Genomic DNA, 144,179 nt, shown 5'->3' with positions numbered 1-144,179 from the left:
CACCACACCGGGCCTGGTGTATTTAGTGTGTACACCATAACGGACATTTAGCAGCTGGTTTTGGTTTCCTGGTGTGTTCCGGCCTGACCGGGTCTGGTTCGTTTTGCCTGTACACCAGGGGTCAGATTTTGGTAACCTCGAGGCTGAGGGCTAATTTCCTCGCTGCATAATGCTCGAATATAGAGTCTGTAGGCGCTTATTCTGTTATCGAGAGCGGAGAACGCCGTGCGTCTGCTGTGGAGCGACATTCGCAGACGGGAAACAGCAAGAAAACACCATACGACGTTTCCTAACAAACCTGAAAAAAATGGACATCTGTAAGCTATCCGGAACACAAGTTCGTCTGCTTCTTTTGCAAGAGTTATGGATGACGTCAAAACGCCGAGCTTCGATTGGCTCTGATTGAACGGTAGTTAGTCGACCTTAAAGCAGGATGCCTTGATGTCAACCCACTATCCTTCAATCAGAGCCAATCGGAGCTCGGTGTTTTGACGTCATCCATAACCCTTGCAAAAGAAGCAGACGCACTTGCGGTCCGCATTGAAAACTCGCACTTCGTTTGAAAGTCTAGAATTGCTCTGCACAAGCTGACCCCGTCCGGTGGATGAAGGAGTAGTAAACTCAAGCTCATCAAAGGCCGCGAGACCTTTCTCGCCATTTTGGGAGTTGATGAGTTTTTTTTCCAAAACTTGGCTCGATTTTGAACTCGCGAACGGGTCTAAGGTAGCTCATTGGTGGATCACGCGCAAGCTGTTGCGCCAAGTCCAATCAGTGGCCAACAACGCTATCGCTTTGACTCCACCGAAATCGGCCCCCAGAGCGCAAATTCAGACGCGGGTCTGACATTCTGGTTTATCCAGGCGTGACCCTGCCTGACTTGACCCGGTTTAATATGTCGTAGTGTGATCCCAGTGATCCCAGTCTACTGTGCCCTAATGTATACTAGTCCAACATATGCACGTATTATGCAATTTCGATGTCAAAGAAATTCACTCAAATGCAACAACTAGCACGTTCTGCACAAAAAACAAATTTTTTTTAAATGCTTTGTTGTTTATTCAATTAGCTGCCGTAGAGCCCTAGGCGTCTAGCGCATTTGTTAAAATAGCTTAAACAGGTCACTGTAAGAATTTGTCGAACTCTGCCAAATATCATCGCGGGGCAGAGTTCAAGATTTATTTATTCCAAAATATTAAAACAAAAACGCTTCAATTCATTGTGAATAATGAAACCTCTTTCGAGCGGAACCAAATAGTCCTAGTGCACTAGTTTTTGGAAGTGGCAAAATAGCGAGGAATGAAACATGCGACATCCCACAGGGTGAGAAACGTGCGTTTTTGCCTCGACCACTTCAAAGGTCAATTACTTGAAAAGCAAAAAAAAAAGCGATCAAGCTTGCCGTTTGTGTTTCTTTGTTACTTTAAAGATGCTCACAAAATGTGCATTTGTTTGGTCAAAATTAAAATTTCGACCCAAAAACCGTGCTTGATTTGAGATGTAAGCACGCACGTACTTCTTGACGTGTTCATTGCACAGACTGTCTGTTGGATGTAGTCTGGTGGCTAGACCACACTAGCATGGTGTGTCCTGGTGTGCATACCAGAGTTCACTGCTCACGTCTGGTGTTTTTATCAGCGTAAACTAGTAACACACTAGGCTGGTTTGATATGCACACCATGACACTAGGCTGTTTTGATTTTCCCACCAGTACACACTAGGCTGGTTTCGTGTCGCCACGAGAACACAGTAAGCTTGTCTGGTGTTCGAACAAAAAATAACGGAACACGCCAAACCGCCCTGGCGCATTTTCGTATTGAGTACCGAAAGAGAAGAGATGCAAAGAGAAAAGTATTAGCGGTAGTATCGGTATTTGTGAATAAGACAGTTTTGTACTATTCCAGTCCACGCTCTAAAAGCCCCCGAAGTTGGAAAATGTCGCCATTCACGGAAACCCACACTACTACGTTTAACTTAAAGGTCAACCGCAACTGACGCTACGATTAAATTGAGCTTATGAATCAGCGCCAAGGGTGAACCGTCCTGGCGCTCGTTGCCTTTGTGGATTCGCTACCGCTGCTAAACCAATGACGTACAGAAAAATACGCAGGATGAGGACGCATTTACTGCGCGTAATTGGCGCAGTCGGTGGGAGAAAGCGCACACCAACTGAATCCCACAGCGTAAATGCACCTTGATCCTGTGTTGTTTTTTCTGTGTGATTGGTTTACTAGTGGAACAAAACGGCATAGCATACACATATTGTATACTTTGCAGAAATTATTGTTGAGCATAAGCTTTGATATTTAATACTCTTGGTGATAATGTGATACGCTTTATTCGTTTAAGATTTTAGTAACAAAAATACGCTTACTCCATGAAATATATCGGTTACGAATATCGAACTCAGAGAAATACAACACAAAAATACCGCGGGAAGAACTCATTCATGATTAGAATCTTTTGGGCAACTGGCTAAAAACGCAGTGCTGCAACTATTTTGTCTTCGGCAGTCCGACAATAGGGACTTTAAGCAAACTGTTACTGTGTTCTTTGGTACCGCAGTACCGGATCTTTTGAAGCATGCTCTTCAGCGTAGCCGCGCGGTCACGTATCACTGAGGAGCGTGCTTAAAAGCATGCTTCAAAGGCTGCGGTAGTGCGGTCCGCGGAACTCGATAACGGTTTGCTAAATGTCGCTATATTCTACAATCATCAGGGCTCCTCTCTGTTTTCGTAAGTTTTCAGTACCATGGCGGTTACTTTCAGCAGTTACAGGACGGTTCTAAACGTATTAATAAAAATCTATAAATTTACACTCAAAAGTAGCTTTGCTAACACACTTACTGTGTTATTGGAAATTCTAAGGCAAGCTATGGTCGTCACAGGTTAGTTATATAATTAGGTTACGAAAAACTCATTTTTACAAGTGCTTCGCATATTGCTCCGCAATATTTGAGCGTAATAATTTTACAGCGCACAATCTGTATTATATAAAAATAAAAACAAAACCTTTTTGTAAATTTGTTTGTGTGCTTAAAAAGTAATTTTCACTAATATTTCTTAAAAACAATTAAAAATTAGATTTTCTAAAAAGGGTGTGCACTTTTCAATAAATTACTGAGTATGCCATAAAAACAATTATCACCTCATTAATAATAATTTTAAAGGAACAAAGGGAAAATGACGTTGGAATTTTTACGCATTTGTTCCATAATCCCCTGATTAACCTGACTTTCTTGGCTCATCGTAGAATCCTCAAGAACAAAAGTGCTATCCCAATAAAGCTACGTTTTTTTTTTAAATATTTATCTCAATAAAATAAAATCAGTTTTTTATCCAGTTTTAATCATAATGCTGTGAAATTAATTTGTATTCCTAACTGTGTAAAAGAAAACTGGTACACGTACCGAAAACAGTGTATCAAAATTCATAAATTTAGCTTTTGTGAGACACCTTCTACTGAAGGAATTAAATAAACGAAGCATTATTCTGTGCAATCTCTCAAGGCAAGGTGTTTCCATTTTGTTGTTTATGGCAAATAAAATTACCGCACGCTACTGTGACATAGTTCGCTGCACGTTCAGAATATGCACGCTTTTGAAATAAACAGCTACGCCTAAAAATTACATCAAATTGAAGGCCCGAGCTTCGTGAATGTTGTATTGTATATTATTGCTGCTTGGATCAGCTTAAGGCTGGAAACTAAAAGAAACCGTGATTTTTTTTAATAATTTGAGTAGCTTTAAACACAGACCGTAAGGCCCCGGCTTGATTTAGCCGGTAAACGGTCAATGGCACTGATAACTCTGTCGGCAGTAATAATTATATCATCCATTTCCGTATTCACGGGTATGTAGACAGTATGCTTCTCGGACAAAGGAAGCTCGTTAGTAAGCACTTCAAAAAAACAGAATGCGTTAAGTGACAGGGCTGACTCAGAAACGGACAACTTTTGACTTTTCTGTATTTGAGGAAGTAATGTTCTTTCTTTAGGATTAACAACTTGTCAGAACTTGTTGTGATTAGTTTTTAGTATGTTGAACAAACCTTGACTAAAAAAGCGTTTCTTTGCTTTCCTAACGTCATTAATCTAGCGCAACCGCCCCCAGTCGTTCCACAAGTGCAAGTCACGCTCCTTATCAGTATATTTGGCTCTTCTGAATAGTCTTTTCTTTTGAGATAACACGCTTCACGCCTCCTGAAGACCATGGACAACCCACACTCGGGATGATCACCACCTTAAAAACAATTGAGCTCAGATTTTTTTTTTTTTTTTTTGTTTTGCGTAAATGGCAACTGCTTTCATAATTAACCAAGAATTCAGACAATGATGCCGCTAAGGCAGTAAGGTCAGCTTTTGACAAATCATACATGTCCTTCGTTCGATCAACTCTCGGTGTATTCATTGAAATCTACGGAAAATAAACAAGTTTTTATTCACTAATTTCGTCCAGCACGCGAACAGAAATGTTTTCTAGGTGTGAGGAACAGACCAGGTCTAGAAAAGCATTTTCACGTGTTAGTTAACTAAACAGTTGCTTAATTGAAAACAATTTAAAATATTTATAAAGCTTAAACGTTCTTATTTTAATGTAGACAAATACTGTGCAAGTGAAGGCAATAAAATCAATGCACAGACAATAAAAATTGGTGTATAGAGTAGGTGACATCAATCTTTTTACTAAAGACAGCGGGGAAAGTATATTGGTCTATAGGTCACGTGACGTGAAATTTCCCGCTAAACTTCGCTGGGAAGCTGAATCCGTGAATAGGTCACGTGAAATCCATTTCCCCGCTAACTTTAGCAGGGAATGCGTGGACAAACGGACGGGCGAACAAAAGTTTGGGATTAAAGGTAGCGTTAAAAATAATTTCATGCTTTAATGAAACTATATTATATTCGGACAATAATATACGGCTTCTTGTCGTAGTCCTGTTGTGGCGGAACCTTTTGGTCAAGCAAGCGAGTTTAAAAACGCAGAAATAGCAGATTGAAAATTAAAAATGACTAGTGGTCGAACGTATCTTTCTCAGAATAATACATTGCAATCCACTTATAACGATGCCACATATAACGATGCATCGCTTATAACGATCGGTTTCTAGCAGACCACCCGTTTTTGCGTGGTCTGCTAATCGGTTATAACGATTGCATTTTCGGGTTTTCTCGTTGTCGCTATAAGTGGATTCCACTTTTACAAATAACCTTGTCTTTTCCCGACATTTAATGCAACTAGAATAAAAAAATACGATTACCTGTGCACCCAAATGAAAACGTTATTTCTTACGTCCTCTGGAAAACTTGGGAAACAAAAACTTACACTAATACTTTATCGATTTCGGGAGGCATTGAGATTATTAATGTAGATTACATCCGTCGCTTAGATATGGCATTGTTGTTTCCCTCATTTATTTTGAGATTTTTAAGAGAATATCCAAATGAGCGTAGAGTGTGAGATAGATAGATCGGTGACAAAGTGGGCTATACTCCGTTTATCGTTAAGCTTAGACTAGCAGCTCCGCCTTCATCGCCAGCCTGCAGGCATCCACAGTGCTTCGGTTACGCGTGGCCGCGCGTTCATGTTTGTGTTAGCAAGGGCAGAAAGCTCTCTCTGAAGGCAAAGATTCTAGTCTCAGCTTAAGAGGGCGCGGAATTTCTCTTTTTTCGCCCGTTTCAGACTCCAGATGGCGCGCGGATCGTTACGTAGTTGACGCGTGGTTTGTAGATGGCGCCAGTATCGGGGCGTGTGAATAGGCGCAGGCCCTCGTCATCCGAGAGCCTAAATGGATCCCCAGCGTGTCGTTGCGGTCGTCCTGCAGAGAAACGTTCGCCTCACTCTGGCGCAAGTGTCTCGATGGCGCGCGCGCTCGGCATGTTCAGCTGCGATTACTGACGGACGTCGATGATTCGCACAGTGGCTGGGACCGGCCGCTGTACTGTGCGGTTGCGTAGACGATCGAGCTCTTATCCGCTCGGAGGTAGGATGCCTGTATCTTTGTCTGTGTTAGGGTAGAGCCATCCTGGACTGTCGCGTGTGTATTAGAACACTACTCGAAGGCTTTGCTGTGTATCGACTGATCGCACCCGAGCTGTGTGTGGGCGGCTGTAAAGGTTGCTGGTCTGGGCATAAGCTTTGCCGCTTTGGAGATGCAGGATATCTGTCGCATGATAGTTCTGAAAAGAAAATTAAAAGCTCGGTCGCCTTTTCACCACGCTCTTTCTATAGTTCGGATTGGGATCTCAAATGGGCGTACATTAGCGCCTTTTCTGATTCATACTTTGCAGCGAGCGATTGAGAGTCATGTGGGCATTTTATTTCGGTCGCCACTACGCGATGAATAAAAATCTCTGACAGAGACTTAAGTATATGTTGCTCTCCAAAATGTGTTCAAAGGGCGCAGTAAATTTTAATTTGAAATTCTTCTGGGAGGCGCGCGACCGCCGGTCGATAAAATACCTCCGTTAGACTCACCTTTTTAGTCTGATAATTTTTGCCAGTGTGTTATATGTGTCAACGCAGAACATGGTCGACTCTATTGATAACCTTAAGTGGGCTGAAACTATAGATCGTGTGGCCGTTAGATGCATTTTCTTCGTGTATGTGTGTATGCGAATAAATATATGATGTCTGCTTTCCGTACTTCGCGATGCAAGAATTGCTGGGGTCAGAAGAGACGTGACGGACACGTTATCTGTGGCGGCGTTTTGCACGCTGACCCCATATTGCATTCGGTGTGCACTGCATGTGTTCAGATGGAGCGTTTCAAATCGCATTTGTGATCGATATGATACGTTCACTTTGCTACAGTGTCAATTGTATTTTTCTGATCTCAGCCTAGGCTCAAATTCGAGAGTGCAGTTGAACTTTGCGCCGTGACGGCCGTAATGCGAGAAAAAAATATAGACGAGAAAAGAATAGAACAATATCGAGATGCCACGGTGTTATGAAATTAATGATTGTACGCAGGTTGCCATTGTACATTATTCACTGGCTGGACGTTTTTAGAAGTGAAACACCCTGACATCTTCATATAGGGTTTAAAATAACATATCTTATAGACAAAACTTCAAAATCTAGTGAAGGAGCCTCTTCCGACCGAACGACGCTGCCGCGAAACTGCGTCGTCGACAGCCTCGGTGGTCCTACTAAAGCCAGATGGGAGAGAAACTAGCACTTGGGTGTTTACGGCTCATACGAGCGGCAACCGTAATCCCTTTTTTTTAGCAACTTGGCAGCCTTTTACGTACTTCACGGCTAGAAACTGTTGTTTGGTGCCTTACAAAATCACTTCTAGTTACATAACAAGACAAATTTCGCGAAGAGCCGCGATATCCTGAACCTGCACCAACTACATTTTCGGGGTTCTGCTCTTAGCTAACGCTCAAAATCGAGAGTGCAATCGTACCTGTAGTCATAACAACCGTAATTCGCAGAAAAAAATATGAACCAGCAAAGGATAAAATTCGACGTGCCACGATGTTATGAAACCAACGAATGTACAGATGATATGATCGGATATTTTCGTGTTGCAGCAAAAGAGCGGACGCTTCTTTGTCTTTGAACTTATTGGACGAGCTCGGCGCCTATACGAGGCCAGATAGGAGAAAGGTAGAATTGTGCAATGCCTCCTACGAGCATCATGTTGTTCTAATTGGACACGGTAACCAAAACCGAAGGGTGCGACGCGAAAGCGAGCGATATTTCTCGAGAACTCGGCAGGCCTACAAGGAAGGAGAGAAAGAAGCTTTTTTGGAGGAACATCAGGGCGAAAGATAAGCTGCAGATAAGCCACGGCGTGTACGAAAGGGACGGTGGGGGAACAGTCATGCACAGGTCACTGCATCCGGGAAACAGGATCTATCTCCCCTTCTCGGGAGGCTTATTTTTCGCTCGATCACGCAATCGTATATTTTCAATGTCAAAACTCTCGAAGCAGCGGGTGCGTAGGGCTTCGCATTTGCAGACGATATTCTCCAAAATGATGGATCGCTTTTACTTTGTTTATTATTTGCTTTTCTGCTAACCGTGCTGCCCCATAAACACACACAAAAAACGAGGAGAAATCAGTGCACGTAAAAAGGCAAAACCAATTTACTTAGAGAGGCGAATCCACCTTTTTTTTTTTTTTTTGGAAATTCAAAATTGAGCGTTAGTAATTTCAACCAAAAAAATCACCACAAACGTCTGTTGAAAAAGTCACTTCCGATATAAGAGAACACGGAAACGTAGTAAATAAGCCCCACTTGTGTTTCGGGTGTGAGCGGGAAAGATATCGTTGACCTCTAAATTGTGGGTTGGTCGGCGCCCCACGGACTGTCAGTTTTTGTTTTTCCTTTTTTGGCCTATGTTTTTTTAGAATTTCGGCCGTCACCCAGGTTTCGCGAAAGCCTTTTGGGGCCCAATGTGTCTTATATTTGAAATTGTTCTTTTAAATGGCAGTGAATATCACGCTAAAGCAGTCGTATGCCTCATCAACAGAGTCCGTAAAGAATACCGCATCCCAGTGTGCATGTTCGTTTTGATCCTTAAATCTCCCCAAGGCGGTAAATGACATGTCTTGAAATGTAAATGAAAGAGCATCATTTATGCTTACATAGGGCGAATTCCGATGTACGAAAATATATATAGGTAGTTGATCACTGATTGAGCAGCCCACAACACACCTTTGTAACAGTGAAGCATCAACGTTTGTGAGAAACAGATCTATAAGTGTGCTAGAGTTTGAAGTCACACGAGTAGCGAAATTTATAGTATTCGCAATTTCAAAACACTCAATTAACATATATGCCTCCAGTTTCCATATAGTGGTCTTGAGTTGAGGTATTTTGTAGGTCTACTGTTCGGGCCGTGAACTATCGGTTGTAAAATCAGGCGTCGGTATGTGTTGTTCTCCAAGTGACAGACGCTGTTCGGAGCTGGTACCTGGAAAGTAGATTCTCGCAAACGCTGATGCTTGGGCGAGTTGGTATATACTTTAGAAGATGAAAACAGCGCGAAAAACGACAGACCGGATGAAGGAAGACACAGCGAGAGCGCCGACTGGCAACTAAGTTTTATTGAAAGCGACGGAGCAATAAATACACAGTCGAGAACAAAAAGGAAGAGAATCAGCCTAAAAGCATCGGTGGCTTTGTCAAGTAAGCAGATTAATTCTCTGGCCTCTTGATTCGCTTGGCTTTAGCGCGTGTGCTTTGTATAGCTTGTAGTGGCGTGTTCTTTGTTCTGTGTTTTAAGGCTGATTCTCTTCCTTTTCTGTTCTCGACTGTTTATATATTGCACAGTTGAGTTCAATAAAACTTAGTTGCGAGTCAGCGCTCTATCTGTGTCTTCCTTCATTCGGTTCGTGGTCCGTCGTCTTTGGCGCTGTTTTCTTTTACTGTAGATCCTAAGTTGCATTTTTGCTTTGTCCTCGAGAGAGCGTCCTCCGCGGGTTTTCCATTTCCCGTTGCTCTTTTTACATGTGGAAGCCATAGGCAAGAAAAAGAGAAAAGCCCCTCTGGGATCCACAAAAGAAGTTGCAGCTAAGAAGGTAGAGCTTCCACCCCTTTCTCTCTTGTCTGCTTGGGCTAGGTACATGCCGAAATTTTCTACCTTCGTTGCTCCATATCTGTCACCTTGAAAAGCCGTGACAGGTTTGCGAAGGAAAGTTTCAGTCAGGGAGGCTCACTGACGGATCTAGATGATCGGCAGTCTTCGGAAGAAGCCAGCTAAAGGGGCTTCGTCGAGATCGTGTTATCTTAAGTTCGCCACCCGCAATCTAGGGAGCAGAACAGTTGTCGTTCTTCCACACTCCTGCGGATCACTCAAAGCGTCAATGACTGGTTTGTGGGCATAGAACGCTCGTTTTGGGGGACGAAAAGCCGGCGTTGTCCGGTTGTTGCCGCCATGCATGACGTTACAAGGAGAGCGCCGTGGTGAAAAGGTATCGTGAAGTCACGAAGAGGAAGCGCGGAGCGCGCTGGTGTGGGGAGAGGTTGACTCACAAGATGACCTGTTACGTGATCACGTAAGATGACGTATCACGTGATCACGTAAGATTACACAACTAGGGTGACGCATAAGATTGACTCACAAGATGACGTGTTACGTGATCACGTAAGATGGCGTGTCACGTGATCACGTAAGATTACGTAACTAGGGTGACACATAAGATGACATGTTTCGTGTTGACTGATGACGTAAGATGACGTGATTTCGTGTAACGTGATCACATAAGATGACATCATTTTGTGTAACAAGAACACGTAAGGTGACGTATTTTGTATCACGTGTTCACATAAGATGACGTGTTTTGTGTCACATTATAATGTAGGGTTACATGATTTCGTGTTACTTGACATAAAAGAGGTGAGGAAGAAATAACACTCACGCATTTCCATCGGATGAATCCCAATGATCGCTCCACTCCAATTTTTTTTTCGTTTTTGGTTTGTTTTCGATTTTGCTTACGGGGTTGGGAGCGATTGAAGGCTGGTTCACACATTTTCGTTTGACTGTGACTGGAACCACTTGCGCTGGCTTACGACCAGAGGTTGCTATGGCTACAGTTGGAAAGAGCATAGACATGCCTGAGCTCGAGCGGGACCGAACGCAACTGTGTGAACCGGCCTTTAGAGTCCGTTTTTGCATTTTATTTTCGTGCAGCATATACATACACGCTGATTCAAGATTTCGAGAAGTGACGTAAACATGTTTTGGTCTCCAAAGTATGTTCAAAAGGCACAGTGGCGATTTATTGGGATATCGTATTGAAGGAGCGCGTACATCGGCTGTAAGATACCCGCGTTAGACTCACTTTCTAATCTAATCATTTAGGCAATGACTTATTTGTTTTAAGACATGACATGGTTGACTCATAAGCTTAGGTGGACTGAAACCACAAATTCTACGGTCTTTAGATTACTTGCTTCGTGCGTGTAATTAAATAACAGTTGCATCTTTTTTACTTGACGCCGTAACAACCGTAATGCGAAAAGAAACACATGTTTGAGGTAAGATTAGGATACGAGGTGACCACGATGTTATGTAAGTAATGAATATACGACGAATACCATTGTACATTTTTCACTTGTTGGACATTTTACAAGTGGAATGTCGTGTTTATATGGGATTGAAAATAATATAACATAGACAAGGTTTCTAAATCTATTGAGGGAGCCTTTTCAGAAGAACCGATGGTTCCGCAAAAGCGCGAACACACTCTTTGTGGTATTTGACGCGCTCGATGGTTCTACAGAGCCAGACGGGAGAGAAAAGTAGGACTTTGCATTCATGGCTCTTGCGAGCATCGCGATGGTCTACATCAAGCATAGAGATCATATAATAATATCGAGGACAAGGCCCAGCATCTTCCCATGCTTTGCCGTCGCTTCGAAATGGCAATGCACGGAAGCAAACATCGTCGGTCCCGGTGAGCCCAAATAGCATGATTTTTTTGTCATAAATGCAAAAGCTGGTAAAACATAACTTGCAATGACAATATTTAGTGTCCTTTTGCTTTATTTCCGCAAAAACAACCGGCGAAACTCATTGCATCAGAAACTACTCACCCTAACTAACAGTTCAAAAAAAAAAAAAACAGCGTCGCTGCAAGGCCAGCACGCCTCGCCTCGTTTTGTATATCGGGACCGACAATATCAGCGTCGGCAATTCGCCACTCTCCGCTGCTGTCTTTGCCCCGTTAACCTTGAACTAGACGCAGTAACCGAAGTCACATTTTTCCCTCACAGCATGGCAGCCTTCCAAATGCATCACGGCTGGAAAACTGCGGTGGGTTGCTAACCCCACAAAACAAATCTACTTACTAGATAAAAACATAAGTTTGGGGATGCACCGCCATATCCCGAGTCATTACCTACCCAAATTTCTGGGTTTCTCCTCTCAGCTAACGTAAACAAAATCGATAGTGGAGTCGCACTTGTCGCCATAACAACCATGATGCCCAGAAGGAAATATGACTGAGGAAAGGATAAAACACGATGTACCGTGGTGTTGGGAAAGTTACGAATGTATAAATTATAATATGCAGTATTTTTGTATTGCCGCAAGAGAGCGGACCCTTCTGCTTCATTGGGGTTAATGGACAAGCTCGGCGGTCCTACGAGACCACATATATAAGAGAGATTGGTAGAAATTTGTTATGACCCTTTTTACGAGAGGGGTTGGGTGTGTCACTCAGGTCTAGACAAAAATGTTCAAGAGTTTCTTTCTCTTTTTTTTGTTTTCGTAAGAACTGAGCACGAGACACCAATGATTAGTAGGGCACTTCACTAAGCGACGCTATGGAATGCTCAGGGTGCTTCGTTTTCTGTGAGGCACACAAAACCTCCGCACTTAGAACTTGTTTGTGCTAACTTCGGGAAAGCAATAATCCGCAGTCCGAAATAAAACGACTTTTCGGGGTGCCCGGTGCCCTGCAAAGCCCAAGAAATCGTTTTTGACCGCGTTGTAGATTATAATCTGCGTCGTAGGTCAGGGTTTGAAAGGAATCGCGATCGTTGAAACGTTTGCTATGCGTCGCTGCAGGCAGAGCATATGCACCACCTTCATGAGCGTATCTCGAAAGGAGGGTGATTTTCAAAGCGCGGAATGTTTGGCCGTCGTTTCCTCTGCGTGACGTTACCGGTCAGCTTTGGAGGTAGTGAGTTTTAGGAGACCGGTTTTATCATCCGCTATGGTATTTTCAAAGAAGGCGCTACAACTGAGCATGCGCGCCGCCAGCCATTTCTGCACAGTTCAAGGTCTCGTGGCGGATTACGCAGAGCTAAACCGTTGCTTAGCGGGTTGCGGAAACGATCTGCCAAAACTCCCTATTCTCCTCGCTCCAGTTTTTCGAAGTCCATTTCCCTTCCTGACCCCTCCATTCTCCCTTCTTTCTTTGCCCTCTTCCAGTTTCCCCAACAGAAATACGTTTCGTAGTCGAATTAAATAAATATTGTTGCAATTCAGGGTTGCCTTCGGCGCTTTGACCTTTTAGCAACTTCATTATCCGTGTTCAGCATTTAGATGTTTGATATTTTGATAATGCGAAGTTTTGAACTAAACAAATCACCCCTCCCCACAAAAAATAATAATAATAATAACAATTTTGAAAACGAACCTTAATGTTCTGATAAACATCCGCCGGTGACGAAAATACAAAAGTTGTTACAACCGAAAAACTCCGGTGGTTGGAAATATTCGGCTGGGGTAAAACCAAAGCACTCCAGGCGGTGAATGTTCCCACCCAGCGACAGCTAATTTTTTCGAAACGCCTCTTCTGCAGAAGTTTGTGAAACATGTTATCTCGCCGATTCCGCATCCTTCCAGTGCCTATTCAGAGGTCGGTGTGGTTCTTGGAAGACACCGCCAATAACATCAGTGTCGTCCGGAACCACTGACCTTGGAAATGCGCCTCTTCACTTGTGGAACTGAGATACGTTGATTAGCATCAGTTCCTTTTCTTACTAGAGACAATTCCGAAACTCGCCTTCTGGGCGCCACCAACTTCGTCTACTGGACAGTGAAGCGCGTTCGAGCGTGCGCAACAGCTCTCTAGGCCAAAAGATTGTACACTGCGTATGCGTTCACAGCTCAATGACTTAGGTATTTTTCGTCATGATAGAGGCTTTCACGAGAAGAGTGTACGAAATATGTTAATAGAATTGGAAATTTGAAATGTCTTTGTCCAATCGCATTATCAACGTTTCTTAGCGTCGTCACGAGACGTTCAACCAAAATACACTGGTGTTTAAAAAATAAACACCGAAAAACATGCACCGATTATCAAAAATGAACACCGAAAAAAAAAAAAAAAAAAAAAAAAAACATACCTTAGTTATTCCTTATGTCACCTCTTTGGGCAAAATATAGATTTCCAAAAGCATTTGATAGTTCGTTAAGATGATACTTCGCTCAGCGATGGGTAAAAAAGAGTGAGGCGAAATGCGGTTCCGCTTCCTATATGCTATCGCGTATCTTAACGTTAATCTACGTCTGTGATTTAACACAGAGAAAACAACAATATAGAATACAAAGTGTAAGTCGACGCTTGAAGTTTCTAATGCCTCCAGTGGTGTGCGGACTACAAATTTGGACTTGTGATTTCTTATTCATAAATAATAACATCATTTATTTCTAAAAATAGGCCAATACATACAGGGTGTTTCACGAAAGGTGGACAAATTCGTTATTGTAAAAACTACGCATCGCACCAAAAAAAAAAAAGGGGGGCTTGTGTCGTTTTGGTCCTAGGCCATAGGCCTATTTAGGAAAATTACTAAAATTCGGGATAACTAAGTTGTTAATTATTTTCGCGTACTCAACCTAGTTAATATTGTGTTTAAGGGCATGGTTTCAGTTAGGAAATTGTTGAGCATCATCTAAAAGCACTAAATCACTAAATTGCAGAACGATAGGAGGTACGCGCAGCATTTTACGGCTTTCTGAAAAACCGCACAACTTCGACGGGTTTTTAAGTTTCGGTCGGGAATCGCCGATCGGAGCGCTTCCAGGGAACCAACGGCACCGCACCCAGTGGAGAAATGGTGCAACCTATTTCTGCCGCGCTGTCCTCGATCAACGCTCCAGAGCTTGGTTGCACTATTTCTTCACGGGGTCCAGTGCGATCGGGGTCAAGAAGCGCGGCGATTGCAAACCGAAACTTAAAAACCCGTCGATATTGTGCGTTTTTCAGAAAGCCGTAAGATACCGCGCGTGGCTTCTATCGTTCTGCAATTTATTGATTTAATGTTTTTTCGATGATGCTCAGCAAGATTCCAAATGAAACCATGCCCTTAAACTCAATATTAAAAAAAAAGTTAATTACGCGAAAATAATTACCAACTTAACTATCCCGAACCTTAGTAATTCTCCTAAATAGGCCCCTGGCCTAGGACCACCACGACACAAGGATTTGTTTTGTGCGATGCGTAGTTTTCGAAATATGAAATTTGTCCGCCTTTCGTGAAACACCCTGTATATGTTTGACATTAAAAACGAGAGTGTTTGTAAATAAACTTAATCAACCGGAAAGAATAAACACGAAAACGGGACGAAAACTAACGCCTACAACTCTTTCGTCAGCTTTGCGTCAGTTTTTGTCCCATTTTCGTGTTCATTCTTTCAGGTCGTTAAGTATATACTATATATTATGATTTTTCGTTTCCCTCTTTGAAATTTTTGGAGTGAAACTTTTCTTTGATCTTGGAATTGTTATTCCGTTGGGCCCTAAATTATGTTCCGGACACTTATTGCCTCGGTACACATGTCGCCCACGGGCGCTGATCTACGGGCCTCAAACAAGATCATCAGTCATAACGGATGAAGCCATCGTCGTGAAAGTCCGCACGTCATTAAGCAACGGTATCAGGTCAATAACATTATTACGCGTGTCATTTTTATCCGCCATTGGCAAGCATTAGAGCGAGTCGCAGCAAAGACAGGGATAATGGCATGAGTGACTGCTGCGCAATATCAACAGTGTTGTTGTTTGCGTCGACTTCCCTTCCACATGTGCTACGCTAAATGAAATGTCGTGTTTAACATTCAATCACGCACTTCTCATTAATCTAGCTTGTGCAGTGCGCACGGGTATTACCTTCCAGATGGGTTGACGTTATTATCTAAATTATTTTGCTAAAAGACTGATTCTTTATTTGTAGTGAACATAGCACAAAGATATAGCAGCCGTTTCACATAAACTCCGACCGGATCAAACGCTATATGAGTTGATGGAGCCAACAAAGCAGCATCACAAGTGCATCCTCATAGCAAACAAAAAGCGCCGAAAAACTACAGGGACACAGACGAAGGGAAACAGGACAAGGCGCCCTCTCAACTGAAGTTAATTGAAAATTCACACGTTAAATTAACCAAAAACCGTGTTTGCCCAATCAGCTCAACCCGCGTTTCAAAAATTCAAACTCATTTGTAGATGAGGATAGGGACGTGTCACTTTTACATATTTTCTCCGTGGTCCTAATTTCAAATATCTCGTGTAATTCTCGCGACACTTTAGCTTCGTACCTCGCCAAAACCTTAGTGTCATTGAAGGCGGGGGTGCACGAGCATCTATTACAATGAATTGCAATGTGCCCTGAATCAACTGGCCGAAATCTCCACTTTACTGCATCCTCATGGCGGTTGTCGTGTTTGTGCGCTCGCTACCCCGGTGTAAATAATCAAACACAATAATAGCGTCGTAATCGTCGACTTTTTTTTTTTTTTTTTCTACGTGGTTGTTTTTTTGGTGATAGCCAACGTTACTAAGTTAGGTCAGTTGTGAAACTCCCGCGGAGGGGCTAGTTCCCCTCACTCACTTCAACCTGCCTCCCATCGTTTAAAGCACAATCTAGACTATCGTCGCAAAACTGTGCATTTCACAGAGTACGGTGAGACGCCATTCATACTATGTTTCACCTTAGGTCCAAGCGTGGTCGACGTTATGAGCAAACGGGCCACTCTAACGGCGAAAAAGGCACACCGTCATCGCGTGCTCTCTGCAGTTGATAGGACCAGCGGTGTTCGCCGTCTTTCTGTACGTGCTCCTCCGCCGGTTCGTCCTATCTAGAGCGAAGAATACCATGACGTCGTGATTTTTGCGCAGTTTTATTGGACCTTCAGCTGATAACAACGCCGACGCTCGAACCTAAGCTCAAACCAAGTATAGACGCTGTTCCTCACAACATGCATCCCATAGAATACACTGCAGTTACCATGGCAGCCATGCTCAAACCGGGGGCGTATGGAGCAACGGGAGGCTAAAGCCCCCTGTGTGTTTGGCGGCGGAGCGCCTCCTTGTGGCACGTGTCTTGCCAAGAAACCTTAAAGCCTTCACCAAGCGAACGAAATAAGGTTTCTTGGTTGAAGCTTCTAGAATCGTGTACAAAACGAATGTAAAGCCGGACGTTGCGAACACCGGAAGGTACGGAACTCATGTTCAACTTCGAACATTAGAAGCACAGAATGGCGGCGGAGCACCCCCTCGTCGCACGTGTTTTGCGCGTTTCCACAACAATCACGGGTGCTACTTTAAATAAACCCCTTTATCGAGGGGTTTTACGGGAGGCGAGCCGTGGAGGCGAGCCGTGGATGGAGGAACTGCACTGTTCACAATGTTAGTCACGTCGTCACATGTAGTCGACGGATGCAGACGTGACACAAAGAGTGCTCGACGCCTAGGAGGCCTAGAAGCGGCAGACAGCTTACTGTTTGCGCCAGTTCCCACAGAATGTTGAGGCCAGGGGGGCTATGTTGCGCTTTTTGCACTCCCAGGAGACTAGGGAGAGGGAAGTGACGTCAACGACACAGCGAACGCAGATTGGGTGTTGATTTCGTTTTCTTCTGTCAACATCCAATCTGCGTTTGCTGTGTCGTTGACGTCACTTCCCTCTTCCAAGTCTCCTGGGCGTGCAAAAAGCGCAACATAGCACCCCTGCGCTTGCGTTGAACGGGAATGAAGCCATCGGAGCTGTTTTGGTTGCCCCGTGCAGCCGGGCCGAGCGCAGTTACAGCGGCCTCGTTGTCTTGCAGATGTGGATCATTCGGCACTCCGGAAGACAGCAACGCGTCTGGGTGATGGGTAGTGCAGGTGTCACTGTTCACCGATGCGGCCGTTGCCACTCATGCGAGCACGGAGCTTGGCTTTGCGATTATCTCGCCGACGGTATGGTGGGCGTTGCTTTGCAGCGTTGCTGCGTAGGAAGGCCAGGCTGGTTTCTGCAGTAGACTGTTTTGCAGTAATTCCGTGTTCTTGGCAAGATGCACTCGGAGAGACTCGTTCTTGCTCTACAGAGAGCGTACTATCGCGGACAATATGAGCTGAAACAGCGCTCTGGCCGGCGCACGGTGCTACCTGCGCCGCCTGTCGCCTTGCTCCGCACACACGGCGCACCCTGAAGCCGAGATAAATTCTCACTTGCGCTCGATGCACCACTGCCATAGAGTAATATACGCAAGGTAAAGAGCGGACACTGCCATAGGCTCCAGCCGCCCAGATAGACCAGTGACAGGTAGAGCTGCTAGCGGGCGGCATTAGGCTTAATCTGATTCCGGTTTCGGTCAAGTTAGTTTCGGTTTCGGTTTGGGCGTTTTTGCTCAGGTTCTCCAGTGACCTTCTCTCTTTCCTTTCCGCCACGCTCCTCGCTCGGCTGTCGGGAGCTTGTCGACTCTCGAAGCCGCTGTTTTTTTGTTTGTTTGTTTTTTGTGTTTTTTTTTTCTAATACTGACGCACTTTTATTTTAATTTTTACAGTAGAATCCGTGCCAAATGCTTCAAACAGTATTTCAACTTGCTTCACGAAACAGAGGTGTATTTCTTGTTATTTTCCTATTGTAAAACATTGATGTTACACAATCACCACACTGACTCCTGGCTGGTGGAGCGTTTTTGGGTCAACAACAGTAAGTGGTTCGAAAACAATTTATTGGACCACACTCATGTATACCTGATTTACTTCAGAAGTTCTGTATGTTTTATACGAAACAGATACTCACAAAAATAAATTTATATGAAGGAGTTAGGGCATATCGTACACCTCGTAATGGATTCTTAGCGGAACCAAGTTAACAAAAACTTTCCACAGAGAACATGCTGAATGATCCATTCACTTCCACACCGACTCGGGAACGGGAACTGAGTGCAGAAATAAATAAGACATCGCTATCATTACCAGTCATAAGAGTATAATAAGAGTGTGAAGCACAGACCCGATAGTACAAATTCCCAATTTCCGGCTTATATAAAAAAAAAATTGCATAGCCTCAAACTTACTGCAGGCAAGCTATTACGAAACAATGAGAGCTCTATTCAAAATTTGACAAGATTCAACGTCCCTAAACATTGCCCTAAATTTTTCAGGAAAGAAGTATGGCTTCAGAAAAAAGTGGCTTAAAAACATGGACAGTGGATACAAAAGTGGATACATTTTATTTTGAATATTTTTAGCCTCTATTCACTATTTGCTATAGAAATTCTGTAGAAAGGGAATAAATATTGTTGTTAGGGAGCCGTGATACACATTTGCTGGAAAAGGGGGAAAACAAATGTTAGAAGTGCGAGCAGCACCGCCCAATTAATAAGCACTTTCTGTTTTCGGTTTGGCAACTGCCTCCGTTAATAAACTATTAACAGTTGAACCTGTCTAGTCGCTTACCAGCCACTGAATAGTGCAACCGAACTTTGTCCAAGTTCCGGTAAAGTAATCGAACATGCCAATGCAAGCGTATTCTGCAAAACATTTTTAAAAACCTTTTGTGGCACTCCTCTGAGCAAAGGCTAAAACCACCTAGACCTTAAAGTGCGCGATACAAGGTGGCATACACTCCTCGAACATGTGCCACACTCTCTTTTATAGAAAGAAAGTGATTTTCTAGTTGCCAAATGAAATTAAATGCAGCCTGTGATGGTACTACTAAGTTCGCGAAGAGATTTCCTGGCACGTGGTACGCTTTAAGCACAAGGAAGTACTGGTGAGGCCTGGTCAAGTTATCAGACTCGTCCCGTAGCAGCTGAGAACAGCCACAGCTATGGGTCGTCTGTTCAAGCACAAACTTTATCAAATAGCCCCAAACGTAATAAGTGGACGATTCATCAACTACGTTAGACTTGATGTCTGATGCCAGCTCAGAAATATCGTATAGTCGCGGGAAGTTATCAATTGGAACACATTCCACATTTTCTGAAATTGAACTTTCATGGTGAGAAGATATCGGCAACTCCTTGAGGAGGTCAACCTTGTCATCCTCCAAGTTTCCGTTATTCGACAGTTTGAACAGTTTCTTTCTCCCTATGTGTTTTAGTCCTAAGGTGAACTGATGCACATTTGGGTTTGTGTTGCAGCACAGCATTTGTCGCATACAGCTCCAAAAAGTTTCTCAAGTTGGTCTTGCTGTAGGCGTCGTGTAAGTAAGAACTTAAAGTCATGACTGTTTGAAAGATCATCCGAGAGCATGAGGACACCTTTTACAGTAACTTGCCACCCTATGATGGCTTGTGGCTGCCTCCTATACTTTGGAACTGCCATGCTGAAATCCATCCGAGTTGCTGGTGAAGGAAATCGAGTATTTCAGATTCTCCCTTCAGAATGGCATGACGCAACTTCTGCACTGTCTTCTTGAATTGTGAGCTATTTAGACAATCAAAATGTATGTACCTCCTATCACAGAAATAGGCTGTAGCCATGACTGCCTCAGGAAGCTCCTTGGCATAGACAAGGGATATTATTGCTAGAAAGAGTGAGGCACTCAGTACCTGTGCGGCACGATTTACTTCCATGTTACTGAAGGTTTTTTAAAAAATGTGTCTCTCAGTAAGTTTCGGAGTCAATTGCAAGCCCACCTCATGGGTAGAAAGAACAATAACGTCCAACAATATGGGACCACTTAATGACCTCATTTCAAATGCAAAGTTTGTGTGATTGGACATTGCTCTTGGTTGTTTTGGGGAGGTGCGGGACATCAAGATAAAGTAAACATATTCGTTGTGAAATTCAAGAAATGGTTTATCAACACATACACCAAGTTGGTTGGCCAAGCTTACGTTTGAAGCCCCCTAATAACAGAGCACAGCCTTTACTGTGAAGCCAACAGTCTTAAGCTCCTGAATGAGAGAACTGAGGAGACTGCGTTTAACAGAAGAAGTTGTTGGAGTGTGCCCAACAGTATATGCAAATAGCCAAGCCCGCCCCACCTCCTGAAAATTCCAAAGAGCACAACAACCAAGGCCTTATCTGCAATGTTAGAGATTCGTTCAACACCGTCATCTGTAAATCCATGGACAATGTAGTGTGCACGGTCGTGAGTTAGGCTCTTTTTTTAAAACAATCTCATCGAAAATCAAGATGCACAAACGATCAAGGGCAGCCCGACAGCCCGGCGGAAGCAACAGTGCGAGAAACTCAAACCGATGGGCTCCCCAAATTCACGTCGAGCATTCGAGCACGCGGGCTGTCATGCGTCACCTTGTTTGATGCAAAGTCGACCGAAAATGATGCAGCAGAGAGCACAGACGGACGGCACGCACGGCACAGACGAACGACGATCGGACGAGCACAGGCCATGCAGAATGATGCATGCAGAGGCAACGGCTTGCAGGCAGGCAGTCCATGGCGGGCGTCATTCATCACGTGGTTTTTGTGACGTATTTTATTAACACTATTTAGTATTTTTAAATACTTCAAATATTTCTAGAGCATAGCAATTGAAAAAATTAATACTTCTCGTAGAAACAGTTTTAATTAATATGAACCAAATTACAGAAAAGCGCCACTTAGCGGAGGGCATTAAACTCACTATCTGGGCCGCGAATCGGCTTCTGTGTCTTCTCTTTACGTTTACTACATTACTCTATGCCACTGCGTTCTTCCGGACGTCTGCTAGCGAGACGGCGTGTGCGACAGCGGGCGTCTGTGCGGTAGGGTAGCAAGGGGGGGGGAGGGGGGGGGAGGGGGGGAGGAGGGGAGGGGGGCTAAAGATTATAGTTGCCGTCCATTTTTTTTTTTTTTGCAATTCGTTTATTTTATTTTATCGCGTAGAATCAAGTAGAAAAAACGCTGAGTGTGGAAGAAAAACTGTTGCGCTATCTTAAATTGCATCTGCGATTATCGTTTTTAAAAGTCCCATAAAATAACGTCGCAGGTGTTTTTATTTGATTAAGTGCATCTACAAAATAGGACATCATAAAATATTAACCAGAATCTTTTTACCGGATTTAGGCCGGCCTCCAATGTATTTCCTTCTTTTTCTTTTCATTGAGCACAGCTGTTTGAAAACAACGGTAACAATACATGTTAATACGAGGCTTTTGTAACCTTGATTGGAATAAAAATGTTCAATATTATCATTTTAGTATTGCCGGGCTCACGTATTTCTTTCAAACAAGAACAGTTGATGACAAGACACCAGTGTTTTGTTCATAAATTTCTAGTCTTAAAAAAGTGTGACAAACACTCATATATTTGTCCTGACAAGTAGCCTGAAACTTCATGGAAAGAATATTCGCAGAGGACAATGTCAGACACAAAAGATTAATAGTCGGCGTGGCAGTTAAGTATGCGCCGGTTCAGGGCACTAAACAGTGTGTCGCAACCGTAGCAGCAAGCTTTGTTCCAATCAGCAGAAGTCCGGTTCAGGGGGTCCCGAGGCGCAGTAAAGCTTACCAAGAAGTTAATACCGCGTCATTCTCCCCTAACCCGCGACCACGGCTCTCATTCTCTCTGCTAAGGAATCATGCAGCGCGGCCACGAAGTCTGGCTCGGCCCGAAGCCCCATTCACGTCTCACCGCTTCCCACAATTCGTCGGCAGTGGCGCGGTAGAGGGGACGCAGTGAAATGGCTACCTTAATGCGCCTCCAAACGTGTTGGATGATATTCAGAGCGGCACCTTTTGGGGGCCAAGGTAGCCCCGTCAGGCAGCGCTCCTCGAGGAGATACGACCGTGACAATGCATTTTACACTTCGGCGCTTTCTTGAAAAGCACTGAAATGCATGTTAGCTGGAAACATTGGGCTGCACGGCACACGCATCGTGAGGGTGGTTTCATTGGCTAATATTTTCGCTAGCAGACAGCCAGAAGAGCGCAGCGGTGCAGTGAGTGCAAGTGAGAAATTATCTCAACCTCAGGGTGCGGCGTGTTTGCGGAGCTATGCGACAGGCGGCGCAGGCAGTACCGTGCACAGGCCGGATCATATTGTCCGCGATAGTACGTCGGTTGTAAGAGTGTCAATTTTTTGGCACCGAAGACGTACCAGTTGTCGTAGCTCGAGTTGTACGTACGATGGGGGTTCTTGCTGCATCTCCTGCGGCGTCTCGTTGGTCACAGCCGAGTCGTTACTTGGGGGGTCGGTCTGGAGGACAACACTTTCCGGGTCGTGCCGCTTACTACAAGCAGAACACTTGAACGTGCTGACTCCCTTAGCAACAAGGAGATCGTAATCTTCATTCCTGACGCCAACACGCTAACATTGAAACGTCCGTGAGCAAGGGCCAGAGCAGACGATGAACGGCTGGTGCTTGATGGGGGCGGAGCAGAACCCGCACACGTCCTTACCGTGCGCCATCATGCGCAGCAATGATGGCGCGTGTAGGTGTAAGTTCTTTATCAATATTGATAAAGAAGCTACACAGATTTGCGCGCTATCCTGTGAGTATGTGCTTTTGCGTAGTTCAACCAGAAGAATCTATAGAATAGTGATTCTTTGCCAGTAGATGCAGTTTTGAACATGGCTGATCGTGCGATCAATTCTTCCGATCACTGATTACAGTGCGGAAGAAACAGTTACTGTAAAAGTGAAGAATAGTTTAATTATAAACTTTTCATTCCTGTAATTTCATCTATAGTAGAACGAAAGCAACTTATTTTGAAGTTAAATAAAAAAAATCTTGCTTTAACTTTTTTTTTAAATTTAATTGCAAAAGGTAATTACGTTTCTCGTTTTGGTTTCTTGTATCCTAGGTCCGGCTTTTCGTTCCAACATTACGTTGTGGAGCTGACAAACGGAATGGAAGGTAGAAATTAACTTCAACGCTTTCGATGTTCACAACAGAGCACTTCTTTTTTTTTTGCACGTCTCTTGTCTTAAATAAATCGTTATTGATAGAAAATGTTTATATTAAATACCAAATGAATGCTCATCGAGGGCATTAAATGATTTGCAAATTGTAAATAAAGACATTTTTGAGATTATTTTTGTGGTAAAGTTTACAATAAAATTGGTACAATAAAACGATTTTTAAACCTAAATCACGTTATAAGTCATGATTTAAATCATGCCTTAAATCCGAGTGATTGATAGTTTCGGCCCTGCCCGTAATGCACAGACGCTCGTGAAGTAAACGCGTCGTTTAAGACAAGACGTTCGTGTTTGTAACAAAAAACTCGCTTGAATTCATGGGAAACAGAAAAAAAGGTTTTCGGCCTCAGAGCTTACGCTCAAGACCGCTTGGAACACCGAACGTGGTTTCAAATATGGCATCCAGTGAATACCCCCTATACAGCTGTGTGTGGCAGAGATCTTAATCCGGACGATTATGTACCAGGATATATTTTAAATAACCTACTCCCTGAAGCGGTGCAAACGGTGTTCGATGGGTTTTCAAAAAATCCAATGTCTTCACTCAAGAAAGCTTGAAGTAAACCCGCTTTGAAGCAGTCAGATTCTGTGACAAAAAAGCATAAATCACGAGTAAGTTGTGTTGGCTTCCCAAGAAGGTTGTGAAGTGACCTAGCGAGATGAACCAAACTGCTCTCAAGCACGTGTTCCCGTACCTTCGACTTCATAGACAGATAAAGTGGTTCCGTACTTTAGTGGTGACACCTCGTATGGCCGCGCTACGACGTAGCTCCCGGCCGCCCAGGGGCGCATCCAGCCAATTATTTTCTAGCGCCCCAATGCAATCATAGGTGCTGTCATGCGTCACAGAAGAGGCCGTAAGACAGAGATCGCAAATCAAGTTTCTCCGTGTTCAGAGGATTATGAACGTTCATGCAGCTCTGGCTTCGCTCGCATATGAAGTTTAACAAACTATAGTTGTAGTGCGACCGAGGTGTGAAACAATCCACGTGACATCCGACAATCCCCGACCCTACATTCTTTGATTTTGGCGTTGACACCAGCACAGTGTTAGCCACTGCACTTTTGGGGATTATATATTTCGGAAAACCGTGACGTCCCAGCTGTACCGCGCGAACCTTTCTGGGCGCTTTAGTTTTGATTTTATCTTTTTGGAATAGAAAAGAATCTACACGGTCTTAAAGTAAAAACAAAAAAACAAAAAAAACAGACTTGTAGTATTCCGAAATTCCAGTCGATCGCCCCGCATAAAAAAAAAAAAAAAGCTTTTGCTTTTGGCGTGTTTGGTGGCCCTCTAAAGGAGCAACGCATTGAAAGAGCACTACTCCAGTATTCGCTTTAACAAGCCTCGCGCGTATATTCAAGGGTTGGCAGCCGCTCTCATTGCAGTCTCCAGCCAAGCGTGATAAAAAGAGCGGTGGATTTGTGTATTTACTTTGAAGGAGCTTTACAATAAAAGGTAGAGCTGAAATACGCCGCTACCAGACGGAACTGATCTCTCGCAGTGCCGTACTTTGGTTCGTTTTTCTTCTAGCTGAATGAAACGTGCTTCGACATACATTGATAGAGTTTAAACTTACCATAAGGTTGGGTCAAATTAAAGTAAGTGGGCTTGTTAGAATACAGAGATTTTGAAGTGCAAACCCTCGTAGGCCGATGAAAGATTCATGAAGCAATTTGCATTAAAATGACGCATCTGACTTATTTTATTAAATTAACATTTGACTGCCAAAAATGTTTTTAGAGTGAATGGATAGGACGCGAATTTCATTAAAAATAATTCGTTTCGAAAATCAGAGCAATGTGTACTCCGCAGTGCACATTCTGAATTAGGAACGATCCTGAGACTTCGATCTTCGTTCATTCATCCATTCATTTATATACTATTTTATTAATTTTATGATTCGTTCATTATACCCTGAAATGCCGCATCCTGGGGTGTACACAAAAAAGGGCTGCATTCCAAAGTTACAAAAAAACATTTTTTTTTTCAGCGAACAGGGCTCGCGTTTTACTAAAACAGGAATATAAAAACAAATGCGAAAATACCTTAGTGAGGAAATAAAACCGTGAAAGCGATTCATTAGTCCAAATAGGAAATTAGAAGACCTGTAAACAAGAGAGGGTGACCTATGACAACTTTGTAGGACGACAGACCTGCTTCAAAAATGTATAAACGTCGACGTCGATTAGGACATATTTACAAATAAACTGTAGAAAAGATTAAGTAATCGTGTTCAGTTTCAGCATGGACATACTTTTTCTTGAAATAAGGCGCTTATGCATACCTGTAACACCAAAACAGTAAAAGGTGTCAATTCATCAATAAAAGGTAACGCAAAAGTAAGGTGCGGTACTGTTTTATCGCTAACGCAAACGCGATCGTTTCATTTTGAAGAAGAACGTAGAACGGTAACGATCGAGTTGCTTTTATTTGGAAATAACAAGTATGGCATTTTCTTTTTTTACGGTAACGCCTACAACACTGAGATGAATGCATTTGTTTCGTCGTTAATTGCCAGAACTTGCACCTGCAATTTTGTGTCCCCAAGTTTGTGACCTTGCTGAAATTCTACAATAGTATTCCGCACGTGCTGCCTTTTACTAAATACAACTTTGCATTGCTCCATAAGTTCACATAAGGCCAGCTGAACTAGGATCAACATACACACAAAAAAAAGACCAGTGGTGTGTATGATATTTTCTTTGTGTGTATGTTTATTCTACTTCACTGGCCTTATCTGAAGTAATCAGTGGGGCCTGATATGATTCCAAACATATTTTTGAGAAGGTATGCTGAGTCATGTTCTAACTATTTATTGGTTCTTTTTAACAAATCAATTGAACTAGGGCAAATCCCCGATGACTGGAAAACTGCCAAAATTGTCCCTATTTTGAAAGCAGGTGATATTCGTTGCGTTACTAATTACCGACCTGTGTCTCTACTATGCAGTAGCGTAAAAGTAATTGAGCACGTTTTATACAAGCATATTGTTTCCTTTCTTGGAGAAAATGTTTTTTTTAATGCGGGGCAACATGGTTTTAGACGGGGTCTATCAACGATTACACAACTTGCGCATACGATCCACGACTTTGCAAAAACATTTGATTCAGGCCTTCAGACGGACGTCATTTTTTTAGATTTTGCGAAGGCATTCGACCGAGTATCGCACAAAAAGCTTCTTCTTAAGCTCAGAGCAATACTAAATAACAACCAGATCTTAAGATGGATAGAAGCATACTTAGGCAACAGAAAACAGTTCGTTCAAATACAAGACGCTCGTTCCTCGACAGCAGCAGTTGGATCCGGGGTACCCCAAGGATCCGTACTGGCACCACTGCTTTTCCTTATTTTTATTAATGACCTTAAAGTAGACCCCTCTGTTGAAATTCGTTTATTTGCTGACGATTGTATTATTTATAAAGAAGTGAAATGTTCTAACGATCAAAATATTCTAAACAAGAGTCTCGAGATGGTTTCTACATGGTGCGACACCTGGCAAATGTCCCTTAATTGTAAGAAATCTGCTCATATGACAATAACCTGGAAAAAAAAATCCACTCCCCTCCGGCTACTGCCTCCAGGGGACCGCGCTCAACACAGTACCCCAATACAAATACCCGGGACTAGTAATAACGTCTGATCTGCGTTGGAATTCACATATTGACTTCATTACTCACAAGGCAATGGGCACATTATGGACTTTAAAACGGCGACTAAAAGACTGTTCCAACAATACAAAACTAATCGCGTATAAGACATTCGTGAGGTCTTTGATGGAATACGCTGATGTGGTATGGGATCCACACACAAAGTCAAATATTAATAAGTTGGAAAGAATTCAGAAAAAAGCGCTGCGATTTATTTTTAACACATACGGTAGAAACACATCAATCTCAGAACTTTATGTCCAGAGCGGTGTCCCTTCTTTACAAAAACGTAGAAAAATTAGCCGACTGAAGTTCATTTTCAACCTATTAAATAACGTTCAGTAGTGTTGACGATTGGGCTAGTTGGTCATTCATATTAGCGGAAAACAAACAGCGCAAAAACACAAGAGGAGGACTACACGTGTTCCTAGAGTCATCTGCAGGCGCCGTTGCTCTCCGATCTGACCTTGTCCTAACGCTGTTTGTTTTCCGCTAATATTAAATAACAATTTCAACTTGGACTACAGCAATTACCTTCATTTCAATACTAGTAGGCCAACAAGGAACGAGCACTGCAAATCTTTCACTGAAATAAGGTGTAGAACTGACTGCTTCAAATATTCCTGTTTTCCACGTACGATTCATGAATGGAACTTGCTCCCACAAGAAATCACCTCCACAGAATGCGTATTGTCGTTCACAGCCAAGTTAAAGGAATCGGATGTTGTTTGATATTACATGCGTATGATTTGGTTTGATTGTCTGTGATTGTGCTTTTCTTTTAGTCATGCTTTAGATATTTCTTTTTTTTTTTATAGGTTTGTACTGTGTTTTTATGTTTACGTGTGTTTTTGTGACGTGTAGTTGTAAAAGATCCTTTTGTGTAGTCATTCTTTGCATGGGAAGAATCCTATCAAGGGCATCTGTTGGCCCTTTATTCCTCTACGAGTTGTAACGCCACCACACCTATGTATTTTATTTTCAAGCGCATTTTATTGTGTATATCTCCTGCCTTGGCTGCGTATTAGCGGCCGGCAGTATCAATAAATAAAAAACCGACTAGCTCAGCTTAAATCCGTAAGTTCCCTGTAAGACCGTGGTACGTAGTATGGTGCCCTGGACTCGTGCCGTGTAGCTCCACTCGTAGTTGCTTTCTATTCACACGACGTCTCTCGATTGCAAAGGTCGGAGGTCACGACAGAACTTTAGGCTCTGGACATGCCTGTGTATCACTTACAAGGCAGAAACACTCAAGTTGGAATAGGACTCATCAGCCCTCTTCGTTTCGGAGCTCCGTTGAGCATTTCCATCGTCAAGGGGTTTCTTCGGTAGTTTACAACCCCGAATTAAAGGTATTCGCTTGCGTTTTCGTGGTTGATCTTTTAAATTTTTTTTTATCAACAACCTATGGTGACTCGCGCGCATCTTTTTTGCCATGCCATTTGTTAAGTGCTGAGTAATCAGGAGTCGCTTACGGAAAGCACAACGAGTAGCTTTACTCTGCCGATCCTGATGGCGGCGTGACCGAATGTCCCTGCATGCGCGGGCACGTACACTGTCTGATTATCGCAGAAGAAGACGAGGCGCGTCTTCTTCTTTTTTCATATTATGCCGGACATAACACCTCCCCCCACTAGACGTCATGTCCATATCTTTGAGGTGGTCGCCGGTCTCGGGAACTTCTTCGAGTGCCTGAAGTGTCAGGCCCTGCCGGCGGCACAACAGGAAGCGATTCCTCGGGAATAGCAGTTGTGCTGTTGTCCCTGATGGTTGTCGCGGGTTGCGGAGCCAGGTCATCACGGCTGTTAATGTCCCATGTGGGTGCCACAGCTGTCTGTGGAGGTTTATTATGCGATGCCACTCTTCACGGCCGTATGTGGTTGGTGTGCCGGCGAATCGAACCTTGCTCTACCCGAATCATCCAAGAGCGATGTCCCAGCTGACGTTCGATCACTCCCGGTATCCACTTTTTACCGTCTGGAAATGTTTTAACCCACACTGCTTGGCCTACATTCAGCTTGCGTAGGTTTGTAAAGGTGGCAGTGCTTTCAGGTGTCTCGGGGCTGAACGTCTTTAGTCGCTCGAGAGCAGACGGAAGTTCTCTTCAGAAAGCATCCAAGCAGGTGTCTTTCCTGTTGCCACATGGATTGTTTTATGTTTGAATAAAAATCTGGCAACCACGCAATTCAGCTCTTCTCTTCCTCTTTTAGCTAGTGCCATCTTCAGCTCTTCAACCATGCGTTCAGCCTGGCCGTTAGTTGCTCGATGGTGTGGCGCACTTGTGATGGATATTACACCGTTATTCTGGTAGAAAGTTTTGATGTCGTCGGACGCAAATGCTGTGCCGTTCTCCGAAACCACCTTCCGGGGAACGCCGAAAGTTGCGAAGATATCCCTCAATTCTCTAATGACGGCAGCCGACGTCATGTTTCGCATCATTCGGACTTCCACCCATTTAGTGTATGCGTCCACAACCACCAGAAAACTTGGCCTTCAACAGGACCCGCAAAGTCCACGTGAATAGTATCCCAAGGTTGGGAGGGTCTGTGCCAGACTGGCATGGGCTCCTTCGGTGGTGTCTTGCGGTGGGTCTGGCAGGCAGTGCATTCTGCGACGAATGACTCAATGTCTGCGTCGATACCGGGCCACCAAAGGTAGCTCCGTGCACATGTCTTCATTGCGATAATTCCACGGTGCCCCGCGTGAATCAACGTTAACGCGTCCGTCCTCAGCCGCGTGGGGTTCACAATCCGTGCCCCCCATGTCACACAATTTCGGTGTGTCGACAGTTCTGCCGCCTTTTTTGTGTAATGTGCGAACTCTGGTGATTTGAGCCGATGAAGAGTGCCCTTCTGAATTGCTTCTAACACTTCAACCAACATAGTGTCCTTTGCTGTCGCTTCTGCTACCTGTTGCGCTGACAGAGGAGGCCGTGACAATCCTTCAAACATCAAGACGTCGCCAGGTGGATTCAGTTCGTCTTCTGTGTGCGTGGTAACGGAAGCCGACTGAGAGCGTCTGCGTTCTGGTGACGATTTCCTGGCCTGTATTTCAGGTCGTAGTGGTAGGCTGCCAGTTTCACGCACCATCTAGTCATCCTTGGTGATAACACTTGTGGAACAGGCTTGTTGGAGCCGATGATACCTAGCAGAGGCTGGTGGTCTGTGAATATGGTCACGGACCTCCCAGCTATGTATTGATGGAAGTGGTGAACTCCGTACACGATAGCGAGGCCTTCACGATCCAGTTGCGAATAGTTCCGCTCGGCACTGCCTAGCGTTCTGGATGCAAAAGCGATCGGAGCCTCCCGCCCATCAGCATCTTGCTGTGCAAGTACGGCTCCCACTCCATATGGTGAGGCGTCGCAAGACAACACTAGAGGTCGTTTTCCATCATAGTGTGCGAGCACAGTGTAGTTCGCCACTAGATCTTTCAGCTTTTTAAAAGCCCTTCGGTGTTTTTCTTCCCACCTCCTCTCTTTGCTCTGTTCAAGTAGTTCGTACAGTTACTTCGCGATTGTCGCGCGATCCTTTAAAAACCTGTCGTAAAACGCCAGGAGGCCTAAAAAGGACTGTAACTGCGTCTTGTTCTCTGGTTCTGGGGCTTTGACTACTGCTTGGATCTTGTCCTCGGTTGGATGAATTCCCTCGGCGTTTATGCGGTGACCTAAGAATTTGACCTTCTTCACGCCGAAGAAGCACTTACTTTGCTTGAGCTTCAGCCCTGCCTTTTCCAGTCGTGAAAGTACCTCATCCAGCCGACGCGCGTGCTCACTTGGAGTTGTTCCGCTGATGATTATATCGTCAAGGTAAACGCTAACTCCCGGAATGGCCGCGAGTGTGGTTTCCATGACTCGTTGAAATATCGCCGGGGCGGCCGCGATTCCGAAAGGTAGTCGCTTCACTCTGTAGAGCCCCTTGATCGTGTTGATCGTCAGTATTTCGGCGGTCGTATCCGTTACTCGCAGCTGCTGATACGCTTGCGCGAGATCAAGCGTCGAAAAGACAGTTCCTCCTTGAAGGTTTGATAGAGCTTCCGTCGGTGTCGGGAGCGGGTAAGATGCCGGTTTTGCTGCGTCGTTCACGGTACTGCGGTAATCCCCGCAGAGTCTCACGGATCCATCTTTCTTCCTGACAACCACGACAGGCGTTGCCCACCCGGAGTGTTGAACCGGCTCTATAATGCCTTGCTTCTGCAATGCTAGCAATTCGCATTCAACTACTGGCCGTAGTGCAAATGGTACTTGTCGGGCATTAAGAAACTTAGGTGTTGCTGTTTCTTTCATCTCCAAGTGTACCGTTGGTCCGATGTACCCTGTGATCTCAGACTTGAAGACCTCACTGTGCGCGGTAAGCACCGTTCTGATAGTACGGTCTTGCTCAATGTGGTGAATACCACTGAGTCGAATCTGCAGTGCTGAGAACCAGTTGCGTCCCATCAGGTTGCATCCTGTTCCGGTTGTCACTAGGAGTGGCAGGATATAGTCCTTAGACTTATGCTTTACGTGTACCTGCGCTGAACCGAGAACTCGGAGTCCTTCACCGGTCCACGTCTGCAGCGTCATATCTTCTTTCTGTAACGGAGGTGGCTTGTTTGGTCATGTTCGCCTGTAGGTCTCTTGACTGATGACCGTGACTGCTGCACCAGAGTCAACTTCAACTTCTAGTGCTCTTCCTTCTACTCTAAGCGTTATGAGGTACTTGGGAACCACGACGCTGGCACGAACAGCATTATGTTCCTGCATGTCAAAATCACTCACTGACTGATCAGTCTCGTTTTGGTCATCGCTCACCAGGTTGGTCGAGCGTTGTCCAGCTCCGGATCGAGCCTTCATTTGGTAAGCCTTCTCAATGTGACCCGTCTTTCTGCAAAATCGGCACGATGTTTTGCGAAATCGACAAGTTTCTGCGCTGTGTTGCTCATTGCAGCGGTAACACGGCGTCTCCGGCTGACCACTGAAAGTGGTGGCTGCCAGGTTCGTAGTTCTACACATTTTGTTGAGATCTGGTTTGGGGAGTTTCAGCTCCTGGTTGTTGTTGCACGGCACTCTCAAGTCTGATGGCAATATCGCAAGCTTGCTTGAATGTGAGTTTTTGTTCTGCAAAAAGACGTTGTTGAATACGCTCATCTTGAAATTTGCAGACGAAGCGGTCACGAAGCATCACCTCCAGCGGCAGCATCGTTGGATTGGAAGCCAATATGCCTCCGGAGCTTGACGACCCCGCTGACACTGTGCCGCCGGCACTCGACGAACCCGCTGTCGTCGTTGGCGATGTAGCTGTCGTCAACACGCCAAAGTTACAGTCAGTTGCCAGTTTCTTAAGTGCTGCCACGTAGCAAGCAATTGACTCCCCTGGATGTTGATCACGCCTCTGAAATTTGCTTCGACAGAAGAGTTCGGATGGTCTTACATCGTAATGGTCCCCTAGCAAGGACATAATTTCGTTGAAAGAAACTTCCCCTGGCTTGTGGGGTGCAACTAGCGCTCGAACTGTGTTGTAGGTCTCTACGCCGCATAAAGTCAGCAGTAGCGCCCTCTTCTTTCCGGCATCTTGCACATCGTTCGCCTGGAAGTAGAAGTCCAAGCGCTCCGCCCAGGCCGACCATGCATTACCGTCGAACTCTTCGACCTTGCCTTGCAGCGCTGACATCGTTCAAACGATGCAAGTCTTCCCTTGTGCGGTTCTGGTCCGCCTTCGTCGCCAATGTGAAGTGCTGAGTAGTCAGGAGTCGCTTGCGGAAAGCACAACGACTAGCTTTACTCTGCCGATCCTGATGGCGGCGTGACCGAATGTCCCTGCATGCGCAGACACGTACACTGTCTTATTATTGCAGAAGAAGACGAGGAGCGTATTCTTCTTTTTTCATATTATCCCTGACATAACACCATTCGACTATGTCAACATCGACGTAAATAAAAAGTTGACTGAGTTGTTTACTGGTCACTTCTTTTTTTTTTTGTCCTATGTAACAAGGATGACCAGCGGTATATTCTAGTAAATGAAGTTCTGTGTAAAAACTAAAAAAAAAGGTCAGTTACAAACATTTGCGCGATGGGCGAACTTGTCTAGCGTCGTAAATATTACAATTATTTCTCAGAGGAAAATTTATTTTGTTGCATACTTGCCCTAACCAGGCACCTATTGTTATTATAGACGTTGGGTTTGGTGGTTTCTCGAGCCTTCAGGTTTTACCGGATTTCATGCTCACTTTCTAGGTACTATCGGGGAAAAATGAAATGCGAACAGAGGAGCGCGTGGCTCGCGGTACAGGCTGCGCCGCCTGGAAGTGAACCTAGGGGCGAGGGTGCGTGGTCTACTTCGATGCGTTCACGCCCTAGATTGGCGCTCGCCCTGCTTCGGCAGTGAGCCTCTCAGTGCGCTGAAAGCCGTCACCGCTATCTTTGCCTGCTCGGCGAGTGCAGCGAGCTTGTTTGCACCGCTCGCGCTGAGCCAGCAAAGATAGCGGTGATAGCTTCCAGCGCACTAAGAGGCGCACTGCTGAAGCTTGGGGAGCGCAGAGGGAGAGGCGTGAACACGTCGGAGTAGGCCACGCACCCTCGCTCTTAGGCTCACTTCCAGGTGGCGCAGCCTGTACCGCGAGCCACGCGCTCCTCTGTTCGCATTTCATGTTTCCCCGATAGTACAGTGCTCAACGAAACGAAATGGGCCAGTAGAGCGCGTGGCCTAGCGCAGTGGCTGCGACATCTGCCAGGAAAGGTTGTGTAATCTGGTGTCACAAAGAACACATTCGCGTCACTGAGTCAAGCAGTCAACGGCTGTTCGCACTCGGGGCGCCACCCCCAATAGGTGATTACTACAAAATAGAGGTGGACGAATATTCGAAATATCGAATACGAATCGAATATTGTAGATTTAATATTCGCATTCGATTCGTAAGCCGAGTATTTGGTATTTTCCGAATATTCGTCGTAACACGAATATTCGATATTAATCGAATAGTCAAGAACGTATTCGCAAGCGTTTGTTTTGCTTTCGGTTTCACTTTCGGTAAGCAAGGCCCATTGACAGCGACATAGCTGCATGGAGGCTTCAACCTAAACTGCTGGTATACTGCTGGTGTCGGCAACGGTAATCTGCGAGTTTCTGTTCCCCTGTGACACCTGACATTTTAAACTGTGCTCACTTCGCGTTTGCCTACCTGTGTTATGGCGGATGGAGGTGACTGCGGGGAGCCATCTGCGAAGCGGAAGAACGAACTAGAAACGGCACCAAAACGAAGAGAGAAGTGTTATATTTGGAAATATTTTCAGAGAGTGACGGCATCGATGGCGCAATGCACGGCATGGAAGTCAACGCTTGAAACGCCCACAGTTACGACCACGCCTCTTGTAAACCATCTTAAAGTACATCCTGCGTTGTTGAAAGAGTGTCGTGGAATTACCGCTGGTACGCCAGAAAAAGATCAACCGACGCTGACGGACTTCGTGCGCCGCACGGAGCCCCTGCCAGAAAAGAGGGTGCGAGCACTAAATAACAAGGTTGCCGCCATGATGGCGCTTGATTTACAGCCTTACAGCATTGTGGAAAACCGCGGCTTCAAAGAACTTCTGACAGAAGCCGTTCCCAACTATCGCCCACCATCCCGCTCTACACTCTCGCGTGTGCTTGTGCCACGGATGTATGACGACACCCGAAAGAAGGTGAAAGCAGAGCTCAACAGTGCCTTTAAAGGCGGCAGTACCGCTGTTGCCTTCACAAGCAACATGTGGACATCGCGCACTAACGAAAGTTACGTCAGTTTCACCTGCCATCTTCTCACTCCAAAATTCACGATGAAGCGGTTCACATTGAACACTCGGCACATGGCTGCCAGTCAGAGTGCAGTGAACATCGCAACAATGCTGGACGAAATGTGCTATGAGTGGGAGATACCCGATGCATTTGAGAAGTTCATTGTAACGGATAACGGGCGCAACATCCGTGCTGCGGTAAGGAGACTTCCGTGGACTGAAAGAGCGTGCTTCGCGCATATACTTCAACTGGCGATTAATGACGCGAGATTCCGTTCGCCGGCCACTGATCGTCTGTGCAAGAAAGTGAGGCATATTGTGGGACATTACAAGCACAGTTCATTAGCTCAGAAAAGGCTTGAGGAGTGCCAAAAGAAGATGGGAAAGGACACACTACGTCGGGTGCAAGACGGGGAGACGAGATGGAATAGCCAGTATCTTATGTTGTCTCGCCTTCTGGAACTCAAAGAAGCAGTCACCGTGGAGCTTGCTATCTCGGACTATGACATCGATGGGCTTGGTTCATCAAAATGGAAAGATGCTTCTGAATATGTACAAGCATTGAAGCTATTGCTTGAGGCCACTTTTATTGCCAGTGCTGAGAAGTATCCGTCCTTGTCTTCTCAAGTTCCCATGACTTTGGTATGCTCCACTGTCTAGATAACTGTGCTGGGGCATCAGAATTTCCCGCAGAACTGATAAGATCCATCAAGGCAAGGTTCAATCTGTATGACAAGGACAAGGAAGCATGCCTTGCTATGTTCTTGGACCCACGCTTCAAGTCGACCATTTTTAAAGCCGAAAAGGAAAACCTATTGAGGCTAAAAGCTCTGGTGCTGCAAGAGCTAGCCTCATGTGATGCTACTGAAGAAGCCCAGCCGGAAGCTTCAACACAGTCAGAAGAGCAAGGCTCAACGCCGTCAGCAGATGTTTGGCAAGCATTTGACCACTTAGCCAAAAGTGCAATAGAAAGCAAAGTGGTTTTAGTTTCAGAATGGGAAGTTCTAGCGTATGCGGACGAGGCCCTGCTAAAGAGAAAAAGTGATCCGTGTGAGTGGTGGTGAACTGTAGGATGCTTGAGATATCCGAGTCTGGCGAAGCTTTGCATCAAATATCTGGCAATACCTTCCACTTCAGTGCCGAGTGAGAGAGTATTTTCTGTGACTGGAGGTGCAGTTTCCGCTCGAACGGAGCGCCTCCTACCTGACCATGTGCAGCAGGTGATTTTTCTGCATGACAACTTGTAATCTTCCGTACGACTAGAATTTTCGTTTATGTGTTTTTATTCTCGTTAAGTTTACAAGCTGTCATGCAGAAAAATGAACTGCAATTCAGCAGTTCAAAAATTAAATAAAATATAGTTAACTGCAGTTTTGATGTGAAAATAAAAATTCTGTGAATAAATGCACCTGCCTTCGACTATTCGACATTCGATTCGGTATTCGAAGCTAACTATTCGTATTCGATTCGTATTCGAAAATATTGATATTCGCACACCCCTACTACAAAAGCTTAAGCGCAGTTTAGTCATCGCGTTACACTCGCGACTTCTATCTGCCCATCAAGATGTGAAGTTATATATGTAAATTCATATCTATGTTAAGTTATGTAAAATATGTAAAACATTATGTAAAAAAAAGAAAAAGCAGCAAAAAAGTGAGACATTTTATTTATTCAGACAACAAGAAGGACTCACGGGCCTTGACACTACATATTTAATTTAGTATGAACAGTGAGATGTGGCGGTCGCGTTTTTTAGCTGTAAACTTGGAAACAGATAAATCTGTTTACGCTACTGCAAATACAAAAACAGCAAAATGAAACGCTGTTGCGAACTCATGGCCAGCGTCCATCACCTATCAGGGGTTGTGCACCGAGCAGGAGCAGCCGCTGAGCGCTTGGCTCAGCTGTGCGCACGTGCCACTCGCGTCGTCAGATATACCGCTTCTCCTGACAAATGGCGCAACATGTGCGCGAGGCCACGCGCTCCGCTGGTCCATTTCGCTTCGTTCAGAACTTTACATCTAAAACACCTCTCCGCCAATAGCGTTGTACACCGAATCGCGAACGCAGTGTTTTTAGTGATGAGATATCCCCCCTGTAGAATACACAAGATAAATTGTTTCTTGTTTTCTTTGTATCAAAAAAGCGCAATGATGTGCTTTAACATTAGTTCTCACTTTTTGCAACTCGATCCACCTAATTGCGTTGCTACTTCAGTAACAACCTATCCCATGATTGATTTTCTTTTAAATAAAGACTAAAAAATATATAACGTCTGCAGCTATAAATGGAATACAATGGAATAAAGCCTACGTCTGCTAATAGTATACAGTGTCGTGTAGGAGAAAAAAGATTGGAGTGATTCGTAGCTATGCAGAAAATGAAAAATATTTGGGCATTATTCTAGGTGGAATGGTCTACCGAAACCATAAAAGCGAGAGCGTTTTATGACGTATCTTTAAAAAAAAAGCGCTTGGTGTTGAAAATAAGTTCCTTTCGCAGGTTATCCTTGAACATACCATGGGCGTCTATCCCCAAGTTGCATGCACTCGTTCTTTGCGATGAAGTGCATTTTATATATAGTTTGTCGTGTTAATATTGACTTATTCTGATGAAATTTAGAATACAAATGTGTGACACCATATATCCTTGATAGCGCTGTTAAAAAATGTTGAGTTATGATGTAAAACGCTGTGCATTAACATAGATTGAAATACACAAAATCCCTCAGTTCATCGAATATTTGAATGTATTCGGGATTATTTCCCCCGTTTTTAAAACTCTGCACGCGAGTTTAATAAACTTGAATTTAACATATAATGCCAAGCAAGCGTGTTTTGTTACTCGTTTTATTCACCAGGATCACATATCAACTGATGTAATCCTTTATATACTAACGATTCACAAGGCCCAACCTGGATTTGAAGACCTGTCATTGGCATATCGATCCCCCTGCTTTCTATGGATACCAGAACAAGGCACAAATCTCAAGCGACGTCGCAAGGTAAAACTACTATCTGTGAAGTTTTAACACTGCGAGCACAGCCGACAAATTTTCGTAACCGTCCCGTGTAAAAAATTTATCTCTTAACTTATAGATTCATTTCGCTTACATTGCATAATCACATATAACGTTTTTTTTAATACAACTTTATACAACAAACCCGATATAGTCCATCCTCTTTGGCCGTTTATCATCGTTTTCTCTGGGTAAATAGGGAATTACGGATTTGTTTCGATATAAAAGGTTAACAGATTAACAATTAATCAGTCATTAAAAAGACGACACGAGATTTAGTTTAAACGGCTTGAGGTGGGAAGGCTTCATATTCCTGAACATGCACGAAAAGCTATCTGTAGGTACTAAAACATAACGATGCAGGTAATAATATGAAGTCATAAAACGGTAGATAAAAAAATGTAATGGCATATGTTCTGCTAAACACATTGGCAGCACGTACTTAATTTAGGCGCGTGCTGCTAATAATCTGTCCTACACACAAAAAAAGAAACGGCATGCATTTACGTGCGTGCCGTTTTCATACTGTGCTGTACTGTTGTGTGCTGTTTCCAGAACGTTTTTTATATTAGGGACCCATTTCTACCATATGCTTCCCAGCACGCGTATTGCTTTGCAGTTTTTAATGATGTCAATTGAGATCACATATCTAATTTTACCTGAAGATAGTTTTCGTCAGGACAAAACAACTTAGGCATGCGCACTGTTATGGTGCGGTATGGCTCGAGTGTTTATGGAGTAAATGAAAGTACGCAAGACACAGTATACGTTGGGAATCTTTCACTAGTGCAATATAACTATGAAAATAACTAGATATTTACACCGCGGTTATTTCAAGAAATGTAATTTTGAGAGTCGTCTTTTTCATTGTTATGTTTCGGTCACATTGAGGGGTGGCGTCATCAGTTTTGTATGGCGCTTGAATGGACCGCCGTAAAAGAATAGTGGAGTGCTCCTCGTTGATGGGCTCGGAGATGGTGTTTGGGAGCCTGGAAAGTATTGTTCCCGTGAATGTCGATGTGCCCGGACACAGGAGTGGTACTTCGCGCCTCACATAGTTCAGTCGGCCTTAGTCAGGTCGGCGCCTTGACCACGAGAGGTGGCCGGGACAGATTGAGGCCTTTGACGCCTGGCGACGTCGACGGAGGTCCGCCCAGCTGTTCGCGGCTTGGCTTTCCGAGTACGAGGTGTTTTCGCGCCATTCTCGAGTCCTTCAGAAAAACCGCGCAATTCCCCTCGCTTTCTCGTCTCGCGGGAACTTCCTTTCTTGAGTTTTATTATTTACTCTCATTTCTTGTTTCAAGAATTACTATGACAGGCGCTATTAACGGAAAGTGCGACCAAAAGCTCAAATTCCTACCTTTGGCCTTTCGGGTTCCTGGAAGGAAAATGGTGAACTCTGCTTCCCAGATAATAATTCAGAAATGAATATTGAAATACCTCTAAAGGAATTGTAAACATGACATGCCTGCCAAGTCTACGTGTTGCAATGCAAACTCAGCGTCTTAGAATGCCTTAAAATGCTAATAATATTTATTAGGTCGTGGATATGTAAGCCAGATATACTTCATCGACCGGCTTCAAAATAAGACATAGTAGTTGAGGTTACACGCATCTAGGATTCTTCTTTACGCACAAGCAAACGCAACACGCCTGCACGCACACATTCACACGCACCAAGTTAAAGCTGATCCAGAATTTTTTTTTTAACCTGTACCTAAAGTACAGTTTACAACCAAGACATTTATGCCACCGATTTTTCTGTATGCCTGCAACTTTCGAAATATTAAAGTGTCATGGTTTGCCCTGTTAAAAAAATATTTTATATTTCCTTATTAGCCATTAGCCTGCCTTGGCCTGGATCGCTCTGTTGAAAATTCGTCTTGGGGCACACCGGGATATTTGTAATGTTTTACGAACCCTTTAAAAATGACTGAGGGATTTGGGATGGCTGTCAAAGTCATCTAAGGGGCTTGTTGTACCCTTTAAATATACCTAAGGGGTGTAACAGACCCATCATAGTTTTTGAGAGGCCTGTGGGGCCCAATCCTCTCCGTGAAACCACTGCACCCATTAAAGTTGTTTTCACGTGTCTGTGGGAGTGATAACGTGACCCTTCAGGATATATACATCGGAGAAGCCGTTTGGGCTTGGCATTTTTTGTATCGTGCGCCGGAACAACCTTAGGAACTTGAGGAGACGTTTCCCCGTCCCTCATTGCAGTGTATGTGTGTTCTGTGTGTGTCTTTTAGGGTCGGACTAGAAACGGGGAGAGAGAGAGAAAGAAAAGAGAAGATTGAGTTTTTCAACGTCCAAGGACACCCAGTGCTCGTTCATGAGGGAGAAAGGGTGCGTGGAAAGAATGATAGTTGGAGTTTTTGCTGTTTGTTTGAGTATAACCTGCTTTAGTCAGTCGAAATACAGCCTTCTTCAGAAACTGGTCGCCCTGTTTTTTTCTCCCTCAAAGAGGGCACAATAAATACTCTACAACCAGCGTAAGCTCAGTGTCGGCTTCCCGGCCCATACGTGGGACGTATCTTCTAGAGCAGCTGAGTGTACGAATCAAGAAGGTCTCTCAGTGCCCTGTTTCATGTGCCTCTTCGTCGGTCCTGCTTTAGAAGCATTCAACGATTGAAGAAAGAGAAGCAGGAGACGCCACCATGGGACGATACCGTTACTGTGCTCAGGATTTCTCAATGGCGGAGGTCGTTTGTTGCGCGTTGGTTGTTCTCGCTAAACGTGCCACAGACAGTATATATGTGTGCGTTTGGTGTACCTGCTCGGTTTATTCTTTGAACTACTGTATATCTCAAGATTTTAGCCAGCGGCATTGTGAGTACCTCGATATATATATATTTTTTTTTGCGACAAGAACTCCGGTTTGGTCTTATCGCTTTTGTCTACAGCAGCTTGCACCCGGGTTTCAGTAAACGTTGGTTCTTATCGCCGTTCTGAGTTAAACATGCATGTAAAACTTAATGTGTGAAATAAACTTCCAATAACGTTTTTAATTGCATTTTGTCTATGGTTCACAGCTATATTGGCGTCTAAAAGGTTGAAAGGCTGAAGGGCTGAAGTGGCTTAAAGGGCTGAGTGTATTTGAAGGGATGAGGGGTTTGATGGGCTGAGAGGGTTTGAAGCGCTGGCAGAGACCCATAACACATCAGGGCTGATGTGTTATCTTTATTAGAGCGCTACCAAATGAAAAAAAAATTATTAAAGGTTGTACTTCTGATGATCTTTTCGGAGAAGAAAATACTGAACATTTTCTGAGTATGTGTGCATTTTTGGTCGTTTGCTCCTACTTATCATCACGAGCTTCAGCATTGTTGATTTTATTTCCTAACACAACTAGCACCTGTCATTCCAGACGCCGTGAATCGTAAGTTCCACGATGCCATCTCCTGGCGGAATGCAATGAACCTCCTTGTAAAAGTCACGTGCTGATGGTTCAGAGATATTAGGACACTTGACGACGACGAAACACGTAGTGCGGATAATTTTGGACGAATATAACTGCTTATTATAGTAGTGACATTATGCATTTTGGATACCCTTTAAAATTTGATGGTGATGTGCTTATTTGACTGCTACTCTGTGGAATACCATCGCTTTCAACAGACTGAAATTCTTTACATGGATGTAGAGTAGCGTAGTGCTTTATTTGCTCAATCGATAGCAGTGGCGGAAGGCGCCAATTGTTCGAATTTTAAGTACTTTGCCGAAATCTCATAATTTGTGTTGTGTAAAAGGAAAACTTCACGCTTCCTAATGTGTTTGAGGCGAGAGGAAAAACAGTAGTGTAATTATTGTTACAGGGAACACATTTAATGTTGTCCCTACTTTTATGTAAAACATGTCACACAAAAATAAATCCTGTTAAAATATAAGTAGAATTCGGAACATTTTTATGCTGGTATCTGACAAATCAACCTTTGAAGTTAGTGTCTACGTTCATCCAATTTTTTAAATGTTGACTTCACCAAACTTTACTGAAAGTGTTAGCAAATTCTGCATTTCAATTCAACCAGATTCTAGCAGCGCACTGTCTTATAATAAAAACCCAACCAGACAGGATTCTGTCGAATATTTTTACGTTTAAGTGGCTAGGCATTTTTATTTAATTTTCCCTCAAGGCCAGAGGCATTGTTTTAGTTCAGAGGTGTAGCGTGAGAGACACTAAAATATGTTCCCCAAGTAAACCGAACAGGTGATAATCGAACATTTTATTGCAGTCATCTCAAACGAGAAACCGCCAACATGTCATAATGAAGCTTGAAGTTTCTCTAGGTGCCCGGATTATTCCACGATAAATGTACTCACGACGTGAAGAATTTCAGTGTCTTGGAGCGCGGATCAACACACAGTCTCCGGAAATACGGTTCATGAATGATTTGCCTTGCTCGGATAACCCTGTAATTTAATCTTCATTACTCCTGAGCACAGTGTATTCAGTGAATTATCTTGATCCCCATGACCGCATTGAAATAAGCCCTATTAGAGACTCTTAAATCCTTATAGTTGTCTTTGTGACTACTGTGAATCTGAACTAAAAAGCTAGTGCGATATTTACTTTTCTTTTTTTTTTTTCTTCCATTCTGGACGCAACGAAAAAGGAGAAAAGATTTACAACTTTTCAAAAATACTAGTGTGTAGATCAGCCCTTACACAACATGATCAAGCTACTTAGTATCACAGGATATTCAAGCTCTCTTCTGGCATTACACGTGAAGCTCAATGTCAACTATAACGCATATAGACTAATAGCTACAACGATGAACATTATCGAGCAGAGAATGTACATACTTACAGTGGATTGCTTGGCATGTTACCTACGGTAATAGTACGAACAACGCACGACACAAGGTCGTTTTTATGATAGGTTGTAGGCCATCATTTGCAGTGTTAATCCGTCTCTGAGAAAAATAAGAAAAGGAACGGGAAACATTTTAGCCCCAAAATTACTTTGGCGACAGTTGGTGCAGTTGAGAAGTAACAGGATTTTTTTTCTTGATGGGGGGGGGGGGGGAGGTGGCGTTGAAGTAGAGGACGAGTTCGGAGAGCCGTGGTTGCTGCCGGGGCCGTCTGCAAAAAATATCGAACAAAATATTACATAGCTGAAGAAGCGAGAGGTTTTTTTGTCTCCTATCAATATCGCTAATGTACCTGACAATAGCTAGACCTGCCGTATTGATATGATGCTTGGAGCGAGTCTCCGACTGGTGTGTTTAGCGTCCTATCTCGCCTGCACAACAAAAGTGGTGCCTAAATGGCAACAAATGACGTCATAAAAGCCAGAGTGTTATGCTCTCGGATGCTGCGATCCTAGCAATTCATTGTAGAAGTGCTGGCGAAAAGCACGAGCGAACGCGAGTGTCGCTGTCGTCGCGGCGTCCCAACTTCTGGCTGCCGAAAGTTTCGTGGGCTGCCACACTGTAGAGCGACCTGCAGCGGAACAGCCGTCTGCCTAATACACAACTGCTGTTGGGACGCCGCCAGGATCGGGACCGGCGATAGCATGAGACTTGTACGACGTCATCAGGCGGAAATCGAGGGACCATCTTTCCGGACGTGGTAAACACACCAGTCGGAGTACAGGGTATTCAATAAAATGGACGTTTTTTTTGTTGTTTTTTTTGTACCGCCAAAAGAAACTACCCGTGGCCAAACGCTCATTCTCCGCTGAAAGGTAGCGCCAGAGGTCCGAACTAGATGCCAAAGTTTCAGCCCGATCCGATGCCTTAATCGAATGTTATAAGTAATTTTCTGAAAATTTCAATGAGAACATTTCAATTAGAACATTTTCGGTTCTCTTTGGCTTCTGGCGCGCAAGAGCACGATGTATTTGAGAGCCCTTTTGGCCACCATATTCCCATTGACATGTTCAGCAAATAATTTATAATTTTTAAATGAAATATCGGTTTTTGCTCAAGTTTTCGAATCTGGTTCCGACCTCTAGCACTATCTTTGGGCGGAAAATGAGAGTAAGGCGATGCATAGTCAATTTCTGCGCTAAAAAAAAAGAAAAAGTATATATATATATATATATATATATATATATATATATATATATATATATATATATATTTTTTTTTTTTTTTTTTTTTGGTGGGGAGGACACTTTGTATTATAGAGATAAACAATCCGCTTAACGATAGTTGTAGGAGGTGAACTGCAACGACGCTTTACTCTTGCAAGAGGGTCACGAAATGCGCCAAACCTAGAAAAACGGTATTTTCCTCCCAAAAGTTCACAGGACGAATGCATCGAATGCTTAATTGTGGACGTCACATCAACGCTCAACTGGGATGTAAGTATTCCCAGGAGTGCGGGCTCCAGAAGTGGAGCGACAAGCGTGTTGACACGCGACGCGTTAGCGCGGCCTTGACAAGATGCCACAACTCAGTCAGACCAAGAGGGGAAATGCCGCAGAGTCGGCAGCTGGACAACTCTGAGGCAGCTGCTGTTTTAAAGGCGCTCTACAGAATTCTTTCTTCACAGAATGTTGTTTTTTTCGCCGAAGGCGAAGGCTGGCAATTATTACTTAACTCACGTAATGACAAAAGCAGGGTGTGCTTTTTTAAACACCCTGCCTCCAGCACGCGCTTCCTGCCTCTCGCCGTTCTTTGACTGCGCGTGCGCGGTCAAAATGCACGAGGTGCCGTTGTGTTGTTGAATATAGGAAGCTCGCCCTCAAGGCGGAATAACACAAGGCCCTTCCTGGCGTTCTCATCATTTCCGTGTTCTACAATAGGCGCGTGAGGTATTCAACACGTCACACAACCACCACAGCAATTTAGCCACATGAAGACTGCTGTCCCTAGCAGTTACAGTCATATACTAACGATCGGGTTCATCAGAGTTCGCCTTAATTATTGTAGTTTCTATTTCTTTTTCTTTTTTTGGAAATGAAAGATGGCACAAATTACGTTATTTATTAAGACGAATAATAGATCATTCCTTCGTCACATAACTACGAAATGGAAGACCGCAAGACAGATGGTGAAGACGCACTCGAGGGAGTGCGTCTTCACCATCTGTCTTGCTTGCAGGGAGTGTTTGATTGTGACCGACTGCTTTACGATTTGTGCAGAGCGCAAGTTCGTCTGCTTTTTTTGGAAGGGTTGTGGTGACGTCAAAAGGCCGAGCTTTGATTAGTTCTGAATGAAGGATAGTGGGCAGCTTGCTTTAAGTTTTACCCACTGTCCTTCAATCAGAGGCAATCAGAGTTTGGCGTCTTCCTGGCGTCACCGCAACTCTTGCGCAAAAAGCAGGCGACTTGCTCTCCGCATTGCGTTCCACCGCGGCGCGTTCCGCGGAGCTCGGTTGTCATAGCAACCGTGTCGCTATAAGCAGTGAAAAACACTCCTAGCATACTTGCCCCATCTTTTCCCTATACGCAGCATAATTGCACCCTTGGACTCAAATGTCTGAGCCGGACTTGACGGAGATGGAAAACGCTGTGTCGTTGCACTCTTTGCGGAGGGAAATGTACTATACACCGTTTCAACCTTAAGTTCAGACGCACCGACGGTACGAGCTTAAGGGACGATAGCGTCAATAGGGCCCCATCATGGTGGTCGTCGTGTTTCTGTACGTGTTCTAGTATCGTTTAACCAATCACAAACCGAAAAAGCCTAGTGACTCGCGCATTTGACGCTACTTATTGATCACATTGCCTATTAGCGTTCGCTGCGTCTGGGCTCAAGCTGAAGCGAAGTATAGTTGTCGGAAGAACCGTTAACAAACTCGGACTCACCCCTTAAGTTTCGTGTAGTCACATTGTAGTTCCATGCACGACCGTGATGAAGGCTGTCTTCTGCAAGCCATATCTTTGACTTCCTGGGACGAACAGCACTTTAATGACTTTCACTTATTTTTTCTTATATTGCTCGACACCTTTTTTGGTGTTTATACTTGCGAATTGTAACCGGAACACTCGATAACGCACACATAGATTACATTTTGCACTTTTCACTGGGAAAGTAGCAGCTCATAGAGTGTCCGCTAGGTGGGATGTCTCCTGAAAGAGCGCTGAAGCGTTGCGAAGAATTTCTTGCCGACGGTAGCCATGGTTTCTTCATGATGGGTGAAGTTGTTTGTACAGATGAGTGCAATGGGACACATCATGGACGGGTAGTGCGGTTGAAAACCTTGGCTGCGTGAAACAGAATACGGATACAGGGTGAGAGAAATAGTTTTCTGAGAAATTCAAGCATAATCGAACATAATGATACTTAAGACATTCAGTTATGTTTGCCCATTTTCGTATTTTTGCACTGTTTATTTCATCTTTAGTTAGTGATGAGCAATTTTAATAAACATTATCTTATGTTCAGCGAATTAACGAATTGAACACAAGCCAATAATAACGTTTACATAAGAAACAAAAATACCAATAAAACATTACTAACGTTTCATTGCTGTATTTTGTTGTCTATCACACCAGTGTGGTAGAAAGTAACGAATAGAGCATAACACTGCAAAAACGCTTACGTAGTCAAGATTTGGCAGCGCTGAGAATGCGGTAAAGTATTAGCATATTTATGTGATTATACACATGATCAGGGTTCTGTCGAGACACTAAACACCAGCCGCGGAGGTTTAAAGAACGAAATGTGCCGAAAGTTCTGAAGGGGAAGAGATATTCACAGTTTTAATATTATCACCAATAATTGTTAAGACAATTACACACTGTGCCTACACTTAGGTATATTTTTTTACAATATGCTATTTAACTGAAGACAGACAATACAAGACTAATCATGAACCTGAATAGGCGTGACCATTGGGACAGAATTTAGTACCAGCTGGGGCTAGGCGTCCATTAAAAACTTAACCCAAACTTTCATTATCATTTATTTAGGTTTTTAAAGCCACTTACAAAATTATAACGACAAAGATGAGCTTCCATTGTCACGCCTAGAGAGCGAAGATTCTAGTTTCCACACAGCATCGGCGTCAGTTGCACTTGGAGCGCTGCGCGCACAGCCATAGCACGACGGAAAGCGTCCCATGCTTTCCGTCGTGCTATGGCTGTGCGCGCAGCGCTCGAAGTGCATAGCACGACGGAAAGCATGGGACGCTTTCCGCCGTGCCTTCGACGCCTTCCACCGTGATTTCTGACGCTAAGCGTTCAAAGTACACGCCCTGCCGTTTTTGCTGTTTAAGTGAGTCGTGTTAATGATTTATCGTTTGAGTTGACCACAAGGAATAAGACTTCCAAAAAAAATGAATTGTTTTAAATAAAATATGTTTTATTGGGTCTAAACACGCCATCACGAACTCATTTTTTACATACAGCCTGCTGTGAGGCCAAACCAGGTTCGTAGTCAACGAAAAACTACGAACACTTTTCAGTATTAGAAATGTTAGCAAGAAATCACACACATTTTTACTGTAAACAGCATACGTGTAGAATCAGTTCAATTCATCGATATGTTTAACAAAGAAAAAAGGAGTTCCTAACTAATTAATGTTGAAACGATGAGGCACAGTACATTTGTTATGCGTCGTTCTGTTTGCATTTTTGAAGTTTGCACACGTAACATATTCTTGCGAATATCAATAAGGTAAACGCCATGTAGCAATTAAAAAAATTAGTTTAATCGAGTCAACATTATACCGGTTTACTTATGGTCAAACGGTTCGCATCGGACTTGAGTGGGGAGACACCTGTAAGTCGATAGCGTTTGTAAATAAATCTGACAGCTTTACTTTCTAATGGTTTTATTTCGGGAATGTTTCGTTGTGTAAATGGTTCCCAAAATATGATTGCTTATTCAACCGTTCCTAAAATCACTGATATGCTCCTAATTTGGGCTCTGGACCGGCGAATTTTAATTTCCATCTAAGTGTCCAAAACATTTGTTTTGGCACATATTGGAGATATCGTTTACGTGTGCATTCCAGTCCAGATTCAATATCGAAAGAGCGCCTTGGTGTTTGTAATCATGTACACATTTTAAATGAATAGTCTCAACACTTTTGGTGAACTGCGCATGTACTTTGTTTGCGTTTTGTTCATGTATACTGTTTTGTTTTTGTTCATTTTCGCGTCACACCAGCTTGTCAATTTCTGTAAATACTCATTCAACGTCTTCTCATCATATGTTTGTATTTCTGAATATGTAAGTGTATCGTGGCCAAAATGTTTAATTTTAACCCCAGACTAAAATCCTCGGCTCATTTCGCTGATATATAAAATTAATAGCAGCGGCCCGAGAACAGATTCCTCATGCACTCACAATATATCGGATAAGTTTCCTGACATTGTACTAATCAACTGCACAGAATATTAGTTCTTTCTAAACCTAGAAGGCGAAAATAATAAATTTATTTCCAGAAAATTAGGGTCATTCTTGTAAATGTGTAATCAGATTTTTCAAGCAGTACAGCGTAAAAAACAAGTGTAACGCGTCCTAAAAAAAAAGCGTAAAAATATGAGATGCGACATTCTTACTTTTTCCTTTGTCACCACACCTTTTCTTTTACGTTGAAGACAAACTATTAACCTGCTCAGAATATACCGATATTTACAAAAGTACATAGTGATCGATCTTTTAATCAATGAAGTGCTCATACCTAGAAAGAACGTAATTAGAGCTTTTGGGAATGCAGTTGTCCGCTAGGCGGCAAAACAACCGGCTGTCAATTATGATGATAACTTAGTGCGTGCGTCATCTAGCCTCCATTAAGAAAGTGGAGGGACCTATAGTGCATAAAATAAGTTCATCATCTGAAATGGTCTAGAAAAGCGTTACGTTCAAGTACCTTCATGCGAATTATAAGATCAAAATCTTTATACGTTAACTGCGCAAGAGGTCCACCTTGCATATTCTGGACCATGGGAAGCCATACGCAAGTTATATTTTCATCAAAAAGCGGAAGGAGAGAGAGAGAGAGAAAAAAAAAGTATTTATCAATGTATTAACAATTGTACAAAATGAAGTTTAAGACGTATAGAGGAATAGGCAAAATGTGAATGTTTAGATCAAGAAGCATGTACAGGGTGTTCAATTTTTAACTTAAATTCATCTTGAATATATATCTTTTTTTTTTTTAAGGAAACAACGTGAGAAAAGAAAACGTTAATCTGGTCTATGCCTTTGAGTTGTATGCCTCGGAGAACATTATATATGGGGTTTATTGTCACAATGAGCTAGAATGTGATAATCAACTTTCTAATTATTCAGAATAAACACATGTTTCGGTTAGAAACTGGCTGAGCATCATCCAACGCTACTAAATTTCTTAATTTTGGAAACCTTTCAAGCATGTGGTAAGCGTGAGGCAAGGCTAGAGTTTCCACTCGTGCAAGAGGCGCAACGCGCGCGGTCTGAAAACATGGATGAAAAGCCTTATTGAAAAATCTCATTTGTGTGAGAATTTTTGTGTCCAATAAACACATATGAATCATACAATATATATAAGAACATATAAGAACATATGATAACCATATAAGAATTATATAAGAACTATTAAGACTGTAAGAACCATTCGAATTTTGTTATAAGTTTCTTATATGGTTCTTATATGTACTTATATTTTAAATTGTTCTTTCATATTTCTTCCATGTTTTTATAGATTTTGTATGAATCATATGTGTTTATTGGACACCAGACATTTCCCATAAAATAGAATTTTTCACTAGGAACGTTATTATCCGCGTTTTCAGAACACAAGAGTCGGGCCTATTGTTCGACTGAAAACCTTACCTTACCCCTGCGCTTATTACGTGCTTCACATTTTTTACTAAAATTGATCGAGTTAGTGGTTTTATATGACTCTCATCAAAATTCTTAGTGGAGACGTATGTTTGCTTTCAGTAATTAAAAGCTTAATTACAAAATGTTAGATATTTATTTACCTACCTGCGACAATTATGCCGCCCTGTTAAGCCCGCTTGTCAGTTTAACTTACCTGCAAAGGCCTCATTACTTTGCATTTCACGGCTTTTCTTTAACTAAATCTGTTGGAGTTTCAATCAAACGCTGTGTCAGAATAAAACGCAAAAAAAAACGAGCGCTAGAAAAGAAAACAAGCAGCCATTAAGGTTTCATTCATATCCCAGCGGGTTTTGTAGAAGCATCTTGAATAGGGAAACAAATAAAAATTATTTTATCGCATGGCCGTTATAGGATCCGCAAATGGTAGTCCGGAAGATCGTGCCATGAACTCGGAACATACTCGTACTGTAAAGCATGACTCCGCCGACAGCAACTGAACTATTAAACAAGCACAACACATTATGAACCAGTAAGTCCCTATTCCAACTCCTCGTAATCCCCGCCTCAGCATTTGGTTCGAACATCTTAGTTGCATGAAAGAAACACGCTACTTACTGCGGACATAATTCACAGCATGGGGCAACGAGAAGATGGGAGCCATTCAGGGAGGAGTTTTGATCTGGAAAACAGAGCAAGAAACGACAATTGGCAAGTATATCAACCTATTAAATATTAAAAAAAAAAAAAAGAAACGCGAACATTCTACGCACTCACAAGGAAGGCACGAGCGCCGAAACATCTCTTCTGAATGGTCGTTATTTCCTGCTGCTTTTACGGAACCCAACTATGGATCAGGTCTACATAGTAGCTCCCTTCTCACACAAAGTATTGCACGCAATGTTGTGATAAGAAAAGTGGAAAAAATGATTTAAGCTGGTGAAAGTATACATTCCTTGGGAATTTATGACACTGCTTTTCATTACGTGCCACACATTTGATTGTGTGAGGCTATGGCCGCCGAGGTGCCACTTGAGCCTATAGCAACTCAAGCCACGATCAACGATGCACAACATACATCAGTGCAGACGCCTCGAGCGAATTGTGCTAGGGACTCTAAACACCGCCCCCCCCCCCCCTCCCTAGGAGGGATAGCCTTAGTATGGTTAGCGGATCCTCAACCTGCCCCAAGGAGCAGACACGCTGAAGATCGACAGGCAGCCACAGGGGCAGACGCTTGTGTCTTGGCGTCGCCTCGCGCTGGCATTGCGTTCGACGTGGGACGCTCTCAGAAGAAACTTGCAGGTCATGTATGGTGTAGGCGGTATTGTTCAACGTTACCCCGAAGGCAAGGCGTACACGTCCCCTATACCGTCGTCACAAAAGAAGAGCAAGCTATAGCTTGCGTTCGCGACATCAGAAATGCGTCGATCCCTAACGCATTGGGGGTGTTTCACAACGCACGCAACGCTGGCACGCTTCGGTGTGTTCTCAAATTCAAGTGGGTGTAGGCGATCCAAAGAAATGACGGCGTAATATGTTGTAAGGTGACTGCAACGCGTTTCCTACCGTAGTCACGGATATGATAAGAACGCAAGGGCGTGTCTTTTGAATGCCTGACATCCACCAAGTGCTCCATGCCTTCTGCCGTGCTTCGGCCACGCGCGCGCGCGCTCAAGGTGCACGGGACGCTGAAGCATTCTCGAAGGTAAAGGACGTTTGCGTGACGCGATAGAACTGAAGCCCCTATTCGCCGTTTTCAACTAGCCAGAGAAAGTGCGTATGGCGCGCCCTCTTTTCTATTTCCGCCAGATGACGCCAAACCTTGCTATATTGGCTGCATTTGATTCTGGCCCTGACACAGCAGCAAACGTGGAAGCGGGAGACGCCTACTATAATGTTGGTCGCTCTTCATGTTGACAGTTCGCGGTAGCTTCAATAGCCCGTAGCCTGTACGCCGAGACAACAGCGACGCTTGACTTCGGCACTTGTTCTTCAAATACGGTAACAATTGAATTCGAGGCAGCATGCTTATATTGCCTAGATTTACAAAAGCAGGTTTTACTATTGCTCTGAATTATCGATGTTAGTATGGCTTTACTACTTCACAGCGCATAAACTTTTCACAAAATGAGACGTTTATGCGCTGTGAAGTACCAAAACATGAAAAACCAACCACCTCAAGCTGCGGTGTTAACAGGATAGAATGGTGTTTTGCATTACTCTCTTTAAATTTCCAGGGTAACATTTTTTTGCGAAGTTTTGATTTTGTATGACGACCTTATCAGGAAACAACTTTACAAATTCGTCCAAAATCAAGAATATTAGGTTCAATTTGCTAGTTTACTTCCTCTCACATGCATTTATTTAGTAGCTTGGACGTCAAATATCCGCTCCTACGCACCGTCCATGAATACCAGCGATCGCAAAAAGACCGTCGACAAAATCCCAGCCGACGAATTTACTGCCATCAACTCATCAGCTCGCCAATGAAACCTTCCGCGTAAGCGGTCAGCCAAGTACACCAACGTAACGCGGCCAGTGAAGCGGCAGCTGCACCCTAGAAACTAGCTCCCCATAAGGCTTAGAAAAATCAGTGTGAACCATCGATATACATATTTAACGTGACACCATTAGCGAAAAAAAAAAAGCAATCCCCGTTACTTTAAGTTTCGTTTTAATGCGGAAAGGCCACCATAAAAAAATGCTACAGTGCGATCAAAATTTCTCAATGACTCAGCTTGTCTATACTTCATTTCGCAATAGTTCAACCGTAGCCCACGTGAAAATCAGACGTGCGATTCAAGCAGCCTCAAAAGTGCATTATCGTGGCACTCGTTTTCTATCTGCGTTTTCTGTGGATGGCTAAATAAATCACGTAGAAAAAAAAGGCAGAATCACGACGCAGTCATAGTTCGTGATTGCCTTAGCCGATGATGTCAAACGTGCTAAGACGAGTGCCGTAACGATACGTTTTTGTTGTTCCTCGATTGGAGACATCGGATCGTATCGTTAGCTGCGGCCGAACTTAATATGAAAGGAAGTATAATATAAAGGCCCGTTCACACACTTGCAACCCAGTACGACCGAGAGAGACTCGACCTGTTGAAACCTCTTAAAATTTCCTCAGACGACAGAAGACACTGGCACCCTGGCGCCGTCTATACGTTGACCCTGGAACGGCATTTCACAAGAGCGAAGGGTTTAGAGGATTTCAGAGGTCCAATGTGCGTAATACATATGAGAAGGCTCGTTTATAACGCTGACAAATGTTTTTCGAGCTAAGAGAGAAAGGATATTGCGCGAGAGAAATAGAAAATATGTTGGACCGCCAAGATTACACTGCTACCCGATAGGTGGCGCCAGTGTGTCCTCTCGCCGTAAGAGATATTAAGAGTTGCCAAGGCACTCGGTTCAAAGAGGTCGCAAATGTTCGAACAAAAAATAAGAAGTAAGAGAAACACACCGATTTATTTGTAAATTGCAAAACAATATCGGCTATGTTGTGTCTTTGTTGCAAGTTGCGCCTAATGTGTATACTCTCGTCGCAAGAGATATTAAGAGGTTTCAAGGCACTCGGTTCAAAGAGGTCGCAAGTGTACGAACGAGAGTTAAAACGTAAGAGGAACACACAGATTGATTAGTAAAATGAAAAAAAAAGCGGCTATGTTGTGTCTTTGTTGCAAGTGGTGTCTAAAATGTTTGGTGTCTTACTTACACAGCCGGTAATTAAGGATGTTTTGTACTCCATTTCGGCTCAATTTGATTGGCAGGCACGCATGTGCCAGGGGCTGCCCACGGTCCTTTACACGGCGGCAGAGGCGGTCAAAAGTATCCCCCTTCTGACTGAAATACTAAAAACGTTTTCACTTATCCCCCTAGTTTCCTGAAAGGCTGGGCTGAGTTTCCCTCGTCTTGCAACGCATGCTACACACATGCAGAAATCGAGCTCCCTATGAGTTTGAAAAGATTTGCGAAACAATGATGTCGGCCAAAGCAAAGCCCGTATCCCGTTCCCTGGTATACAATTTGGTGCTTCGCTAATTTACATTTCGTTTCACAAGTAAACTTTAGTTCCCGGAGATGCAAACTTCCTCTGATGAAAATAACTTCTATTTTATTTCTTCAGACTCGAAAACATTTGACACCATGTACTTTTTGTTCTTTCCTGTCTTTCTCTCTTTCCATATTTCTGTCTTTCTGTCTTTCTCAAGTTAAAATCGCGGTCGCTTGTAGCCGCTGCCCACGACAGGGCTCCGTAAATTTTCAAATTTAAGAAAGCGTCGGTGCGATAGCTTTGTTTATTATCAATAGAAAGACTTGCGGTGGATTGTCACGTGACCAGAGACGCAGGGCGGACGCCATTCTGTTGTTTGTTGTCGGCACATGTCCAGCTGTTGAAGTGTCGTTGCGCCAATATAAAAAAACGAACCTCTTGCCGGCGTCATCACACATGCGCTGTACCTCATTCAACAGACAGATGAAGTCCCGATCCGCTCGATATCGTGAAACGCTTTACTTAATGACTAATCGAAACGCACGAACAGAGCGTCCTTTGGAAACAAGTGAGATAAGTTTCTAAAGTCATCGATGGTGCCGGTACTAAAGAAATACCGTTTTCTTTTTTCTGATTTCCTAAAATTTCAAAAAATGCGAATTGATGAAGTTCCTCCTTCATAGTTTGCATTTTGAAAACGACGGAAACAATTGCGCTCTTGAAAACACCCACCATGTTTTGGGGCAGCTGTTTATCTCCGTAATACTCAATTTCACAAGCATCTGCACTGTTGAAAAATGAACGGGCGCAAGCGCGCTACTTTGAAGAAACATTTTTATGCTTGAATTGTTGTACAAAACATTCTGTTGAGCAAGGCTCATTCGCCTCTGCCTTTGTCTACTCTGAAGACATTTGCGGGGCAAACTATACTTGCGTAATTTATAATTAAAACCGTAAAACTAAGGTACTTAAATGTCTTCGTAATATACGCATTGCCCATTAAGACTTCTTTGAGCGATGCGCGTAACGCGCATACCGCACCCCGTCGCCCGGTTGCTATAGTATAGGCGAGGCAAAACGTTATACTTAAAATTACGGTATCGGCTGCTACACCAACTTTTTTTGTAAGGTTATTTTGTGCAGAGAGCAAGTAGTCTCCTTCTTGCGCGGGAGCTCTGGTGTCGCCGGAAAGACGCCGAGCTCTGAATGGTTCCGATTGATGGATAGTAGGTAGACCTCAAAGCAAGCTGCTTTGAGGTCTACCCAGTATCCTTCAATCCGACTCAATCAAAGGTCTGCTTTCTCATAACACCCCAACCCCTGCAAAAGAAGCAGACGAACTTCCGCTCCGCATTGAAGACGACCTCGAGACTACATCATAACATATTAGATCTTCTTGCTGTGTATTGGCAGATACTTTACATATACATTCAATGATAAATCAATGTGTATACATGCTATCGAAGAATAACACAACGTTGACGATCTTTGATCACACTACTCGATTGGCACAACTTATAATCTTACGCTATACACCCAAACTATTTCGCTAATTGATCGGCGTCGCCGTCCTAATAGCACGTTTATTATGAAATTCAAATTATGTCCGGCAGCAATCAAAGCTACGATTCGGCGGACGCAATCGAGCGGCGCGAAAATTGCGTCGTCATGACGCGCGTCGTTTTGTGCGTTTGCTGCTGCAGTCTAAACTAATCCCGCAGAGTAAAGAAAAAAAATGCCCATAATCACGTAACGTTCACTGTTTGTGATTCGGTGATATTCACCGCATTTGGCGGGAGTTAACACCATGAGGGCGCCGCTACATTAGGTGCCCCAGTAGACTTCCGGTAGTGTATTTATTTGTCATCCAGCAACGCACAGTGATCGGGTTTAAAGGGATGGTGAACCGAACATTTCAGCGTCTATATATATGCGGAGACACCAGTAAAAGAAGAGGAAAAACGGAAGCGCACGGGTGTCCGCCGATAGCAGACAGCAGCGAGCTTGTTTGCGAACAAACATCGGTGAATAGCGAGCGCCTAAAGGCGACGAGTGTCAGCCACGACAACAACCTTTTGGCGCCGTTTCAATTACTTCATGGCATCGCGGCGCACGCTGCGTACGGACGCAAGGTGGAGCGACGGCTACCTGCAAATGGAGAGTCCTCTTTTCGGCGATTTGCATTCACTGCGATATTTTCTTTAGATCGGCGAACAGAATATTGTTTTTTGTACTTTGACCTTTCCGTCAGTCTTAAATATTCAAAAGTGTAATGGAGAAGGAAGACTCTAGAGAGAAAAAAAAAAAGCTGCGTTTATTTATTTTGTTGAGAGAAACGAACCGTAGCTCCGAAGCATTATAGCAGGTACGGCCATGAAGAATAAAACAAAACACCCTCTTATGATTGTAATTAGTGAAACACCCTGCCGTAAAAGCTGTAAAAAGAAACACATAAGAAATGCATGTGGAAAGCAAAATTAAAAAAAAAAAAATGGGACCGCTTTTGGAAGGAAGGGCCCCGCTTTGTTACGCATAAAATAAGCGTCTGGCAACCCTTTCCACCCAGTAACTGTTTCAACAAAAGGTAATATTTTTTTTTATAATTGGCAGGATAAAATATTTCTTTGTGTCTTCCTCGAATTGTTCGTGCAAAATTTAGACGTCCTTTGGTAATTTGTTTAGTACTCCTCGTTAAACAATTAACCATTCAGATAAAAACCTTAGTCGAAAAATTTTCCCGCTTATGCGTAAATGGTTTCGTCCAATTAAACATTGCGTCCCTCTTACAGGTGCATTTCTACTCTTATTTCCGAATACAAATCTCGCTGCCGGTTTTGTTTTCGTAAACTTTTAATGCGGATTCTGAAAAGCGCACATATATTTAATTGTAGGTCCTACCGAAGAGCAACACGCAGTTACCTTTTTTTTTCATGGAGAACTACGTAAGTTCCAAATCAGGAAGTAAAGTACGGCTAATTTTTTATAGTTGGGCGACGTGACAATTAAAACAAAGCGTGCCTGACAAAGTGATACCAAATATTCCCCGGGAGTCTTGATACTTTATAGTATAATGGGAGGTAAAACGTTTCGTCCGTGAAGTTTCCTGAACATGCATTAAGTATTCAGATCCAACTCCCAAGTCTAAATCAATTTCAATCATTCATCTATGATTGTAAAACAGTAACATCACTTCCTCTATCTATTGTGCTATACAAAACAATATGTCGTCCGCAAACAGCCACAAAGACGAGGTAATCTCTAGCGATAGGAAATTGATAACCAAAATAAATAAAATGGTCCCAGCAGAGCCTCTATTGGCACGTCGGTCGCATCACAAATTAAATCATATTCAGTGCTATAAGAAATTTGTTTTTTTGCATTATCGGCATTTATTTTTTGTGAATATATAGGGAGCTCAAATTGTGTAAAAACAACAAATGATACAATTTGTAAATTGTTTAAAAAAATTAAAGACGTTTCCGATTCCCTGTGATGCCAAATTAGAGCGCAGCTCTCGAGGAGGAGGAGGAGAGGGTACGTAGGGAAGGGTATGCGTCTCCTCCCCCTCCCCTCCTCCTTCTCTACTCCCTTCCTATTTAGCGGAAAATGTTTCGCTAATGTTAGCGGTGAAATTTTTTCTCTAAGTTTAGCATTGCATTCTTTCAGCTAAGTTTTGTGCTGCAAAATTTATCGGGGAATTTTTTCGCTAAATGTATAGGTGAATTTTTTTTGCTAAATTTAAAGGGGAAATTTATTTTATACACTTAGCGAGAAATTTTTTTTCGCTAAATTTAACGGAAATTGTTTTCGCTAAATTTAGCGGGGAATATTTTCCGCGGGGAAATTTCTATCTAAATTTAGCGGAGGATTTTTCCGATAAATATAGCGGAAAATATTTTGCGCTAAATATAGAGGGGAATATTTTCCGCTTAATTTAGTGGGGAATTTTTTCCCTAAATTTAGCGGAGAAATTTCCTGCTAACCTTAGCGGTGAATTTGTTCTGATAAATTTACGGATGAATTTCTCCGCTAATTTTAGTGGGAAAAGTTTTCCCGCCAAATTTACTGCGGCAACTTTTTCCGCCAAATTTAGAGGAAAAGTATCCCCGCTAAATTTAGGCGCCGTGTGACTTCACGAGCGTGATGTCACACGTGACGTCATGTGTAACGTCATTATAAAAACGTTCTATAATGCAACACGTGGTTGGGCCGATGGCGACGTCGACGCCGCTTAATACGGAAAATGGCGCCTAAGAGCTGGGCTCTAAAATCTAGAAAAATAACGTGCATTTCAGCTCCCCTCTAAAGTCAAAACCAAATAATGGTAAAGATTGACGAGCTGTTTAGCGCACACGAGACCCTTTCTAAAACCATACCGGACAGGAGAAAATGCCTTTTGCTATCGAGATGTTTATACACACCGTAATAAATAGTATGTTAAAAAATCGTGCAACATGCACAGCTAAGAGAGATGGGGCGTTAATTCTCTATCTGTGTTTTTACCAATGCTTGTGAACTTTAGTAACGTGCGTCAGATTTCATTTATTGGAAAGCGTACCCTCGTCTAAAGTTTTAGAAAAAAATATGTAAAGGTAGGAGAACGCAATCTATAAGCACAACTTTAAAACTCTAGGTGTCAATCAATCATGTCCTCCCGCCTTCTGAACACCACACTCATCTAAGCATTTCTTTGTCTTCAACATTTGTAACCACAGGTGACATATGCGGCACTATATTTTCGATAAAAAAAAGGGGGGGGGTGCATAATGCCTCACGCTAGAGGGAAATACAAACTAAAATATTAATTAAATCCGTTTGTACTTTGTGACTTTCTTTATTTACGTCGTCCTGGTATAAAATGTGTGCAGTTCCGATGTCTTTTTACATGTCCCTCGCAGTTATATTAAGAAATCTTTGCTATTTAGACGCATGCCATTTAAGGGTTTGTCAAAATACTCCCGTTTAAGCGTGATAGTAAATATCCTAAAGGTTTTAGCAAGTTTTGTTTTAGTTTGGCAGACGCAGAAATGCATGGTTTAATTTTACATTTCTGATAATTAGATCACCGTTTCTTTATGCATTTTGAGGGTAGAAGTCATCCGGTTTTCGTTTTCATTTTTGATTTCGCAATTTTAAATATAGACGAAATGTAAAAATCAGTTAATCTCAATAAACGTGTTTTTTTGTTTATCGCGATTTTTAAAATCCTTTATTTTATAAACCATTTTAAATATTAACATATTTATAAATCAATTCTTATAAACTATTTAAAAAATGTCCCATGTTGCATCTATACTGTTATCTAGAGCAAGAAACTCAAAATGCTTTAAATATATATCAATTTATTTTCTATTAGCTCCAATAATTTGATCGTAGATAAACATTTCTCCATCCTTTCCTCGGGAACGTCAAGGCTGACCGAGCATTAAACTGGCAGTGACTATGTTGTGTTTGCTACTATTTGAAACGACGGATACATCATGAAGAATTTCCCTTTTAAGCAGAAGCAGATCTAATACATTTTACCCATCTATTTGGTTTCCGAACAAGATGTTCAAGATCATAGGAAGTGACCATATCATCGAATTAACATAAATAGCCTCATTTGACACAGTAGTGTCATCACCGTGCTATTCTAGTTCTGGAAGTTTAAATTCCCCTTCCAGAGAAATGATCTCATGGGGTAGAACAGACATATTCTTCTTCTAGACTACAAGTGTCTCGACACCGGTTTCAGGAGGATGGCAAAACACACCAATGGCCATATATATCATATTGGTTAGGCGTTCGTATCCGTCACTAGACGGATTCCACCTGTTCCGTTTCCACATCGATTGTCACACTGTTCAGATTCCTACTAACAAACATATACCAAATTCACGCCCATTTTATCTCTTGTATATTCATTACACTCGGAAGGAAAAGGACTGGGCAACTGATCAATTAACCTTCCGATTAATGACCTAAGGCATTAATCGTTATTAAAAATTTTATCCGGTTAATCGATCGGTTGGATTTTCAGTTATAAAAATGCCCGCTTGCTGCCAGGTGTGATATTTGTCGTTTTCAGGAGTCAGCACTGCTGTGTGCTATGGTAATGTAGTTTCGCGTTCGAGAGTCTCCCATGGGGATTATAAGTTTTCAACCAAAATTCATAAATATTTGTTCTTAAGATAGGTCGCTCGTGTTATTGCATTTTTCTTGTGGTTGGTACAGCGCTGTACGAACCGCCTTATTTGAATATTGAAGCGCGTTAATACTCAAATAAGGCTCTTCGTGGCGCATTTGATGACATAGCAGAGAAAAGGGAAATAAACAGTGTATTTTTACACTTTTTGAGACGTCATGCATGAAGAATAACGCAACCGATTAATTAATTGTTTAATTGATTGAAGAGTAGCAATAGATCGGGTTAAACGTTTCGATCGACGCCGATCCCTAAACATTTCAGTGTTCAAAATTGAATCACCTAACCACAATCCTCTGCCGAAAATGAAGTCGTGACGAAATACATGTATTGGCCATTTAACTCTTCAATTATGCTGTTGTTGTTTTTTACATTGCGGAAATTTACTAAGAAAGCTGAGTTCTCTTTTCAAAAATAGTATCTACAAAAGGAATATTTCGTTCGTCAATATATTTTGATTATCGCAATGTTGTTTTGTACTTATTGTCATCAGTGGAATATCAAGGTGAGAAAATCACATGAGCGGATTTCCGCCCAGACCCTTAAACGATCCTTTCGAGTTCAGATACACACTAATCTTTACACGGAATTTTTACCGTCATCCAATGCGTATGTGCTATTTTAATGCGAAAGCATTAACTGTACCGTGGAGCGAGCCGACGTCATCGTGTTGTGTGTACGTTTATACAGCTTGGAACGTAATCTGCCTCAACGGGCGACTTGTCCGACGTCATCAGCTTTGAAGCAGCGCCAAACGGCACCTTAAATCCTTTCTCCAAGCGAAGCCAGCTCCCAGCTATGAAACCACGCGAAAAGCCCAGACAGCGGTACCTAATTTCCCCGATCCCAAAGAAGTGGATTCAAGCGGATGGTTTTCGGCTTCAGTCCCATTGGTGGGCGTGCGTCGACGAGGATCCCATTGGCCGCTGCGCGTCAGTTTGAACGACGGCCACCCCATGGCGCTGCGTGTCGACGCCGGGATCGCGCAGGTCAGAGCGGGAGGGAGAGCTGGGAAAGCCCGTGATCGGCCGACGCAAATACGGCCGACGCGGAAAAACGACAAGCATGCTTTCACATTCACAACTCATAAGAAGTGCTTGGGTGCACCTCGAGCCTTTTGTGACTCGCAGGTTATCATTAAAAAGTTTTAACTGAGAGACCTTTTCCCTCTTTAATATTGCATCGCTTTGGAGCAGCTTCCGTTTACGCAGTCACCTGTCAGTACTAGTCATTCGACACCGACATTTTTTGGCCCTTCAGTTTCAGACAGCTTCTAAACTCATCGCTCTTTTCGTTTTAGTCGTACAATTTCATAAAAAAAAAAACTAGCCTAATTTTATCTACATGTTTTATTCCAAGCCTGCAAATGCGTTCCACCAAGTGTACTTCAACGTTCAGGCCGCACCGGGACAATGTTTGCATAACCTTTTTTATTGTCTCGTCTGTCTCCCGCTCGTGTTCATGAATGCGAAACACGATTATGTTGTTCCTTGGACCCCTTTTTTTTTTCTTATTTCTTTTTTCAGGCCGACGAGCTTTTTCTACTGAGAACAGAAGGCTTCTTTCATATTTTTACGGCCTCCTCAAGTGGAACAAGTTGTACATCTGATCCTTGTTTATTTCTAACACTCTTAAGATGCTTAGACATACGGTAAATTTGCTCGCCTAGTCGATACTGGGCTTCTTTTATCGATAGCACTCCGAAGGAAATACTATCCTGTTTGTCCAAAACCTCTTGAATTAGGAATTCCGTTTATAAGTGTGTCTCGGAACTTTGCTAGACATCCTCGCAAATAATTCAACTTAGAATTTTTTTGTCATAGGATGCACATAGGCCGCAAACTCACAGAGGTGGCATTGATTCTGATTTAAAAAAAAACAAGGCTGATCTATTGCAAATGGAGTGTAATGCTATTCGACTTATACGCAAAAATATGCATGATTAAGATCAGTTAATGCAGAAACAAAACAAAAAAAAAAAAACTATCAGGGCAAAAGTGCTGGAAGATGGTAGAACATACTTCTGCTGTACTCTTATCACCCATACGCTTACATGGCGGCAGCGGAAGCTGCGTACCAGGAATTGATGCTTTAGAAGAAACTTGTGCTGCACTTACACGAGTGCACGGATTAAACATACGAGCTCGTGGTGACTTGCTCTTGCAGCTTATGCTGTCCTGCCATCTTGGAGGCGAACGGGGTATAGATAAACCGAGATAGGCTTCAATTATGTCGGCTTAGGCTTTCCAAGGTTTTGCTAGGGTAGGTTAGGTTACGTTATATGATGATATGTTTGGTTAAGTTAGTTAACATTCAATAATATTAGTTAGGTTACGCTAGGTTTGGTTAAATGTAGTCAGGTTAGCTCAGATTAGGTTAGGTTAGTTTTGCAGTGATATCTCTGCAGCAGGCGAGCGCCAGTGGTTCGTCGTCCCTGTCGCACGTACCTTGATGAGGGTGGCTGTGGGACACGGTTCCATGTCGGCGCTGGTGTTCTCCGTGCTCATCCGGCGAGAACTGAAGACGTCCTCCGAGATAGAGCTCATGTCCGTCGACATTCGGGGGCCTCCCGTCGAAGCGGACACCGTCGGGACGGTGAGCAGTAGCGAGGAGGTCGGACCGTTGTGGCGGTGCTCGTCCGTGTGTACCTTGTCGCCCTGTCGGTAGCGCACGGCCGCTCGGTCCTGAAACGAGCGACCGAGCGGTACAATATTTTGTTTGACCTGCGGAAGGCGGGCCGGAATCCAGTCCCCTCTCTAACCGCCATTCGCCTTTTACCCGACACCGCTTGGCAAGAGAGGGATCGAACACGCGTTGAACTATTTTGTATTATCCACTGATGTTTTGTTTGTTATCTCATCCCTCTCATCTGTAATGCCTCTCGCCCCGACTGTAAAATAAATAAATAAATGAAAGTTAATGTTTTCACTCACCCACAATTTGAAAGAACGCAGTCGAAAAATAAAAACATGAACTCAGAGGGGCAGTATAGAGACACAAGGCGATCGATTGACTTTGTCGGCGGTAACCTTGGCAGAAAAACGCAGACGATGGTCGTGACGTTGCAACCCTCGCGCTGAGTGATTGCGTTCACAGCCTCCGAGCGTTGGCTATGCTCATGTTGTGGTTAAACAAAAAAGTCAAAACCATGGTACAGAGAAATTTTAAACAAAACTACTCCGGGCGCATTTACTCTACCGCGTAACCTTTGTCACAGATCAAGCGACCCGGCGCTCGCTTAAATAAATAATATTGAACGTCATTGTCGTTCCTGCGCTGCTTCATGAGGATGATTCGCAAAATTTTTTCGCGCCATCCTCGCTTTCGTTTTTGATTTCCCTCCCGTGCCTTGTTTGTATACCCAGACTACGCGGAGCTTCCTTAGGGCGCCGTAACTGAAATTGGCGGTCTTCGGAGCCACTTCTAACTTTGCGAGGTATACATAGCCGCAAGCCGTGCCATTTTGCCCGCTCGATTGAGCGTGCGCGTGCATGCGGCGGCGGCGGCGGCAAAACAGGTTATACGGCCAATAGCTCCTAGAAGACAAAGGTCTAGGTATGACGTCATTGCTTGTGGATGCCCCCAGCCCGCCCCAAGAGGCAATTGTGCTGAAGCTCGGCAACAATGGACGCAAAGTGGGCAGAGGCGTATGTTTTGGCGGTGGCGTCGCGTGCAGGCGTCACGCTCGGCGGGGGACGCTGTAAGACGCACGACAGAGACGCTGGCACGAGCTAGGCTCTGCGGCTGGGATCCACTGTACTAGAGATGACATTTTAGAGGGAGGGGGGAGGGAGGTGCTTCCCGCCTATTCTTTTATGTGACGTGGGTCTGGCAGGGAATCTCGTTCGAATACCCCGGCGGATATTGGGATTTCGTCGCGGAGTAAAACAATAGTGCAATTTTTGTAAATATTGGAAAACCCTTTGACGCATATTTGTTGCTATTTTGCAGAAATATTGATACATACATTTAGAGGGCGCTATATAGGACATTGAAAAAAATCTGAAGCTCGGTACCTATGTCCACCTAACGCGGTATTGTCTACGGTCCTATTGAAAAAGTCAAGGCATTTCGCGATGTGCCATATCAGACAATTAAAAGAGATGAAACGGCTGACTTAAGAAATATTAAATTGCGCGGGAACCCCCCAAGACAATAGTCGCAGGGCCTGCTGCGGAACATAACAATGCGCTGTTTCCATAAAGGTAGACTTCGTGTGTAATTTTTAGAAATTTAAAGAAAGCGTGCGAGCTCCAAGCAAATATGATCCCACTTGACCTAGGGTACTATCATCGCAGTTTGCCGTCTGGGACCAACTCATCCGCCGTGCCATGTCAGGTGACGATTCAATATCTCCAGTTTTAAGCCATCACATCCATCGTGCCCACAGCGCCGCTACGGTGGCGGGAATGGGAAGTGTTCCGGGCGGAGAGCGAAGGGCTGCACTATGGTGTCTGGAACGCGTTTCCGATTGGTGCGTTTAGCCTCCCATCCCACCCATACATCAAAAGTGGTCCCGAAGGGACCAGAAATGACGTCACAAAAGTCGGAGTGTCACGCAGTCAGATGTCGCGACCCTAGCGGTCGATCGTAGGGATGCTGGCGAAAAGCACGAGCCGCACGAGCGGCATGAGCGAAAGCGAGGTGTCACTTCCGTCGCGGCGTCCCAACTTCAGGTTGCAGAAACTTCCTTGGGCTGCCACACTGTAGAGCGACCTTCAGCAGAGCAGCCATCTGCCGCATCCAGCACCACTGTTGGGATGCCGCCAGGATCGGGACCGGCGATAGAATGATACTTCTGTGACGTCACCAGGTGGAAATCGAGGGACCGATATTTGGAACCCAACAATCAGGGACGCGTTTCAGGCATCATAGCTGCATAGAGTTGCGATGAAAACGACTTGTTTCAAGACTGCTGCGCCACTCGCGGTGGCGACGATTGTCATCGCAACACACGTGCGCTGCCAGCGGGGCGTGTGTTGAAAGGTCATATAGCTACTTTATATTTTGACTCGGCTTTCTGTGACTAGATGAATTTCGCACGTTCCACCCGTTCAATGGGTCGTACGCCTAGATTCCGCGATGAAAATTCCGGGAAGAAATTTTTGGGACCGCTAGAGGCGTTGCAGCCAGCAGACGAGTTTAGAGAGCATCAAGTAAGTGTCTCTTCAAATCAAACCATAGAGTGCGTTTGCCATTTGATGGTGGCGTTAAAGATGGCGGATCAGAAACTTTTCTGCTTACAAAACAAAAATGGTTGTCCTATCGGAACAAAAACTGTGTCTAAAGAAAAGTTTGATTTTATCCTTTGCGTAAAATATTCAGGCAATTCAAGGTCTGTTTAAGCCGGAGTTGCTTTGAAAAAGCGAACGTAGCCCTTTAGACCCACAGCTAAACTTTGCAATTTAATGGCGCCCATAAACACGTATCCCGGGTGTGAAGTTGGACACACTCTTGCTTGAGGCTCTCTAGACGCGTTAAGCGGTGCCAACCATTTTGAGAGAGCCTAGATTCCAGAAAGTCTCCCGCTGCTCGATCGAGATCACGTGGTTCATGGGCCACGTCTGCAATGTGAGCAGCGACGAAGCGACGAACGCGTTGCTCGTCTGCGATCGCCTCAGCCCGTCCGACTGCTCTCCTCCTCGCCACGCGAAAACGCAGCGCATGCGCACTTGCGACCAATCTTCGCCGGTGGCGTCGGCCATTAAATTTCAAACGATCCCCATGGCTTCCAGATGGACCCTCTCTACAATCTAGGCTCTAAAGCTTTTCATGGCGCCTCGTGCCCCTCCTTATCACTGCGCTCATTCGGCCCCCGGCACGCTTCCCCTTCCAGCCACTCTACCGTCGTCGTGACACAAAATCGAATGAGAAACTACATCAATTATGGGCAACCTGGTCCCACGCGTCATTACATTAATTGTGTAGTTCGATGCATCGTGCCATTACACTCACCGCTTTATCGCATCCATGGAGCAACTAATTTCAAAGGACGCATGTCAACACATCCACCGAGCCATCACATCCGTCGATGGATGTGTTGGCACAGGGGATGTGCTGGCTCGGTGGATGCCGATATCGTAGACACGCACAAATACATGTGATTCACGTGACGTCATTCAAAGAGCGCTCCGATGACCACCAGAGAAGAGGGGAAGAAGGAGCTCCCCTTTTAGCAGCCTTCACTTTTGTGCCTCCCAGATTTGCACACACGTCGATAATCCCCTCCCACAAGATTATAGAAGATTAACCCGACACTCAAAATTCTTACAAAATCAGCTTCCTTCTCCTCGTTTTATATGGTGGTCAAAAGTATGCTAGGTGACTTCAGTGCAACCCATGTATAGCGTAAGTGGAACGTTCATTTAAATGCTCCAGATCATATGTAAGAAAGAAGCAGACTGCCACAAAGGGACCCGATGTCACTCTATGTACCGCTGAAAAGGCTCAAAGCTGCAGTTCAAAGCTATAGTAGGAGCTTCTGCTGCCCGTGTGTTCATGAAGCCGAGGTGCGTCCTTGAGAAATGAGCTCATGCTTGTAGTTTCCACTGCAGGATATATTAAAGGGGAGCTGCAGCAATGTTTGTTACTTTCAGCAAATACCGCTTAGAATTATGCCTTGACATTCATAACATATGAAAACGCATTACTCTTACTTCCGTCGAAGAGAAATACGTTAACTATGTCAAAGTCACCATTCGCCCAATCGTGGAAAACCAACCGCAGCGACGATTTCGATTTCGGACGTCGCCGATTGCCGGCAACAAATGTTGGCTTGCTCAATAGGACTGTTCGACATGCGTTGTAAGCACTAGTTTTTGTATGTCTTAGCGCAAGTTAGCTGAAACACACTGTATTGCCTCTTCATTAATATCTGTCTCAATGCCTCTATGGCCAGACATATCGACATATTTTTATGTGTGCCATAACCGAAGCACGTGAGCTAGGGCACCTGAAACCCATTCCCGAATGATGTGTGCACCGGGTCTCCAATTATGATACCTCGATTTTTCGCTGCTGACGTCATCAAAGTGTCATGCAGTCGCGTGCCGCGATCCTGGTAGTGGCACAGCAGCCGAGGTGAACAAAGAAAAGTTTGTTAAGTTGCAGTTCGCACCCCCGCTTTAGGGTTCACAAGAGCTTCAAAACCCAGAGGTTGCGACGCTTCGACAAAAGCGACACTCGCGTTTGCTCGTGCTTTTGGCCTGTACTTTTGCAACCGGCCGACAGGATCGCGACATCCGACTGCATTACACGTAACGTCCTTTCTTGCAACTTCGGAAGATTTTCAATGCAAAGGCGGTACGGAGCGCTGAAGACACCAGTCGGTGAAACATTCAAGGATACATAGCTGAGCTGATCAAGGCCCGCGTCGCACTTAGGGTGCTATCTACGCCTTCATCATAGGGCGCAGATAAATTAATGTTTTTTGTCAACTAATAAAAAAGATAAAATACGTCACGCGTTACTGTCTGTAAACTGAAACAAAGCCCTTACTGAATGACTTTACCGTGTACAGAAAAATAGTCTGATGAATGAAGACTGGCTTAACTCCACGCATTAGACCCAACACAAACATTAAGAGAGCGATAGGCACGTACCTGCACAGCCGCCACGGTGTGAGAGCGCCCTCTTCCTGCAAGGTACTCTTGGTACTGGGAGACGACGCACAACAAACAATAGATCTGCAACGCCAACATGTTTGAAAGCGATCAGTTCAGTTCGGAGACGAGGTGCAAAGGCTTACGATACTCGAAGAGCACGCTTTAAAACGCACACTTACAAAGCTGATATAGGCAAAAGCAAAAAAAAATCCTCCAATACTTTGTTTCACCACAAGTCAGAGCATAGCCGACGCTACACGCTAATGGCGGCTATTTAAGCAGTGTAAGAAGTGGAATGTCACTACGTCCGTAATATTTATTTGCGTATGACATGACCGCTGAGCCAATTACCTTTCACTGCGCTCTCATACAAAGTGAAGCAAAGTATACGCGACGTTTTTATTTGTCAAGATAAACACATTCAGTAGGTGTCTACTTGATCGGTTAAAACGTCAGCGCAAGAATATATATTAAAAAAAAATCAACTGACGAATCGATATAGCAAACCAAATATGTACGGCAAACAATACAACACGGGTCAAGCCCGAGACTACCGACACCAGCTGCCATAAGCAGGTATCCAGCCTTGCTCAAACTCGCGCATCTGCGTGCCCTACATCAAAGAAACAAGGGAAGTGCTGACACGCGTGATAGCCAAAGAAGGAATCAACGTGGCCCTCAAGTGATGTCCACTTTTGGAAGGCTCATGCCCCGTCAAAAAGATCGCCCGGTGACAGGGAAAAAAAAGGCGTGGTATATAAGATCCCTTGCATTGAATGCGCAGAAATTTAGACCAGCGAGACGAGCAATTTCAATAAAAAAATTTGCCAACACAAAGACGACGTGCGCAAGTTTGACCATGAGCACAGCGCAGTGGCATGAGCACTGCGACGTCAGAAACCACCGGACTGCTTTTAACAGCACCCGCATCATCTACGCAGAGACTAACCTCGGGCGTAGACTCTTGATTGAATCCTGTCACATTCAATCGAAGCCAAAAAGAAATGAAAAACGTGTCTTGGTGCTCTGAAAACATTCTTTGTGAAGGAGCACCGGCATATGGCTTAAAGAAGATCGAAAAATACTGCTCCTCAACGGCCATCGCTATAGTCACCCCTAAAGATGAACCGAGTAATTATCGAAACCTAGGGTCTCTATTTTTAGGATTTGGTTGATTGTAGTGCTTTATTTATTGTGTCCGAGTCAGAGAGATATCCATCTCATAGAATTGCTTTCAAGCAAATTGATTGATCAAAATCTAAATTTGTTTACGTAATTTCAGGCTAATTGTTTATGAGTGCTGGCGTTTATAATCTCAAAAACAGAGGATCGCTACACGTATTAGGTTCCAAATGCGTAGTAGCTGGACAACGTGTTAGAGAAGCCAATTTCAATTATTTTAGCAGGGTCCATTCATTTGCAATAAAAGCATCGTTATTATTAAATTATCATTGTAGTAGCACTCACTTTCTTTATTTGCAATACAAGTTTTATTAATATTATTGTTATTAGTTGCCTAGGTACTGGCTATCTGCAATGTGTGTCGTTAACCTACCGTCAGCCGCCGGTTGCTACTTATTGTATTCCTTTGACCAATACAAGCCACATTACTAACACTGATTGTACGAGGCGTTATTATAACGAATACGCCAGGTTCAGTAGTTTTAGTACTTAAAACACTCACATTTTATCTTAAAATGTACATAGTTACTTAATTGGATTTTTGAAGCATTGCATTATAATCTCCATGCCTCGATTTTAACGAAAAAAATAAAGGTAGCTCTTACGTATACGTGACCAAACACTAACCATGTTATATCTAAAATGTCGTAACATAAACGGGGCGTTTTAATAAAGGTGGACCAATTCGATATTTCAAAAAATACTCGTCGTAAGAAAAACAAAAAAGGCTTGTGTCGTTTTGATTCTGGGCCAGGGGCTATTTAGGATAATTATACAAGTTCAAGATAATTAAGTTGTTAATTATATTCGCGTAATTAACTTTTTTAATAATTTGTTTAAGGGCATCGTTTCAATTAGAAGATTGCTCAGTATCATCAAAAAATACTGAATCAACAAATTGCAGAACGATAGAAGTCACACGAAACATTTTACGGCTTTCTGAAAAACCGCACAAATTCGACGGGTTTTTAAGTTTCGGTTTTTTATCGGAGCGCATCACAGCCTCGGCGGCACCGCGCCCCGTGGAGAAATAGTGCAACCAACCTTTGCTGCGCTGTCATCGCGCGAAGCAGCGGAGGTTGGTTGCACTATTTCTCCACGGGGCGCGGTGCTGCCGGGGCCGAGGTGCGCTCAGATAGTAAACCGAAACTTAAAAACCCGTCGAATTTGTGCAGTTTTTCAGAAAGCAGTAAAATGCTTCGCGTGCATTCTATCGTTGTGCAATTTGTTGGTTAGTGTTTTTTGATGATGCTGAGCAATTCTTTCATTCAAACCATGCCCTTAAACACAATATTAAAAAGTTAATTACGCAAAAATAATTAACAACCTAATTATCCTGGAATTTAATTATTTTCATAAATAGGCCCCTGGCCCGGAACCAAAACGACCGAAGTATTTTCATGTTGTGACGCGTCGTTTTTGAAATATCGAATTTGTCCACCTTGCGTGAAACACTCTGTATATACAACATATCCTTCTACTCTACGTCTGACGGGTTTTTACTTCGGCAGAGTTTAATCAACGAACCGATAAAACCCTTTTTGGTAACTGCTCTGAACGCGAAACATTATGTATGAACTATATTTTTCGTTTTCATTTTGAGCTTCTAATCTTTATTTTTATTTTATTATGAAATCATGTTAACATTACCTGTTAGTCTGGGTAGTTCAACAACGCTTAGAAATGTGTTCTTTGAAATGTTCATGGGTTGGCAGAGGGAGAGAATGTTATAAGAGGTACTTAAAAGCGATATCTGTATATACGCTTCCGCCTCTGTTTAATGCAAAATATAATTTATGTCAAAATAATGTTTAAACTACGTCTGTTCTTATGTAAAAGATTACTTGTAGCTTTCATTCGACGATACAAAACTACCCAGAAAGGTTTTTTTTAAGTATAGTCTTTGTAAATAAAGTAAACCCTGGATAAAGGCGTTTACAGCAGAGTCCACCTACGTCTACCCGCAGTTCACTCACTGAATAAATATATAATTATTATTTGATCCTGTATTTAGTTTACAACTTGCTGTGAATAAAGAATGTCCTTACGTTTAATGCACAAATGGTGTAGTCCACAATGCAGAAGATAATAGTCACCAGGTCACTCAGCTGTGAACAAAATGGAATTGAATCAAAACCAAAACGTTTGGAGTAAGTCACTTTATGATCTAAAACGCGAAACGGAAAGTATAAAAGACACACACAGAAGCTGGGTACAAGTATTCTTTCTATCTTTATTAAATAACAAAAGGAATTGGAGTCTGTGTTAGGGTACTGCGATAAGGATTTGTGTTATGTCTTGAAAAGGAAAGCGGAAAAAATTGACAACGTATCGAACGTGATGTTACAAACCCTCAATCAAAGTGACAACAGGTACCGCCCACTGCCAACATTTTTCTTGATTCTTCACTCGAAGGAAAATCTGAAGTGTTCGCTCAACGTATTGAATTGTATTGTTTTGTATTCTTCCGCGCAATCTCTTTGAAACAAATGTCAAAGTTAAATACGGAAAAAAAAGGAATGGGGGAACACATTTTATTAAAAAAGAAAGAATGTATATTAAATGTGTATTTTTTTTATGGGGGGGGATTCTCCAATGAAACCACTGGAGCGGAATGAGAGGCAAATATGTTCTAGCGTGCATTATAATTCTAAGGACTGTGGAAAAAATTACCTAAAGCCAAAATAACACCCTTTTTTACAACCAAAAAAAAAAACTTTTAATAAAACATAATAAAAAATATTAAAAATAAATATCAATTCTTTTAAATCACAATTTAATTCACTGAAATGTGCAGTTAAAAAAAGATCTCTGATAGCGAGCATTATAAACAACCTAATCGCACAGTTCGGTTTTTTTTTCTTCTAAAATTGCCTTTGTTTACGTATATACAAAGCTGACTTCTTTCCTGCTGCTCGATGACCGCAGCGAACACGGAGCTATCTCAGCCAATCCAGCGCAGTCAATGAATCACGTGACGACGCACCCCGGCTGTCGCTTCGCTCCTCCCGAAGGCAAAGACCAGGTGAAACTTTCATGGCAGTGGATTGGCTTCGATGGCTGGTAGCTTTTATGCGGTCCATCTTACATGAAACATAATACCATCACTGCTATGTATGAACACTTCATTCGCATCTAGTGCTGCCCTCAGCATCAAACTTTCGCTTGCTCTTCGTACAGCCGAGACCTCAGACCGATAATGAGTTCTATGCCGCGGGGGAGCTTTTAGTCCACAACCTGCAGGGACGGTCGACGACAAGGTATACATGCAGATAATTCAAGGACTAAAAATACTTACCGCGTCTGCGAGAAAGTAGAAAGACAGTGCAACATCCAGGATGGTTGTGATTGACACACAGGCTATCCACGGAAGCAGCAAGAGGCGATTATCCTGTCCACATAAAACAAAAGTAGAGACAAGGAAACTTTGATGAAAATAAGTACGGAGACAATGTAGTTCAATTAAAATATCTTGCACGTGTAACTGTTTTTAAAACTTTTCGTTGCGAAGCTAATTGGTGGACAATCCTAGAGTTTTATCCTCATTTTCAGAGGCACTAAGGTGTTTGAAAACAAAAGCAGCGCGAAGACGAAAAGAAAGTGAAAGGTAACTGACAGAATACAGCGATGATGCATACTTTAATGCATCGCTTATCAAACAAAGTAAAACTAATCTTCCGCTATAAATGCACAATTAAAACATCCCGTACTGAATAAACATCAAAATAATGCTCCCTCTAGATACTGACCTAAGTTCCACAAATTTTCTTTTCTCTTGAAGAAACATTATTTCATTTGTGCATTTAAAATTTCTCAGCAGTTTTATATTTTGCGTCAGTTGTGTGGTATGGGGGTTGAAATAGTTTCTGTACAACTCTTTGAAGTTTGCTCAATTTTGTACGTGTATTATACAAATAAATATTGAGGACATCAACTTTGACAACCTCTAAGAACAATTGAAGAAGGAACGAATTGCTTCTTTAATAGAAGAAGTTACGGTGTGATCTCTTGCTGCTTCGCTACCCTTCCCGTTAAGGCCTAATGACAAAAAAAGTATTAAAAGGGAGTAAACAAACAAATACAAATCAAAATACTACAATATAAAAATGATGTCATTAAACGCAAGGAGAAACATTTATCCCACATAAAAAGTAGGAAAAAATATCATTTTCCACAGAGTTTAAACACTGAGAGAAAAAATAGCGAACAACAAAAATATTTCACTATTTTTGTTTTATAGTTTTTTCTGAGTATTTGAACTAAAGTTGCTCAACGCGAAGTCACCGGCAAAGTTGTTTTCTTCTTATAGTTCTTGTGGTTCTATTTTTATTTTCGACCTTAAGGCAATATCTTGCAGCTACTCTTACTATTCTCTTTTATCAACACCGGCTTCCCTCATTCTTGCTTTTTTTACGATGCACCCGCAAGGTTGTCAAAAGAAGATATTAAACCCCCACCTCTTTTGACTTCAGTAGCGATATAAATTGAGCTAGGATGGAGCAAGGTTTGGCTTACTGTACAAAGGCCGATGATCAAGACGAGGGATGCGATGGCGGAGAAACCGGAGAATATGACCATCAAGAGGACAAACACGAAGATGACCGCTGCAAAGAAAAGTAAAGGAAACGTGTTAACTCAGTATTTTACATTACTTCCTTCACTAACTCAATAGTTCGTTCATTAATTGTTTTCGTTCATTTAGTGCCACCAAGACGAGAGGAAGACGAAAAGTGCAGAAGTTAATCTGGGCCATTAAGAGAAAAAAGAGCTCTAGGGTCATATTATTGCGGCGGCGATCAAACAGAAGGTCCACCTTGAATTGTTAATGTAACCAGTTAAATGATTCTTTACCAATTCATTATCTTATTATACAATCATTCAATAAATGATGCATCCATTCATTCGTCATTTTATTTAACGCGCTCATGAAGACCCCATGTCTTCGTAATCTTCTAAAATATATGTTGATAAAAGATTTGTCGAAAACAACTTAAATACTCCAAAAAGTGTGTTAAAGGCGTCATCATCCAGTGCGAAAAATGTGTTATATTATGAAAAATACGAAGCGGCGAAAACAAAAAAAAAACAAAAAAACTGGGGAAACTAAACGTTTAACGTGGCGATCTTGCACCAAAACAAAATATAAAATAAAGGGTGTGGGGACGCTGACGAAGTATCGACCTGCTGAAGCCACGACGGGCTGTTCTTATAGCGACGACATTTTCTGCACATTTCTGTACAAGAACAACCATAATATATTTAGAATAGTTCACAGAATCAAAGGAAGATTAAAAAAAAAAATAAACCATGAAAGCAATTTGAATTTTGGAAGTCCTCATGTTAGACAAGTGTGTTGCCTAGTGGCCAACACACGCGGCATTCTGTCAATTTTAAAAACAAAAACGCATCGACACGATGCGTAAAGGTAATAAATAATAGCATGCAAAAGGGGGTGTGACAAGCTACATAAAATTGATGCAATGTCAAGAGGAGAAAGAAAAAGAAACGAATAAGTACAGGAGCAGTATATGAAGGGCTTCGTACGCACAACGTACACAATTTAGGGGCGCAATGGACGGGAGTTGCTATTTGCACAGCATTACGTGATACTCCAGTGACGTCGTTTCTCGGCGTCACGCATTTCTGCTGATGAGGGTTGCGTGACTTTTTTTTTCCGCATTTTTTTTCGGTTATAATGGGGGCTTCTGTTAACCCACAACCCCCGCTGCGTTATCGCCGCTTCGCGGGGCAGTCTGCGGCGGCTCATTACAAAAATCTTGATCCACTTGGCCCACCCGTAAAATACGCTTTTTTACCCCCTCCCCCCTCCCCCCCCCCCCTTTTTTTTGTTTTTTTTTTTGTTGATGCTGTGCAGATAGCAAATCCAGTGGCAGACGCTGAGATGAAGGTCTCGTTGTGCCAGGTATGACTTCGTAGATGAGGTGTCCAAGCCAGCGCAAAACTTGGTTAAGCAGGAGTTATGTTTTTTTTTTTGTTATTTTTTTTAAGATTCCGGTGGAACCGCGGCGACTTATCGGCGCCCAGGGCCGCACCTTTTTACCAGGCTGGTAAAGGACATCTTAGCGGCGAAGGTTGTAACATCTGGCTTCAATCTACCGCTCGTCTTGAATCCGGATTCGTGCCAACCGGTGGGATTCTTCAGCGAGCTGACTGACTACCACGACAGCGTCGAAGGCATCGTCGTGGGGTGCATGTGGCGGCATCGCATCAGGCATAGTGGTTATTTTGCATCCATGTACCACGTCGAGCGGTGTAAGCCCTGTGGTTTCCTACGCCGATGAATGGTACACAAACGTGATGTATGGAAGATCTTCACCCCAGGTCTTGTGTTCCATGTTGACGTGCATTGCCATTGTCTTTAAGCGTCTTGCTCAGTCTCATTTTAGTCGATTTGTCTGCGATTGATACGCAGTGGTTCGACTGTGACCGGTGCCACTGAGGTGTAGGATCTCTTGGTTTAGCTCTGCCGTGAACGCTGAACCCTGGTCAGTGATCACGACTCGTGGTGCGCCCTTGCCGGAGGACAATGTACCTCACACAAAGCTTTGTCACTTCCGCAACATTCCCAAATCTCATTGGTTTCGTTTCAGCATACCGAGTGAGGTAGTATGTGGCTACAAATACACAGTGGTTTTCATCCGTCAATGTGAGAAATGGTCCAAGCAAGTCCATCTCTACCTACTGAATCGATGTCGTCGGTGTCCCAATCGGCTAAAGTAGTCCGTCTAGTCATGTGAACGGCGCCTTGCGCCGTTGTCATTAATGGCAAAGCGTGTGTAACTGCGCACTGTTTTTTTAAAGTCAAGGCCAGATATACGTTTTCTGGATCCTTGCAAGGGTGGAACTCTATCCCATGTGTCCGGCAGGCGGGTCGTATTGACTTGCTTTGTGTATTTCTGCACAAGGGGCACCTTGGATCACCAGCGACCACAAAGAAGCGTTGTCCTGGAAGTCATTTTTCTATATGTGACCACGTGTCGGAGTGAGAAAGTCTGAATCTGACTTGCGAACGCGCGGGGAATGGCGTTTTCACAGCTTTGAAAGTGTTCAATCAGAGGCGGAGCTTCCGGGTCGTCTCTTTGGTGTGAAGCGAAATCGGTAGCGTCAACGGCATCTAGAAAAAGCTCGTCGTCGTCATTTGTGCAGGCGATAGTTCGGCCCACCGGTGATGTGGAGAGACAATCTGCTTTGCTGTGTTTACGGCGGGACTTGTGGACGATGAAAATATCAAACTTTCGAAGGCGTTAGCAGTAGCACAATCACTCGAATGGCCCGACGGATTCCTTTGGTTGTCGAGCCGACACAGAGAGTGGGGGGTCGGTCTATTATTATAATTTGCGCTCCACGCATTATTATACGTGTAGCGCAAGTTAGTTTTAACATCTACAGTTATACAAATATGAAACAGGAAACTAAGAATAACCATGATTGTGATGATCACTTCCAATTAATATTGTCCCGAGAAAACAACCCTTACAATACACCGATTTTTTTTTGTTTGTTTGCTTGTTTACATGGTTGGTGTGCGTTCCAACCACGTAAATCATCAGCAGTGGGTCTGCGCTAAGACGACCATTGGCGGGGCTTTATGGGAAGGACCGCGTGGCCAGCCACGGGCCTTTCGGGGGGCTTCCGCTGGCAGGATTTGGACTGCGGACCGGGGTTTATAGACACCTGGCTGGCAGCACAGGATAATTGGTTCTGAGTTTTCTTACATAACTACAATAATTGACAAATGGGGGATCACCGCTTATCTGACAAATTTTGGTCAGGACAACGGGTCAATCAACTTCTTGGTCACGATAGAAATCACTGTTCACGCTCCCAATTTGAGCCATACTATTTTTGCTTCTGAGGGGGAAAAGGATTATGCTTTTTATAACAGCAAAAGCTACGGAACATTAAATTTTCTGGGAGTTGGGGGAAGGGCGGCTGCAATTTCTATATTTTTCTGTTCGGCGCCCCCCGGGGTTTGTTCAACCGATCGGTGAAGTGGTGCAATAATATTAAAAAGAAAAACTAGTTTCCCAGCAGTCACGTCCGTGAGCTTCTAGATTGTAGGGTATCACCCTACATTGTAGCCTCATTTGTTTGCAAGTTTTGTCTTGGGACAGTAAACTATTACGCATATCAAGCGCGCTAACGCAAAATTATCCAGAAGAAATATCATGTGATGTTGAAAAGAGTTCTTGCGCATTTAGAGCCAAACTTTACAAATTGACCAGATAGCGAAATAAAACTCCAAATTCAAGAGAATTGTAAATAACCATTTAGAAAAAAAAAACGAATATTGCGAAATACACGGAATCAAACCTATTTGTTATCGCACATAAATACATCTCTGAAAAATTCTATGGTGAATGCTTCATTCACATGATCTGTATCTTTAGTTGTACATTAGTTAAGTCAACTGCTGAATTTTTTATTCTATAGGCCAGTGGTTCTCAAAGGGGGTCCGCGGAGCCTTTGCGGTCCGCGAAGTCATTCTAGGGGTCCGCGAAGCCCTGCCTCATCAGTCAAGCCCGGCAAAAAAAAGTTGGCTTTTTTCAGGACGAGAAGAAATGTTTCAGTTTTTGGGCTAATTTTCTCGTGCGTATGTCAATAAGGGAGGTCTACTTCACACTAGTTCTTGTTATATCCATTTAATTAATCATTATTATATTTAACCTATACCTTTCCCCGCCCTTCACCACGAACGGGGTCGTCCATCGTCTCCGCCGCTCCACAAGGGGTCCGCGATACAACGATGCTTGAGAACCACTGCAATAGGACAATTTCTCCAAGTGCTCGGCGCATGCGAGAAAACTTTCATGACTTTAATTCACTGAAGTTAAGCGGCAGTGGCAAAAATGGCTTGTCGCGTCCTCTACATGCGCGGATTTCCAGCTAGATTGTTGCACTTGCAGAAAGAACGTTTTTCTCTTATCTATTGCTGGCGCATGCATCACACCAGTCACCACAGTGACTGGTGTGATGCACGTTTCGAGCAATGGGCAAGATGGAATAAAAATGAGTCACTTGGTGAGAAATTCAAATTCTCGACTTTTAATTCGTGTAATTGTCTTCAAATTTCAAGTTGAAATTTCAACTTCTTTTACAGAAACCGCAATAATATTTTTATAAAAAAAAAAAGTTAAGTGGGAGTGCGAACGAGTCCTTTCATGCTTAAAATAAATGTACTTTTGAAAAACACGAAAGAATAAAACATGTCGGGACGGAGACATACATTACAGATATTTTTAACTGTGCTGTGTATCTTCGTCCCAGCATATTTTATTCTAGTGTGCTTTTTAAATAGTCTTTACCAACCAGGTCTAAGTTAATTTTCAAATAAAAGTGCGCAACTCGTCATTTTAACGTGCCGTGGTTTCTTTCTTTTTTTCTTTTTTCTTTTTAGAGCGCAGCTCTTAGGCGCCCGTTTCCGGCTATAGCGGCGTCGCCGTCGCCACCACCGTCACCGTCGGCGTAACCGCGCGTTGCATTATGGAACGTTTTCCATTTTGACGTAGCCACATGTGACGTCACGAGGGTCACTAGGGTCACGAGTGACGTTATGGAGATCACTCGTGGAGGTCACGACAAAGGTCACAACCTTCACGAGGCCTTCACTAGTGACGTCACGAGGGTAACTAGGGTCAACGTTATTAGATTAGCTCAGTTACGGAACTGCTCATAGGCGCCGCATACACGAACAGTACCCCCCCCTCACTCACCACGACTCGCCAAGCGTCAATCGACGCGCCGCCAGACGGCTGCTTTGGTAACTGAATCAGGATACGTACGTTTCAACGTTATTAGAAACGTAAAAACCAACGGAAAAAAACTCTTTTTGTAGTAACTTTTATTGGAGTTTAGTACAAAATGGGGGGCGCGTGATGTTTTCTAAAATCTTTAGTTTGCAAGGTTTTGCAGTACAATTAATATTGTTTTCATACAACCATGCCTCAGCGGCGATTTCAGGTAGCACGTCCCGACCAAGGCTCATCTTAGCTTCGGGCAATTTCGCGGCGCGCCCGCTGGGGACTCGGGGGTGGCATCCCTGTGACCTCTTTCCATTGTATCTGTTTCGGCTCCGAAATGGCCGATTGAAGCCAAAATAGGTGTTAAGTGCAGTTCCTTGAGTGACCGCTGTAGGATAAATGGTGGCGTTGTGATCGCCATTTGGCGCTTCAGCCGGACTCTTGGGAACGAATAGTTATGAAACGAAAATGTAGATGGCGCTTCGATCGACGCTTGGCGGATTGGAGTGAGTGAGGGGGGGTATCCCCCTCCGCGGGAGTTCCACAACTGAGGTAATCTAATAACGTTGCTAGGGTTACGAGTGACGTCACGAGGGAAAAGGGGAGGGAGAGGCAGAAAGGAAGAGAAAGGAGGAGGAAGAAGGAGGGGGAGGAAGTAGGATGAATGAGGGGAGGAGAATAAAAGGAGGAGGAAAATGAGAGGAGGATGAGAAAGGAGGAGGGGGAGAGGGAGAAGAGGAGTAGAGTAGGAGAGGTTACGAAGGAGGTTAAGGCGCTACCCTCCTCTCCCGTACCCTCCTCTCCTTTTCCTCAAACGCTGTGCTCTAACCCTGCATTACAGGGGATTGTAAACGTCTTTCATTTTTTCTTTCTAAAGACAATCTTACAATTTAATTTAAAAAAAACGGCATACAGAATTAACGCAAGCCATATTACTGGAGTATACGGCATAAATTTGGAACCCTCATAAAACCTACCTTGTTAAGAACCTGAAATCAATTCAGGACCTGACTCCAAAATGTATCATGTCCGGGGGGGACGGCACCTACATTTCCTCTGATCAAAAAAGCCTACTAAACCTTGCACCATTGCGAATTCGCCACAAAATTGCTCGACTTTTAATTTTCCAGAAAATGTATTACTATAGTCCTACGCTCCACAACGCTTAACTACCTCCAGCCCTTAGGTCATCTGCCCGACTCAGCAATTCCCAAACGATTGCAGGTTTATCTGGTCCCACCAACGCATTCAACCACGCCATCTCTACCCAGACAATCGTTGACTACAACGGCCTGCCCGACTCTAATATATATTATGAAAGCCCCGACGTTTCCGCACGGAAGTATCAATGTTTGTTTTAATACAGAAGCTGGAAACACATTTACGCGTGTATCTCTTTATATTTTTCATAGTCACAATTTTTTATTCTGTCGTTATGATAAAATGTACTGTACGCATTTGCACTCACCTGAACTGTGTAAGGTTTTTATTTACGACCGCATCATCCAGCCCCCGCTCCCTTATGCAGCGCCTTCTAAAGGGCTTTTCATAGAACATGGATAAATGAATAAATAGTGAAGGAAAATAACTGACTTTTGGAGCAACTATTTTGTAATTTAGTCAGTACTTATTTTTAAGTGATTCAGAGTTTTGTAGTAATCAAAACAGAACAGTTATTTTAATACCAACGCCTTTTATTCAGTTAATCTGCATCTGAAAATTTTGAATTTTAAAGCTTAAAAAAAATAATTCGCCCTCGGCATCTTTGATATCAGCTTAAGCTCCTGCTATGCTAGCCTTCAAGGGTTACCCGCGACACTAGGAAAAACAATTACATAGACATTCAGTTGTGCCTGCTATGACATAATCGAATGCCCAAAATATTTGGTCCTTGACTTCTGCAAATTACACCACGGAGTCGATGCGTTTAATTGATGGAAATGGTTGCCCTGTGCCCATAGAATTACTTCCCTCAGTAATAAACGAGATCGTTGCTTCGGCTTTCACCTACGAAAATCTTCCAGACATTTCCGAGATGCCACCTGCATCAGATTGCGTGACGGCAACAATAACTATATCCTCGACAGGTGTAGCAGGTTGTATAGATCGTATAAAGTTTCCCTAATCCCCCGAGGCCATTCGTGATATTATTTCGTTTAAAATTTTCAAAATCCCGAAGACATATCTAGGGAGTTTTTCAAACTAATACTTGTGCAGTATCAGTTGAAGGGTGTCTGCCTTCATACTGATGGTCACAAAATGCCGTTCGAGTATTCAGGAACGGTTACCGCTTGCTACGTCTAAATTATAGACTGATATCGCTAGCATACACACAGCGGTAACACTAACGCCTTGATGCCACTTTCGACGGTTAATAAAATTAGGTTTCTTAGCGCATTGCACTATGATTTACTACTGAGCTGCGGGCTAGGTGGTGTACCCATAATATAAAATACCAACGCATTGTAAAAGTTTGGTCTGCTGGGCAAGTTGGTAATTGACAGTTATATTGAAAAAGCACAAAAAAAAAAAAAAAACAGAGGGGACAAAAAATATCTGATTTCGCGGTTCGCCGTGTTTTTGTTGAGACGGGAATTTCCCGCGTGCACGGCGATAGCAAAGTTGGAAGCATTAAATAAACTTTAGTTGCCAGTTAGCCCTTGTCCTGTGTGCTTCTTCGTCTTTTTGCTTCGTCTTTTTTTTTTTTTGCGCTTTTTTAATATGAATATCAACGGATAAACTTACCTCATTTAAACAAAAAGAACTGTTTTGGGCAATCTACGGTGCCATTTTTCGGGCGACGCAGGCGGTGTTCGTTGGCTTGTAGACGCTGTCGACAGATGGTGCATGCATCGAAAAACTTACGCTAGATCGTCTGCTTTCGAAATCAGAGCTGCGCGCCCCGTGCACATTCGATGCATACGCTATCTGTCGACAGCGTCTCCAAGTCAACGAGCACCGTCTGCGTTGCTCGAGAAATGGCGCCGTTAATTAACCAAGAGAGTTTTTTTTTTTTTTTAAGGTTTTGTATCCGATACATAACATGTTTTCTATATCAACAGAGCTTTTGTATATTTGTTTTTATTATAACACGGTTAACTACATTTTACCTCTAACCTAGGCACAAGCCTCCAGACTTTTATAATCAAAATATGTGACATTACGGGGTTACTTGAAGGGCTTGGATCGAGACACCGTTTTCACCAACGCGCTGTCCTGATTTAAAACCGACTGACAAGTAATTTTAGAGCTCTCTGCTTTATTTCTTTCCAATTACCCTTTTTAGTTGTCAATAGCTTCGCATCTTGGCAGTGCAGCGTTACGTCAGGGGTTCCTTAGGGCTCAGTGCTTGCCCACTGTTGCCCACTGCTTTTTCTTATTTTCATCAAATATATCTCAAACTCTATATTCTCTAAAGTGCGAAGTTTCGAAGATGTCTGCTTGCTATACCGCCATATTTATTCTTGCAATTTGCACGAAAGCCCTCGCAGACATAATTTACCAAAATAATGAATTCGTGCTCGAACTCACCAACCTGCCAAAACCACTCGAACTGAATCTATACTAATTCACTCCTAAGCGTATACCTAAGCATGCACCTACTTTGTTGAAGCCGAAACCGAAAAAGTTGTCATGGGTGTAGACTTCGCATCCCCCTCAAGGAGTGTCCAAACAGGACACTACAAAACGCACGACTGCGACAAATCGTGAAAATTGAAGCGGACCCGCCCGCTTCACGTCCGCTTCAATTTTCACGATTTGTCGGAGTCGTGCGTTTTGTAGTGTCCTGTTTGGACACTACAAATCCTGGGTCTCCCACACTATTTTTTTCTTCTTTAGCTGCATTCTAAAGTCTGGGGAACATATGGCACGGCTTGCACTCTGTTCCTTCGATACTTTGTCAATCAGCCTATCAAACATTGATCTGTTTAGAATGTGGATATCCTCCCTTTATCTGGAGCACATATAATGCGTATCTTATCACCCAGCTTGAAACCATTTAGATACGTGCTCTCAGATATATTCTGTCGAGGTACCAGTGCACCACAAGCATGGAGGTAGGAAGCTTCTGAAGTCGCCAGAGGTAAAACCATAACTTTGGTCACCCTCGGGTGAACCCGAGGGTGACCACAGTTATGGTTTTAAGTCTGGTCATGTCATGTCGACTCCAGAAGCTTCACCTCTGGTGGCGTCATGTCACCTCCAGAAGCTTCCAACCTCCATGACCACAAGGCACATGTCTGCCTAGATAGTACGCCAGAGGAACACCTAACTTCCCTTAGCAAAAAGTAATGCGTCCAAAATATGCTACTTTGTACTAGAAGTGCCTTATGAGTACAAATTATCTTTGCAACTTCACTGAGAATATGTGAATAGTATTGCGAAATTTTGACTTAAATGCAAAAATACATTTTAGTACATAAATTACGTTTTTGTTTCAAAAGTAACCTCGAAGTATTTTTCAAATGGGCCTAAGTACATATATGCAAGATTAATAGTATATTCCGAGGACTTTTCAGACGTACATTGTAAATACAAAATGAATGCATAAATATAGACTAATTCTACAAAAAATATACTTCGCAAATATATAGTTTCAGAAGACTTGAGTGCATTTGAAATGTATTCTTGTAAATACGTATAATATTCATCCAAAATATTTTTGCAAACCTGGAAAAAAATAAGAGAAAAAAAAATGATTAAAAAGCACGACAGGACAACGGACACAGTAGGAGATACAAACACAGCGCTACTTACAACTGAACTTTATTTCCGCTGCAGCTCGGTTTATATTACAAGCAGCAACACAAACAAGTTAGGAAGATATAAAATACACATCGTAAAAATCTTAAAAAACAACATCAAAAGGCTAAAATTCCTGCATCACTCATCGGCACCCACCCGAAACTAGTCATGCTCGGTCAAGAAACTGCAATTCTTTTTCGGATAACGATAAAGAGGGTGCGCTGACACATTGCAGACCTTATCTAGCAATTTCTCGAGCCTCTAGTATTTCCCCAGTGGTTTTCTTTCTGTTTTTGTTTAGTACTTTACAATAAGTTAAACAAAAGCTAAACAAAAACAGAAACAAAATCGCAAGAGAAATACGCGAGGCTCAAGAAATTGCTAGATTAGGGCTGCAATGTGTCAGCGCACACTCTTTATCGTTATCCGAAAAAGAATTGCAGTTTCTTGACCGAGCATGACTAGTTTCGGGTGGGTGCCGATGAGTGATGCAGGAATTTTAGCCTTTTTTATGTTGTTTTTGAAGATTTTTACAATGTGTATTTTATATCTTCCTGACTTGTTTGTGTTGTTGCCGGTAATATAAACCAAGCTGCAGTGGAAATAAAGTTCGGTTGTAAGTAGCGCTTTGTCTGTGTCTCCTGTGTCCGTTGTCCTGTCGCGCATTTAAATCATTATGAATCACCAACTTGCCCCCAACGTTTCTACTCTCGTCAAAAAAAAAAAATACTATAGCCGGTGACAGGTCAAGAATGAAGTGGAAGCTCCTCCCATCTCGTTCCACTTTAGTAGTGCGCACACTGGAGAGGATGCAACCTCCTCTCCGCCGTTTGCTCTGCCAAAGGGAAAAGATGTGGGAGGAGCTTCCACTTCGTTCTTGATCTGTCACCTACTGTAGTTTCTCCCGCATACCCCCCCCCCCCCCCCGGCCCCTCCCATCTTTGAATCTCGTCTTTGGCAGCACGGACAACCTTTTTGGCAGAACCCTTCATAATGAAAGAGTTTTAGCACTCGTTCCAACATGCTGGAAGAAACCACTGCTGGAAGACAGGCAACCGCCAACCTGACATTTAATGGCATCGAACTTTGTACCCGCTTTCAATTATGCACGCTAGGCATACGACGACCCGTCATCGTAATGAACGTGTTTCTCTTTAATTTTAGCGTCTTTGGTGCTGTACACACAATCAGCCGCTCAAACGTACTTATCTGCTATAATCTCTTAACAGTATATAATCTTGAAGACATTCGTGTTCTCTCAAAAATGAACTACAATACTTTAAATAAGATGTCACAAAAACTGACCAGTGCCAAAATTCAGCGCCGCAAAGGAAGCCATCCAGGAGAGGGGATGCAAGCCCGTGCGCTCGATTGCCAGATTCCTTTCTGTTTGAGATATAATTTTTTTTAAACCAACATAAAAAGCTTATATATAAGGAACGATTTTGGAGATAAATAAAATATGAGCGATGCTGGGATAGAGCGACGATCTTTGAACAAAACATATTTAGAGTACAAGCAATTGTGCTTAAAAAATAACTTCTGGCCGCGAATTTGAACTAGCACATGGAAAATAAAGTGGCCAACAACAACAACCTCCCCATTGGGGTACGCGGAGTGCCCTTCAGGCGGGCGGCAGGATCCACCTATCGGCCGAACTCTATCTGTATGTAGGGCTCGGCCTTTGGAGCGCCACCCATTTGTGAAAGTAAAGAGGGCTGGCCCTTTGGATTGAATGGTGTCCCCTCTTCACTTTCACAATTTTATTCCTTATCAGCTCTTATCCCCTCCGCCTTTCCTCCAACTAATGATGACCGTCTGGCATCTTGTTATGACATGCACGTCAGTATTTCCTCTTTCGAGAGCCTTCTCTTTCTCTGGGTTAAATGGTCTCAAGTTTCACTATTACTTCAGGCACTATATTTACAATATTATACTCATACCATTCTACTTGTACGCCTCACGTAGATTTTAAAATGTGTCATATTTTTAGCGTATTTCTAAACATATGGAAAACATTTGCCACATTTTTGGCATGCCTAAAATATATGAAAAATGTGCCCAATTTTCTGTCGTATTTAAAAAAAATAAATGAAAGACGTTTACAATCCCCTATAACGCCAAATTAGAGAGCAGCTCTTGAGGAGGAGGAGGGGAAGGTACTGAGAGGAGGGTACACCCCTCCTCCTCTCCTCCTCGCCTCCCATTTAGGGCGAAAGTTTCCCCACTAAATATAGCGGAGAGTTTTTTCCGCTAAATTTAGTGGGAACATTTGGCCACTAAATCTAGCGGGGAAGGTTTTTCTCTGCTAAATGTTACAAAAGGAAGGTAAAGTTTGGTTCTCTGTTGGCTTGGAAGGTCTTTTTATGTCCTGGCTATGTTCCCGGACGCGAAATTTCGGCCCAGAAAACTGTACGACCTGGGTATTAAAAGCATAATAGGACCTAACTACATTAGGTACACTTGCCGCAAATGTTACCACCTCTGCTTGTTCCACATTGAAAACGCTATACTCCCGAGATAAAAGAAAGCTCTGAAATCACCCTTCTTCGTGCTCCATTAGACTAACGAACTCTTACTGCGTGCCAGCTCAACTCCGGATCCTCTAACGCATATAATAATTACATGTTAACGTTGGCTATCGCGGAATGGAATGTCGTACTAAAGAGCATCGTATCCCATGTATACCCGTACGCATACTGCCCTGCTTTTCTTTTATTGTCTCTAAATTAAGATGGTGTGCACAATTTAAGTTGTAATTTTCATTACCTGTCTGTAGGTGCCTGCTTCGCAGAAATACATCTATTTTTTCCTGTTATCATTGAATTATTAGTTTATTCATTGCTCATGCGTGAACGCCTCGTTCTGCTAAAATGCAGTCATGTGTATTGCCTATTTGTTTTCTTTATGAGAAATGCAATATTTTCATTCAACTTCATTCCACAAAGAAGGACAATTAAGTTGAATAAAGAAAATGGAGGATAATAGACAACACAAGCAGTTTAGTTTAGTGAATGTTTCTGCACAGAAGTTTTATTCTTGAATTCATCACCTGAATGCACAGGAGTAGCGGCCATGACACGTTAAGAGCCATTACCCCCACACGATTTATTTTTGTTTAAAAGACATTTATAGTCTAAAAGTTATATCTTAAACCGAGGAAAAGTCACTAGTATGGAAACATGTATTCAATGATTGTTGTAATAAAAACAAAATCCACATTGTCCAGCAAATAATCCCTAGGCCCATTTATCTCATACGGGATTTCGAACAAATAGCATAGGTAAGTAGCAAACAGCAGGTTAGTAAAAATACGAGAGGCGATGAAAGAACATAAAGGAAGATCAATTGCTGGATCCTTAGTGAATGCGTAAGTATGACCCTTGAGAAATGACACATATGTTCCCCTTTGGAAACGCTAAAGCTCACCCCTTCATTCTTCTGTTTGGCTTCCTCTTTTTGATTCCTCTTTTGCTTCCTCTATTTCTGCTGCCTCTCTTTGGCTTTGTGACGGGGTCAGTGCTAGCGTTTCCCAAAGGGGTACATGTGTAGCTTGTCGCAAGAGTCATGTTAACGAATTTTCTGAGTATTTACCAATGGAACTTCTTTTTATTTTGCTACCTACTCGAACCAGTGCTAGCACTTGGTTCACACTTTATTTTGCACCACAAGCCAAGGCGTACACGGTCCGCACACCTGCAAGTTCAGACTCGATCGCCCGAGCATCCGAGCGCGCATTGGCTTCCGCTCTGTGACGCGACCACCTTCTCGCCTTTGTCCCTCACTACTCTCCCTCCCTCTACGCGGCGCGTTTCCCTTTCCACTTTTTTTGTTTACAGATGGACGCCGTCAGCTTTTTCCTGTAATGTGTGTACTAATATATAACGCGTTAAAGCATTAGGGACAAGGACAGACAGCATCAGTAAATGTTCGTTGCTATGTTTAAATGACTTTGCTCTCTGTAATTGTCCTTAAGTGTTTTTATTTTTTTATAGATTCTCGTAGAAGAGGTGTTTTTATTTGTTTTTAACGACAACAATTGACGAATGTCCAAAGACTCGAATATTTAAACTCGCTGAAAACATTTGTCTACAACAAACTGCTTTCGTATTACGGCGAATATGATACTCGCACCAACAGCACTGTATTTTATCCCATAAATTCGGGAGAGTGGTGGCACTAAAGCGCGGAATTTTTCAAAAAGCTGCTTACTTCCGGCAAACACATCCTGGATAGTAGAGTACAAGTGCCGTGTTTTCTACATCAACTGCCGGATGCTAGTGTTGGTCAAAGATTTGATAGGAGTGTTGCGATAGCGTTCGGTTGAGACTTGTGTTATGAATGACTGAACATGACTCACAGAGGAATCATTTTGTAGTACACGGGTGAACTAGAAAACCGTGCAATACAGCCCTGATACCCACGAGGTTTATTTCTGTCTCACGTTACTACCTTAAATCTATATTTTCCGCACGAACACAACCAAATGCATGTGATTGTAAAACAAATTCGCTGCGGGCATTTAGGCTTTTCATGCCACATAATCTAGGTAAGAGAGGAAAGTCAAAGCGTTAGGGCGTTTTCCCAATTCATTAGTTCCTTGATCTAATGCTCCAATAACTGAGAAGTGTTTGGCTCGGAGTTGTGGCGGCTTGAAGCTGAGCTAGTTGGTTCAACGCTCGTGTGGGGTGCCAGCTGAACACAAAGGGAGGTTACATACCGAAACAAACAAACTGACAGGAAGCGGTGTGTTTGCCTTGTCTTTCTCTCCCTGTATGTAACCTGTCCTCATGTTCAGCTGGTGGTACCATACGCAAGGCTCAGAGCTGTCAGAGTGGAAGGTTGTCACAGTACCAGGATCTCATGTTTCAACAAATTTCGCAATTATCACAAGCCCCCAATATATCACAAATTTACATTAAGAATACACAGTTTTTTTCGTTTTTTTAGGCTCTATAAATTGGTTTTAAATAAGCCGCGAAAGGTACGCGAATATGTTATGTGCGGTTGAGTCCTACGGCAGGAGAGACATTACATACGGAGCTAATCGTCATACTCAATCAAATGATTACCCAACAAATGGCCACTGAATCTGTAAATTGTAGAATTATATTGCAGCAAGTGGAACGCATGACAGTGCCCTGTAGTTACCACTCGTGAAAAGGGCGCGAAGCAGGCGCTGAGGAAACGCGGACGATAGGAGACGAAAAAACTGCGTGGGTGCGTTTTCGCACCCAGAGCCTTGGGCTTGCTGCACGTCTGGCAACTAGCACACCATTGTGATTCCCATATGCTCCAACTACTTACAAAACCAACTGATTTGGAAGTTTTTGATGACGCTCAGCAAGTTTGTTGTTGGAATCATGCGTTTGTTACTACTAGTCATAACGTTAGTTCACACATTATGTGTTAATTCACCGCCTTATCGCGACGATTAGCTTTGAGGGGGCGTGGCAGCAGCCAAACGTTGTACCCATGGCTGAACTTGCTCGTCTGGTTCGTTCAGAATCTGGCTGAATGTCTTGACCAGGTAACCTACAAAGATCGTCAGCAGCGCGGGCGATCTCGACTACTGCATGGTCCGTGCGCTTATTGCCAGTGTCGACGCTTGACGTTGAGGCTGCATTTCCGAACGAGAGCATCGGCTTTGATTGCGAACATTTCACGATTGTGCGGAGCCATACCCAGGCAGTATAGAAACCTTAGAAACTCCGGAGCATCATCAAAAATAAATTAAGTAAACTTTAGAAAAACTTAGAGTGCGTGAGAAGCGTGGTGCGCTGAAGTTGTCACTCGTACAGCAGTCAGAATGCTTGGAGTGGGAAAACGCGCCCTTGCGGTATTTTTCGTATCTTATCTGCGCTTTCATGCATTTAGCCTTCCGCCTGTTGCACGACGTGTTCTAAAACTTCTTTGAATGTTACTGATTTAGTAGTTCTCGAGGAAGCTCAGCAAATACTTAATTAAATTTATATGTTCATCTTCACCTTATAAAAAATTATAAATACCCGACTTATGTTGACGATTAGCCCCTTACCTTTTATTCCCCTGGACGTAAGGCTCGCGTGCACAGACCAGACGAGTATAGCTCCCAAAGTTGTTTTTAAAATAAGCCTGGAAACCTTAAAACGAAACAAAAGGGAGCCTGTAGAGCCCCGGTGCTTTGACGCGATAAAAAGAAACACGAACTGTCGGGAAATACCAAAGACATCTCCGAAATTATGAACCGACGGTGCTCTCATGCATATCTCTCCCAACGCCATCAACAAAAACTCCACTCTACTTACTTTCTATCTCGAACACCTATAATCACGTCGTCTGTTCGTTCTTCCCAAATCATTTCGAGATGAACTGTCATTCATGACGTTTCCTTCATGCACATTTGACGGCTTAAAATTAATAATCTCATCTATTGAAAGAAAAGTCGAAAAAATCGAAACTCAAGTTAAAGCTACCTCGGATTCAGTTCCCAAACTTGAAGCGTGCGAGACGGTCGTTCACCACCTCAGTAACCAAGTCTTGACATTAGGTGACAGGATCACTGGACTGGAAAACTATAATAGACAAAATAACTTAATAGTGTATGGACTCGACGAGGACACGTCAGAAACAAACAATCTGCTAAAAGAAAAGGTGATAGTGGATATTTTTGAAAAGAAACTTGGGTGAAAGTGTCTTCTACAGAAAAAATACATCGGCTTGGGAAACAACATGAAACGAAAATTCGGCCAGTTATGATAAGATTTTCTTCACGCAATGAAAAAGCTGAGGTCATGAGGAACGCATACAAGCTTAAGGGTTCTGTCTTATCGTTATCTGAAGACTACACTTTTGAAGTAAGGGAAAAGCGTCGTCATCTCTGGGCATACGCGAAGGCTCAAAAGAGTGATCCAAGCAATAAGGTCAGATTAACCTATGATAAACTTACAATAAACGGTCAAATGTTTACTTGGAATGCTGGAATAGAAAAAGACGTTGCCGTGAAGCGTGGATGACGTCCAAGTGCTGTTAGAAAAATTGCGCGAAGGAATGTTATAATGTTGCTGGTGAATTGCAGAAGCGTTAAAAATAAAGTGGAAGACTTGTATGGATTGACTAGCTCTGTAAAAGCCGATATAGTACTGGGAACAGAGTCCTGGTTAGATAGCTCTATATCAGATCACGAGGTGTTCCCTAGCGTATTTAACGCTTATACAAAAAATAGGTCATCACATGGGGGAGGCGTCTTTATACTGCTTCATGGTTCCTTGAATAGCTGCCAACTAGACGTGCCAGGCAATACTGTCGAATCAGTGTGGTGTAGTGTTGGGCTGCCTGATAACAAGAAATTCACTGCTGGAGTGTTCTATAGACCCCCTAACTCTGACTCAGCTGTCATAGAGGTACTTCACGACCTAGTATCCAGTGTTTCGAATGACTGTGTAGTGCTTGGAGGCGATTTTAATCTACCAGATATGATATGGGGCGAGGAACTTTGTGCTTGTGGAACCATGGGCCAGTTGAATCTCGATCTCAAATGCATGGTGGACAGCTTAGCACTTAAACAACATGTTCTTGTACCTACACAGAATCAAAACACACTTGACTTGTTTCTCTGCAACTACCCTACCGTTGTTAAGCAAACTGATGTCATACCCGGTATCAGCGACCACAGTGCTGTTGTCTCAACTCTTGACTTTCGGGTTTCGCGCAAAAAAGTGAGTACGGGTAGAAAGGTTCTGTTATATGAAAAAGGTGACTATGAAGGGATCAGTTCTGAACTTTCGAACAATTTCCTTTCCTTCGAATGTCTTGCTGGGGAGATGAGTGTTCATGACATATGGGTAGTCTTTAAACAGAGAATTATCAGTTTAACTGAAAAATACGTTCCAAGTATAGACTCGTCGAAGTTAAAAAAGAGAGAAGGATTACCGGTAGCCTACTGCGGCTGATAAAGAGGCGCAAACGTGTGTTTGCACGGTATAAAAAAAGAGCTCGGTGCGAAATCTAAATAAGCTAAAAGAACATACGTCATTGTATAAAATGAAGGCGAAGGAAGCCAAAGAAAATTATCTGCAACGGCTGGAGGACGGGATGAAAGCAAACAACAAACAGTTCTGGAAGTACATGAGGCGCTGTGGTAATGATCAGATTGGGATAGGAGACGTGATGGTCAACAACGAAATAATTACCGATGACTGGCAAAAAGCAGAAGCCTTCAATCAATATTTTCAATCAGTTTTCTTGCCTCCTGAGAGCATCGACTACGATAGATGCCAGGGCACGTTCAGTGCAATGCCACCAGTTGAACTTGCTATAGGAGGTGTGTTGGAACTTCTAAAACATATAGATGAAGCTAAGGCAGTAGGCCCAGATGGGATCTCTCCGAGAATTTTAAAACGTTGTGCAGATGCGATCGCTCCATACCTTTTTGTAATATATAACAAATCGTTGAATGATGGTTCATTGCCAGACGACCGGAAAGTGGCACACGTCGTGCCTGTGCACAAAAAAAGGCCCAAAAAAGAAATAACGAATTACAGACCGATCTCACTGACATCTATATGTTGTAAATTACTGGAGCATGTCTTATATTGTCACATTATGAAGCATTTAAACTGTCATAATTTTTTCTTTGACTCGCAACATGGGTTCCGAAAGGCGTACTCATGTACTACACAACTAACTGAGCTTTATCATGATTTAATGACGGGGGTTGACGGAGGCGGACAGATTGATTGTGTTTTCTTAGATTATAAAAAAGCGTTCGATACGGTGTCACACGAACTATTATTATACAAATTAGAGCGCATGAATTTTGACACGACTATCCTAAATTGGATAAAAGCATATTTGTCATCACGTCTTCAGCGTGTTGTTTTAAATGGTAAAACTTCAAATACTGTTATGGTAACATCTGGTGTACCGCAGGGGTCCGTTTTGGGTCCATTGTTGTTTCTGATATTTGTTAATGATATTAATGACGGTGTTAATTCACAATTACGATTGTTTGCCGACCATTGTGTTGTTTATACATGCATAACAGTCGAGGGGAGTTCCACGAGGCTGCAGTGTGATCTGAATCGAATAGAGCAATGGTGTAAAAAGTGGAAGATGGAGTTAAACGTTAAAAAATGTGCCCATGTTAGTTTTACCCGCAAAACCAAAACAAAAGTTGAAACATGTTACCAACTGAATAATGAAACCATAACAAAACAGCAAACAGTTAAATATCTTGGCGTCACTCTGTCAGCTGACTGCACCTGGAACGCACACATTAACGACGTTGTTATGAGGGCCGGCAGAGCGCTTGGATTTTTAAAACGAAATTTAAGAAAATCAACTAAATCTATCAAAGAGCTCGCCTATCTACCTTATGTGCGCCCAGTGCTAGAGTACGCCTGCACCATTTGGGATCCTTCTCAGCAAAACCACATTGTTGCTTTAGAAAGAATTCAGAGTTGTGCCGCTCGTTTCGTTTTGGTGCGGTACGGCCGCTTTGAGAGAGTAACCGACATGATAAAAGAACTGGGATGGTCTACATTGGCATTAAGACGAAGAAATTTGCGCTTGAAGTTTTTACACAACATTCATAACAATAAAACTGGCATTAATAGCTCATTTTACTTATTACCACCAAATTATATCTCAAAAAGAAAAGACCACATTCATAAGATTAGAGAATACCGCACCAGGACGGAATTGAGCAAAAATTATTTTTTTGTTAAAACAATTAAGGAGTGGAATGCCTTGCCCAGTGCGATTGTGTGTGCCGTGAATTCAGAAATGTTTTTTCAGAGTTTATTCGCCCCCTGCGATAATGCCTGATGGCGCTGCAGGACAATGATGAATAAGGAATAAAGAACGATTATTTATGTTGTGTAGGCGTAATTCCACGCATTATTTGTAACTTCAATGATCACGTTGGTGTGCTTTACTTATTTCAATCTAAAGTTCTGGCCCTGATCATATTTTTCTCTACTGTACCCATTTTTATACTTGTCAGTCCAATAATTCGGTTGAGCCTGTACAAAGACGCTTCGTAAGAGTTGTGTATGGTCGCCACATCACGGCGCGTTTACACTTGCGGATTTGCAGGCCAGTCCGCACTTGCTGAAAGTAAATTTTGGAGCCGTGTGGCGAAATCAACTCGGCGCTGGCGGAAAATCTGGATCAGTACGAAACTATATCCAGATTTTCAGCCAGCGACAAATCGATTTTGCCACCCGGCTCTAAGATTAAGTTTCCGCCTGCGGAGATCCGTCTGCGAAAACCGCCATAAGGCAAAAAACAAAACAATAAAACATATTTTTTTATAACTATGTGCTCTTTGTAGATAATCTTGATCTATCGCCTCTTTCGAAGAGACGTATTGTTCGCGACATGGTGTTTTTCTATAAGGAACATAACGCTGGTATTGATTCTCTCTCCCCTGCAACCAGTAGAAACTCACTGCACGTTCTAAAACAACTAAAAATATAATTTTTCATCCTGTATTAATGTCTAGCCCTCTATTGACACCCATAAAGCTTGTGCGCAAAAAGTCAACTAACTTGAACTGGGCCTCTTGGCTTATTTTAAAACTTAAAGAAAAGTGTATCAGTCATGATCACTTGCTAGCCATATTTTTATTAAACAAATTTAATTTAATTTAATAAATTTAATAAATTTATAAAATAAATTTAATTAATAAAAGAAAGCCTAGTTTGTCCACGTACCGAATTAATTGGCGTTGACTGTTTCGAAGGTTCGGCTAGAAAATAAACGACTATATCAGCATCTTGAACACCCAAGACTTGGGTAGAAATAAAAGGACAGCACAAATTGGTTTCAAACATGGCTGGAACGTACATTTTATCTTCATTTCTCTTTCCTTGAAGGCCAAGGGGGCAATATACAAAATTCTCCTCTGGAATCTACGGGTTTAAGGGTTTATAGCATTCACCGAAATAAGAACACAACCCCTTCCCTCCTTAACGATAACAAATAGCATAGTCAAATGGGAATCCGGAAAAGTGTGATTTTTGTTGTGTCACAAAGGCGCAGTAACCTGTTGTCTTGGACGAACATTTAATATGACAAACAGTAAGCGCCCTTTTTCAGTAAGCCTAGAAAAACGAAAATTAACTCGATCTTATGCGTAGAATACAGTCCTTTATTGCCACCTTGACATCAAAATCCAGTTTTTTTATGTGTGTAAATACTACGTAACAAATATGGTGCGAGCGAGTCATTTTATTTAGATTCTTAGAAAACGGCTCTTATTTATAATCAATCACAAGGAAATATTGTGGTATGTATTGTTCGGAAAATCTGACAATGTCAAACCAGGCCTCGAACAGGCAGCGTGTATTGTTTCTTTTGTCACAAACCCAAACAGGCTATAAACACGCCCATACAAAAATGGTCTATGGTCGGCTATAGAAAATCCTTTGTATGGCCGGCTATAGAAAATTGGCCCAATTAGCTATAGCCGCTTCTATGGCTGTCTATAGCTTTTCCTATGGTCTACCCTATGGTTGTCTATAGCTTTTTCTATAGAAATTTGGCTATCGAATTTTGTATGGTTTAATCTATGGGTCTCTTTAGAAAAGATGCTATAGCCGCCTATGGCTTTTCTTTTGGTTCCTTTGGCCGTCTATAGCTTCTTGTAAGGTCTTCTATAGAGATCTCTATGGCTTACTTTATGGTTCGCTTTAGACACTGTGCTATAGCTGCCTATGGCTTTTCTTTTGGTTCCTTCGGCCGTCTATAGCTTCTTGTAAGGTCTTCTATAGAGATCTCTATGGCTTACTTTATGGTTCGCTTTAGACACCGTGCTATAGCTGCCTATGGCTTTTCTTTTGGTTCCTTTGGCCGTCTATAGCTTCTTGTAAGGTCTTCTATAGAGATCTCTATGGCTTACTTTATGGTTCGCTTTAGACACCGTGCTATAGCTGCCTATGGCTTTTCTTTTGGTTCTTTTGGCCGTCTATAGCTTCTTGTAAGGTCTTCTATAGAGATCTCTATGGCTTACTTTATGGTTCGCTTTAAACACCGTGCTATAGCTGCTTATGGTTTTTCTTTTGGTTCCTTTGGCAGTCTATAGCTTCTTGTAAGATCTTCTATAGAGATCTCTATGGCTTACTTTATGGTTCGCTTTAGACACCGTGCTATAGCTGCCTATGGCTTTTCTTTTGGTTCTTTTGGCCGTCTATAGCTTTTTGTAAGGTCTTCTATAGAGATCTCTATGGCTTACTTTATGGTTCGCTTTAGACACCGTGCTATAGCTGCCTATGGCTTTTCTTTTGGTTCCTTTGGCCGTTTATAGCTTCTTGTAAGGTCTCCTATAGAGATCTCGATGGCTTACTTTATGGTTCGCTTTAGACACCGTGCTATAGCTGCCTATGGCTTTTCTTTTGGTTCCTTTGGCCGTCTATAGCTTCTTGTAAGGTCTTCTATAGAGATCTCTATGGCTTACTTTATGGTTCGCTTTAGACACCGTGCTATAGCTGCCTATCGCTTCTCTTTTGGTTCCTTTGGCCGTCTATAGCTTCTTGTAAATTCTTCTATAGAGATCTCTATGGCTTACTTTATGGTTCGCTTTAGACACCGTGCTATAGCTGCCTATGGCTTTTCCTGTGGTTTCTTTAGCCGCCTATTGCTCTTTGTATGGTTCGCTATAGCTCATTCTATAGTTCGTCCTATGGTTCTTTCTACCCATCGTGCTACGGCCGCCTATAGCTTCTTGTATGGTCTGCTATAGAGATCTCTATGGCTTACTTTATGGATCTTTTTAGACACCGTGCTATAGCTGCTTATGGCTTTTCCTATAGTTTCTTTAGCCGCCTATGGCTCTTTGCATGGTCCGCTATAGCTCATTCTATAGCTCGTCTTATGAGTCTCTTTACCATCGTGCCAAAGCTGCCTGTAGTTTTTCTTTTTACCGCAATCGTATGAAATGTGAAACAAATTATTTGTTGTCACTGGACATCTTTAAAAAAAAAAAAACCTTGTGAGACGTGCCGAACTTCATAGCCCCATTTAAAACAAAGAGCTTACATTTCAACAAAACAACAACAAAAAACAAATGCACTCACTCAGGTGTTTGCAAAAGCACAGGTAAACAGACACAAGGTATTGTTTTCAAATCTCCCAGAAGTTTATTACACACAGCCTATTCTGTAGACAAGCACACATTAAGCAATCTCTACTATGTGAAGAGGTACTACTGAGCTGTTATACAACTGAGAATATTGCAAAGCAAACAAGAACCAAAGGCAATTCCTGGGTAGTGTCTAGTCCCCCGGCAGCCGGCCGAATTCTCCCCCCCCCCCCCCCCTTCCCCCCGAAATTCTAATGCCAGTCGCCACTCATTGGCGCTGCAATCAGTTTATCAAAAGACGTTTCATCGAGATCGTTTCATCAACACGTGACGTTCATAAACAACTCAAAATATGTTGTTTTTTTTGTAATAATTTGCCAAGAAGTGGCGTGAACGGGTGGGATGAGTCGGTGAGCACGCGCTTCAGGAATACAGGCGCGACGAAATGTCCCTGCAGCGTGCAATTCGCGTAACGAGTGCCGACTAAACGTGTGTCCATGAAACGTCTTTCCACGAAAAGGTGTCCATGAAACGTCTTTTCACAAAACGCTGGTAGAATAAGAATGTCAGTATTCTAACTCCAATTTTCACATGATTTCAGAGAGCTAATGGCAGGCGACTGCGTTAGAATTACGGGGAAATTATTCTCCCAGCTGTCAGAAGATAGGCACTGCCAGGAGATAGACACTACAGAACGGTCAATTGTCGCCGAGTAGGTTGCAGCGCACTTACGTTCAAAATACCGGACTTGAAAGATGTAATCCGAGATATACGTCGACACGGGCACTGCAGACCAACCACTCAAACACAAAACCGAGAAGGAAGGGATCCGTGAAGATTCACCACGATGTAGCACAAGCTGTCATTTGCCGAACTGAACACTGAACGCATCACAAGAATGTCTTGGGCTTCTTTGAAGAAATCGCTTGTTGCCGACATACGGGTAGAACTTTTCGATCGGGATACCTTTTACCATAGAAGCGAAATCCACAGCAGCCCCGCGGGCCGCACGACACGCGAAACTAGGTCCGCAAGCAGCCTCATTCCGGGATTGGTAGTGGCTAATGCGTCATCCGTCAAACCACGTGATCACGCTCCTTCCGTTACATGCGCACAGAGAGCGGAGTGAAGCGATAAAAAGTCTACGGTTGATTGGTCCGCCGAGTCCGCACCTTCTACAATGCTTTTAGCTTAGGGAAAAAGAGAAAACAGAAAAATTGAAAAGCAGAGCTTCTTCAAGGACAGAACGGGGGTGCGATCACAAAGACTAATCTTCAGGGGCATACCAACAATGAACACAGCGAGAGAATGTGTCACTTATATCCTGTTGACAGTTCGAGCCAAGGTTGATAGTGCAGTGGATGCTATGTGTGGCCTTGGGCTTAAGGCAGGTGCCGTGTCCAGCGTTATTACCAGCTTCGAGACAGTTGTCACGGGACCCTAACCGGAGACGTGATTGGCCTCAAACACGCATAGCGTCTACTCTGCTGTCACTACCGAGTGAACAGGACAGCTCCATGAAGGCCCCCCAGCTTTTGGACTTTTTTCTAAACCTGCACTTCCCAGAAGTGACCCAAAACGAGGCAGGCTTGAAGATATCATATTTTACGCCTTGTAGCCCACATTATAATTTAAAATGAATAATTAATGGCGAATGCTTTTTCTTTGCGCAGGATGTCCACAAACAAATAAATAAATAAATATATATTTATATATATATATATATATATATTTTTTACCAAGCACTTTTGAATTATGTGTACACTGTTAGGTTCGCATTTTTAAACTTAAATTTTGGGAATCTTTGAATCGTTGTGGAATCTATGATTGCGTGGTTTAAGAAATTTGTGCCGTAATACGTTTTTCATCCGTGAGTTCAGTCTATATCACTGCCATCAATTACAATCTCGGGGCACCATGATGACACATGGTGGGGATGTGTGCTCCAAGAAGCTCTAATGACTTTACTGTCTCATAATTTAAAGAAAAAGAAGAGAAATTAGCCACAGCGCTTGCTGATTCGTTGAATTCGCAGAACAGAGAGATAATAGGACGCACCTAGGGTAGCGCGTGCCTAATGATATTAATTTTTTTTCGCCTGTTATTTGTGTATATTTCGCCGTTCTCGACATGGGCGTTGACGCACATTGCACCGCTGCTCACGCCCCTGCCGGGGTAAGCTTTTTTGTTGTCACGACACTCTATCGCGCTATTGACGCGTCGATTTAACGCTCATGAAGTCTCGAGAGAACTGTCAATTGTTTAGTCAGAGCAACGACGCAGCAATCGCGAAGTGAGAGACGACTGCGCCTCACTCTGATAAAATGTGAGCGTGGGACTCTCGAGCAGTGTTAACTTGCTGATGATGCAGGGCGCTGCTTTGTCGTTGAGAATCTTTGTCCTGCGAACGCCGGCGAAAACGTTCCAGTGCTCGGCGTACCCTAGGCAGCAGCGCCTGTCAGCGACCGCCCGGAGCCTACTGGCAGTCTGCGAGCGCCGACGATTTATCGTCGCGACTTCAATGGGAGCATTTTATGAACTCCTGCGGCGAACATGAAACACCGCGAACATGAACTTCCGCGAACATAATCCCCGCGACGGCGAACCGCCGGGGCTCGCAGACGGAGGGTTCCGATGCTGTGCGAACGGTTGTTGGAGGACACTGCATAGGGTATACGCCGGGCGCTGGAACGGCTTCAAAGCCATTCGATGGGCAAAGGATTCGCGACGACCAAGTAGTGTCTTGCATCTTCAGTAAGCTAACAGCGTACTTACAGGGCTCGAGAGTCCCAAGCTTACATTTCCACAGAGCGAGCGCGGCCGGCCAGATCGAATCGCAATCAGCACTCGCGTCGCGATTGCTACGTCGTTGCTCTACCTACACCGATGACATGTGCACCGGCATTCGAAACCGCCCTCTCGAGACTTTATACGAGTCCAATAGACGGCTTTATAGCGCGATAAACCGTCGTGACAAGAGTAAAGCTCACCTCTGTAGTGGCGTAAGCAGCGTTCTTGACGCCGCGTCGAGAACGACGAAATATACACAAAAAACATTAAATATATTTAACACAGCAGGCAGAAAGAAATAAAACCATGGCAGGGACACGGACAAAGTAGAAGGCGCGCTACGAAGTACATATACTTACAAAATACACTGGAAACGACAGATAATTAGAGCTAAAAAACGGAAGATTGAGATGACGTCAACGCCGAAATAAGGCAATGCGTAGGGAAAGCAGCCGGCAAAACTGCAATAGTCCTATAGGCAGCTAAGGAAGCTTTTGTGATCGCGGGCGTATACCCGCGGCGACGTACGCCCCGTTAACCTGGCTCAAGAAAATTCTCGCCCCGATCGAGCGCATGAATGACTCTCTTCCACTTTCGTACATCTGCAGCAAAAAAAAAAAAAAAAAAGGGTCGCGGACCTATAGCCTAAGCAAACCATTGAGCCGACTAAAAAAATTGGATGGTCGCGAGTCTATAGCTCGGGAGACATCCATCTTTCTATAGCCGGCTAAAGCACACTGTAAGGTCGGAGGCTATAGCTTTGGTGACATAGAACACTATTGAGACGGCTAAAGAAAATTCAATGGTCGCGATTCTATAGATTTAGGGACATACACCACTCTATAGTCGGCTAAAGCACATTGAATGTTCGGAGGCCTATAGCTTAGGTGACATAAAACACTATAGAGACGGCTAAAGAAAGTTCGATGGTCGCGAGTCTATAGGTTCAGAGACATACACCTCTCTATAACCGGCTAAAGAACATTGAAAGGTCAGAGGCCTATAGCTTCGGTGACATAAAATGCTATAGAGTCGGCTAAAGAAAATTCAATGGTCGCGATTCTATAGGTTTAGGGACATACACCACTCTATAGCCGGCTAAAGCACATTCAATAGTCGCGAATCTATAGCATCAAGGACATGCATATGTCTATAGCTTGCTGAAGAATATTGAATAGTCGCGAGTCTATAGCTGCGTAGTCATAAATTATTCTATAGCCAGGTATAGAAATCGGAATGGTCGAGATTCTAAAGCTTTGAAGACATACATTTTTCTATAGGTGGCTATAGCGTGTTTTATGGTTTCTTATGGCTGACCATAGAGGGCCATAGAAGGTGATAGCTCACCATAGGATTTTCCATAGACGTCCATAGACCATTTTTGTATGGGCGGACAAAGTATATAAATAAACAAAAAGTTACAGATGAATGCCTTATATATACATACACTTCTGCACTGTTTATTGCTTGCGCAATGAAGTGAATGCGTACAAGCAGAGTTAGTATTGAAATGGCTGTAATAGTGCACAAAACATTCATTTTTTTTTGTTTTGTTTTATCAGATAATTATTAGTGTTAAAGCAACATGCATCGCTCGATGCCTCCGAACGTGTTAATAACTTGTGTATTGAGACTTTTATAAATTATTTATTTTCATTAAACGAGGCGTTGATAAAGTGCGTTGACACTGTAGCGCAGCCCTTGCAAAACGTTTTGATGGGGCGCCGTATATAGTCTATTTCTGACATGTACAAAGACCAAAATGTAACCTATTTTCAAGCTAAAATCATCACATCAGTGGCATCAGGCCCTTTTCAATCAGGTCTCCGAGATAAGGAATAGTATTTGGCATTAAACCTGAATCAGGGGTCGGCTACCTTTTACTGCCGCAGGCCAAATTGTCACAAAGGGGATAAAGGGCGGGTCAGAAGAAAATTCGGAGAGGGGGGAGTGGCAATATATATGTATATATATATATATATTGCCATGAATAAAAACATAAGCGTGTTTGGGAGAAGAGTGTGTTGGTTCAAGTTGATGAATGAAGAAAAAATAAAGAATTAACAATGGGACAGCACAACCACATCGTTCATAAAACAATGTGGTTGTATTGTCCCAGTGTCAATTATTTTATTTTTTTTTTTCATCCAAAAACATAAACTTCACTAATAAAACCTAAAAAAAGGAACGTGTCATGCGGCGAACTTGTGCCGTGAAGCACAAAGTAACAATTCACGGCGACGGAAGGACGAATGCCTCAAGCAGGCCATTCGAGGCTCCTTTTTTAAGCGCGTGGGCATCTAAAAGTTTCCAAACTCGAAGAAACAAGATTCTCGAATCATCTGGCAGATTCCAGACATGCAAACAAAATAAAGATAAAAAGGACCAATGTTGGCGCGGATCGAGCCCCAGCCAGCGACGTGCGAGTCGAGCACGCTGCTGACTCAGCCATTCTCACGCGGCAATATAATGCAAAGTGAACGATTTTGTTATGTGCTGCAGGCTATGTTTTGCGTGTCTCTTGGAGCTCCATCTTACTCACAAAGCCACACAGTTTTAATTCTGAAGTCCAACGACCGAGACAAACAAGAAAAAAAAACACTGATTATTACTGTCAAAGTTCTCTTTTTAATGTGAACTATAAGGTTTTTGCAAAATTTCTGGCCAGTCGCTTTGTTAGAATACTTATAGCACGCTCCCAAGTGCGACAAAACTGTTGAAATTGGCAATGGTATAAACCGCGAATTCGAGCGAAAGGTTTGCCAAATACTACGACCATAATTATCGATTTAGAGTTCATCACTGTGGTGCACAACAATTGCTAATGTATAATAAACTTGTTTCCTGGTAGGCCATATCAGAGCCAATGCGTCCCATTACACCAGGCTTGCAACCAAAAATACTTGTTGCGTCCTTATTCCTTGAGTGTGCGCGTGTATGTGTGTGTGTGGGGGGGGGGGGGGGGTGGCTTTTCTGGTAGCGTGCAGGGGGCCACATAATATTCCCTTGCGGGCCACTGATTACTCACCCATGGCTAAAACGTACGCGACACTGCATTGCTGGTGTCAAAATAATCCCAAAACGAATTGCTGTTACTGACTGAGTCTGGGAAAGAATAACAAAAGAACAGCAAAAAAAGTCATCTTCAAAGAGGAAAAAATATCTTTTTTGATACTATCTTCGGAAATTTCGAGGGGATGTGAGTGGAACTTCAATTTCTATTTACCTTCATATATGTAGCCGGAAATCAATTAAATTATACTCCAGCAAATGTTTCCTATATTTAGCCGCAGCGTCTCGATATTGCGGATCCTAATCGCATTCAGGCGAGCGATCAGAACATTTTGATTGGATTCCGTGAAGTTCAACCCTAATCTGCTTCATTCTTGCTGAGAAATCAATTATCTCTCGCGCTTGGGTTAAGCTGAAACTGCATCAAATCTATCAAAGTTTCGGACGAAAAAAGACCCTTCATTACCCAGGAACGCAATACGTAAAACTAGCAGAACTGAAACAAAAGAATACATTTCAGCTCAGAGGGAAGATATGCCGAAATCCGAATAAATGTAATTAATGTTTATGCATGTGTCAAGCATAAGGGAAATCAAAATTTGCGAAAATATGAGGCACATAAAATAAGCGCACTACGCGTTTCAGTTCGCCGACATGAAAATATCTCACTTAAATGTGTAAAACTTATAAACTTATGAACCACTCTCCTTAGAAGTTATTTACCTCCCGCATGTCTGAATTCTTCTAGAGGATCTAATTATCTTTGTCCCGTTGTTGAGATATCACTGAAAGAAAACACATTGAACGCCCCTTGTGACTAGTTTTATTAATTGGTGCTTAGTACGTTCTCGTCTACAACATTGTTTTATTGCTTTGAATCACGCAGCAAAATTTTCTTAGTAACTATTACTCTGACGGCCAGTAATCGGAAAACTAAACAACCGAACTCTGGTGCTATACACATCAAGAGAAGTAATTGGGACTACTCACATTCCTCTCCCATTGTAGCGTAGAACGCATTTATCTGCAACACTCCCCGCGCAGAGGTGCACCGAGTAGAAAAACTGTAAAGAGAACAAAACACAATTCATCATTTTCCGTCCAGCTAGCATATGCACCGCCCTCCATGAGGCTAATGTGTCTCCGATATTTTTCCGCTTTACGTTCAGAACTTATAAATGCAAGGTGCTGGAAACTGCACGATTGCGGCTTGTGCAGGTGCTCGTCGAAAGAGTGAAGATAAAACATGCTCCGAAAAGTACGCAAAAAAAAAAAAAAAACAACTTCGGTTACATCTTTACATTCTTCATTATTGTTCCTGTAGGTTGTCTATTAAGGTGGTAGTGGGCAACCAGTGATCGGATTTCAAAGCTAAAACAAGTATTAAATATAACATTCCCTCGAACAAAACACGTTGGGACAACGAGCGCACTTCTGCAAGCGATGCTAGCGTCACTAGACGATGGTAGTTGGAAGTACTGTCGCTCTGCTTACGTGTTTTTGCTAGTGTTATAGGCTGATAACACACGGTTGCTTAATTTTCCCTTTCATATACAGCAACGTTGGGAACACTGACATCTCTGCAATGATCTTGAGATGTCGGGACGATCGTTTTAGTTGTCTGCATACAGATTACGCGTAGTGCGACGCCCAAAAACGTTTTACCCGATAAATAAATACAAAATACAAGAAAAAAACTTCAAAATGGTGGATACTTGGGCTAGTTGGTGGTTGCTATACATAATTAAACAGCGCACAAGGAGAGGGACAGAAAAGGAAGACAGAACAGGCAAGCGCTGACTCGCAACTGACGATTTACTATGAAAAGGAGAAGGAAGAAAACTACACACATGAACATATATCGGAAAAGAGAAAGATGTGAAAAAGCTAATAAATTAAATAAAATTACACCTAAAATAATTATAGCTGAAAAGGAAAACAAAATAAAATGAAAATCAATCTCTCAAAGTCCTAGGCATGTCCAGTGCCGGCACTCCGAAGCCTTGACCATTCACCTATTTGTGCGCAGCTGCCCCCATAAACTCATACTCGCTGTCTTGTAGTGTTAATGATGGCTGGCTCACACATTTGGATTCGAGCTTTCTTATCCAAAAGGCTTCCACTATTTCTCTTGTTGTTTTTTCTTTATGGGAAGCTAGAACAGTTGTTGCACAAAAATCTGGATCACATCCACAGGTTCTGCAGTGGATGGCTAAGTGGCTTCCAGTGGTGGTTTGAAGAGACTGTTTATGTTCCCTCAAGCGGTCGTTGAGGCAACGCCCAGTCTGTCCGACATAGGTTTTCCCGCAGGACAGAGGAAGATGGTAAACCACTTGTAGAATGCAAGACACAAAGTGCACCTTGTGGTTTTTCATGCAGCAAGCCCTGCTGTCATTGTTCTTGTCCAAAAGCGTGCAAATTCTACCCAGTTTGTTTGGGGCTGAAAACACCATGGGCACGTTGTATCTATTGGCAACATTTTTTAAGTTGTGCGACGTCTTGTGGATGTATGGTATAACTAGTGGTCGGATATTGGTAAGGTCTGTGCTCTTTTTTCTTTTGGTCGATCCTTTACAGGTTTGTATCAGAGTGCCCGCAACTTCACTTAACATGGCTGATGGAAAGCCGGATCTTGGGAGTTTGTTTACTTGAGTGCTGAAACTCTGTTCGATGGTGTGGTGACAGGATTTTTTCAAAGCTGAATACATGCACGAACTGGCTATCCCTCTTTTTATTAATTTTGAATGGGCAGATTGGTAATTAAGAATTTCTTTTTTGGAGCGTGGTAGGTAGGACCAACAAATGTGGTGATCTGAGATTTTTATAGATAGGTCCAGGAACTGCAGCACATTTAGAATAGGTTGTTCATACGTAAAACTCAGACCTTTACCGCTTCTGGAGAAAACACTCAGGATTGTATCTATTAAGTCTTCTGTTTGTTCTTCTTGGAGGATATCCTCCAAGAAGAACAAACAGAAGACTTAATAGATACAATCCTGAGTGTTTTCTCCAGAAGCGGTAAAGGTCTGAGTTTTATGTATGAACAACCTATTCTAAATGTGCTGCAGTTCCTGGACCTATCTATAAAAATCTCAGATCACCACATTTGTTGGTCCTACCTACCACGCTCCAAAAAAGAAATTCTTAATTACCAATCTGCCCATTCAAAATTAATAAAAAGAGGGATAGCCAGTTCGTGCATGTATTCAGCTTTGAAAAAATCCTGTCACCACACCATCGAACAGAGTTTCAGCACTCAAGTAAACAAACTCTCAAGATCCGGCTTTCCATCAGCCATGTTAAGTGAAGTTGCGGGCACTCTGATACAAACCTGTAAAGGATCGACCAAAAGAAAAAAGAGCAAAGACCTTACCAATATCCGACCACTAGTTATACCATACATCCACAAGACGTCGCACAACTTAAAAAATGTTGCCAATAGATACAACGTGCCCATGGTGTTTTCAGCCCCAAACAAACTGGGTAGAATTTGCACGCTTTTGGACAAGAACAATGACAGCAGGGCTTGCTGCTTGAAAAACCACAAGGTGCACTTTGTGTCTTGCATTCTACAAGTGGTTTACCATCTTCCTCTGTCCTGCGGGAAAACCTATGTCGGACAGACTGGGCGTTGCCTCAACGACCGCTTGAGGGAACATAAACAGTCTCTTCAAACCACCACTGGAAGCCACTTAGCCATCCACTGCAGAACCTGTGGATGTGATCCAGATTTTTGTGCAACAACTGTTCTAGCTTCCCATAAAGAAAAAACAACAAGAGAAATAGTGGAAACCTTTTGGATAAGAAAGCTCGAATCCAAATGTGTGAGCCAGCCATCATTAACACTACAAGACAGCGAGTATGAGTTTATGGGGGCAGCTGCGCACAAATAGGTGAATGGTCAAGGCTTCGGAGTGCCGGCACTGGACATGCCTAGGACTTTGAGAGATTGATTTTCATTTTATTTTGTTTTCCTTTTCAGCTATAATTATTTTAGGTGTAATTTTATTTAATTTATTAGCTTTTTCACATCTTTCTCTTTTCCGATATATGTTCATGTGTGTAGTTTTCTTCCTTCTCCTTTTCATAGTAAATCGTCAGTTGCGAGTCAGCGCTTGCCTGTTCTGTCTTCATTTTCTGTCCCTCTCCTTGTGCGCTGTTTAATTATGTATAGCAACCACCAACTAGCCCAAGTATCCACCATTTTGAAGTTCATTTCTAGTACATCGGGCCTCTATCCTCCTCTCACATGTAAATATGCCCCTTTCAGTAACATTTTTCATCTGGTCAACCTCGCGGCCCAGTGCATGTTTAGTGCCAGAGTGGCCTCCTGGCACATCAAGAAGGGCCTCTGTCCAGTGGAACTCCATGGATTGTGCGGTATGCTACAACCGTCAGCAGGCCATGCAAGAAGACTGTGTCGGATTCTTCGCTCCGAGTACTGGCGGCAAGAAAGGTATTTCAAGGAATGCCTTAGAGTGGCTTGTGCTGCTCGTGGAGGCACCGAGAACCAACAACGAAGGCTGTTCTACAACATGAGCAATTCGGAGAGACAAGTTGCTGAATTTCTCTGGCGGGAGATTCTTCCCCAACTGCTCTGCAAAAAGAGAAACTTGACTGCCGTCAAAGGGACAACAACCATCTTGGGCGACGTTAGTATTCCTTCTCCTGTAAGGAAGACTTTAGACCTAGGCCCTAAATTTTCCGTGGAACCCACCTTACAGCCACCTGCTTTACTAACCTTGGCAAGGAAGGTAGCCTTCAAAGTTCCAGAAGCAGATCGTCCCCGATGCATCTCAGAATGTGTGAACGTCATCACAAGCTCCATCAAGAAAGGAAGACAGCCCATTCAAGTCAGACCCGTGGTCAGATATTTAGGGCAAAACTCCCAGAAACTTCTGCTCTCAGATAAAGAAGGAGGCTTTGTCGTCATGCCCGAGGGTATGTACAATGAAAAGGCTAACGCTGCTGTAATGAAAAATTTCAAGCCTGTAGACATAGTACTGAAAAAGATCAAGGAAAGAGCATATGCCACCTGTCAAAAGCTAAGTCTCAATCAGCTGGCGGTAAAAATAAAGAAAGCTGAGGGCTTGCACCTGGATATATTTTTTAGTGCAAAAACCCACAAAGATGCATGTCCCTTCAGGGCCATTGTATCAGAAAGGGGTACTTGGCAGAAACAGATCGCCCTCTATCTCCAGACTCACCTCTCTAGCCTCAACATAGTTGACCCGTTCCTCATACACAACTCCGAGGAGGTAATTGATTTTTTGAAGAGTGACACCAATCAGAAGAGAGGAGCCTTCAGCGTAGACGTGGTGGACCTGTATTACTCCATTCCACAGGATGCTCTCCTGGCTTCAGTCAAATCAACTATTGAACAATCAGGAGAAATCAAGTTTCAGAATTCGAGTGGTACTTCAACGGAAAGCTTCATGGAGCTACTAGACTTTTATCTGAAAGCCTTGTTTGTAAAATGGCCAGATTCTTCATACCTACAGCGGTCTGGAGTGTGCATTGGGTCATGTGTTGCTCCCATCTTAAGCGACATCTTTCTGGGAGGCGTAGACATGATCCTCGCACCGCTTTTGAGCACTATGTCTATTATAAAAGTCTTCAGGTACGTTGATGACTTTCTTATTATCCTCCAAGAAGAACAAACAGAAGACTTAATAGATACAATCCTGAGTGTTTTCTCCAGAAGCGGTAAAGGTCTGAGTTTTACGTATGAACAACCTATTCTAAATGTGCTGCAGTTCCTGGACCTATCTATAAAAATCTCAGATCACCACATTTGTTGGTCCTACCTACCACGCTCCAAAAAAGAAATTCTTAATTACCAATCTGCCCATTCAAAAGTAATAAAAAGAGGGATAGCCAGTTCGTGCATGTATTCAGCTTTGAAAAAATTCTGTCACCACACCATCGAACAGAGTTTCAGCACTCAAGTAAACAAACTCTCAAGATCCGGCTTTCCATCAGCCATGTTAAGTGAAGTTGCGGGCACTCTGATACAAACCTGTAAAGGATCGACCAAAAGAAAAAAGAGCAAAGACCTTACCAATATCCGACCACTAGTTATACCATACATCCACAAGACGTCGCACAACTTAAAAAATGTTGCCAATAGATACAACGTGCCCATGGTGTTTTCAGCCCCAAACAAACTGGGTAGAATTTGCACGCTTTTGGACAAGAACAATGACAGCAGGGCTTGCTGCATGAAAAACCACAAGGTGCACTTTGTGTCTTGCATTCTACAAGTGGTTTACCATCTTCCTCTGTCCTGCGGGAAAACCTATGTCGGACAGACTGGGCGTTGCCTCAACGACCGCTTGAGGGAACATAAACAGTCTCTTCAAACCACCACTGGAAGCCACTTAGCCATCCACTGCAGAACCTGTGGATGTGATCCAGATTTTTGTGCAACAACTGTTCTAGCTTCCCATAAAGAAAAAACAACAAGAGAAATAGTGGAAGCCTTTTGGATCAGAAAGCTCGAATCCAAATGTGTGAGCCAGCCATCATTAACACTACAAGACAGCGAGTATGAGTTTATGGGGGCAGCTGCGCACAAATAGGTGAATGGTCAAGGCTTCGGAGTGCCGGCACTGGACATGCCTAGGACTTTGAGAGATTGATTTTCATTTTATTTTGTTTTCCTTTTCAGCTATAATTATTTTAGGTGTAATTTTATTTAATTTATTAGCTTTTTCACATCTTTCTCTTTTCCGATATATGTTCATGTGTGTAGTTTTCTTCCTTCTCCTTTTCATAGTAAATCGTCAGTTGCGAGTCAGCGCTTGCCTGTTCTGTCTTCATTTTCTGTCCCTCTCCTTGTGCGCTGTTTAATTATGTATAGCAACCACCAACTAGCCCAAGTATCCACCATTTTGAAGTTCATTTCTAGTACATCGGGCCTCTATCCTCCTCTCACATGTAAATATGCCCCTTTCAGTAACATTTTTCATCTGGTCAACCTCGCGGCCCAGTGCATGTTTAGTGCCAGAGTGGCCTCCTGGCACATCAAGAAGGGCCTCTGTCCAGTGGAACTCCATGGATTGTGCGGTATGCTACAACCGTCAGCAGGCCATGCAAGAAGACTGTGTCGGATTCTTCGCTCCGAGTACTGGCGGCAAGAAAGGTATTTCAAGGAATGCCTTAGAGTGGCTTGTGCTGCTCGTGGAGGCACCGAGAACCAACAACGAAGGCTGTTCTACAACATGAGCAATTCGGAGAGACAAGTTGCTGAATTTCTCTGGCGGGAGATTCTTCCCCAACTGCTCTGCAAAAAGAGAAACTTGACTGCCGTCAAAGGGACAACAACCATCTTGGGCGACGTTAGTATTCCTTCTCCTGTAAGGAAGACTTTAGACCTAGGCCCTAAATTTTCCGTGGAACCCACCTTACAGCCACCTGCTTTACTAACCTTGGCAAGGAAGATAGCCTTCAAAGTTCCAGAAGCAGATCGTCCCCGATGCATCTCAGAATGTGTGAACGTCATCACAAGCTCCATCAAGAAAGGAAGACAGCCCATTCAAGTCAGACCCGTGGTCAGATATTTAGGGCAAAACTCCCAGAAACTTCTGCTCTCAGATAAAGAAGGAGGCTTTGTCGTCATGCCCGAGGGTATGTACAATGAAAAGGCTAACGCTGCTGTAATGAAAAATTTCAAGCCTGTAGACATAGTACTGAAAAAGATCAAGGAAAGAGCATATGCCACCTGTCAAAAGCTAAGTCTCAATCAGCTGGCGGTAAAAATAAAGAAAGCTGAGGGCTTGCACCTGGATATATTTTTTAGTGCAAAAACCCACAAAGATGCATGTCCCTTCAGGGCCATTGTATCAGAAAGGGGTACTTGGCAGAAACAGATCGCCCTCTATCTCCAGACTCACCTCTCTAGCCTCAACATAGTTGACCCGTTCCTCATACACAACTCCGAGGAGGTAATTGATTTTTTGAAGAGTGACACCAATCAGAAGAGAGGAGCCTTCAGCGTAGACGTGGTGGACCTGTATTACTCCATTCCACAGGATGCTCTCCTGGCTTCAGTCAAATCAACTATTGAACAATCAGGAGAAATCAAGTTTCAGAATTCGAGTGGTACTTCAACGGAAAGCTTCATGGAGCTACTAGACTTTTATCTGAAAGCCTTGTTTGTAAAATGGCCAGATTCTTCATACCTACAGCGGTCTGGAGTGTGCATTGGGTCATGTGTTGCTCCCATCTTAAGCGACATCTTTCTGGGAGGCGTAGACATGATCCTCGCACCGCTTTTGAGCACTATGTCTATTATAAAAGTCTTCAGGTACGTTGATGACTTTCTTATTATCCTCCAAGAAGAACAAACAGAAGACTTAATAGATACAATCCTGAGTGTTTTCTCCAGAAGCGGTAAAGGTCTGAGTTTTACGTATGAACAACCTATTCTAAATGTGCTGCAGTTCCTGGACCTATCTATAAAAATCTCAGATCACCACATTTGTTGGTCCTACCTACCACGCTCCAAAAAAGAAATTCTTAATTACCAATCTGCCCATTCAAAAGTAATAAAAAGAGGGATAGCCAGTTCGTGCATGTATTCAGCTTTGAAAAAATTCTGTCACCACACCATCGAACAGAGTTTCAGCACTCAAGTAAACAAACTCTCAAGATCCGGCTTTCCATCAGCCATGTTAAGTGAAGTTGCGGGCACTCTGATACAAACCTGTAAAGGATCGACCAAAAGAAAAAAGAGCAAAGACCTTACCAATATCCGACCACTAGTTATACCATACATCCACAAGACGTCGCACAACTTAAAAAATGTTGCCAATAGATACAACGTGCCCATGGTGTTTTCAGCCCCAAACAAACTGGGTAGAATTTGCACGCTTTTGGACAAGAACAATGACAGCAGGGCTTGCTGCATGAAAAACCACAAGGTGCACTTTGTGTCTTGCATTCTACAAGTGGTTTACCATCTTCCTCTGTCCTGCGGGAAAACCTATGTCGGACAGACTGGGCGTTGCCTCAACGACCGCTTGAGGGAACATAAACAGTCTCTTCAAACCACCACTGGAAGCCACTTAGCCATCCACTGCAGAACCTGTGGATGTGATCCAGATTTTTGTGCAACAACTGTTCTAGCTTCCCATAAAGAAAAAACAACAAGAGAAATAGTGGAAGCCTTTTGGATCAGAAAGCTCGAATCCAAATGTGTGAGCCAGCCATCATTAACACTACAAGACAGCGAGTATGAGTTTATGGGGGCAGCTGCGCACAAATAGGTGAATGGTCAAGGCTTCGGAGTGCCGGCACTGGACATGCCTAGGACTTTGAGAGATTGATTTTCATTTTATTTTGTTTTCCTTTTCAGCTATAATTATTTTAGGTGTAATTTTATTTAATTTATTAGCTTTTTCACATCTTTCTCTTTTCCGATATATGTTCATGTGTGTAGTTTTCTTCCTTCTCCTTTTCATAGTAAATCGTCAGTTGCGAGTCAGCGCTTGCCTGTTCTGTCTTCCTTTTCTGTCCCTCTCCTTGTGCGCTGTTTAATTACCCTATTGGAAAAACCAGCATGAAAATCAAACTGGTCAAGCTGGTAATTAAGGTGGTCAAGCTGGTAATCAAGGTGGTCAAACTGGTCAATGTGGTAATTAAACTGGTTTAGCTGGCAATCAAGCTGGTTTAAGCTGGGCAAGCTGGAATTTAAGCTGGTCAGTCTGGTCTAAGTAAAAACCAGCATGGTCTCACTCGAATCTGGTTTTAGATTCAATCTGGTGTAGCTGGGAGCCAGTCTGGTCTTAACTGGTCAAACTGGTTTTCCATGGAGCCAATGTGGTCAAGCTGGGAGACGAGCTGGTCATGCTGGGAGACAAGCTGGTGAATCTGGTCGAAATAATAATCGTGGTGGTCAAGCTGGTCATGCTGGGAGCGCGCACGCCAAGGTCGGCTAGAGATAGCCGAACTGGCATTGCTGGGAGCGCGCGCGACAAGGTCGGCTGCTGGAACGAGGCCACGTCCTGTTCTTTGTCCTCTCGTTTTTGGTAGACCACCGGGCGCGTCAGGCGCGCTGCAAGCTACCTTTGTGTGCGAGAAAAGAGAGAGAGAGAGAGAGAGTGGTAGAAACGGAGAATCGAAGACGCGTTTGGATAGCTTGGGCAGAGGGCAGATCGAAGGGACGGCTGTGTGCGCGTTGTTTGGAGACTAGTTGAACGACGGTGCAAGCGAAGCGGGTTTTGAGAAGACAGCGAGCGGCAGTCCGTTCAGTGCGGGAAGATGTCAGACGTCCCGACTGCGGCGTCGCTTCGTGTCTTCGAACGTGTGTGTGCCCAAGAATGACGGCGGTGCCGAGGAGTATCGCCAATGCCATCCAAGCCACACGGATTTCCTCGCCTCTGCCGACCACGCAAGTTGCCGCTTCGCCCCCATCGCTGGCGGGACCCAGGTTCGCTTCTCTCGTCCGTGTGGTATTTTCGTCTGCTATTGCCTGTTTTTGGCCTGTGTCTAGTATTTTTTTCGTGTTGAGAGATAAGCAATCTGGTTTTATTAACATTGTAGACAATTTGCACCGAGAATCTGTGCGTCGGTTAGTACTGTGTCAGCGCCGAGGATGTGTAGCATTTGAGTTCATGTGAGGCTGCCGCAAGTACGAAAATAATAAATTGGATGCCGAGTTGGCTTTTCTGACGAGCTTGGCTTTTTTATTCTGTGTATTAATTTAAACAGGTTAAACTGGTTGGGAAGTTCACCAGCATGACCAGTTTAACAGCATGACCAGCATGCCAAACTGGGCATGCTGGGGCAATAACCCAGCTTGAAGCTGGGACCAGATCAACCATCATGACCAGTATGACCAGATCAACCAGCATGACCAGCATGCCAAGCTGGGCATGCTGGGGCAATAACCCAGCTTGAAGCTGGGACCAGCTTAAGCTGGTTTTTTCAATAGGGTATGTAAAGAAAAAAACATTCGCTTGTAGTTTTTAATACGAATCCTCTTTAAAATTCAGTGTGCTAGTCCCCAGTTGGCGGCTTTAACTCTCTACAGAGGTACCCGCATTCTTACAGAAGCTTATCTATGTTTTTCCCGTAGAACTAAGATTTAGATGGGAGGCTTTAACTAACCCGGTTCTCTAAATTAGTTTAACCATTCTTCGTTGGCGTACACAAAATAAGTTGGTTGTTTCGGAAAGCAAGCACAAGAATATTTCAATTGCCAATCTTCAGGTATCACGTCGCTGATTGGATTGTTCCGCACAAAAGGCTCAGGCCCTTTTGAATTCAAAATACATTGTCGCAAAAGCTGTCCCTCAATATTGCGGTTGCTTCGAGGCTAAGTTGAACATATATTAACGTTCGAACCTACCACATACTGATTATGACAGCAACTTCTGGGTGTACATAAAACACCCCGCTGGCGGGGCGCCGGTCTGGTACAAAACTGCTTGCTTCTCGAGTCACGACTGCGTGGTTCCAACGAACGAGCTATTTTTCTCCTTTTTCTTGCCCGGGGAACAATTTAGCGTCCGCGGTGCATGTGTTCAGTCACTTTGGGGTTCCAAGGTCTGGGTGAGTCCAGCTCTCCAATGTTACCAAACGTTTTAAGGAAAAGAGCCCCACTAAGCGGCCTGTCACATCCCACGTGTGGATCTTCGTTTATTGTGAACACTTTTCACGATACATTAGGTTGAGGTTTTAGTTCACTGCTCTACACAAAAATGATCCTGTGAAACAAGATATTTTAATGAATAGTCTAGGTGATTTCTTAATTAGAAGAACTAAGAATTTTGCAGGAATTCAAAAATTGGGAATTTTTCGGTTCGCCTAATTTATGTCGACATTAGCTTAATCCTTAACTTAATAAAATATTCTCTCAAAGACACAAATAAATAAACTAAAATAAAGTACTGATTTGGTGACACGCAGGCCGCCATGTTGAATTTAATAGAATAGCGACAAAATAAGGGCATTGATTATTAATAAATTATTAAAATGCCACGAAACGAATACAGACCCTTTCCCAAGTAGAGTAAACATTTCTAATGGGTAGGATATTCAAATACTACTATAAAATATTCTAGAAATAACAAAATACATAAACACATACAGGGCTGGGATTCAAAATTAATATGTCATTCCAGGTATACATGTGTATGTGTATGTTAATAAAATTAGATTATATTATACGAGTACTGATAGAAAAATACAAGAAATGTTGCAGACAAAACATCATCTACAAGTAATAAAATGCAAACATAATAAGGGTATAGAAAATTGCGTGTAGAGATTAAAAAACTATGCTAACAAGAAAAAATGTGAAAGCCAAAATAAGCACAGAATGACTTGAAATTTCATGTGAATGTAGATAGCATTTGTTTATAACAATAATACACAAGCCCGCATGATTTCATGTGACACATTTTAGGACTGTGTAGAACACCAATGATTTCAATACAGCAATAAAACTTAGATGGCAAAAATTGATGATGTCTGTATTTAAGAATACACTAAAACGTTTATGGCGGTCTAATACTACACGACATTGTCGTCGACGTGCATGCGCAGATAACTTACAATATTTAAAAGCTGGGATTTGTATTGCGGATGCAATTGAATAGTGAGACATTGACCTCCTTTTTTAGCATATGCAATAGTCGCCTTCCCTCCTCAGACGTATAACTCGGTTAGACTTGAAGGCTTGTCCTGTCTTACAGAAACTGAAACCTCTCCTCAGACTTACTGCATGTCGCTTGCCTTTATAAAAACATCTCCGAAAGCTATGCAAATCACAACAATTGACTTTCTGAAATCATGTTTTGAGAGAATGTCTATTAGCTGAAGAAGGGACAAGTTGAAGACGTACGCCGGGACTTATGGCAGGTGACCAGTATACGCAAGAGATGAGGTCTATGCGGCGCAAGCATTGAGCATTTGCGCTAATTTCGTGTTTGTTGGAATTCGGGTGCAGTCAGTCTGCTGACACACACTTGGGTCTCCCGTGTCGTGTGCGCACATCTTGATTTTTTTTATTCCCCCCACCACCAAAACTAATCTAAATAGCACTTAATTTGTGTTTGTACAGTCAGCACAAATGATCGTCGGGCGGTAACGTAAAATCAGTACACGCGGCGCTGCATTGTCGCGAATAAACTCAGATCTAAAGTAGTTCAGCCTTTCCTACTCGCAAATCTCGTGGTTGCTTGTGCAGAACGTTAACCTTAGAAAACAATTTATTTTTGCAACAGGGACACTGCCATTTATTATCTTTTTTGCCAAGTGAGCGTCTTCAAACCATCCAAAGTCGGCACACCGGTGACTAAACAACATGTTCGGGTAGACAATGGGGGAGAGGAGGTGATGAAAGCGCTCGTCGACGTAAGCCCGCCGAGCTCCGGTTGGAATGATGAGCAGTGGGTGGGGAGAACACCATATTTTTTTTGTATATACTCACTGTTTGAACGCGCCCGCATGCAGTTAGTGCCGACAAACTCATTTATCTTTTGCACCCCCCCCCCCCCCTAATTATTCCAACCAGAGCTCGGTACTCTGCTTGTATAGCTTCTCTCAACGAACAAACAAAGGGACACGGAACTTGCATAGTTACGCAGAGCACGCGGAAGCTTGAGGCAACTAATCTGTATTCCAAATGCGTGCTTTGGAATCCGCTCCGGTCGGCCGACCTCCCCTGTGTTTCAAATATGCACGCGCAGTGAAATGTCGATCACGCTGGGATTATGAGACTTTAGCACCGCGTTTCACCCTTTCGCTAAGGCAGGCGAATCCTCGCTTGTGTTAATATTTAAGTATGGGCTGTACTCTGCTTCACTCGAAGTCAGAGCATGGGCGATACTTTAAGCTGATTAGGCCATTTAAGCAGCGTCAAAAGCTCGACTGCACAGCGTTCGCCGCCCTCGTGGCTTTCCTTAGTAAACTGAATGCTGATCCTACAATATTTATTTTAGCATATTTAGCGGAAAATCTAATCGACGTGAATATTTTTGATAGGAAAATAGCGAATATGTTTTTAACGAGACCGTTTCTCATGCTCGCGCGCAAGCAATACGCTGGTTTCTGTAAAACAATGCGAAGCAACCAGCGCAAGTTACGAATTTCCTCTCATTATCGGATGGTTTTTTGGACTTGCATTTGAGTTCTCAGTCTCATTAACACAATAAATAAATTCAAACTCTTTCTGGGGATATCATTAAACCTGCTCATCGTAATATAACAGTTTTTTTAGAGAACTTTACGTTTGCCCCACCCCTAAAGTAGTGTTGTCAGTACAGTAGGAATGCAATTGTTTTGCTTTCAATTTAACACGTTACTAATTCGTCTATTCACAAATTTCACGATTCAGTCATTCATCTACGATGTTGCTAAGATACTTTCGTAGACAAGATGTGAGCAATTTTAAACATTATGTCGTGAACACATTTCGAAGCTCGTGAAGTTCATCAGATTGCAGCGATCACCGATCCGAGCCCACCCTTACGCCTGATTTTCAAGCCATCTTCTCCGGCCATTGCAATCACCCCGTGGGTCTTTTAGTAAGTGACAACATTCGGTAGTATCACAATACGGAATGATAAGGTGGAAATATACAAATTTTCCCATATCTTTCACCTATTGCTATTCTTCAGGAAAATCATTTATAACGAAAAGAGCAAAAAAAGAAAACCGGCACGCACGCCAAACTACATTGAACGTCGCATGACAGTCTTTTCGATAGAAGCATATAAACAGTTTTTCCTCTACCGTCTGTCTTCACAAAACGCGCATCATTTTCAATTCACTTCTTTCGAAATTGTTCGGACTATATCGGTTCGCGTTTACATCTCGCTCGAATAAATTGCACGCAACGGTTTCTCCACTGCTAGAAGGAATACTTCCGATATAAAACATAGACTTACTCAAAAACAAACGGAAAACCCGCCAAGGACAAATTCCACGCGAAACACACTTTCTATGCGCTTATTTGAGAGCAATATAAATGGCTGTGTCAGATAAATCCTCCTCCTCTGGATCTTCCTTAAGAGTCCCGTCATATTCAGTGTCTCGTATTTCTTCGTCCTGGAGCCCAGGGCTTTAAGGGCAAAGGGTTCCCTGTCGCTTCAAGGCTGCTCGTACTCCGATGGTGAGCTAGACTACAAAACGAAGCGATCGTATTCACTATAGTCCTTCCACCTTTAAGCTGACAGTGTCGCGAATTCTACGGGCTCGTTGGACCAGTTGTACGTCGATCTTTCGTCACGGGATTACGTTCCCGCCCATACCCGCCCGCAGAGCGGAGTCAGGCGGTGAAAGGGAGACGGCTGATTCGTCCGGCGAGCTCGTAGATCCCACTGCACTCTCAGCTTCCGGGTAAACGGGCCATAAAAGCGGCTGGCCGCGACCTTGAGTGGCTACCCGGCACTGCCCTGACTGCTGGAGAGAAAGGAGCAACGACTCCAATCGCATCTCGATCCGCAGTAAAAAAAGCTTTTTACGATAGAAGCTGTCTCCATTTATGGCGTCCATCATTCCCGCATAATCACCCATTCTACCCGCGTGGAGGACTCTATTTTGGGTTTATGACGGAACATAAGTTGCCGACGCTGTGTCCGCATTAACGGTAGAGTCTTACTCGGGAGCGAACTTCCGTCTTTTACTTATCGGGATTACGTGCGCTTGCGTCGTGGAATACGCCGTACGGCCTGGTCCAGACATCTGCGTTTGAGCGCGACCGACTGCGTTACGTTGCCTTCCACTACGGTGCATTGCGCAAAGTAGAAATGAGGGGGCGCAAATGTGAAAGTAGCACTTGAACGCTTTGGGCCTTGAACTAGGTTATGCAGTATTGGTGAGATCAAACCTCTGACGTATAACGATAATAATCCCCGCGGAAGGAAAGCATGAGGGACAAAGGACAAACACAAATCTCCAAACAAAGCTAGGTGACGGTGCGCGACCAAATAATCCGCCTTGTCCTGGTATCGGACAAGGAACCTCTCCATTTGCAGTGGAGGGCTCTACCCTCCACTGCAAGGAGTTAGACGGCAGTAGATCAAACGGGGTTTAGCGGCTGCTACCAGTCCGACACCAACAAGGACTTACACCGTGGCATTATTTGCATCATCATCATCATAAACTCCGAAGTATCCTTGAGAACTAGGTCGTTAGTCCCGTCAAACACAAAGTTGGGACCGAATTTCGCGGAGCGTGCTGATTGGACTGTTGCGACGATGGCCTCACGCGGGACGAGAGGTCAATCATCCAAACGATCTAGGTGCTTAAATTCCTACGATATTTTGGGACAGAATGTCGGAGCGAGCTTTAGCGAAGCGCACGTGAGCAACACAGCCGGGCCAGCCGATTGAACGGCTGCAATGATGATGTCGCAGTCACTTGTCCCTACATCGCTACGCCCCGCTAGAGTACTTGCAGGCTGGATTGCACCTAGGCGGGCTGTGAATTCCCTAAACTTTCTCGACGCTGGACTCGCCGTTTCTGGAAATTACCGGTGACGGCGACAAAGTGACATTTCAGCACTTTGAGAAGGCCTTATTGTAGGTCAAAATATTCGCTTCGGAATCAAGGCGAAGACTCAACTTTGTGATATCGAGGAGCCGCGAGCGGTGTACTCGGCTAATGAGTTCATCTTTCGCCAACGACAGCAATGGCACCGGGGTCACTGAGAGGCGATGAGGGTGGTGATGTCGGAAGCGTTTGAGAGGTGGGGGTGCCACGGGGTATAGCAAGAAAAAACTGGGAAAGGTTGAATACGTTTCGGGTATGACCAGCACAAGCCAATTATGTAGAGGGAAATGCAGTAAACAATGTTCGGGAGAGAAGGGGGGGGGGGGGGGGCAATAGGATTGAAGAAGGGGACGAACTGGTAATTCGGTTTAGGCGAATTTTCATTCTAAACTCTTAGATACTCAGACATGTTTTTTTAACGCGTGGTTTGTGCGACAGCGGGGCTCTTATATCTCACAAAAGGACGCTTCTTTGGTTTCATCATAATCTAAAATTATGATGTTTACTAACCAGCTCACCTGAACACTTTCGCTCCCTGCAATTCTTTTTGGTTTCGTTTTCTGAAATCAATTTTGCAACTGCTAAGGCACGTTTGAAACTCGGCATGTAAGTTGTCGCGCAAGTTTCCCGTAGTTAGACAGCCCGCATGCGCTATTAAACTGCATTACAATGACTGACGTCAGCCTACTCTGATCAAACCTATTTTGAGGACTATGACCTATACCTTTGTTTAGTGCGCAGGAAAAAATTGTGACTGAAAAAAAAAAAAAACTTTTTTTTTTTCTTTCTGATATTCCGCAAATGGAGCATTGTCGGTACTGGGTGTGGATTTCATCCGTGTTTTCTTCCTGTTCAAATAAAAATGTGTCGTTATTTTTTGTCAGAGGCGAGTATATGCAGACTAATAAAACTGTACACGGATTCGTATTGTATTCAGAATTGTAATGTTTTCTTTATTGGTATAACGTAAGACAGCGTGATTTTGACAAGCGCACTCGCGTCTCTGGGGAGAATCGTCAGGCTTGGTAACCAAAATGTTGTTTATTCTTTTCCCTTTAGAAATTCATCAACGCGCAGAATAACAACTTTCAAACCGGTATAATCCACGGAATATACTAGTTAGGCTAATACTAAAGACTCAGTAGGACTCGGCCTCACAGGCATTACGAAATGCATATTGCAGTTTCAACAAGTCGAGTGTTTCGAGAGATACAATTGTTTCCACGTGATGAGCAGGTGAGCTTGACACCCAGTGCAAGTATGAAAGTGATTTAATTGGACTTGGCTTAATTAAAGTCGGTCCCCTTGAAAGTGAACCGAGCTCATCAGATGAGAGCCTTTTTATCGACGCACTCCTTCCCTTGACTCTTACTCCTAATGAGACCCGGCAGACGGCTGTAATGAATCCCGCTGGAGCCGGAGAGAACATCAAGAGCATACTACCCTGGCTAGGGAATAAAATTAGCCTATTTCGGGGCTCTTTTATTTTCAACCTGGGTGTTAAGGCGCGTTTACATCTTTCGGCAAAGAAAAACAACATAAACATAAAACGGGACGTTTGCTTTGCGGTGTTGCTAACGGGCATAATATTGTCGAAAACGCAAACAAATCAGTGACAAGCAGCCTGGATTCATTTACCTTCTATATGATGGAGCACTTAAGTTATATTCAAAGAAGCGATAGGTTCACTCCGAGTTGCTTATGTTTGTATGATAATTAAAGGTCACAAATCGACGGGGTACCAATCGAAGCACGTAAAAATCGGTTTAGTAGAGTACTCATACCCTTTTCGAACAAACCCGTTAAAGCTAAAGACAAGCTAAAAGTTCTTCAAATGCACTATTTTAAAACTGCGAGATCAGCATTCCTTTAACATTCCTCAATAAGCTAAGAGCCATATGTGTAAAATTATATATCTCTTATATTCATTCCCCCGTGTATTTAGTATATCTGGTAGTTATATGAAGGGAGGGTAATCTTCAGATCTTAATCCTTTAGATGATGGAACGGGTGAGGCGCCACAGCAAGACTTCTTACTTAGTGGTCATGGAACTGGAACGAACGCAACCTGTCATCGCCAGTGACAAGCAGCAAGTCTTCGGAATGGACTGGCGTTAGGCAAAACGATCTATATGTGCATCTCTCGACAACACGAGGTAAGTGCCACTGACAGCTGCCGTCTTTACATCGTACCGCGATGACAGTGGTCTGCTTACCGGTTGCCTTCCGGTGCCATGTTTGTTACGGTCTATCCCACCTGTTTCGATATGTCAGAGTTGACAAAACAAAATCTCCGCGTCTCTGCGTCACTCGTTTTTCTTTTTTTTTATCTTATTATTTGCTGAGTTCGAACTTTAAGATTTATGTTTTATAACGACTTGCCTCAAACTGGCATTCTATAAGATTATAAAATATATATACAAGGCGTTTTCGAAGACGCTCTCGGAATGCGAAGACTAGGCATAGTACAAGAAAATGCTGATGCCGTAGTAGACTGTTTGAAAGAGTCTATTAAGAAAAAGTATTAGCGTTCAGTGTAAGTGGGTGATTACTCAACTTTCAGTTTCATAATTTGAATTCATGATTTGTTTAAGATATGCTTTTAAGTGAGAACTTGTTACGAATCATCCAAAAATAGTAAATCCACCCACGTTAGAATGATATAAGGCACGCGACGCAGTTTACGGCGTTCTGAAAAAATACTAAATTTGAACGCGTTTCTAGGTTTCGATTTCTTATTGGAGAGCATTTCCGCCCCAGCAGTCCGGCTTCCCGTGGGGAAAACGCTCTTTTAAATATGATATAGCTTCGCCAATACTGGAAACACCTCCGAAACCCTACGGCGAACGTGACAATGGCGCATTTAGCGGAATTGGAGTCCTCGAGCATTGCAAGCCCTATTTTGTCACCCCAACTGCCGAAGCGATTCATTACGGTTAGTCCAACTGCAAAGCGGAAGCCACTGATCGCAACTGCAACGACAATCAAATAACTACCCGAGCAGAAACAAAGAGACGTTCTTCAGTGGTCTCAAGCGCCACTCAGGGGACCACGCGTGTTTGAAGCGCATCTAGGAAGAGGAAAAAAAGCGTTTAATTACTCGAACTACGTCGCAAGAGGTTACAGTTGATCCGTTACAAACTGCGTTGTCACAATTTCCTACCTGAATAAGTGATTATTCAAACGTGCGCAAACAACATCTTTAGATTACCTCAGGAAGCGCACCAGGCTCTGCAGCCTTCTAAAGACAAAAATTAACGAGAAAAATGACCGTGCAAATACTTTTTGAATTTTGCAGAAAACATTAAATGCACATCCCAGGCGAAAAAAAAAAAATGGGAACAGTCACGAAAGACCGCAAATGAAACAAACAAGTTAGCAGACGATGCAAAGATACAAATCACTCAGAATAGACCTCCTTCAACGACGACGATAGCGCGGGGCGTCGGTAGGAGCATTGAAGATTAGCAGGTGGTAGTCGCCGTCGGTGTTGAGTCATCAACAAACAAAGCGGATGCAACACGGTGAGACTATTCAAGAAAAAAAACAAAACAGAGCTTCACTTTTTTTTTTTTTTTCTGCCCGTTACACTTTTGTTTATTTGCTTTCGCGGCGTTGGTAGGAACTAAGCACAAAACAGAGGAAAGGAATATCGTAGTCCAGCTCTGGAGGCATGCGGTTTAGAGAAACTCGTTTTAGCGAACGCCGTTTTACCGACCCCAGTTTATTGAATGCCTTTATAGAGAACCCAGTTTAGAGAAAATGGCGATGAGCCTCCTTTTAGGGAATTCGGCCGCCGCGCAGCGGCGTGTACGGATAAATCAGCCGAGTTGACATTTTTGTAATGATCCGCCGCGCACTGCCGCCGCGAAGCGGCGGGAGCGCATCGGGGGACATGGCTTAACACGCGCACCAGTGATACACGCGAGAATTAGGAAAGCCTTTTTTTTTAAAAATCGTTCTCTTTTCGATAAACGGCGTATTTCTAAACTGAGGCTCTGGTTTCTCTAAACCGTGCGTCGATAAAACGTGCCCATTCTCTAAAACCTGCTTCGATGAAATGGCGTTCGATCAACCGTAGTAAACCCGTCCAGCTCACACCGCCCGGCAAATAAGGGTCGCACGCTGCAATCTGCTACGTGCTAGCATTGTGCGACGTTTTTTTCCTTACGCATTTCTTTTCCCAGTGACATTGGCAGGTTGTTTGTTTGTTTCTCGTCTGCCGAAGCAGTTCAAAAGTAGATTCAAGCACTTGCTGACGTACATGTCCAGGCAATCCTTCCACACCGCGGCTTTGTTTCGAGTGTCGATCGCCGTCCTCAAGTGCGCCTTCAGCATATCTCGGTGAAATGTGTGTCGAAGGGACGGCCGATGTTACCGGCTATACTTCGTCTCACCCTACGATGGACTAAAGGCAAAAGCTACGGACCGCCACATCCAATCACGAGCCACTTAGAAATAGCGTAGTGCGCTTTGATGCACGTATCAGTGCCCGCGTCTTGGATTACTGATGGAAATGGGTGGACAGTGGTTCGAATCAAAATAGCACTCAGTGACTCAACAATTTTGCATCGCAAAAAAGAGGCTGTTTGCAGTGTCAAAGCTATAGAAATGATGCAGCGTTTTTTGGGTTTGGAGCATTATTCGTCCACCCCTAATCAATGCTAGGCATGTCATAGTGTAGCGTGGAACGTGATTGGACCTGGCGGCCCGTGGCTTTGGCCTTTAGTCCATTGTAGGATGAGACAAAGTATAGGTGGCACGCTAAGTCGTAAGATTGTGTTATTTTCGCATGCGAGCACTTTTTTTGTTATTCAACAAAATGTCTTTCGAGATGTTCCATGATTCTGATTACAGTTTGACTTCGCAAGCATGATGAAATATCTGACTGACTGCCTACCCGGTTACATAGGACTGGGTGTGCAGTTGTGCATCCCTTCTGTCGTCCGTGAAGTTCTCTGGAATCTCCGTGGAGTTGTCATAATCATCCGCTGAGGCGTCCTGAGTGGCGATTTTCAAGCGAGGCTTGGATGGCCCTTCCAGTTTACTTTGAATGTAGCTTAATTACTCACGTTTGTTCGGTCTTCGGAAAGCAGAAGAAGGATTTTTTACTATAGTTCAAAAACTTGTTTTTTCAGAGGTAGGCAGCACGTGGCATACCTGCCATCTCCAAGTATGCAGTGGTGTATGCTCGAAGGCGGCTGTTTGATCAACAAACGATGAGCCATGGCAGACGTGACCGCGTACTCAAATAAAATCTGAATAGAAATGTATAACGAGCTTACACTTTTTAATATATTTATTGAGTTTAAAAAAGTACATATAAAGATTTCGGGTTAGAAACTACATCGAAGGCCAAAAATAGGAGGTTATCGGAGACGACAGTGGAAAAGAGCACCAACAATAACAACAAAGTTGCAGACGGCCCTCCAAATGTCTGAGCATATCGCAGCAGACGAATTGGCGGTACACTCTAAAAAAGCCCGTGCGTCTGCTTTCCCGCACAACACTCGGAGATCCAATCACCGCAACTTGTGGAGGCAGCTCATCGAATGACGATGCCGGAACATATGTTTAGACAAAAAAAACGCAGTCTGAGTTGTGACATAAAGCAATGCAAAACGTCACGCTTGCATTGCTTAATCTCACAATTGAGACTGCGTTTTTTTTGTCTAAACATGTCTCGACATCGTCATTCGCTGAGCTGCCTCCGTAAGTTGCGGTCAATCCTCCGAGTGTTGTGTGGCAAAGTAGACTCACGGGCGTTTTTTAGAGTGTAGTAACCTACAAAGCGAAGGAAAGAAAGTAAAAACCCAAACAAGGGAGTGCAAAATGCCCGATAGTTCGAAGTCAAGTAAACACAAGAAAGAAAAGAGCAAACAAAAACCTAAAAGCCGGAGGAAGAAAAACAGCGGCGCGTAGCGTCGCCTGAAACACAAAAAGAAGGTAGACTGAAAATGGAAGGAGGTGCACAACCGTCCAACGGGTGCCGACCTTTATCGTAGAAGGCGCAGAAGACCTTAGTCATCCCGGCGCTAAAAATCGGAATTTGTGCGCCGTATATAACGTTACCGAAATCACCTTACTCTGCGCTACGACCCTCTACGCTTTTTTCTTTCGCACTGGCAAGAGCTCTGCTTTTTTTGCAACTTCGCTTTTATTAGTTTCTTTAATAGCGTCAGATTTCCATGTGCACAGTCGAGTTCTTCCAAAGCATGCTGACATCGCAGTAACGCACGTGGGTCGAAATTGCATTTTGTTTCTTCATCCGGAGACGATCTTAACGGGGTTAGCCAGCTCGCCTCTTCGGCAAAACGGTTATAAGCAATACATTCATGAAACATTGGAACTGCAACAACAAAAAGAAATGATTGATAAGTACAGTAAAGTTGAAACGTGGTTATGTTAAGAAATTTTTGCCAATTGCCCTCTTTTAAGAAACAGTGCGAAGGTACATTCGTGTTTTGCCTGGCTTACGTAAGTTCCGACAGGGTGCTTTCTACAGAAGAGCCCGAAAATTGCACCCTGAAAGCTGTAATATCAATCCCACGCGAAAAAAAAAAAATGCCCGTCACGCATGAAGTGGTACCGCCATCGCGTCGATCCACAAAGCTCTGGTCGGCCAGGCAGCGGTATGTCGTTATATTGAGAATGACATGTACTTTCTGTTATCTCTGCAACATTTTTTTCTCGATTAAGGTATGTGGAGGCAACAAAATAGGATTAATATATATATATATATATAATATTGAATGGTGTTTCTTACATAAATCAAGACTGAATATATTTGGTACAAAGAGTTTGAGCGCCACGTAACCATGGAAAAGAGTGAGCGCGAATGAAACCGGTCAATTGTCAACAGGCTGTGTTCGGACGGAGAGGAAAGGGATTTCGAGCGGTGTTACGGATAGTGGGGCTTTTATAGGTCATGTTCAAATAAAAACCTCGGCGATCATAAATACCCTGTCAGTGTCCCTTTAACGAAAACAGCCACTGTACAGCTGTATAGGAAGTAATTTGATTTCTTTTCGCGGAAACATAAGTCCTAGAAAACACAAAAACAAAAAATTCAAAAATGGAGTTTCGTTAAATCTAGAGGTGTATTCCAACAATATTTTAAAAATAAAAGTAATAAATATGAGAGAAATCCTGTTCTATAAGCATTGTAGAAGTACCTACCATGCCCTAAATGTTTCCGGGATATTATATTGCTAAGGGGATCCCTAAAAAACTAAGAGCAGCATTGTCCAAAGATATTACACAGAAGAGCGTGTTCTGTTTCCGACGATCTTATTTAAAAAAAAGTATTTGCATCAGCCGGGAGTTCAAATAAGAAATAAAGCGAAAGCACGTTTTATAATAAATTGAGAATATCAGATGAAAACAGCGAGGTTTCCACGTTAAAATGGCTTAGGATTCAAAATAAACGAGGCTGCCTCAGGCAGGTGGTGCGGATTATGCTTCGATCTCGTCTGACGAAGGACTTAGAGCCGAGTTCTTGTTAAAGATTATATTCCCGTACGAGCTTGATCCTTTGTAAGCTCTTTCACGGATAATGGTTAAAGCCCTCGCTCCCCAGTGTTGCGAAGCCTTATCCACCAAGTGGAAATACTCACAGTGTCCTGCCGAATCAACTATCTTTCTGAAATGCTGGAAAGAAGAATATGCTCTGACGAAGCGTGAGTATTGGTCTTTTTAACACACGTGATAAAATGAGTAAAGAATGTACACTCAATGTTTCGCCTGTTTATCAGAATCCGGTTAAACGCCTGGAGATTAACTAAGCTTAGTTCAGCCTGCTCTCGTATTCTCAAATTGTTTTGCAAGACTGTAGATTGGGTGAAAATAGTATCGAGCTGTCGGTGTCTGCATATTGAAGGCACAGAACACTGCCTCCGACTTCAAACACCCCACGTGGAATAAGTGGCTAATACTTTACTTCTTATTTACCAATACTACCAAATATAAGTATCAGACGAAAATGGCATGTTTCTGCCACCAGCACAAAGTATGACATTTTATTATTCTGTCCACACAAAGAAAACTACTAAAAACATGGCACCGATTATGACGAATGCCACTGTTAAAGATCACACGGTAAAATATGTTTTACACAAGAGTGTTCCCACTTCAGAACGTACAATGATGGTGCGGGCTATATTTTTTCATAGTTACTTAAAACAACATGTGAAAGTCATATTCATGGGAAGAGAATTCAGGTATATGTGAACACCGTAGCGAATTTTGTTTTCCTAAAATATATAATTTCAGAGCTAATGGCGTGCAGAATGCCAGGGTTTCAATATGGGACCTTGTACAGTCATCCATTTCGCGCCGATGTTTGCACATAATAATACCTTTTCTTACTTATTTTATGAAAGGTTTACAAGATGCACATAGAGTGTTAAAAACTACAAAATGTTTTGTCTAAAGTATGCTACGAAAAACATCAAGTAACGATGTTTATGTTGCAAATCGGTCAAGACCCAACAACTTTATATAAAATGTGAAAACAATTATCAAAATCAGCATCTTTAAATAAATCTTACGAATTTATAAGAAAGATATGCTAGCCATTATAGTAGTTGCGTTATTAATACAGAAACACAGCTGATTTATCAAAATGTTGCAACCTTTTCACTCATTATATAAAAAAATATTTTATTTCTTTGAAACTCTCCTTAATGGTTTGCAGTATCTTCAACAAAACTCATAACAAAAAACATTGAGTAAAATAATTTATTTATATGTAAAAAATATATTTGCGAAATCCATATTCCTCTATGGAATATTGAGCTATATGTGAATACCGTAGCAAATGTTTCCAAAATAAACAATGCTGAGAAGCTCCAGGCGTGAACAGTGCCGAGGTCTCATTACGGTATTTTGCACCGCTGTCAATTTCACACCTCAGCAACTACGTAGTGGTGATTTGCTTCCTTAATTTTATGAAAGACTAACTACTTGTGCACAGTGGTTTGAACACTACAAGAAACTATTTTTATGCTAAAATATCTGCGAAAGATGACAGGTGAAGACGATATTGTGTCACCTTCAAAAATCACTTATTGTTTACTTTGCACGCAATCGCAAAATATTTCGAAATGCCCATCTCTGAGCAAATTTTACGAGAATATAAGGAAGATATTGCCACGTGCACGACCGAGAAGAGACTCTTCGTACTTCTAGAATGTTGAAGTTTACTCTTACGCACAGTGTGAACGATAAATATGCCAGCATGTCCTTGCCGACGGAGTCTCGCCTCAGCTTGCTCCCGAACATTCCAGGCCGAATATTCAGGATACCGAGGAAGTACATAAGGACTCACTCAGACTATCCCGATGTCGACGCATGCTCTCTCGCAGTCCTGCTTAGCCCACCTTCACGTGGACGCCGCTATGCCCGCTTCTGTGTTATGGTACGTTTACACCTGAAGAGAAATCCGTTGCCGCGGGAGCGGATCCGCTCCCGGTGGCGGCGGCGACGAGCTGGTTGTGTTTACATCTATTTCCTTCGAGCAGTGGCGGCGGCGCCGGCTGCGGCAGTGGTTCCCGTAACGTCTCGTCAAACATGACGAGAAGGCGCGAGAGTTCCCGCCTCGGCTCTCTCTCTCCCGGGCGTTGCTGCTCCCGGAAGAACGCGTACCCGTGACGTAGGCAGCGTTGCGCAGCGCAAGAATGTCACGTCCGGTCAGCGAAACGCCCCGTTCGGCGGCAGAAATAGGTCCTGGACCAAAACGGCTCGCCGCCGCGTTTTCCACCCAGCGTTTCGCCCCAGCGGCAAAAGCTGGGCGGATTCGCTAGCGGATCCGCAGGTGTAAACGTACCATTAGAGCGCAGCTCTTACCGCTCATTCACACTGGAAGCGGTACCGCATTCGCAAAGCGGTTGCGAACGCGGGTGTATAAAGATCCAATGCAATTGCACGCGCACTCGATGACATCAAGTGGACGTGCAATTGTACTGGATCTTTATACAACCGCGTTCGCAACCGCTTTGCGAACGCGGTACCGCTTCCAGTGTGAATGAGCGGTTAGGCGCCCGTTTCCGCGTTTCGCGGTGTCGCCGTCGCCGTCGCCGTCGGCGCGGCCCTCAAACATTAGCTGGAAATTGAATTTGTGTTGTGGTCATGTGAAGTCAATTTTTCCGCTAAATCTAGCGGAGAAACTGAATTTGTTCATGGGTGACGCGACACGAAGTCATGTAACGTAATTTTCTCCGGATGATTTAGTGGGGAAGGTAACGTCATATGGGGGGGGGGGGGGGGGGGGAAGGGGGGACTTCGTGTCACGTCAGGCATGAACGAATTCAGTGGGAGAAGGAAGAGGAGGGGGGAAGGAGGAGCAGAAGGGGAGACGAGGAGACGAGGAGGAGGGGACGGACGGAGGAGGAGGAAGAGGGGCATACCCTCTCCTCTTCCCCCTCAAGAGCGGTGCTCTAGTTTTGTATTACAGAGACTTGTAAACGTCTCTCATATTTTTTTCCGACGCTCATTCTATCTTTTGTTTCTGGCACAAGTTCGCAGAGTAAACCTTTTTCAGTTTTACCCGGGTCAATTCATTTCCACCCGCGAGAATATTGTTAGTCGTGATGGTTGTTTTCCTATTTATACATAAACGCAACTGATTTCTGTAAATGTGTCGAAATTGCATGTCAATATTTAAAACATTGGCAGCAACCAGTCTTGAGTAGTAACGCGTTACTAGTGACGCGTTACTGTAATTTTGTTACTTTTTTGGTAACTTGTAACTGTAACGAGTTACGTTTTTAAAATGTAACTTGTAACTGTAGTTCTATAACTTTTTTCTGAAGTAACGATGATAGTAACGACGTTACTTTTGTCGTTACTTTCCAGTGCCTTATGAATAATATATCACTGATCGAGTACAATTTAGATTTTCCTTGCACTTTTCAAATCGTCTATCCCGACATTTTGAGTGTCAAGTTGGCCTTGCACAAACCTGTAAATAGGTTCTTTCTCACGAGTCACTACCCGAATATAGCCACGTGTAGATATCATGAAAAAAATATTGTTATCTTTACGCACGCGCGTGTACTTTGTGACTGAACACTCCATCTTAGTGTTTTGTAGCACAATCTATTTTTTGGTTTTTCTTTTTTCTCTGAAAAAGATTTTTGATCCGGTGAAGGAACCGTGAAACAACAATACACGCGAAGGGCACTGTGCATGTTTCGCATTTTGATTAGCGCCGGTACTCCACACTACGTATGTTTCGTATTTTGATTTGCGCCACTACTCTGGCGTGGAAATTTTCAAACACTAATTTCGAGAACCAGCTTCTGCTAAGTTACAACATGAAGTAAAAAGCGTACTGTTTAATTTTTTGCAATAAAACTTGGTGAGGGGTGTTTTCTAGTTTTTCCTATTTTTTGTGTTATAGAACAATAACTGAAAAGTAACGTCGTTACGTTTTAAAAGTAACTGTAACTGTAACAAGTTACTCTTTTGTTGCGGTAACTGTAACGGTAATGTCGCTACTTTTTTCAGAGAGTAACTGTAACTGTAACGAATCACTTTTAAAAGCAACTTACTCAAGGCTGGCAGCAACCTCTATAAAGTCCCATAATGGATGGAATGCTGTATTTAGGAGCGAATGTTTCAATTGTTTGAGAGACATTAAAAGTCGTTTCGAGATTATAAAGTATATTTGGATAAATTTCGGAGAAACTGAATTGGTTTTCCACGTGACCAGGGAGGGGAGAGGGAGAACGGAGACAACTCGGGAAGGGGAGAAGTTCTGTAGGACGGTGAGAAGAGGCAATGGGAGAAGGAGAGAGAGGAAAGGTAGAAGAGAGGAGTGAAGAAACTTAATTAGTGCGTCCATGACCCAGGAAGGGGAAGCGAGATAGAGGAGGAGGGATGGTGGAGGGAAAAAGGGCACTGTAGGAGAATAAAGCAGAATTGTGGAACGAGGAGGGAAAAGGGGACGAGGGGAAGGAAGCTGACGGGAATGGGGTGAGCGACGCAACAAAACGCAGAGATAAAACGAAGCTGCGGACAGCATGACTTCCTGGACTTTATGATAGAGCAGCAACGGTGTACAGCGTTTGTCGGTCTCACGCTATTTCGCGTTTACTGATAACTTTTGAATCATCAGGACGTTCTCTCAGTGTAATTATTAAAAGCATGTACAAAACACACACCATATCGCAATCCTGAAAATGGAACTATTCTTGTCAGAGTCAAACTAATCGCTCCTTCATTACAATGCACGTCAACTGCAAATTCGAAATGTGGGCTGACTCTGCTTTGATATCATGTTCTAAACAGGCGCGTCTCTCGCTCTGTTTTTAGCGAATCTCCATACGTGGGATGATTTCTGTCAGACAGTATCCCGTATCGCGCGGAGATACAATTAGCTTTCATCAACCTGGCGAGTTTTCTTAGGCCTGCCAGATTCCCAAGATTTAAAAGATCAAGCTTGTATATATTTGCAAACAATACCCACTGTCGCAGACCGCATATTTCAGCCATTATGTACACGTTCATCATGCGTTCGTCGCTGCAGCAGCCATCTGGAGGCGTCTCAAGCACCGGAAGTACAGTCGCGAAAATTTACAAACAGCAGAGGCCCGACAAACTTCTGTCGCGGTAAGTGTGAAACCTATAGGCTTCCTATATCTGTTGTTTTTAAACATATAAATTTCACGTCCGATTCTTCAACGATGGTTGTTTTTCAGCGAAACCTTGTTCCATGTATACGTCCGTAGCGACGCCCACAGCAACAGTGTGTTTGTAGCAGTGACGTCACACTGACATTGTAAACGTATTATTCTTTATTTGAAAATAAAGGGAACACGTTACCAACCTAAGTTATACGGATATAAAAGGAGCGTCTTTAACGTTATAGATAAAAAGTAATGCGCATTACCTTCGCGTTATGTTTTTATGCATTAAAACGTTTCAGCGTTTTGACGTTAAAGCTACTGTATCTGTAAGCGCCACATTTCAAGAAAGATTACGTCAATGCAGACGCTTATCTTTTTTTTTTCTTTTTTACAGTTTCACCTGACTCCTTTACAAAAAAAAGAAAACAGCAAATAAAAGTGCAAAAAACAAAAACAAAAAAAATGTATATAACTCCAAGCATAGACAGACCCGAAATATCGAAGTGTATTTTTTTTTTTTTTTGAGCCTTGCGAAGATGTAATCGGAGTGAGTAGCGCAGCTACCATCGACGTGTTACTCGAAGTGAGCAACGTAAGTACATTAGCCGCTACCGCTTTGGCGAAGTAAAGAGTAGGGAACTACGTTACAGAAAACATAGCACGTTAATGCCGTTAGTGTAGCGCGCTTCCGTTAAAGCTGGTGAAACAGCTTAAGAATGGCAGTCTGTGGCCTATAATGATCGCTCTATTGCCTCGTGATTCGCCCTCCGCTGTTTTTATCGGGTAATGCTGGAATCCCATTGTCTGTAGAACGATAATAACACCTTCAGCACTCGCCACACTCCGATTTACTTAAGCTGTCAATCTTAATATATGCGATGCATATATGCATATTTAGACGCCCGTACCGCAAATTTCCCAAATAAAAAAAAATGTTTCGAAGAACGTAGCGACTGTCAATATATTTTCCGAGACTCGGGATCAGGGTGCAAAGAAACAGACGTTTATGGGGCTCGAGCACGGCTATTAACTGGAGAAGATTGTCCCGGTTTTGGAAAATTCATAAATAAGGGCGTGACTTTTGTTTTTAGAATTATGAACGCTGAAACTCATGATTATATCAGGACAAAGTGTATATATTAGTACAGTGGAAAGAAAGCGGAGCAGCACGGACAGGAAGAGACTGCACCTTAAAAGAAATGATGTCAAAAGCTCGCGCAATTTTTCGCTCCTGTATTTTCTTTTTCAGCAGTGTTGATCTTAATTTAGACTCTCGTGATTTCCTAAGAGTATGAGGCCAGGTGAAAAAAAAGGCATTCAGCAACGGCCTCTAGCGTGTCTTTTCCACCAGCGCTTTCTCAAAATCTTTCCATGCTCTTCACGTTCAGATGCGCGACGTTTCACTTTATTCAGCTTATCGTTCGTTTGGTCGGCGCCTCTGAGGTTCGCTCCAGAGATTTGTTAATCCAATTAAAGCAACCTGCGAAAGGTAGTCTCCGGAGATATGAGCTTCCACAGCGGAGCGCCGACCGGAGCCGGGAAATTCCCACACTAGGGGCTTCGAGCCGGGCTTTTGGGGCTTTTGGAAGCTACCCATTCCGGTTTCAAGGAATTGGACGGAAGTTTTTTTTTTATCGGCCTTTTTAATTTTGAAACGTGACCTTTCAGCACTTCGCACCTTTGTTTGTAAGCGTCGTGCAGAAAATGCGGTCAACTGTGTTTTGTTTTTGCTTTAAAGCGATAACTTTGTGCAATTCGCATAACTGTCCTTCTCTCCCTTCTTTCCTCGGGGAGATGGAAGTCGGGACTCCGTCAACACCGCCTAGAAGATAAGGCTGTAGTGCTGACATTTTTTTTTGGTGTCACCAGCGAAGGCGAATGCCGGACAACGATTGGAAAATAATGCTACAGTGGCTTAAAGTGGGTAGCGTAACGAACGAAACCGGAGAAGCGGCACAGCGTTGGAAGACGGCCGCGGGTGGCGCTGGCGCTTGCAGCACCGTCGTTCGGGCGATGGCTCCGGCTTGGCCGCTGGGCCAGCTTGGCTCCGGCCAGCTCCGGCCGATTTGCAGCTGTCGACTGCACTGTCGTCTGCTAGTTGCACATTTTAATTCACCCAAGAACACAAATCTTGTTAGAAGTTCCCCGGAAAAAAATAATTGTTTTCGAGGTATTTATATTAGTTATGAAGCGTGTTAGGGTGGCCTCTATCTGCCAGCCGACGGAGGCACCCTAACGGTGCTACGGATCGAAGCGCCACCTACACCGTCTTCCAAGGAGCGGCCGTTCCCGATGCATGGTGGAGGCTACGCGGTAACTACACTACCCCCTTTAAGCCACTGTAATAACGCTGTGTCAGCGCTCGACTTCGAGTCAAGTTTGAGGCGAACATTGACGAAATCGTCATGTCCAATTTGTGCACAGCGTTGGCCTTCTCTGATGACGCCATTTCATTCAGTACTACGGCTTTGTAATCTAGCAGATTTTGACTCCGTCCGCAGTGCGGTGTAAAGCGAGCGAAGACAGGCAAAGGGGGTAGCCCGGGTACCCGCCAAGAATTGCTAAACGAAGATGCAAATCATCCTGGCTGTGTCCCAAATCTTACCCGAATAGATCCGAGTTACTGCGGCGGGTCGGGTCACGTGATAACATAAATAAAGCGACGCTGGACGCGGGTAGGTTTTCGAACGCAAAGGTACACAACCCTTACCCTGGGGTGAGGTCAAAAAAAAATCATAACACGGCCCGTTTCGTCTGCTTGAAAGATTTGTTTTAAAACATTACTCATGTTACGCGAAATCCTACTTTGGCGGTATCCACTTGTTACGTGTACTTTTGGATGGTTATCAAAGATTCCATCGCGCTTACCAACTTAGTTTACGGATCAGTGGTGGCAGCCGTCAGTGGCATCCGCGACGTCAACCACGAAAGCTATGAGAATCAACCACGTCACACCTCCGTCCTCGGGTAACTGACGGCACCATTCTACCCGCATTGCGCGACTGTGCTACAGCTATTGCTTTCGTTTCTTCGCACATTGTGGATGAACAACACGACTTTTTAGTGCGTTTCTTTTTCACTATATATGCCTTTTCCTATGGTCCGTTCGAGTAGCAGGTATATTTCTAAAGTGCCGTTCACAGATATGCAACCGAGTAAGACCGACAGAGACCAGAACGGTTTTTAAGCCTCTTGCGACGTCTTCGGACCGAATGCGCTGCAGCGGAGCGGGTCCTAACACGTCACAAGAGGCTTGAAAACCGGTCTGGCCTCTCTCGGTCTTACTCGGTATGATACATGTGAACGGCGCTTTATTCTTTCTTGAACAGAAGCGCCGGCCTGTTTCCCGAAGAAAAGAAAGGCCAATCATTACCAGTTTTTAAATCACTCTACACGTTACACACACACCTTAAACCGGCAATTCTAATAGGCCGTGCTGCAGATTCGCGTTAAAGAGCGGGAATGTACAGAATATTCTTGCGGTCACCCATTTTATGACAAAGGGAGGCCGTTTTATTTCTCGGTCTTTCAAGGCGTCGCAACGCTCGAAGTGTCCCATGCACAATTTTTCCTGCTCCAGTCGGCGCTCCGCTGTGGTAGCTCATGTGTACGGAGAAAATACTTGTTACGCAACACCACTGAAACAAAAAAGTGATACCAGGCCTAAAAACGAAAATATTGTATGTAAAAGAAAACCACATTCCGCTAACTTAATTGAGACGAACATCGTTTCCTCACTTTGCCCTTGGTCAAATTGAGCACACCTTACTTCTCTGTCCCTAGCCGAAAGGTGCTCTTATGCGAGGCGTTCTGAATGTGACATTGTTTTTGTGAAGCATTGTGAAGACGACCAGAACACTTCCGACAAGCGTAAATTTTCACTCACAAGATGAATGAGATTGATTTTATTAATTGTGCCCTTTGTACCGGGCAGTAGATCGCGTCATCTAGCCTAAGAACATTTGCACCTTACCCCTCCTCCTCTTTAAATGGTGTTATACAGTAAGTATCTCGTTAAATCTTCTACGCCATCGATTTCGTATATCATCAAGCGTCTATACACCTTGGACTGGTAAAGGCGAGCGGGTTGAACATGAATACATAAAATTGAAAGAATTGAAAGAGTCCTGTGCCTGTCCTCCGTGTTTTATTCTTTCAATTTTATGTATCTATAAAACTTCTCTACCAATATTAGGACCTAGAGTTTGGGATTATAAACCCTTGTTCCTGTGTTGTTCCATCATCGGCAGCAAACCCAAGAAGATATTGCCCACTTCGTTATCCTTTTATGGAGGGCAGGCCGAAGCCTTGTGCAGATAAATCAAAATGTTTTAGTGTCTGGCTATTACCATGGCATGCGGCACATATCAGTCAGTTTCTTGCATTTTAGCCTTATGCCTATCCTTGGCACTCACGTGCTCGCCTGAAACAGTGAGAATATTTTTCGCGACTGATCAATCACCTGTTTCCTTCTTCTGTCATTTTCTGTGTTGTACATTGATATTTTGTGTTGTGTTGTCCATTACTTTATTACTCCGTGTCACAATTACACCATCATGTTCGCTAACCAGTTTGGTTGCGTAAGTTTGATTCTTATATTGCAGAATCAACTCCTCTTGCAATCTTCTCTCCTGAAAAAAAAAAAAAAAACGCTCCAGTAAAGAATTTACTGGTGGCCCTATCTATTCACGAGGAGTCTCATATACTGAATTATTCCCGTTTTCTCAAAACAGTTTTTATGTTTACATTGGGTAAACATCTCATCCGGTATATTTTTGTGTTGTTGCACTCCAGATTCCAGTACTCTAAAATAAAAAAGGCTACAAAAAAATACAATTTCGACTGTCGGGAAGTTTCAGCAAAGCAAGTCACAACGGTGTTTCTTTTTTTCTTTTTAAATATATTTTTGTGCTTCTTAGCAGAAAGGAAAAAACGCAGACGATCTCACAGGCACGCGTAGAGTATTCAATTATCCAAGGCGACTGGTAGACAGATATTGCGACACACCTCGGAAGACAGTTTGACGCATCTCGGCTTTGCTTGTGCATGGACACGAAAGGCGCGTGCAGAGGCAGTTGTGACATCAACCGAGCTCAAAACAAAAAGTGAATGCTGCACATAAGGACACACATAAATACAAAAAAAAACGTGCTAGAGACCTCGGCGGGCGCTTACGCCAAACGCAACAATCGAGTCTCTCCGACTGCCCTCTCCCTCCCCCCCCCCCCCCCCCCCCCCCCCCCCCCCGCTTTCCCGGGTAAAAGAAAAGTATATAAATATTTATATAAAATAAAAGAGGGGGGGGGGGGCGTTTGCGAAAGACGAAAACACCATTTCGAAGGCTCCCGAGAAAGAGGAAACGCCAGCAGCCAAACACACAAACAAACCAAAGTGCGAACTGTTCAATTTCAGTTGTGTTCTTTTTGTGCTTGTTTAAATCGAGACGTGATTTCCGATCGACAAACTTGGTAGTTTATATTCTGTTTTACCGCATCTCCCCGAATCGCTGTCGGGTGAAGTCGGCGTAAAACTCTCTTGTCGCAGGCCAGCCCCACGGAAAGAGTCAATTCAGAGTGGCAGAATGAAAAAGCAAGAACACAAATGTCAGAAACAAAATTGTGTTTTTCTAAAATCAGAGCTTAGTATGAAGTATACAAAAAACAGAAAGGAGGGCTTTGACAGTAGAATCCCCGGAGCACTCTAATTTTCTTATTTGGTTCTTTTTTTTAGAGATTCTTTTGACTTATTGCCGGGCATTGCCCTAACCCCCCTGACTCTTGCAGTCCACCGTGCGTGCTTCAAACAACTGCCAAATCGACAAGACTTTATTTCTTCTTTGCCGAACTCCGATAAATCGCTCGGTCGACGGGCCATCTGGAAAGCGACACGTATTGACAACCACCGAAAAGTCAACAAAGCTATTACTTCTGCCATCGCTTTGCGAATAAAAAAGTATAGCGCACACACCATTTCGGTAGAGCCAAGCGCGTACCAGATTTTCCCTTAGGACAACAATTTATCAATTGTTTGCGAAGCTTCGACTGTGTATATTGCGTAAACTCATCAGAAATAGCAATAAGTTCTTAAACAAGACCAACTAATTAGGTACTATAAAGGGAAAACAAAAGAATGTTGGCAACAGTGATGTGCTGGGGCGTGTGCCAGTCGCAGCTGCGCGGCAGGTGAATAAAACAGGCAGTTTCGTGAAGTACGTGCCACAGAAGAGTAGGGTACGATTGCTTCATTAAGGTTCAGCGGTGAATGCGAACGCTCGAGCTCCATGTATAGGACCCAATGAACGCGCCATAATAATCAGCAAAATTGCGAGAATTTCGAGCTTAATGCCGCTGTGTATTTGGCAAACCTTCATCGCAGTGCCTCTATTGTTATGTTCATCTGGCAGCAAGCTATTCGGCAGGGACTCACGAAAGAAGCTGCCGAAGTTACGATTTCTCCGTTAGCGTCCTTCTTACATGTACACGACTGATCTTCCGCAGGGAGCGATGAATTTACCTGGAAGCAATGCATCTGTCGGCATGCTGGCGAGTCGAGGCCAGGATATAGTATGTACCATCCTAAAACTTATGGGCCCCAACGAAAATCGTATTTGGATTAAATTGTTATTTAGACAAAACAAAAACCTAATGCGTCTCGAAATGCCGTCTGGCGCCTCCGCTGCAGATGAGCAATTTTCACGGGACGTCGAATAAATTTCAGTGTGCTGTTTCAGAGAACGTATCTTATTCTCTCCTCTTCCATTCTTATCTAGATTACTCTCTCAATGGGTACTTGGCACGGTCCACCAGCCATTACTGGCCGGTGGCCGTCTCATCGGTCAGCCACCATTCCCAGGAGGTGGAAATGGGGTTGGGAACGGGTCGATGATAGGAAGGGCCCGGCGTCCAAAGACCATGTGGAGAAGGCTGGGACGGTCACCACAGTGCGTTCGGTGAGGCGAACAGTGGAAGGGGCTGAAGCAAGAGCAAAAGAGGTGAGTAAGGAAAGTATTAGACTAGATTTTATCCCACCGGTGTATCTCGAAACAACCCATTCTTATTTGAACCCTTCTCGTTTGAACCCATTCGCAAAACGCCCTTCTCGTTTTAACCTTTCGCGTTTCGACCTTTTCTCATTTGAACCCGTTGTCATTTGAACATCGTAGTGAGGTACAGAAAGAAGGAAAAACAGTTGAAGGATGAAGGTTGAAGATGATGCGAAGTGGCACCATCTCTTGCATAGCACATCAAACAATTTTCCTTATGCCTGCGTGCCACCCTGAATTTGTTGACGTAGCTACATGGTCACATGGTGACGTGGTTTCAAAAGTGCTAGCGCAGATTCGGTACTTAATTTCTCTTCTGTCGCTGTATGTAGTTAAGATGTAGTCGTTTGGAGCGGATGGATCATTGTGCTAGTCGTGTGTTAATGCTTGTAATGGCCAATTCGGATGGTCATTTTCCCTGAAAAAAAGTTTTCCCATATCTTCGGCAAGGGCGTTCGCGTGATCAAAGGCTGGCGGGTGCAAGCTTTTCGGGTTGCGCTTTTCAGGCGTGTACCGGCCATTTACCAGCAGAAGTTTTCCCGAGCTCCAAAAGGTCGGGCAGCTTGTCTGCCAGACACTATCCGGTATCGTCACATCCGAATCGGGATGGGGAACCAAACGAAACAATGCTCGCTGAGGCGGCAAATAGCGGGTTCGAGTGGAAAACGAAGCCATCGAGACAGGCACCCTTTTGTGCTCTGAGACAAGATAGCAAAAACAACGAAGAGAAAGATAATTTATGTTTCAAAGAAAGTCAACATTTTTGGAAGAATTGATCCAGCCTGAGCAAGTTATGTTTGCTATTGAGACACGGGCTGCATCATACATCACTTTATTTTACAACTCTGTAATAACAAGGTATTACACCGCTGAAAAAAAAAAAAAGTATGCATTGTGATGCAGTTTGAAACTTGAACACGCATTACAATTTCAAGTAGGGTGGGTGCAATGAGAAGACTGTGGATTCCAAAAAAGGTACTAGAGAGTTTTAGTAGATCGTTCCGATACCCCGATAGCCCCGATAACGATACTATGCATGCGCAAGGGAGGCGGTGGCGGAGTATCGGGTATCGTTATCGGAGTCATGAGAACGATCAACAAAAGCTCTCTACTAACAGTAAACAGAATATGGAAAGCGACGCTGGCGAGCCTCCGTGGCAACGGTTAATCGAAAATCCAAACGAAGTTTATTGAAATTTGACGCGCGTGCGGGCAGCACCACACTGATTTATACATCAGCCCTTTCATTGATTTTATATTTTAATATTCTGTCAGCTGTACGGACTGTGGTAATGCCAATATTTTAAAAAGTTTTGTGAAGCCGCTTCTGTTTACACACATCTCAAAGAGTCGTAATTTATGTTGTTGGCGTATGCATGGTACCATAGAAGGATCGAAGAAGAAGTTAACAAAGCTCACTCGCGACCCAGTCAAATAAAAACGCCAGTTCATTGTGCTTTGGATTCGGGTGGAGACGTGATGCGCCGCTGGCGCGTTTTTGGTCGCCGGTGCCACAGGCAAGGGCCCGAAGGCAATTAATTACCCGAATTCGCCATAAATACCGTAGAAAGATTGCGAAATCATGATGTTGGATTAATTTGGGTTCTAAATGAAACAGGTAAAAATGAGAAAAGTCTTTCTGACAATGGTCAAAACCAGAAAGTATGTTTTGAGAAAATTTGAAATGAGAAAGGTTAAAATGAGAAAAGTCGTTTTGAGCAGGGTCAAAACCTGAAAGTTCGTTTTGAGAACGGTTTAAATGAGAAAGGGAGAAACGCGAAAGTTGTTTTGCGCTGGGTTGAAATGAGAAGGTAAAAACAAGAAGGTAGAAATGCGAACGGGTTCAAATGAGAACCACCCTATCCCACAGCACAGCTTGTCTGCGAGTAAGGAAAGGGGAGGAAGAGCTAATGTTGCCGAACAAGGCGTAGCTCGGGAAGGTGAGTTGAGCATTGGAGCAGGGGTGAGAGAATGGTGGCATAGTCATCCCCTAACTACCTTTGTGAGAGTCCTTCGGCGAGCGCACGAGCCCGCTCATTGTCGGGAACGACTGCAGTCAAAGGCAACCAAACAAATCGGAATGTGTGGGAAGTGAAGGATGGAAAATATTCGAGTGACACAGTGCTGGGATGTATGGCGTTGTATGATAAATTGCGACAGGCCGTCTGGGAGTCAGTGAGTATGTGAGAGGGTTAAGGCTCTGTTATACTCCGACGTAACGCGCGCGCAGGCGAACGCTGGCCGAAGTCGGCTACGTCACGTCGGTCACGCTGCGCGCGTCAAAAATTCGACCTCTCTATACTCCGGCGGCCCTGGCGACTCCCGCGGCGCGCGTCGGTGGGTCGCCAGCGCGGCGCATGCGCAGAAGCTGGCTACGAGGGCGCGCTTCCTGCGAGAGTGCGCCATTTCCGCTCCCTTTTCATTTCGAATAGCAGACGAGAATTCTCGCGCTTCTTGAGCGCCAAGTTCGAGCGATGGCGTGGACGTACCTTGCCCGACGAAAACTCGCGCTTGCACTGTTGGTGCACCGCCTGCGCCGCAAGCGTAGGTGGTAAATGTTTATAACCTACATCTTTGACAAGCGCATGGTCTCGTGTCGTGTCGTGTCGCACGGTCTCGTGTCGTCCTCACCTGTGTTCCTCGTGTCGTAGAAACACAGGTGAGGACGAATTCCCTCGATCAGCTTCTCGACCCCCGACCGAGTCCGATTCTTCGAACATGGCGCCGCACGAAGTGCTCCCGTCGTCTGCTATTGCTCGTATTCGCCGCGCTTCCCGTCCGAGGGCTGCCGGGAGCCAGCGCGTGATGCATCCTGGTCCGGCGTCGCCGGCGCGGCCGGCGCGGAATACGGCATGCTCCATTTTGGCGTCGAGGTGGTCAGGCTGCGTCGAACGCCGCCGGTCGCGTCGGTTACGCCACGACGCCGGAGTATAGAGCGTCGGGTTTTCGCCGACGTAACGTCGCTGTGACGCGCTCGCGCGCGCGCACGCGTTACGTCGGAGTATAACAGAGCCTTTAGAGAACGATGGTCGAGATTTGTATGATATATGAAATATAAGGATTTCAGGAATGGTACACTAGTGAACTTGCAGTAAATAGTTTTATTGCAGTAAACAACGACAACAAACTTAGTTAAGCGTCTACACATTACAGGGCCGTCATTAGATCACTCGTAATGATCATGGCAGATTTACAAAACGGATGACTAACATGGCCACACAAACTGCAGCATATTGACATGCCAACTTCGCAGGTTCTATCTCACAAAGAAAATGCACGCACATATTGAATAAAATATTAATATCATGACAGATCCAAATCTGAAACAATGTACCGTAATATTTTTTGTTTTATATCTGGAACGTTTCGAGCACCTCCATTTTGGTGCACATCTTTTGTACTAAATTAGATTGACGTGCTGTACATCTCTTATTTCTGTCGATGGTCTACAGGGTGTGGCTATTAAATAACAAGACTAATTTCAAACACAAAATATTAAAAAAACTTTCACAATGTTAATGTCACCTCTGTCATGTACTCGCCTCCCATGTCCATACAGAGCTCCATACGAATATTTCATTGCTGAAAGCAGTACCGTAGGTCGACAAATGAGAAGCCCTTCATAAGCTCCGTCGCCTTTGCCTCCACAGCATGAACAGAGTCAAACCTCGCTCCTTTCAACCCAGGCTTGACCTTGGGGAATAGGAAAAGGTCACATGGGGCAAGATTAGGTAAGTACGGCTACGCGCTCGCTGGTCATATCAACTGCTTCTCTGTCATTACCTGATCGCGTTCTATGCGCATTTGGTGTAGGCGGGTGCGTGATCACGTGGTTATTGATGGACGTATGACTTTCAAAACGACCACGTACCTTCTACTGCGCCTCAGCTTGGGGAAGGAAGGAGAAATAGGATTGTAGCACTGAAAGGCAGACACAAAGCACACCGGCGCGTTGTTGGCAGCCGTTGAGCCTTGGTTGACTTTGGATCCCTTGAAGAAGGGAAGTCTCTTCCCGAAACGTCGTGTAATAAAGCCTCTGCTGCTGTTCAAACATTTTTCTACGTCTTCGGAGGTTCGTAAGGACTTGCGGCGTTCAAAACTTCAGGGAACTTTTAAATCCTAGGAAAGACTCAGCAAGCCCTGGCTATATCCGATCATCTCGTAATGCTGGGATCACGTGTTTTCCGCTAATAAGATTACAGTCACCCGGGTCCTCCGTATATCTGGGTACTTAGGATGCACATACAATTCGGAGCTTCTAACTCTCCCGAACAGCTTTCATTATATCACTCCTTGGAAAGACGAAGCTTAGGCGACCTTCAGCAGCCTTGCTTCATCCTACTCAAGATACTGGGAACCGGATTACCCGGAAACACATTAGGTGCGTAAAATTGAGACTGGTCGCTAATACGTGTACTCGACAGTCGAGACATGGTTGGCCATTGAATTCCACAAACAAAACAAAAACAAAAGAGGATAAAAAGAGAGTGTGTGTTTGGGAAGGGGGGATGGGGGGGGGGGGGGGGGGGCGAACAAGTTTGACCATTTCAATATTTTTCAATCATTCAACATTTTTAACAGAAAGAAAAGAAAGCTTAACTTCATGCTTCGCTTAAGCCGATTCACAAAGAATGCATCGTGTGTTTCTATCGACTTGTTTAGATCTGTTTTGATCTGTGTCGCCTGTCTTGCCCTTTCGGCTTCTGTTGGTAACCTGTTGGAAACGCTGACACTAACACAAGAAATACTCTGCGTCAATCGGATTTATCTAAAGTATCGGGGTACGTACGACCTATGACGAGCCGCCGCATCTGCTCAACCACGGGGGCTCGCAATGACCGGCTTCAGATGGCGTGATCTCCTACGTCATCGGGGACCATGGGCCACGTGCACCTTGATGTCACTACAAGCCATGTGATCACGTGCTTGCTATGACCATGGCTCATGAGGTCATGTGAGCACGTGATGTCACGTCATTATGTGAAAAGGGTCCTGGATAGTGCAAGTATGCGTCTAGTGACCACGCCATAGGACGTTGCGTGATGCCTTGCGTCGCCTCTTTTAACAACATAAATGACGGGATATGACACCAGGGTTGAGCAGAGATACATTGCATTGCTTTTGAAAATACAAGTACTGGAATGCATGACGAAGGCAGCTAAAATACTCTTACTTAAATGCATCCGTTCGAAGTGTCGCGATACGTGCCAGAAATACATTTCAAATATAGACAAGCACTGGGAAAGACAAATTCAGGAACACATTTTGCCGGGGCAATAATATTAACATTTTTCTTTAAAACAAATCTTTTTATAGTGTAAGCTATTGTATTACCAACGAAAATTATTATTTTTAACACAGAAACGAAGCCTTGTTTTGTCATATATCTTATCGTTTCATATCAAAGCAACAGAAAACAAAAGTAAATACACGAATTTCGTTCCTACTCTCTACTACTTTTGATGAGAAGCTACTTATTACATAGCTGGTCGGTCAGCCGCTGCCGATTTGGGCAAAGAGTTGCGTTAGCAAACGAGATTAAGCGTTCCACAAGTATCAACCAACACGGTTCATAATAGAACGAACGAGAGAGAGAAAGAGATACAGAAGTTTTGAAAAAAAGAAGGAAGCCTGGAACGCATTAAAATAAAACAAACGGAGACCTTTCAAAGTAGGAAAGCTTTGAACCTCGCAAATTTTGTTCTTTCGGTTTTCGATGTATACACCTCGCTTGGAGTCGGAAATAGGTAGGCTACGTTGTTAGGGTTTGTACTTCTAAGGAGAAAAATGAGTCTTCCAGTGAAAACAAAAGCTCATACCAACCGTGAGGTAAATATCAAAGTTGAACTCGGACGTTCTCGAGCCCGAAATTATTTTCGCGTACAATTGCCAGTTCCCTTTTAACGTAAAGCTGTGGGAACTACGCGAGTCTTCAGTAGGTTGGAAATACTTTCAACCGAGA

General features: G+C 43.4%; 1 protein-coding gene across 1 annotated transcript; it reads right to left on the bottom strand.

Moving 5' to 3' along the window:
* Nucleotides 1-50,319: 50,319 nt before the first annotated feature.
* On the bottom strand, nucleotides 50,320-103,083 carry LOC115332800. Its single transcript, XM_040215433.1, has 7 exons — nucleotides 103,034-103,083; nucleotides 73,187-73,275; nucleotides 71,970-72,062; nucleotides 70,720-70,779; nucleotides 67,487-67,570; nucleotides 62,333-62,569; nucleotides 50,320-50,383 (listed from the first exon to the last, which is right to left on the bottom strand). The coding sequence occupies exons 1-7, from the start codon at nucleotides 103,044-103,046 to the stop codon at nucleotides 50,366-50,368; spliced, it is 594 nt and encodes a 197-aa protein (XP_040071367.1). The 5' UTR covers nucleotides 103,047-103,083; the 3' UTR covers nucleotides 50,320-50,365.
* Nucleotides 103,084-144,179: the final 41,096 nt, after the last annotated feature.

Source organism: Ixodes scapularis, unplaced genomic scaffold (genome assembly GCF_016920785.2).
Source record: "Ixodes scapularis isolate PalLabHiFi unplaced genomic scaffold, ASM1692078v2 PGA_scaffold33__2_contigs__length_1026942, whole genome shotgun sequence".
Taxonomy (NCBI): Eukaryota; Metazoa; Arthropoda; class Arachnida; order Ixodida; family Ixodidae; genus Ixodes; species Ixodes scapularis.
This window is presented reverse-complemented; position numbering and strand designations above follow the sequence as displayed.

Excerpts from the sequence above, each read along its gene's own strand:
- LOC115332800 (XM_040215433.1), bottom strand. Across the intron at positions 72,063-73,186 it reads TGATCATCGGCCTTTGTACA|GATAATCGCCTCTTGCTGCT; the intron begins GTAAGCCAAACC and ends TTATGTGGACAG. Across the intron at positions 62,570-67,486 it reads ACACCGTGGCGGCTGTGCAG|GACCGAGCGGCCGTGCGCTA; the intron begins GTACGTGCCTAT and ends CGCTCGTTTCAG.